The sequence below is a fragment of the Delphinus delphis genome, chromosome 8, assembly GCF_949987515.2.
Source record: "Delphinus delphis chromosome 8, mDelDel1.2, whole genome shotgun sequence".
NCBI lineage: Eukaryota > Metazoa > Chordata > Mammalia > Artiodactyla > Delphinidae > Delphinus > Delphinus delphis.
The window spans coordinates 11,764,945-11,908,763 of NC_082690.1; the positions used below are offsets into that span (position 1 = coordinate 11,764,945).

General features: G+C 45.2%; 2 protein-coding genes, 1 long non-coding RNA gene and 2 other non-coding genes across 5 annotated transcripts; 4 read left to right on the forward strand and 1 right to left on the reverse strand.

The window, feature by feature from the left end:
• The first annotated feature begins 16,721 nt into the window (after nt 1-16,721).
• On the forward strand, nt 16,722-104,083 carry CLMP (CXADR like membrane protein). Its single transcript, XM_060017762.1, has 7 exons — nt 16,722-17,064; nt 86,417-86,574; nt 100,807-101,008; nt 101,701-101,868; nt 102,341-102,463; nt 103,028-103,169; nt 103,763-104,083. Exons 1-7 carry the CDS (start codon nt 17,037-17,039, stop codon nt 104,061-104,063), a joined length of 1,122 nt encoding a protein of 373 aa, XP_059873745.1. The 5' UTR covers nt 16,722-17,036; the 3' UTR covers nt 104,064-104,083.
• Nucleotides 104,084-105,630: 1,547 nt separating this feature from the next.
• LOC132429448 (uncharacterized) lies at nt 105,631-109,625 on the reverse strand. Its single transcript, XR_009520349.1, has 3 exons — nt 109,213-109,625; nt 106,673-106,784; nt 105,631-105,746 (listed from the first exon to the last, which is right to left on the reverse strand). It is a non-coding gene; the product is annotated as an uncharacterized lncRNA (long non-coding RNA).
• A 380-nt stretch (nt 109,626-110,005) lies between these two features.
• On the forward strand, nt 110,006-114,656 carry HSPA8 (heat shock protein family A (Hsp70) member 8). The gene is made up of 9 exons (XM_060017763.1): nt 110,006-110,089; nt 110,802-111,011; nt 111,283-111,488; nt 111,681-111,833; nt 111,921-112,476; nt 112,688-112,890; nt 113,149-113,347; nt 113,696-113,928; nt 114,234-114,656. The coding sequence occupies exons 2-9, from the start codon at nt 110,807-110,809 to the stop codon at nt 114,429-114,431; spliced, it is 1,953 nt and encodes a 650-aa protein (XP_059873746.1). The 5' UTR covers nt 110,006-110,089; nt 110,802-110,806; the 3' UTR covers nt 114,432-114,656.
• On the forward strand, nt 112,949-113,034 carry LOC132430400 (small nucleolar RNA SNORD14). Its single transcript, XR_009520491.1, has one exon. It is a non-coding gene; the product is annotated as a small nucleolar RNA SNORD14 (small nucleolar RNA).
• LOC132430398 (small nucleolar RNA SNORD14) lies at nt 114,030-114,116 on the forward strand. The gene has a single exon (XR_009520490.1). It is a non-coding gene; the product is annotated as a small nucleolar RNA SNORD14 (small nucleolar RNA).
• Nucleotides 114,657-143,819: the final 29,163 nt, after the last annotated feature.

The window sequence follows — 143,819 nt, forward strand, 5'->3', positions numbered from 1 at the left end:
ATTATAAATACATATGTCCTGTGACCAACCAATTTCACTTCTGGGAATTTATCCTTCATAGTCGTACAAAATTATATATGCACATAGTTATTCAACGCGTCATTGCCTGTTATAACAAATGATTGGAAACGATCTAAATATCTATTAATAGAATGGTTAAATCATTATGGTAGATTTATCCAGTGGAATAGTATATAGCCATAAACAACAGTGGGGAGCCCTTAAAGCAAGTTGCAAGACGGTGTAGAATATTCTACCATTTATTGAAAAAAAAAAGGATATGTAAACGTACTTGATAGTATATGGAGAGAATAACACTGGAAGTTACACAAGTTGACTTTGGGGAGGAAAACCTGGTGTCTGGGATAGTGGTGAGAAGTAAAATCTTCAGGATATATATACCCTTTTAACTTTTTGAATTTGAACCAAGTAGATGTATTGTCTATTTTTAAAAATCAGGAAATACAATTTTAAAAGAATTTACTGGATACAAAGAAAAACAAGACAAACAAAAACTAACAGATGTGCCTCTAAGGCATAAATGTCAGTGCACAAACAGACCTAGTGGGCGTTCTCAGCTGCAGACTGGGGAGCAGAGCGACCTTGGTGGCCTATGATGGAAAGAGCTTGGAGTATGGAGCTGTCAAAGTATAACTTCTAAAAACACAGTTCTCGTACAAAATAGGGTTGTGATGATGACTAAGTAAGATGTGTGTGTGTCAGTTTTATACACTAAGTCCTATACAAAACTATACAAATATTTAGTATCAGGATGGGGTTGTGGCATCCCAACCTTGGACTTCTTTCAGGTTCTGTTTTGGGAGTCAGTTCTCTTAACTTAGGGAAAGCTTTCTGGAAAAAATGACCTTGACCAGCATTATAAGGAGAGGAAGAGATGTGATGTGGCTGTCAGGAGGTGGGAGGTTGTCCCAGACATAAGTGACAGTTTGGACAAAGACTTAGAGGAAGGAAAGGGTGAGCCTATCCCGAGAGACCACAAAACTGCCAGCCTCACAGGCTGATGGGAGATGCGAGCTGACGTGTCTGATGGGCAGACACCGCAACATCATAATAACTCACCTATCCCGAGAAACATCAGGGTGGCGCCTGTCAAAATTTCCTAAACACCTCTAAAAAGAGAAGAAAGAAAATAACTCTCCAAATAGGCCACTGCAGTTGGGACACTTCTTTAAAATTCCTGTGTTTTCTTCATAAATTCATGAAAATTTTACGTTCTAGTCCATCACATTCCCAAGATTATTTTACTTTATTTTTTAAAATAAATACATTTATTTATTTATTATTGGCTGTGTTGGGTCTTCGTTGCTGCTTGCAGGCTTTCTCTAGTTGCAGCGAGCGGGGGCTACTCTTCGTTGGGGGTGTGTGGGCCTCTCATTGCAGTGGCTTCTCCTTGCAGAGCACGGGCTCTAGGCACATGGGCTTCAGTAATTGTGGCTCACGGGCTCCAGAGCACAGGGTCAGTAGTTGTGGCACACAGGCTTAGTTGCTCCACGGCACGTGGGATCTTCCCAGACCAGGGCTCGAACCTGTGTCCCCTGCATTGGCAGGTGGATTCTTAACCACTGTGCCACCAGGGAAGTCCCCCAAGATTATTTTAATATTAAGAATAAGAGTCCCCCCGCCGAGAAATAAAAATCTTTGGTAAAACCGAATTCCACCAAGATGTTCCATATTTATTCTGAGGTTCCCATAACCCAAGAGGCTTAAGTATCCTACTCTGAAAAGCATTGTACTGTTAGCACCTTACTATGATATTGTTCATGACGTCTCAGTGATAAAGGCTACCACACAGAAGAGTCCACACTTGACTGAGGACCTCTTAGCCCTCAAGGAGCCAGAACTTGGAAAGGGGCCAAAAAGAGGGCCTGCCCTAGGCAGTAATTCCACTCCACAACCATGCTTCCTTCCAGCCTTCTCTGTAGGCCCTCCTCTTTGCAAAGACTTCCGTGACCCATGAGCCCCGCCTAAGCCCTTCTTGATTCTTGGAGGATTGACTCTTTAGGGAGATTTATGACTACTTGAATTGGTCCAAATTCCTCATTCTTTTGCCTCCTTTAGTTTCTCTGCTCCATTATTGGGTGTGGAAGTGGAGCCCTAGAAGGGGGCAAGGCAGGGAAGGGCGGTGCTGTAGACTCAGAACAGAGATTTATTTCCCTGAGAGGGAAGAGCAGTCTGAAACCTGCGACGTGGAGACCACCCAGACTCCACAGCTCCTACCTACTGCATAGGGCCCCTTGAACCACGCACACATTTCTGCTCTCTGGAGCCTCACCCCCTGGGGCAGATTTATTATTTGTTGATGATTAGGACCAGACTGCTGAACACAGAAAGGACTCTAGTAAATTCAGACCACAGCCCTTCTTCTTCTTTTTTAATAAATTTATTTATTTAGGCTGCGTTGGGTCTTCGTTGCTGTGCACGGGCTTTCTCTAGTTGCGGCGAGCGGGGCCAACTCTTCCTTGCGGTGTGTGGGCTTCTCATTGTGGTGGCTTCTCTTGCTTAAGAGTTCGGGCTCTCGGTGCGCGGGCTTCAGTAGTTGTGGCTCGCGGGTTCTAGAATGCAGGCTCAGTAGTGTGGCGCACGGGCTTAGTTGCCCCGCGGCATGTGGGATCTTCCCGGACCAGGGCTCGAACCCCTGTCCCCTGCATTAGCAGGCGGATTCTTAAACACTGCGCCACCAGAAAAGTCCCCAGACTGTAGCTTTTCTAACTGGCTACTGTGTTGTGTGTTTCCCTTTGCTAGAGGCTGCATATTTTGTTCAGCGACTTGGTGACAAAATTAATGAGTGCCTCTTTGTGTCTCAAAGAGGAATTAGGGGTTAGCTGATGATTCTTCCTTGATCCCTTCTTCCCTCAGAGCTTGTTTTTATTACCAGCAAAGGGGCTGGTGGACTGCAAAATAGGAGATCAGAAGAGCACGTAAAATATCTTTCCTTATTCGTTTCAAGATGGTGGAGGCTGGGGAGGGAATGCTGGGTGTAGACGAAATAGGTGAAACGGATTAGCTGCTGTGGCTAATTGTTGGAGTGGGGTGTCAGGAACATGGGGGTTCTTTACACTATCCTGTCTCCTTCTTTTTAGGTTGGAGATTTTCCTTAAGAAATCCCTGACCTCGTGGAGCTTATATTGGCTTGTTCTACTCTCTGCTCCATCCTTTGGTGGCTGATGCCCTTCTCTGCAGGGGCTCCCTGGCAGGGGTCTGCCTGCACCTCTCTGCAGAACTCTTGCCAGTCTGAGGAGCAGCCTCTCCCAGTAGCTCTCTTCTCCCTGACATGGGGAGCGGAGGAGGAGGAGAGGGGCAGGGAAAAAGGAAGGGGGAGGGGGTGGGGGAGGGAAGACTAGGACCCCTAGGTTCTCACCTACAGGATCAGCCCTCCCCCACCCCCCGCCAGTGAGCAACTAAGACCAATTCTGAGATGAGAGCTACTACTCCTCACTAGACTAATGCCTGAGAACCAGAATCCAAAGTGAAACTTAAAAATACAGACTTCCAGGCACCACCTCCGGGCACCTTGGGGTTGGGGAGGCAGGAATATGTCATTTTAAAAGCTCCCCTGTGACTCTGCATCGCCAGATGTGGGAACCCGTGCACCAGGCCAGCACTTAGCATCAGGTTGGTGGGGCTGCCAGTGTGACCCAGAAGATGATAGCTCTAAAAGTTTGATTCAACCTGCTGTTGCACTGTGGACCGCTCTGTTGCCCTACTGTTTGCCCTGATGGTACCTGGAGATCTCAGTACCCCCTTAACCACGCTGTTTGCTCATTCGTTTTCACTGTCTTTTAGCAGTCTTTTCCCAGTGGGCAGCTCTGGTTCTGCCTGGCGGCCCTTTCCTGATGTAAATAACAATCCAAATTCAAGCTAGAGCACCAGTGACCATCTCACGAGGTGTCCTGTAGGTTCCTCAAACTCAACATAGATGGGGACTTCCCTGGTGGCGCAGTGGTTAAGACTCTGCACTCCAAATGCAGGGGGCCCGGATTTGATCCCTGGTCAGGGAACTAGATCCCCCATGCATGCCACAACCAAGAGTTTGCATGCCACAACTAAGGAGCTGGCGAGCTGCAACTAAGGAGCCACTTGCCGCAACTAAGACCTGGCGCAACCAAATAAATAAATGAATGTGTTTTTTGAAAACAACGTAAATGAATTCACTGGGTTCTCTTTTCTCAACCAGCTCCCTCTCCTGGCTTCTGTGTTTCTCTCTAGGCTTAGAACCATAATTCTTCTTGTCTCCCAGACTCAAAATCCACACTATGACTAACTTCTTTCCATCCCTCCCCGTCCTCCATACTCTCTCTAATCAGTCACCAAGTCTCATTACTCTATTCAAAAATTTACATTCATCATCTCTTCCTTGAGGGCACATGGCCTCTGTCCCAGCTCAGCCCTCTTTACCTCTCACTTGGAACACTGAATGCCTTACAGGTTAACTTTCCACCTCTAGTTGGTCCCAATGCCCTCCCTCACCTCCACCACTTCCAGTCTCATGTCCTTCCTTTAAGGTGTTCACAAGAAAATCCGACCACTCTTCATAAAGACTGTGTTGCTCTCCAGATCAAAAACCTTCAACAGTTTCTTTTGCTTACTGAATAGCCTAGACATTTTTTCCGTGATTTGGCCCAACTCCACCCTTATCCGACCGCATGTTTCTTATGCTCCCACAAAATGTTACCACTCATGGATCCTTCAAAATCACTCCCATTCCTAACCTCTGAGCCTCTGCCCTTGCCATTTCCTCTATCTGGGCTTCCACCCACTTCTTACTCATGTATTGAAATGTTACCCATCCTTCAAGGCCTGACCTCAGAAGTCACCTTCTCCACGAAGACTTCCATGATCACCAGCCAGATGCGACATCATGCTCCTGACTCCCAAGACGAGTACACTTTCCTTAGGACAGTTTTCGTGCACTGTTCTTACTGAGCTTACTTGATTATTGCCATAGCTTTCTCAGGAGACCATGTGTTTCTTTGGGGTACGTTTCTTCACTCTTTTTAATCTCCTCCCCTGTGTCTAACCTAATACTTTGCACAAAAAAGCTGCTCAAAAACTCTAAGTATTGACAGACTGAATAAATGAAGAAATTAATAACATTACATCAGAGCAAAGAAGGCATATTCAGGTGGTACGCTCATTATTACACGTGCAGTATTAAATGTTGCAATGTTTCCATTCTGGCTGGTGAGTTTAAGTGAGTTTAAGCTCTGGGCCCCTAGTTGCCCCCCAACTGCCCTGAATCCTCCTCCAAGAGTCTCTAAACCCGCTGTATGACTCAGCAACTAAAGAAGGGACACGACACAGCAGAAGGTCTCCAGGGTTAGTTGATGCCTCCACAGTAATTTTGAATATCACCCAGGGAGGTGGAGCAACAGTGTAATCTAACGGGGTTAACGAAATTGACTTTCAGACAGGATACTGTTCTCATCTGGGCACAGAAAGAACTAGAAACACAGACACGGTTTCCGCACACCTTAGAGTAGTAATGTTCTGTCGTGGATAGAGGGCATGTTAATGTGTGTGTGATGACTAGTGAAGCGCAGGTGGCTATTACTATCAGTAATAACAACCACCAGATTCAGCAAAACACTTTTGCTAACCTAATTTAATTTTCACCAGAACTCCTGGAAGCAACTGGTATTACCTCATTCTACCAGTGGACAGATAGTCCCAGAGGACCAGAGAGATAGCAGCGTGCCTGTGTTCCTGTAGTGAGAATACATGCCGTCTGAGTGCACGGAGCTTCTGCACTGTTTTATGCTGCTTCCGCATCGGGCACCAATGATCCTACGCCCTTGAGAGAGAGAAATAGAAAAAGAGAGAGAGAGGAAGGAAAGAAAGGAAGAAAGAAAGAAAGGGAGAAAGAGGGAAGGAGAGCGGAGGGAAAAAAGGAAGGAAGACAGGAGGAAGGGGGGAGAGAGATGAAGGAGAGAGGGAGAGAAGAAGAAAGAAGGAAAGAGGAAAGAAAAAGAGTGAGAGAGACAAACTGAGAAGCAGAAACATTTGGGGGCCTTCCCAGGCCTTTTGGCCCCACACCGCACCATATTAAGCATATTAAAATATACTCAAACTCTAACTTTTTAAACTATGAAAATATCGCAATATTTTTTTATAATTTTACTTTTGAAATTGGGCCTAGCAATGATTTCTTGGCGATCACTGCACATAATCAGGAATTCTGCCAATGACGAAAAACTAGCCAGCAAGTTATTTTCAAATAGGTAAAAATCTTATGATAATAAATGTAACGAAGAAAATGGCATCATAGCATCTTTATAGATTTAGTGAGGTGCCTAATAATTTCATTTTCGCTGTTTTCTTTTTGTGTTGTGAAGCCGACTACATTTGTTAGATCTTCAACATTTGTTAGATCTTCAACATTTTTAGGTCTCCAGCACTAGCATTGGGATAAACAGCCCTGACTGAAGGGGTCAGCAGAGGTCAACTGTGAACTTAACAGGGACACTTGAAGTACTACGGAAGTGCCAACAGTCGTCCTCTCCCCAAGGCATCTACATACATCTTCACAGGCTGCAGACTTTTGCTTCCATGGTGGCGTTCATTCCATCTCCCAGGGGCCTCCCCTCTTCTGGAAACTCCCTCCCCACTTTGGACCTGGCAGCGCTTATGCGGGACACCAGCAGGACACCAGCAGGAAGCTCTGCAGCCAAAGGGCTTGAGGTTGGCGAGCTCCCTGCCTCGCCCATCCCTGGGCCCAGAGAGAGAGGCACAGAGTGGTTAGCAGCGAACACTGTTTACTCGGGCCAACCTGAGTGCATTCCCAGCCCGGCCTGCAGTCAAAGATGACGCTGAACAGTCCTCCTTTACTTTGGGGGTTACTATGACAGCCAGGAATTTGCAAACCAGACCAGACCTAAAGAAGAATTCTGTCCTTGGCCCAAAGAGCTAGTGGTTCCACGTGGTTCTGCTTGTGGTTCCTGCTGTCCCCTTTGACACCTACCAGAGGGAAGGATCTCTAAACCGGGAATTTGGAAATGTCCTAACGGAAAGGCTATTTCCAACCTGGCCGAAGCTGTTGTTGGAAGGAATTTAGGTCTGATTGAAGAAACTTCTTGGCAAGAAAAGTTGGAAAATATTACAATAGGTCCCAGAGAAAACCTCATTACTCTCTCAAAAAATCTTTTGTTATTTGTTTAGTGTTCTGTGGTTTGCTAAGCACGTTCACATAAATTACCTCATTGCATCTTCACGTCTACCCAGCGAAGGAGTCAAAGCTGATGTTATTATATTTGACCAAAGATAAGGAAATTAAGGCTCAGTAAGTATAAGGTCAAACAGCTAACAAGCAGCAGAATTGAGATTTGAATCTAAGTTTTCTGATTCGAGATGTAGCTCTTTGAATTAGACCACGATGATCTCCAAAAGGTAAACTAGGTCATGTTTGATCTGGACAGCTTAGGACCAGATTTATTTTAAGTAAGTGATGTTGTAGATGAGTGATTTTTTTAATTGTGGTAAAATACACACAACATGAAATTCATCAACTTAACCATTTTGAAGCGTACAGTCCAGTGGCATTAAGCACATTCACATTGCTGTACAGCCATCACCACCATCCATCTCCAGAACTCTTTTCATCTCGCAAAACAAACTCTGTATCCATCAGACACCAACTCCTCATTCCCCCTGCCCCCAGAAATCACCATTCTGTTACTTTTAGTCTCTATGACTTTGACGTCTATATATACTTCATGCAACTGTAATCAAACAGTATTTATCCCTTTGTGATTGGTTTATGTCACTCAGCATAATGTCTTCAAGGTTTATCCATGTTGTAACACGTGTCAGAATTTCCTTCCATTTTAAGGCCAAATAGTATTCCATGTATGTATATGTCATATTTTGTTTATCTGTTCATCTGTGGATGGACATTTGTGTTGTTTCCACCTTTTGGCTACTGTAAATGATGCTGCTATAAATACGGGTGTACAGATATCCCTTTGAGTCCCTGCCTTCAGTTCCTTTGAGTATATACCTAGAAGTGGAATTGCTGGGTCATATGGCAATCCTATGTTTAATTTTTTGAGGAGTCGTCGTATTGTTTTCCATAGTGGCTGTACCATTTTACATTCTCAGCAATAGTGCACAAGGGTTTTTCTCTCTCCACGTCTTTACCAACACTTGGTATTTTCTGGGTTTTTTGATATTAGTCATCTTAATGAGTGTGTAGATGGATAATTTTTAAACATGTGGCTGTCAGGGCAGTTTATTCAGAGGAGTTAAAGAATGGTCCTAGTGAAACCAGGCTAGCTTCCACTTGACATGCCAGCCCCGAGCCCAGCCAGGGGCATTCACAGAAGCATTGGTTCCACTGGACACCAGGGAAAGCGCTTGAATAACGAGCAAATCCATGCTCTTAAGGGTAATGAACTGAAATACTGACCCTCCTCATAGAGATTTCCTATATCTTCACTATGAGTGAGAATTTTTTCTATGATGCACATTAGACAAAGGCACCTCCCTGCATGACTAGAGGATGTGTGTGTGCACACGTAGGCAAGGGTGTGCCTCTACATGGGTGAAAGGGAAGGTGCAGAGTTCCAAGAAGGATGGGATGGCCAAAGGGATTGGCAGGCTCTCTTCCCAAACAACTCTAGAATCTTAGGACGTCGCTCCGTGTCTGTGAGCGTCCTTCTTTATTCTTTATCCACCCCTGCCCATGTCAGAGGGATGAGTTAGATTGTATCTTTAAAGGACTTTAGAGGAAATGCTCTGTGTGTACAAGATGCAATTATATCTGATCATGTCCAGAGTTATATTTACCTCACCTAGAAAGAACTGTTGGCTTCCCTGTAACATGGCTCAGGATAGTGGGGAAGCTCGGGACTGGTGTGTTGGGACTGGGGTCTATTTCTCAATGTCCCGTCCTTGTGTTGTTCAAGCCCTGCCCACCTCAAGTGCCACCTTCTCCATGAAGCAGTCCCCGATCACTGTATTAGGAAGGGATATTTTAAATTCAATAGCACTTCACCTGTGCCTTTCTTAGGCCAATGGCTATGGTTTATCTTAGGTTTATGGTTACTTACCATAAATGTAAGATATGTAAGATATGTAAGAGCAAATTACATATCCCTCTTTAAACTAGATGCCCCTTAGGGGGAAAATCCAATTCTGGGTTGCACATCGTATAAAGCAAATGTTTACCAAAAGCTCCCCAGCAAACTTCTCTTATGCCTGACTCATTGGCTAGACCTGTGTCACCTGGCCTTCCTTGGGGCAAGGGGCGCTGGGCAGGTGCTTTAATATTTTAGCCTCCTCGGTGGAGGTGTGTAGGGAATGGGCTGGGCAGCCAGTGAACGGGGGCTGCCAGCCCTGTCTTTGAGTTTAACACATCTTCTGGGAAGTCAGAGGGGAGGGCCCCACCCTGAGTCCTATGCCCGGTCTGTTTCTTCTGCATGCTGTGCTGTGTCTACCATGGGTACACACTATAAACACTCCTAGATTCATAGATTCTCTATTCCAACTGAGAAACAGGGGAACAGAAAAGAATGACCAGCTCTAATCAGGTTGTGTCAATTCCTGCAATTTATACTCCTAATAATACTGCCCTCACATTCATAAAGAGCTTAAAAATTTACAATGTTGTAGCATCCCTATTTTCTTCAGATGAAAAACTGAGACTCAGAGACATTAAATCATTTGTTCAAGATAACTCAGGAAATGACAGTGCCAGGAAGTGCTCAGTCCTGGTCTCCTGATGTCACATTTCGTGCTCTGTCCACCACTCTCCAGTGCCTCTCAGACAGTGGTTTCAGGCCATAGCTGTCTTGTACCTCACCCCGCCTCCTGGGGACAGTGTAGTCAGGGGAGATGCAAGACAACACAAGACAGTGGTCCGAGTTTGTGTCACGCCGTTGTGCGTGTATTGTGGTCGGGAAGGTGGGGGATGGTTCTTGTCCCCTGCCAGCTCCTCAGCCTGCCCACTGCAGACACCAGTCTTGTCACTGAGCAGCTGCAAGCAGCTGTTGACAGCTCCCCGTATCTCAGCCTACAAAAATATGAGCTCCTCACAGGACACCAGTGGCATGTTCAGGCTTTGGATATATTGTCCTCAGTTTTATTCAATGGCTTGACGGCCTCAACCATTATTAGGAAAAAAAAAAAAATCCCAGCTCTTCCTGGGGCCCTGTCACACCTGTTTCTGCCAGCAGACACCATGTAGTTTTCTGTTCTCATTCTTAACCTTTTCGGAAGAGGGAGAGCCACTCTCTGTGATAATCGTCCACCCTGCTGGAAAGAGAATGGGCTGGCCTCTAGGCAACTGGTCTCAAGCTTGGCTCTGCCTCTAACTTGAGTGTGGCCCTGAGATAGCTCTTCCCTGGCTGGGTCTCAGTCAACAAAGTGAGGAAGTTCGACCAAAAGGAACTCTTAAGACCCATCCAGCGTGATAGTGGAGACAGCAGCTGCACAGAGGTGGAACTAATGGGGGGCTCATGGCTGGAACACTTCTGTTAAGGCTGAATGAATGGAAAGCACAGGAGAACTCGTGCAGCTGGGGACAGCAAGTGGCTGATCCCAAGCTGGGAAGATAGGAATGATTTCTGTCTTCTGGTTTGGCCGTTTGTGTTCTCTGCCATGTGCTTATGTGTTACAGAGGAAGACATGCTTCTGGATTCTCAGGAAAATCACTTAGGTCTGTCCGGCTGCAGAATGAAGCCAGACGTGGGTCTGCTCACCTGCCTAGCTGGTGATCAGAGCAGGCCCGTAGGAGGTGGTGGCAAGAGCACTGAACTAGGCATCAGACTAAGGCTCTGATCAGTTCTGTGCCACCAGCTGGCTGTGTGGCTTTAGGCAAGTCGTTGCTCCTCTCTGAGCTTGAGTTGTTTTCAGTGAAATAAGGATGTTAGATGCCTCTGATAGTCTTTTCAATCAAATGATCTGAAATTTAGTGCTTCATCTTCTTCCTCTCTCACAGGCTTCCTTAGGACAGCTTGTCTTGTGGGCATTCTGAGTATTATTAGCCAAGGAAAAACCTTCTGATTTTCATCTTAACTTAGAGATGGGGAATGAGAAAGGGAGATGGCACAGGGATACTTTCGCTACTCCTTTTGCTGTGTGTTTCTAAGGAAGTCACCAGACTTCAATTCACCCTTAGAGGAAGGAGATGCTCTCTCTCCCCTTCTCTGAGAGGTGAAAGCACCCTCTGCAGACCTGGTTACATGGTATCCTGGAGGCATGCACTGTTGCATTAGTTAAGGGGGAACAGAGGGAGCTGCTGTGTGCTGAGTAGCAGGGGGCCTGTGCTAGGTGCTTTCTCTATATAGTTTCAGGTAATCGTCTCAAAAACCCGTGAGAACTCTTAGAGATGACCGGAAGTAACGGAGGCTGAGGGAGCCCAAGTTAGACACGGCAGGGAGAGCCACGCGAATTCAAAATCAGCCTGTCTTTCTCCAAAGCTTGAACTACGTCTCTGAGGGCATCACTTTAGCAGGAATTGAAAGTAGGACGTGGGGAGGAGCTGGGAAACCCCAGACCTAGCTGACCTCGGGGAAGAAGGCGGTGTGTAGGGCAGAAGCTCAGACTGTACCTTAGGCTCAGCAGCTATATAAACCTTCTCTGTTTTTCATCTCGCCTCTTGACTCTCCCACTGGCACCTGAAAAGCGGACTGGGGTCGAAGGACAGACCTATGCATCCTGCGTCCTGGCAGGCAGAGGGAAGCATAGGTCCCTTCTTCACTGACAAATGTCCTACAGGAAACCTGAGCCCCACCAAATCCCTGCCTCCTCAGCTGACCACACAGATCAAAGCTGGGGACTGTCATCTCGCAGTTTGGGGTAGAGCAGGGCCAGCCGGTCTCACCTCTGCCCCACCCACCCCCCAGGCCGTCGGTGGGGAGAACAGCTGCTTCCTCTTCCTCGGTGAGAACCCCTCATTCCTTAGCCTCCATCAACACACAGGGCTCCTCAGACACAGCCTCAGGAAGGGTTGTCCAGTCAAGACCCCGATAGCCGGCTGGAGCCTCTTACTGTCCAGCCATACACAGAACCAGCGCGCTGAACAGCCAAGGCGAGAAGTGACGTCCTTGTGGGACACGAGAGAATATGTAAAGATAACCTTGTTTTAATAGAAAAAGGAAATGAGACGGAAGTTGGCTCTTTTTTTACTGCAGGGAAGTAGTCCTGTAGACTTAAGTTTTAGTTGGAACAAGTATTTACTGAGTCTCCTATATGTTACACGCTGTGCTAGGCACCTTCACCAGAATCTCATTTCTGCCTCATAACAGCGTCAGGAAAAGAGGAAAAGGCTCCGTGACGTCAAGTGACCTATTCAAAGCCACTCAGAACCCAAACTGTCTGCCTCGCAGCCCACAGCTCCTTCCATTATCCCACAGCTTCTTGTCCTAAATGCCCTCAGGAATGTGTCTTCCTCTGAGAATGGAGCACAGGTGGATACCGGAATGCAAAGAGATGAAAAGAAGTGGGCCGTGGTTCCCAGGTGTCCTGTAAGATGAGACATCTCCTTCCCCTCCTGCTCAGGGCAGCTTCCTTGACGTCCCCTGCGCTGAGTACAGGGTCCTGCTGTCAGCTCCGTAGCACTCTGCACTTTCTCTTACGGACTATTTCTCACTCTGCTTTGTGATTGCTTCTTTGCTGTCCATCTTCCTTAACCCACCATACGCTTCTAGAGAGCAAGGACAACTTTTGCTTTGTTCATCATTGACTTCCAGTGCTGGGCACCTCATAGGTACTTAACCAAGATTTACTGAATTATTGATTCAAACTAAAAATAAAAAAGTGAATGGATAGATGGATGGAGAATGGATAGATGTGGTTTATCATCGTCTCCGAGTTACCGTGTCTCAAATGAAATTGATCTTTCCCTTCCTGACAAGTTAACTTACTTGACTTCCTAGGAAGCATTACTGTCAAAAGACAGTGAGGGCTTTCAATCTTCTAACTTTAAATCTTGGCTCAATCACTTACTAACCATGGAATGATACGCAATTTATTTACTCTCTGAACCTTAGTGTCCTCATTGTAATGTCGTATAGCGAGGCTTATTGATGACACTTATAATCCCTGGAATATACTAGAAGGTCTATAAATTGTAGCTTTAATCTTAGCATATATAACAATAGATTAGATCACTTATCCTTATCTTCGGTGCCGCTTGTCTTCCACTCCCTCTTCCGCTCACAATGACCACTGGATGTTTAACCTGGTTTAACTTTCTCCCAGATATCTTCTGTGTTTGATTTACCGCCCTCACCTCATCTCCCCATTTAACACAGTAGGTTCTAGCCAGTTTCTCTGCTTCAGCTTTTTCTTCCCATGCTTCACGCATACCCCGTGGTGGCTCTGGAATTCCTATAGAGAAGAGGTTTAGGGTGGCTCTCTGACTCCACACAGAGTGGGGAGGATCAGGGACTTGTCTCGAAGCTGCATATTCATATCACTTTACAAAATGTTGAGGAAATGTAATTGTTTCTATTAAAGCATGGGGCCGGGGAGCTTGATGGGTAAGAAAGTGTACTAAAGCTCTCCACCCTTGGCCAGCCCTTGCAGTCACCTCTGGGCACTGCCAATTTATATCTCTTAAAGTATGGTTCTCATCAAGGTCCATTTTGCGAAAATTTTTTCAGTGGGTCTGCAGAAGGTGTGGAACAAGTTCCAGAATCCTTTGCCTCACATTCAGGACTCTCCACAATTTTGCTGCAGGCTAACTGTTACAAGGCATTTTGCACCAACACCAATTTTTCATTTCATGGATTTCATTCCATTCAACACCCCCTGTATACACCACAGCTACTGCTAACTCCATGTCTTTGTCCAGGAGTGCCCCCCCTCCAGTGGTCCTCCCCAGGTCCTCCCATCTAGTGAAGTTCTCTCCATGCCCCAAAGCCTGGCTCAAGAAGTGTTCTCCCAAAGAACCTTCACAGCCGCACCAGCCTACAGTTCTCCCTTCCTTCCTGGAATTCCCAGTGTTTCTTACTGTCAGGATAATTTATTCTGTCACTTAATTACGTAACTTTTCGTGTTTGTTGTGGAAAGATTTCGAATGTTGATGTTTTCTCTCTCACTGGACTGAGAGGTCCATTTAGGGTAAAGACTGCCGGTACCTTTTTGGATCCCAGCCCAATCAGTGTGGGACACAGCGTAGGTAGGCGATGTGTTTCTGAGTTGTGAGCCATCCCCAGGGGCTCTGGGGCACTCTTCTGGCTCACAGATGCCTAGTAACAGAAAGGGGGCTTCAGATTCAGGGACAGTCATCTCCAGAGACCCAAGGACTCTCCCCAAGGAGTCTATGCCCAATATATACTGGCTATAAGACTTCAGACCTGGGGAAACCGAGTGTTTATGACCCAATCTCAGCAAAAATCATATGAAATTGGCATTTCCTATGCTGGTGACTGACTAACAACTTGGAGCTGAAGCTATCTTGTTATCTTCAGCCTGAGCAACGTGGGTTTAAACACATGTCTGTTTACACCTGCATACATCTGTCTTCATGTGCACACCAGCCCTCACTCAATACATGGTGTCACCAGGTTCATGAGAAAGGCCACCAGCGATGGAGGAGTAGAGATGGGGCTTTAAAACGTTTACAGAAATATCTCTTTTAGAAAGAAATAAAAAGTAGAAATCTGGGGTGAAGTGTATACAAGGATTTTTTGTACTATTTTTGCAACTTTTCTCTAAGTCTGAAAATATATCAATATTAAATAAAATTTTAAGACAGAAATGACAAAAAGTCACTTTCTCTGTAGTTTCCCTCCTACCTTCCTCAGCCTAAGAGAATTGACATTTTTTCAGCACATTCATATGTGAATTATAGTTATGAATATTTCTATTTCTCCTATTACACAAGAAGTATAAAATGGAAAAAAGTAGTCAGACTTTTAAAATGTTTTAATATTAATACGAATACATTAGAATATTAATATTGGAATAGAAGAGTTTTAATATTTTGTGATCTGGGGCATGATATTTAACCTCTCTAGGTTATAGTTTCCTCATCTTTAAAATGGAATCAAAACTGCCTATCCCTTAGCATTATCATAAGAATTAATAAAACGATAAATATTAAATAATTAATACACTTCCTGGTCCGTAGGTGATGCCAAGATATCCTAGTTCCAAATGTTTAAGAAATGTCAGTAACCAAGTTCTACTCACTTTGTGTCCTCAACACCTACAAAAGCATCTGGCACAGAGTAGATGCATAATAAACAGCTATTGAAAAAGGGGTGGGGGGCGAGGAGAGAGGGGAAAAATGCCCGAATTCTACTCAAGCGACTCTCACAGCTGATCCCAAAGCCCCAAGAGCAGCCCTTGCTTTTGTTACCCTCTGAAGGACCTGGTGAGAGCGCCGTCACCTCTCCAGGCCTGTGCTTTCCTCACTTATGAGATGGGGTTGGTTTCATTCCACCGGAAAAGACTAGCTAATTAGAAAGGACCGTACAGCTCCGGCATCTAAGGCCCCTGGAGCGAGGACTGGGCAAACGGGCTTGAAAGTGTGATAGAGCAGCCTGCCCCGCCGCTGAAGGCCGGCCCCAGCTCCCCTCGCGGGCACGGGTCAGGTCGTGCCTCCGTCTGGCTGAAGCAGCAGCCCCCGCTCCAGGGACGTCCAGAGCCCGGGCACCAGAGAGTGCAGGTCCAGGCTTTCTCGGAGCCTCAGGACAGTTGAGACCTGAGCGTGGCCGTCGCTGCCCTTTCCTTCTCTAGTCCCCTCCCGCCACCGCCGAGCAGCAGGGTCCTGGTAGACACAACCCCAGGCGCCGGCCCGGGAGCTCGCGGGCAGCCCTCCGCGGGCCTCCTGGGCGGGGTCCCTCGCACGGAGGAGGGAATCCGTGCCCTCTGCCTTCTTTTCTGAAAGGAGGTGATGACTGTTTTGTCCAGGGCCACGTGCAGGGAGGTCAGCTCCAGGGCTTCCTAACGGACTCCTTTCCACAGAGTTGTGAACCTCACTCCCCCCGGGGGGATGGCTCGCTTAGCTCGGCCGGATCCGAGCGGGGGCTGCTGTGATTACCGCCGAGGGAGAAACAGCGAGGGCGAAAGGCCGACGGAAAGGCTGTGGAGCCCAAACAGGCCGTGGAGTCAGGAGCGCCCGACCAGACCCGTTGCTTGACAGTCCACTGTCACTTTCAGGCTGGGCTGTCTGCACGGTGGGTCTGGAGTTTCACCCCGACTAAACGTGGCAGAGAGGGAGGAGGAGAGGAGAAAAGAGGAATGAGGAAGGAAAGGAGAGGAGGGAGGAGGTGAGAGAGGAGAGGCAAGGAGAATGCAAACGCGAGAGAAATGGAGAGAGGAGATGGAAGAGGAGAAAGCGCAGATTTGTGCGGAAGCAGAGTGTGTGTGAGCGAGAAAAGGATGCGAGAGAGAAGTGGAGAGAAGGACGCAGTGAGGACGGAGACCGAGGAGGCTGACAAGGCCTCATCCTCGCTCGTGGCCAAGTGTCCCCGGCTCTCTCCTACAGGGTCGACCCCACACCGAGCGCCGGGCGCGACCACCGGCCTCCGAGCGGCCGCATCCCCTCTCCTCCCTCCCGCCGCCGGCGGAGCCCCGCGGGCCCGACCCCCGCGGCTGCCCGGCCGGCGCCCTGCGCGCCCCGAGCGCTGGGAGGGAGGGAGCAGCGAGCGAGCGAGCGAGCAAGGGAGGGAGGGAGGGGCTGCCGGTGGGAGGCAACCATGTGGTTCCAGCTCACTCTATTCCCCCCCCCTCTCTTTCTTCACTCCTTTTTCTTTCCAAACAGGGAAAAGTGTTCCACGAAGCGGTAGGGTCTTTCTGCCTCGCCTTTTCCTCGCTGACCCGGGTCCCCGCTCCCGTCCGAGTGCCAGCTGGCAGGGCGAGCGCTGGAAGCCCTTCTGCGCCCATTGCGGGGATCCCGGAGAGGGGCGCGAGGCGTGGGGCCGCTCCCGCGCCGGCACATGGCTGCAGCCGCCCCGCGCGCACCCCGAGGCGCCGCGCCCAGCTCGCCCGAGGTCCGTCGGCTGAGCCCGCCCGCCCCGGAGCCAAGCAGCGACTGAGCGGGGAGGAGCCCGCGCCGGGGCATCGGGATGATCCTCCTCGTCCTGCTCGGGCTAGGTGAGTGCCTGGGGAGGGCGGGTGGCCCCGGGCACACACTGTCCCGCACCCGGGCCGCGATACGGGCTCCGAACGGTTGTCCCCGCGGCCCCCGGAGTGAGCCGGACGCCAGTGTCCCTGCCTCCCGGCCAGGGAGGAACACATCTGGCAGCGGAGGGCCGCCCAGTCGGCCATCGAAAACGTCTCGCACATCTGGGCCCTGGAGCAGCCTTGGGCGTTGGGGTGTTTCCTGGTTAAGTTTGGCCGAGAACCGCATGGTGTGGCGGGTGCTTTTGGGGGTGGTGTTTAGTTTCAGGAGTATCTGGGGAAACTGGAGAATTGGGAGAGGGAAGGTATTATTCAGGAATTTTTGTGCCAGGTTCCTGAGGGTGGGGGGAGCTTTTTCGTTTCAAACAGGCGCCTGGAGGGCGCAGATTAGAAACAGATGTGTTGGAGGGTAAGCGAAAGGGAGTGGGAGAACAGAGGGGGAGAGGAAAGCAGGAGAGGGGAAAGGGCAGAGCCCCAGGAGGACCAGGAAGGTGCGGACAGACTGGGAGGGACGAAGAGGGGAAGGGAAAGGGCTGGGAGGGAGAGAGGAAAGAGGAGGAGGGATGTGAGGCAGAACAGCAAGCCTGAGAGAGACTGATCAAGACAGAGAAAAATGGAGCGGAGGAGAGAATAGAGGGAAACAGGCTCTGGGGCCAAGAGAAGTGCTGCCCCGCGTGTCCCTTCTGGGGACTTCTGAGGCCTCAGAGGCCCTAAGGCATAGACTCACCCGGGCTGGAAGCAGGCAAGTTTACAGGACAGGGCAGGACAGTGCCCATCAAGGATGTGTGGGCAAGAGCTGACAGGAGGGAGATGCACCAGGTCAGGGAAGGCTGACTGGGGAGCTGAAGGAAAGTCATGATAGGAACCAGGGAAACGAGGGCTACACCTAGAGCCAGGACCAAATGTGAGCCTGAGTTCAGAAAACCAAAGAGCCAGCAGGCGTGGTAAAGTGAGCGCTGCCCTGGAGACCAGGCCAGGTGAGAACTGGTCCCAGTTTCGAACTGACTCGCTGGGTGACCTTGGACCACTTACCCACTACCAGGCCTTCAGCTCCCTTCGCTCCCAAACAAGCAAAGGAGATGGTTCCTAAGTCCCTTCTGGCTCTGACAGCCTTAAACACCAGGAGTTTGTCAGGGACCTAATGGATGGAAAAGTCCCCAAACAAAAGTGAAGAGGCACTAAAAACTCCCTCTGAATTAGATGTCTAGAGCTCTCTGTCTCTCTTTTTGAAACCTTACAAACCAACTAGGCCGTATGCATGCCTGCCTAGGCCAGCCTCAGGCCAACAATAACTCTTCACCCAGGTTAGAGGAATAAAAGAGGTGGATTAACCTAAACTATTGCTCAGGTAGGGCAGGTGAGGAGCCACGATTTTCTAGGCTCTTGTAAATACCAGCCAAGTATGGCAGCGCCGCTCCTGAGCACATGGCGTATCTGGATGGTACTTCTGCTGGCCTTACCCCTAAGCCACCAACCACCCGATGTCAGTAGGCTCGAACGGCAGAGCAGCCTTATTAAAAGCAGCTGGAACTCACTGAGTACTTACTATGCTGAGCATGTTATGTGGGTTATCTTGTTGACTCATTTATTCTTCACGCCAACCCTATTGGCCACCCGCTATTATTACCCCGATTTTACAGGTGAAGAAAACAAGATGTAAAGAGGTCAGGTAACTCGCTCAAAGCCGTAGGCTCCTCGTTGGCAGAGATAGGATTTGAATGCACGTTGTTTGCTTGCTAAACCACCATGTTATAGGCTTCCGGCACCACAGAAGGACTCTTAAAGATGTTCTCTGCATTGAGATCCAGTTCAGTCCTATTCATGGAGCAGGAGACATCAGCGAGATCCTGCCCCATGGGAGGAGCCTGGGAAAGGGAAAAAAGCTAAGAGTGTTTGAGCACCTGCTCTACACCAGCCCCATTTGGGCACAGTTTCTGGTGGAAAGTGACTTTGGCCCGCATGGTCAGTTGAAATCAGCTGGCTTTGATGATGGTCAACGTCTTAGTTCATGAGAAAGAGGAACAGACCAAGGCATGGATCAAAAGATGTCATTGGTTCCTTAGCCATTTTTTATTGAGTGCCTACTATGTGTATCATTCCTCTGGTGAGAATATCATCTGTTGGGTTGATGTCTTTCTCATAGAAGTTGTCTCTCATGATATCTTTTTTGGGAGGGTTCTGTCTTTATAAAATTGTTACAAACCAAATGCCATGTAGAAGAGAAAAAGTGGACCACTGACTTAGAAATTCTTCATAACTGGATGTTCATCTACTATTCGCCTAATAACAGGATGTTCACCTACCATTAAGCTTTTGCCACATCAGTGCCCTTGTCATGACATATGACACCCCAGCTCTGAATTGAATAAACTGTTCAAGTAAGAAGTCACAGAGGAGATGGGTTGAAGGGTCAGGACAAGGGACAGGGCAGAAAACCTGAGATGAGGTTGGAGAGCCAGAGACCAGCATTTGAGGGGAGCAACACTGAAGGAACTGAAATCCCTGCATGGGTCAGCAGCCCCTGGGGAACCACTCTTGTGGGCTGGATTAGCCTTATTTGCAAAGTGGTTTTGAGCCCTGGGATGCCTGGACGGGCACTCTTTAGGAAAGCCAGAAAGAAAGCCCTCAGTGTTGCCTGAATCCTAAAATCATCTCCTGCTCCCTGAAAGGAACAGATCCCGCGTGGCTTCTGGCCACTGCTAGCGTGACTTCTGGCCTCTTTTTTCTAGAGAAAGCACAGTATTGAAGGGGAATCAGGAGGGCTAAGAGTTCTGGACCCACCAGTGAGTGAAATCAAATGTCCTGCCTTTCTGATGTGAATGAAAAGGAATGCTCTGAGCCCCACGGAGGAGAAACAAGGGGGACTTCATGGGTTCCCCCAGCAGCTCCTCTGACCACCACCTCTCCCCTTCCCCTGTTGCTCAGGTCTCATTATCCTACCTGAACTTCTTTCTGGACTTCTGTAATAGCTGCCACATGGTCTCCTGCCCAAGCTCTCTCTTCCCTTCCTACATACTGCTACCCTAGTAACCTCGTGAAACAGCTGGTATAAGGCAAAGAATTTGGATTAGGAATCTGGCAAGCTCTCTGGGTTCCTTGACTGCAGAATGGGGGTGGAGGGATTTTGAATTCGCATTCTCTCTGATTCCATGATCTTACTCTGCTCTTCCATAAACTTTTAGTAGTCTCCATTGCCTATAATGTCAAGTATATACACTTCATTCTCATATTAAGGATTTTACACAATATCATTCACAACTCACCGCCCAACAACTCTCCAAGAAACCTGGATTACTTCCTGTACTCAAACCATGCCCCATGCTTCTTTCTGGCTCTATGCTTTTGTTTATGATAATCCCTCCACCAAAAATGCCCTCTTACAGATCGTTGGCCCTTACAGATCGTTGACCCTCCAGATCAAAATCATGTTCACTCTCCAAGTCTCACCTCAAATACCACTTCCTCCATACACCTGTCCATGATCTCACCAGCAGAATATACGTTTTTCCTTCCTTTGAATCCCAGTAGCCGTTCTATTATGCTACTTTGTATTACAGCGATCTGAATACTTACCTAACACTCCAGTTAGAGTGTAAGGTCCATGCCTCATTCATCTGGGTACCACTTTTAGTACCTAGCAGAAACTGAAAGCTTGTGAAGTATCTGTTAAAATAATTGGATATTTGAAACATTTAAGGTCAAGAGAGGTGAAAGATCTGGAGTGTTATTACTCTTTGACTGTGGAACAACGCAATTGCGAGGAGCCCAGTTTTAACTGTTTGCTTTTGTGCTGCCTTGTCCATTAATGCAAACACAATGAGTACTGTTTTCAAAATAATTATACATAGAACATTACATGGACAAGGACCAGATAATACATTTGTTATACAAACTTAATATATCAAGTACGTTAGTACCAGACATTAACAATAGAATTCATGGAAACTTTTGCCAGGATGGGGAAGGAGCTTTGTTTCCAAAAAAATGAGTTTGAGGAGTGCTTGAATGCTTGGTCCACTGGCCTGTGGTTTAATGACGGGTCTCAGCAGGATTCCATGTCCTTCCCTCGTCTTCCCACATTAACGGTGATGGTTATAATATAGATACATTCCCGGTAGGCTCATATCTTGTCTCATTCAATTTTTATCTTTTGCTCAGCTGGGCAAAGTACACATGAGTATATTTCATAAATGTACCTAATGATGATGAACTAGACAGACATTTTTAAAAGGTAGAATCAAAGATTAGCAGACATGGGGAAAGGCTAAGACACTATCTAAATCAGTGGTTCTTAAAATTTTGAATCCCAGACCCCTCTGAGAATCCAGTGAAAACCCTGAATCCACTTCTTAGAAAAAGACACATATACATCAGATTTTCCTATAACTTCTAGGGGTTCATTGACCTCCTGATACCGTTCCTTGGAACCCAAGTAAATCCTTGATCTAAACCTACCCCTTCTTTTATGATGAAGAAAGAACCAAAGTTCAGAGAGATTTGGCTAAAGTTAAACAGGTAGCTTAGTAGAAGGGCCAAGACAAGACCCCCTAACTCCATAGTCTGTCCTGTCACACCTCGAAGTGGAAAATCTCTCTCCCTCCTTTTCAGCTCATGTAGTTAAGCTCTTCAGATGCTTCAGTTAAATGTAGTCAGTGCTGAATAATTGCCATCGGTTTTATGTTGAGAAATTGTCTGAAAAATAGGGCCGATGTCGTAACATTTCAGTTTAGCCATCATAACTAGAAATCCTGGAAACTTCTGCAGTGCCTTGTATAATGTCTGGTATATTCAGGAAAAAGGGATTATACGCAAAGTCCTAAAGATGCAGGTGTGCCTACAGGAATAGAAAGGGAAATCAACAGCTCTAGCTTCTTCACAATTTTGCTGGGTTATTCTCGGCAAGTCATTACTATTCTGAACCTCAGTTTCTTTCTCTGTGAAACGAGATTGCTAGACTCAGGTGATCTCTATGTTTCCTTATACCATTAACATTCTCTGTTTTTTTTATAATTTTGAGAATTTTCCGGCTGGTCCTGATGTGGCTGTGATCGGAACACATGGGTGTTACCACGCTTATCTGATTTTTTTCAGGCACGGAGCCCTCATGGCAATAGGTAGCATATGATTATGAATCCAGAACGGCTGGCTGCCTAATGTGAAGAGAGCAGTAGTGACTCCATCCTGGGTCTGCACTGGGGCACTGTTAGCCAGGCAGCATCATTCAAGGTCAGGGTAGATGGCCAGAGACCTCTGCCCTAGAAGTTTAGTACCTGAAATACTCACCAAAAGGACCTCATCCTGAGCAGAGTTACCTACAGAACAACCCCAAGCATGGGCACCCAGGGTAGACTTCTGAGTAGAGGGTCTGTTGCATGAAACTGTTTGCAGGCATTAGCATTTCCTTCAGTTTTTAAAATTAAGGCATAATTTACATACAGTAAAGTGCACCCACTAAGTATGTAGCTTAATGATTTCCCTGCGTGGATTTGAACTTGTGGTTGGGTTTTGAAATATGAATTGTGTATTATGAGCTCACTCGTAGTACCTGAGAGAGAACGATGTGGGTAGGATTATGACGGCAGTAGAATTTATTGCTAACGTTTGTACAAAGTTTCACAGTTTACAAAATATATTAACACACCTTATCTCGTTCTCAAATCACTCTTTGAGAGTAAATGTCATCATTATGCCACTTTACAGGTAAATAAACTGAGGCCTAGAGAAATAAAGTGAGTTTCTCAAGATGACCCTCTCAGTACATAGCTGAGCCAGGACACCGACCCAACATTTTGGATTCCAAAAACTATTTGCTTTCCAATTATCAGGAGGCACATAGTTATTCTGAAATCAAGGCTTCTGTGTTACCAAGAAGAGAGGATCAGGCTGAAGCAAGGCTTCATTTACAGGATTCCAAACGATAAATCCCACAGTGGAAAGTTCGGTTAGAACATTTATCACCCCCTCCCCCCCACTCCATTCAAATTGTTAAGAAATGGTTCGTTTGGGTTAATGTCTATTGTTTATAACCCAGAATTACTATGGATGTCGTACATGGGTTACTAGTTCCTTCTAACGAATCGGAAGACTCTCGTAGTCGTGGAGACCTCGCCTTGCTTTGGGGTTGGTTGCGTGAACTCCTTATTTGTCCTGAGGCTATGGGTGGCGAGTGTATTGGCTACAACTCACCCTATATGTTGCCTTTTGTAGTTAAATTCCTCTTTCAGCAGTTTTGACTTCTTCCCAAAGAAGAATGCATTCGGTACCAAAAAAAAAAAAAAAAATCTGGTTATCTGAGCTTCCTAACTGTCTAGAGTCTGGGAAAATAAGTTTATTTCCTTTGGCAACACATAGACCAGAATGGGGAAGAATGCTGAAGTCCGACAACCTTTATTTTGTTAAGTGACAGTGGTTGGATCACTGTGTGTGGAGCCTCGGCCAGAGTCTGCTGGTGATAAGACTGAAGGCTACTTTGTTTCCACGGGACACAGGGGAGAAAGCCGCTGCCTTTGTGCCCACACTGAGAAGGGAACATGGGCAGCTGTCTTCCGAGGTCGGTGTGGAATATGGGAGGTTTTTCTGAAGCGAGGCAGCAAGGGGATCTGGAGAGTTGAGGTCACGAAAGGCGACGGGGGAGAAGAAAGAGGAGAGGGAGGAAGAGAGGAAGACACAGAAACAGAGAGCGAGGACGCAAAAGCTGAAAGCTCGGCCCTGCTGGCATTTACAGAGCAGCTTCTCTGAGCTCTTTCTGTTTCACGGAGAGTGGCAGCAGCTTTCAGGAGCTTCCAGGGACTCTCATGTGTGTCCCATAACATTTTCGACATCATTCATGCACCCTCACTCACAAAACAACTAGAGGAGGGGGGCTCCTTCTGTAGTTCAGGCCCTGGGCTAGGCTCTCAGGTGCCACTGATATGGAACACAGTTTCCACCATCTAAGAACTCAGCCCAGTGGGGCGACATAGTCATAAACAGGGAATTGCAGATATATGAGAGCGCTGTCATCAAGGCAAGTACCAGGGCTTTTAGGAGTCCTGGGGGGGTAGCAACTCAATTCTGTGCCGTCTTACAGAGATGGGCTGTGTCTTCCCACGTGCGTCTTCAGGACGGTGGCTGATGTTCCCCTGTCATCCACAGCACTTGCACATTAGTGGGGCCGGTGCTAAATAAACAGCTGGTGGCTTGATGGATCCCCCCCGTCATCATCAGAAGGGACGGATGCAGTGCTGTGTGTCCTGGCGTTCAGCCAGGTGCTTTCTGGAAGGATCGGACCTCCCGACATCCTTGCCTGTTGAAAGTTATGGTTCGTTCTCCCTCACAACTTGCCAGTTACATAGCTGCCTCTGGTTCCTCGTCCCTCATGGGATGTTTAAAAAAAGAAAAGAAAAGAAAAAGAGGAAGAAATACATTAGTGAATTTGGATCTCTTAATTAAGAATGGTGGTCTGGTCACCTGAGGTTTTCGTAATATTTGTCCATGTGGAAAGTGAATAGGATCAAGCCGAAAAGGAATTTTTTGCTCCAGAAGAAATCTGGTGTATTGAACAGACTCAGCCCCTGACATAACCTTACTTCTTCTCTTGTTGGGAGGGTTGGGGGTGAGAGGGTGTCAACTCCTGGAGAGGGAAAGTGCTTTGCGACTTCACTGTTTAAATTTAGGCTTGGGTTTGTGGAGATCATTTTGACTTGGAGCAATGAGCCTTCCAACCCAGCCTCTGTCACTTCTCATTACTTCCAGTGACAGTTCCACTTATTTCCAATCACTCTTCAAGGGAAGAGTGGGGGAAGGCACATAGGAGGCCATGTGGATGTGCCGCGTAGCCACTTCTGTAAGAGCTCAGCCCCGGGCTCCTGGCTGGGCCACTTTATAACCGTGTGACCTTGGGCACTTCACCTTCCTGACCTTAGTTTTCTCACCAGTACTCACATCTATTAACAATTCACAGGTTTGTTGTGAGAATTAAATGAGGCAATGCATACAAAGAATTTTAGCATCCTGCTTGGTACATAATAAGCTAATAAATGGCTGTCCTGATTCCCGTGACTGTCCTTGCTGGGAGAGGCTCAGCCCAGAGGTATTTGGAGGGTCTGCTTGAAGCCAGCAGATACCAGGCCAGCAGGGCCAGCCTTCGGGGCTCCGGTCACCACTGCCCCTCCATCCTGCAGATGAGTTCCCATATGTCCTTCGGGGAATGTCACCCTGCTCCAGGATCCCAAGAGGTGCATAAACCCTGTCTGTGCCCCAGTTGTCTGTAACTGCTCTAGGAGAGTAACTTTTTGTGTTATTCAGCTCCAGGCAAGAGGCGCCCTTCCTTATGCTGCCCTGCATACTGTCTGCAGGTTGCTGAAGCTGAATCACAGGGGGCCAGACTTATGTTCCCCACTCTGCCCTCTCCATCACACGCTCCCCAAGGCCTGTGCCCGCTTGGGCTGTCCAGCCTGGGCAAACACAGGCTGGTTAATTTCTGCCTTCGCTGTCAGGTAATGTTTTATTGAGCACCTGTTATGTAGCAGGCATCATCCTAGGGACTTTCATACCAGAAATTTCTGGTATCCTCACAACAATCTGTGAGGCCGGTATTATTTTTTTTTAATATTTATTTTATTTATTTGGTTGCACTGGTCTTAGTTGCGGCTCTTTAGTTGTGGCTCGCTGGCTCCCCAGTTGTGGCATGCAAACTCTTAGTTGTGGCATGCATATGGGATCTAGTTACCTGACCAGGGATCGAACCCGGGCCCCCTGCATTGGGAACGTGGAGTCTTAACCACTGCGCCACCAGGGAAGTCCACTGCAAGGCCAGTATTATTGTCATCCCTATTTTGGGTCAGAAAAGTCAGGCTGAAGAGGTCAGGTGTTCTGTCGTAGGCTGTACAGCTGTACAGACTGGAGCTGAGTTTGCTTTCTGCTTCAGTAATGATCTGGGGAAGACAGGAGTGGAGAGACAGATGGATGACGTACCTATGGGGACACATGGATGGGAGGCCACCATGTGGTCCTTGAGGATTTGGCCCAAGATGGAGCTGCAAGGCTCTGCATCCTCTACTTTTGTCCTGACCAAGATTAGATCCAGTGAGCCCAATACCCACATTCGAGACATGTTGAATTGTATTTCCTGTTTCAATTTGGGAGGAAAGGCAAACCTCAAGGTGGGAAGAAAAATGTCTGATTTTTTCCACTGACCTGAACAACAAAGAGTGTGGGCTAAACTGGGTGTCCCAGATTTCCGCAGACCTAGAATTCCCACTTAGAATGGATTCCTGGCCCAGGCGGGTAGAGTCTGGGTTTCTAGCTGAGGCCTGGTCTCCATCTGCTTTCCTTGGCTGGAGGTCCATCCCCCATCCCTCCAGCCAATAGCAAAGTTCAGGCTCCCGCCTTGCGGCCTCTCCATCCTCAAAGGAGGTGAGCCGGAAATGGGGCCACCTCTCCGTAGCCACCATCTCTGCTCCACTGCCTCTCCCTCCCTGTTCCCGGAGTCCTGTAGCTTCCCAAGCCCTGAGGAATCCAGGTGACCATCCTCACATGCCTGGCACCTGAGCCTGACCTTCCCCTTGTTCTTCCCCTCTCTCTCTCTGGACCCAGTGTGGCTGCTCTCGGATCTGGTACTTAATGAGAGAGAGACAGAGAAGCAGAGAGAGAGAGAGAGATAAGAGAGCAAGACAGAGAGAGACAGAAAAAACAGAGAAAGAGACAGAAAGAGACAAAGACAGAGAAACAGACATGCACACACAGAGACAAAGACACACAAAGAGATAGAGACAGAGAGAGAGAGAAACAGAGAGAGGGGGACAGAGTGAGACACACACACACACACATACATGCAGCACAGGCAAGTGTGAACTCTGTACACCTCGTCTTTCCTGTGTTGCCCGGCACGTGGAGTCAAAGGTCCTCTTCCTCCCTCTTTCTCCTTTGTCTTGGTGGATTCACCCTGCACATCACCTACTCCACTAGGGTATCCGAGGTAGGGCAAACAGAGGAAACACAAGTCAATGATTACAGGAAGTGTTGGTGGGATTCAAAAAATATTATTTCCCAGCTCAGTGCTTATGTGTATGTTAGTGCATTTAATCTTCACGACAGCTTTGTGAGACACGTATTGTCAGCCTCCATTTTATCGAAAAGGATCAGAGAGGTTAAGACATTTTCCTGGTGTTATACAGCTAATTAGTAGCAGAATCAAAAGGAGAAGTCAGGTCTTCTGGCTCCCAAACCATTGCTCATCCCCTTCCTCCACTGGACCATGAGCCTCCCTATGCATGGCAGCAACACCCCACAGCAGGACGCCTCACTGGCTCTCATCCTGCAGTGTCTCATTACCAGCTCATGGAGGGGGCAATGCATAAGCTTTGTCGCCAGATATGGCTGCCTTCAACTCTGGGAAGGCTTGAGATTTGTCTCGAGTGATCAACCGTTCTGATCTGCCCAGGACTGGGAGGTTTCTCAGGACGTGGAACACAGGACTTGCAATGATAAAACAAGGACAGTCCTGAGAAAACCATCTGGTTGGTCGCCCAAGCAGTAGACCACTCAAAGTGTGATCCTCAGATGAGTGGCAGGGGTAGCTCAGGGAGCTTGCTAGAAATGTAGCATCTCGGGTCCCACCCAGACCCACTGAACCAGGATCTGCAAGCTCCCTGCAGAACATAAGAAACATCTGAGAAGCTCCAGAGCAGGACCTCAGGCACCTTTGGCAGGAGTTGGGGAAATGGAAGATGTGCACCTGAGTTCCCTGACCTGGGACCATCACCTGCTGTAACCTCAGGTGATGTCCATTGACACTCAAGACTTAGGCTTATAGGCTGAGAGGAAAAGAGTTAAAGGTCCCAGGGTTGAGCACATGGGGGTGAGAAGGCTGGAGGGTGTCTTGGTGCTGTGTGGGCATGAGTGATGCGTGGTTAAGCTTTTCTGTCTGTCCTTGGAATGATGACGTTATAAAGGTTCTGAAGTTTCCTGGATTCTCCTTTCCTTTTACTGGGGCGAGGCTGGAGCGGGCAGTGGCCGACAGCAAATTACCCAGGGTCTGCCTGGGGCCAGCAGCAGCCTATGCCCCTGGGGCCTGGAGACACGGGAAATGAGAGCACAGAGGGCAAAGCACCTAATTGAGCCGTGCTCGCCGAAGAGCAGACTCTCCAAGTTAGTTATGGAAGGAATAGTAGGCTATTCAAGCAGCGCTCCACACCTACAGGATTTCCTGTGCGACGCCTGGCTCCTCGTCACAGGATCCTAACCTAGCTTTGCAAGCAAGCCGGCAGCGGTTACCTGGCCCTTCCTTCCCCACGGCGAGCACTTCACTGGGACGTAAATAGAAGTTATCACTGAACCTGTGCTCCAGCGAGGAGGTGGTTGGCCAGCTCCTCACACGCTTCACAGGCTCCTCCAGGCCTTGGCTCATCTTAGAGTAAACCTGGGTCAAAGCAGGTGTTCGTCCTTCGAGTGATGGTGGTGGTGTGTCATCTTCTGTTAGTTTCTTTGCTCTCAAACCTGACTGTCACATGTGAAAACCACAGGTACCAGGCAAGGTAGGAAAAGACATTTGTAAGGCTGGGGTGGCGGAGCAGCCTCATACTGAATGAAGCATAACCCACATTGGTCCGCTTTCTCTCTGTTCCAAGTCACATGCTCAGTAGGGACTCTGAAAGAAGGGCAGCTCAAGGGAGGGGACGACAGGCAGGCCTGGAGATGGATGTGTTCATCTGCTCAGTTAGAGCCGTTTCAGACAAAGCCTATTTCTGCTGTGATTTTTTTTTTTTTTTTTTTTTTTTTTTTTTTTTTTTTTTTGCGGTACGCGGGCCTCTCACTGTTGTGGCCTCTCCCGTTGCGGAGCACAGGCTCCAGACGCGCAGGCTCAGCGGCCATGGCTTACGGGACCAGCCGCTCCGCGGCATGTGGGATCTTGCCGGACCGGGGCACGAACCCGCGTCCCCTGCATCGGCAGGCGGACTCTCAACCACTGCGTCACCAGGGAAGCCCTCTGCTGTGATTTTAATCCCACCCTGACACCGAGAAATCAAACCATCGCTTTTCTCATAATAGGGAGAGATGCCTCTGACCTAGGTTGGTTTTTGTAACAGTTTCGTCTGTGCATGTTGTTTTCCCTGGGAGCTCCAAGGGCTTGGCTGTGGGTGGATTTTATCAGAAGATACAGATTTCCATTGTGAAGCAACTCCTGTGTGGTGTGCTGGATACTTGCTCATCCAAGTCCTATCAGGGGACCAGGCTGACAGAGGAAAAAGGAAATGGTGAACGATGTCAGACGGAATGTAGTTAAAGGCCAGAATGTTTGGTACAGACAGGAAGTGAAATGCGGGATTTGGAAAAGGAGAGTCATTAAGGTGTAAGATCTTCAGCAAACAGTGGAGCAAGAGTACGTGTCATGTGAGATGAAGATATTGCGTCAGGGGGTGGGTGAGGGGTCAGGAGCCTGGAGACGCGCAGCTGGGGGCATAGAGGGGGCAGGGAGGACACGGCGGGGGGTGGGGAGTAGTTGTGAAACAGTTATTCAGCCTCACTCTGGAAATAACACGCAGTCATAGTTTACAGGCCAATTTGGGGACCTACCTCAGGCAGTGTGGAGAAGGACCTTGGGCAACTCCCTCTCTGGGTCTCAGTTGTCACCGTGCACCAGGAGAGATCGGAGGGGAGAATTTCTAGGTCCTTCCCACTCTGCAGCAGGAGGACTCAGCTGTACTCCTTAGCGGAAGGCTTCAGACCCCAACGATCCCTCGCCATCCTCCCCGTGCAGGCATTGTGAGCTGATGCTTCACCTGTGCCCCCACCAGGTCTCCCTGCTCCCCCAGCTCCCTGGCTGTGCCCCCAGTGCTTTCCCTGGCACTAGAATAGACCCACATACAGTCTGACCTGCCCAGGCCTCTGCCTCTGAAAATGCTCGCATCCCAGGGCTTCTGCACATCTGTCCCTCGCCTGGAGCGCTCTCTTCCTGGTCTTTGCAAGGCTGGCTCTTACCTTACCGGTTTCAGTGCAAATATTTCCTCCGTGAGACCCTCCCTGAGCTCCACTCAGCCTCCCCTCTAACCAGAGCCTTGGCCTGATCACCTCACATTACCCTGCTCTATTTTCCCCCTAACATTTATCACAGTCTGAAGTCTTCTTTTTACCTCTGCTCATGCACTTGTCTCTTGTCTCTTTCTACAAGAGTCTGGACTTTGTATCACTGACTTCTGTATCCCCACAGTGCTTGACACAGAGATAAGTAGTCAGTAAAGAGACGACAAATAAACATCTGCTTTTTTTCTCTATGGTGTGCCTAGCAACCGAGACATTTTATAAATGAAAAAAGTTATTTAATGAGGCCTTCTTTGTGCAGAGCTCTTTGTATATGTTATCTCATTTAATCCTCATAACAGCTCTACCATGTAGGTACTATTAGGATCCCCTTTTACAGAGGAGGTGAAGTCCTTGCCAGAGTTACACAGCTAGTGAGCTGTGAAGTCTGGGTTTGAACCCAGGCAGTCTGACTGCAGAGCTGGTGCCGTAAGTTCATGTGCTATTCAGGTCACCTAAGCCAGCGCTTTTCAGACTTTAAGGTGCTTATGAATCAGCTGGGGACCTTCTTAAAATGCGAGATCTGATTTAGAAGGTCTGGGGTGGAGCCTGAGATCCCATGTTTCCAACAAGTTTCCAGCTATGGCTGCTGGTCCATGGAAAATACCTCTCAGGAGGGAAGGGAGAGACGGAGGGAGAGAAACTGGCCTCAGACAGGCCAGGTGGCTTTCCTTAGATCATGTAGCTAGTTCATGGCCAGCCTGGTGTCCTGGCTCCTAGCCTAAAGCTCTTTCAATGGCTCAGCAGCCCCAAGGATTTTAAAGCATGTACACATCTTCAGAGATCGTTTGCAGGAATACAGCCACCTGAATTGGAGATTGCAAAGGGGCCCAAGATGCTGGCCCGTGCCCCCTGCTCATCATGACCAGGATACCTGGTTGCTGCTGGGCTTCTTTCCGTCCCCGAGGCAGAGGGCATGGGAGGGGGTACGCGGAGATCACACACGTTGGCGGCTGAGTGTGTGTGCTTGGAGGAGGTCTGGAAATTCTGGGGAACCATTCATGTCTCTCAAAACAAAAGCTGTCACGCCCAGGACAGAACGTGCCATTACCTCCAGTTTACCGAGCTCCCACTGGCTGCTCTAAGGTTTGCGCGTATGTCAATAGTATTTATTACAGGGAGCATCAGCTCATTTGAGCCGCCTCCACCCTTCCCCAGCCTTCCCAGTTCCTGCCTTCCTGACACAGACGATTCAATTTCTGAACACTTTTACACATCGGTCTGTTCCCCCTCCCACCCAGCAGAAGTCCCTCTGGAAGATGACCGTCCATCCTCCAGTGGAACACACTGCAGGGTACTCAGAAACTGCAGAGCCCCATCCGCTCCAGGACAGCTCTTAACCCTGGGAGGGACTTTCCGCTCTCAGTTGGAGATGCTTGAAACTGCCACCTCCCAAGGCTACAAAGATTAGGACTGCCATAATCTTACAAGTAAAGGGCCCTCCAATTTGTAAAGTGATGTTTTAAGAGCATTTATCTGTGATGGGTACTGTGCTAGACATTTTCATATACACGTCACCTCATGTAATACTACAAGCACACCCTGAAGTATGTAGTGATCAATCCCCCTTTGACATATGGACACTGAGGGAGGGATTCAGTGACTCGTCTCAAGACAGACGGCCGATGTCATTTCTACTGCATCATAGCTGCCCATCCTCCTTATAAATAGTTGAAGAACGTTCTTTCATGTTTGTCTCCTATCCTGCTCTCTCCTTTTACAAACTAAACCCTCCTATTTCCTTTAACCTTTCTCCCCAGTTACTACAACCATCATTAACTGAAGCCATGCTATGAGCCAGGGACCCAGTATGTAGACTGAATCTATCTCCACAAGAACCTTAAGACATCTCCATTTTGTAGATGAGCAAAGTGCTGAAACTCAGAAAAGTAATTTGTCCAATGTCACTTAATTAATAAGTGACAGAAAGCGAGGATTTGAGCCTGGGCCTCGTAGGCTGTGAAAATGAGAAGAATGCTGGGTGAAGGGGTGGAATGAGGACAGTGGGATTCGGGTGAGAAATGATTCAAACTTGGACATTCTCCCATCGTAACTATCTTTATTGTGTTGGCAGGCATGGCCTCCCTTACACAACAACCACGTACTAAATTGGGCCTTCAGGGGAGCCGCATCTGTGCAGGTTGAGAGTTATTGAGGGCTTTGTTATTGAGAAGGTTACTTCACACCCATTCTAAGTACTTCAAAAAAACCCCAACAGCTTTATTGAGATGTACAATAAACTGCATATATTTAAGGTATATAATTTGTTAGGTTTTGGCATATATATATATACACCCATGAAGCCATCACCACCATCAAGATATTTTAAATATATGTCATAAATCCAGAAGGATGACATGCCTACTTATGAATTTGGGGGGTTCTGATCTTCATGGAGGGTCTAGTATAAGGACCCAGGAAGGACGCAAACCATCTCCAATCCTTGGAAAGCCTTGTGGAAGGTTTAGACCTGAGGTCAGCGGTAGTCCAGATCTGCAGGAGCCTCCAGCTCCCTTTGCTTCTAGATGTTCGTACTACTTTGCAGTCTTCCAACTTATTTTGACCTTGAGGCCAGAGCCCACATCTCCAGCCCTGTTTGGCTTCTCTGGATTCCCGTGAACCTTTCAGGAATAAGTTAACTATCAAGTTCTTGGGGTTGAAAAATTGAGTAAAATGGAACCCAATGGGGCTGGTCCTCCAGTTCAGGGGCCCGTCTTTTCAGGGTTCTGGATTCAGTAATGATGAGATGGCCCATCCGAGTCTCCAGGAGATAGGAGGCACCGGGTCAATGTCCAATTCCTATCTCCCTGCTGCCCCTCTTACCTCACCCTTGCCTCCTGAAACCCCGTCCCCAAATACACACTGCATTAAAGGGAGCAAAGACACCATAAGTCCTTCCAGGGAAGGACTCTGAATGCAAAGACAGAGGCTTGCTCTGGGATAGCTCAATGGCCTAAATACCCTCTTCACTCTAAGGCCGTCCTCATTTCCCTCAGTTGAAGTAATCTTTGTCTGCTCTAAACTCCCAAAACTATCATTGTGTCACCAATCACCTTCTACCCTTAGAATATAATTATTCACTTTCTGGACTGTACGCTTTCTCAGGCATGATCCTGGTTTGATCCGTCTTTGCATCCCCTGCAGTGTCTAACACATAGTACACATGCTACTCGTTGAACAAAGGAATGAATGACCCACCTTGTCCTAAACCTCAGGGAAGAGCCGTGTCGCTTTGCTTAGGCAGGACTCAGAGCTGAGCCTAGCATTATCCCAGTGTCTCGCACATCAGATGTCATACATGGAGTAGGGGTATATTACACCCAAAATGTGATTCTCACTCGGGTGACATAAACAGAGCCAGAAAGATGCATACACCATCTTCGCACACACTGTTAATTCTCAGCAGAGGTGAGGCTTAGCTTGCTAGGCTTGGCTCACGGAAGGAAATGGGCTGCTGATAACTGGTCAGCCTGCCGTTGCTGGTGAGGCTGTCTCCGAGGGAGACGTGGCTCCCGCCTCCAGTGCTTCCAGCTGGTACTGATGAGCCAGGGGAAGGCAGGTGGTTGAAGCGGGAGAGAGTAGTTCTGAGCAAGGTGGGGTGGGGGGCTCAGCAACTAGGGTCCCGTTTGGAAAGAAGTCTACAGCTTCCTGGTACCTGTGGGCTGCCAGTCCAATTCCCCGTCCAGAGACAGCCATTCCTTGTGGACAGACGGGGCAAGGCCCAAGTGATTAGATGCCTTAGGTCGCTGGGAAAGGAATCCATTCGTGTTTTAGACAAAATTTGATTCGAAGTATAGGTGCGCCTAGATTACCGTTTCTCAGACTTTTAGATTTCAGAGACCAGTGAAAGTTCAAAAATAAATTTGGATACGAAATCAGGTGCCCACTTTTTAAATATTGCTGACTATTGACGTTAGACAAAAATGTAAACTACCATCCTGTTACAATTATTCCTAAAAAGAAACGGCATTTCAACAACAAAAACAATAATAGAAACAAAAAGGCAGTTGACAGCCGTACACAGACAGCTGTCTGTCTCCGCTAACATTTACTGAGTGCTAACAGTATGCGAGGCGCCATTCTAAATATTTTACTTTTATCATCTTACTCCATACATATTATATCATCTACATTTTTCCTTCCCTGTGAAACCATGAAAATTTCATCATGGACCAATGGTACCAGTTTATACCCGAGAGTTCGGGAATCACTAGCTGAGAGAATTTTTAGAGGTAACTCACAGCCCTAGGAATCAAACTCCCATGAACCTTAAAGTTTCCGCCTGATGCAGAGGCCAGGACATGACCCTTCAGGGCGAGCGCTTGATGCGGGATCCAGATGACAAAGATCTTCCTCTGAAGTTTTCTTTGAGATGTGGGACCAGCGAGTTCCGTTCCCAGTTGCAACGGAGACTTTCAAGCTTGCAGCTTTTATCTACAAATGCAATGACCCAAGTAAATCACAATCCAGCCAAAGATAAAATGCTTCCAACTACATTTTTGGGTCATGAGAGATGGAGGAAAAGCTACCACTTTTGCAAGACAGAGCCTTTTTCCCCTTTCCTTGCCTGTACTTTGAAAAACTTAATATCCCGCTATCATGTTTCACAGTGAATACAAACCAGATGGCTAAAGCCAAGGGAAAAAAGGCTAGGTTGAGTAACAGGGTATGAGTTAAATAACCCTTAAACAACCATGTAAAAAAAATTCCGAAGTGTTTCCTAATTTCTGGACTAAGGAAATTCATGGAGGCCTGAAATAGAAAGAGAATACAAAGGCCCTTAAGGTGCTGCCTCTAGACTTAAGGGCCTTCTTCCGAAGATGGGCAGGCCAGCAAGGTCATCCATTGCTAAGTCTCCCCGGAGACCAGACACACCTTCAAAAGGAGGAAGCAAGTGGGAGGCACTGTTATTTTTTTTTCCAGTGCTTCACAAATCAGCTCAAGGAGACCCAGTGTCAGACCTAGATGTGAAATATTACATTTCCGGAGACAGTGCTTTAATATCCAGATGGAAAGGGAGCCAGGTTCAGGATAGAAAGTGGTTTAAGTCCAGATGATCTTTGCTTGTTTCATCCCTTCCCCTTAACCATCTTGCTTCCCAATAAGAAAGAAAGACACAGTTGGAACTTCCTATTATAGATAGAACGCAACAAAAAATTTTCAAACTGCTTCTTATTCCCGAAGAACTAGATTTGGAGGGAAACGTGAGGAAGCATAATGTAGTAGAAAGGACATTTAAGTAAGTGTAAGAAGAACTTAATCTGAAGGGCGAGTCCTAGCCTCCGTGTCACGGAAGTTTAGACTCATAGGGCTGGAATTTTTAAAATCTGGTGGGAGCTGGAAATAGCCCTGGATAGTGATAGCTCCATTTTCTATCAGCTCTGTGACCTTAGGTAAGTCACCTACCCCTGAGCCTCAGTTTCCTTATCTACAGAATGAGGACATGCATTCCCATCTCACAAAGGAGGAAGGTAAGGACCTTAGAGATTCATAAACTTGGCCAAAGTCACAGCCCAGTAGGTATCTTATTGCGAAACCTGTGCTCTTTTCCCTAACCACACCAAGATGAGATCATAGGCACTGAAATGTTTGCAATGAGCCAGGTACTGTGCAATCATCCCTGGTGGCTATTAGACACAGACTTCCACCTGGCATGTGCAAACAGACATGTCAGCCCACTTCTACATGTGTCCACGAAGACATTCATGTCAGACTGTGCTTTACAAACAGAAGCAATTTTGTGCTCTGACCAGCATGAGTATATACTTTAAGAATAAATGGACAAACCCAGGGACTGTCCCAGAAATCCAGGCTTGGCGGTGGCTCCAGCCACAGGAAAAGCAATCCTGGGTCACAGACGATTGCTCGCGCTCTAATGCCAGTTCTGATCTTCCCAGCATGAGTGACACTCCCCTTGCTCTGGGATGAGCCTCGTCCCACCTCAGAAATGAGCTCTTTCTAAGAGATTAAAGCAAACACCATATCTGCTCTGACTGATCACTCTTCTGGGGAAGTCTGGGAAAAAGAGTGTGGACTTTGAGGAAATGATAAAGAGGGAGTGAACTCCTGGTCTGCACCCAAGGGTGCAGTGCTCATGCATAATTAGTGGGGTGCTAATAACACAAACCATTTTAAAGAGCAGTTTAAAAGTCTGCTTCAGGAATTTTAAAGCCATTCATAGCCTTGGACCAATACTTCCATTGTTAGGAACCTATGCTAAAGAGATAATTGAATAGAATGTGCACTGCAGTAAAAACACTGGCACAAACTAAGTGTCCCAGAATAGGAAAGTGACTAAGTAAATTACAATTCGTGAATCCATACAATTGAATATAATGCTGTTAGTGAAACAGGTAACAAAGAACTTTCATGACTTGTATAAATGTTCATGATATAAAAAGCAATAAAAAGACGTCAGAACTATGTATATAGTAAAATCTGTAGTGTGTGTGTGTGTGTGTGTGTGTGTGTGTGTGTGTGTATGCATAGAAAAAAGACTGGAAGGAAATTTTATAGGTGTTTGTTATTTTCTGTGTTATTTTTGTCCCTGTTTTCCAGTTTTTGTATAATAAGTACACATAACTTCTGTTTTTTTAAATGTTATTTTTAGAATTGCTGAAATCTCTAAGTGCTGTCCTTAAGTGGCTTTCTCTTTTGCTTGAATAAGTACGGCAGCCTCCCAACCGCCACCCCTTCCTCCCATCCTACCCGCTTCCCAGCCCAGCCTGTACTGTCTCCAGAGTCGTCTTCTGTGACTCCAAGCTGATCAGGTTTAATACCGTTGGTCTAATACAGACTCTGACTACCTGTTGCCTTTAGACTAGAAGGTAGGGTTCAAACTCCTTTGTGTGATTTGCTGTTGAACCACACAGACCAGACTCTCAGATCTTCTGGCCTCATGCATGGTCTTCCCTCTGCTTAGAACACCCTTTTCCTTCCTTCTCCACCTGGGAAAGCCTTACTTGCCACGAAGGCCAAGCTCAGAGGTGAGCCCCTCTATGAAATCTTACCCATCAGTCCCAAGCAGAGCTGGTTGCTATTGGCTCTGTCCCCAAAGACTTTGCCTATAGCTCTGTGTTAGCAAATATAATTTAGCATAATAAATGTATTTTAATATATTCTGCTCCCCCTCAACTTCCTCCCTATGTAAGACCATATGATTGTGAGGGTCAATTTTGAGACTCATTCATCTTGGTGTGCCCGGTGACTGGCACAGAGTCCAGGGATGGATAGGTAAGAAAACTGGTGACTGAGCTGGACCAGAGGAGGCAGCAGGGGGTTCTAAAGCCAAGGAGGTCATCTGTGTAATATGGCGGTGAACTGACCTTCATTCCACTGCAGCCAAACAGATTTAAGTTAGCCAAAAAAGTTGCACAGTTTGCCATCACTGGAATAGATGAATGTTTGGGGTAAGGAGATGCCTTCAGAAGAGGGTAGAAACCTCCCTGTGTAAGAGGGGTTGTGATTGCAAGGTGGACAAGGGGACTTCAGCCAGACCCAGGCTTCAGCGAATTGTCCGAAAAAGCTGGGTGGGAGGCTCCCCGCTTCTCCCCAGCCTGCTGTGATTCTGCTCTAAGCCCCGGGCAGGTTTCCATGTCAGCTGTACTTCCAAACCCAGATCTGCAATTTGAACCTAAAGGCCCGCAGACAAAGAAGACTGCTAAGAGTGAAGCCAGTTGCTCACAGAGCCCAGCAGGGCCCTTGGCTCCACACCATTCATTAGCATCTTAAGTTCACATAAATATATATGAGGCCTGTGGATTCACCCAGGAGTCCCAGAGGCCCTCACAGCCAAAGTAACATCTCTCCCGCTTTGCACCTCCTCCTGGGCTTTCTGAGCCCAGTTGCCTCCGGGGAGCCCAGTGTTGTGCAGCTATTCCCTGGCCCAGGGGCCCAACAGCTCATTTTCGGGGTGCAAAAATAGACACTTGGCCCTTTGGGAGACCAGCTCTGTTCTGCACGCCCCCCCTCGTGGTGGTCCAAGGTCTCTGAAGACCAGGGGTTTCCCTGCTGTCCGTCTCACAGCCCCGATCCTGGACACTAGAAGGCAGAGTGAACCCACAGCATGGGTGCAGCACAGCCCCGGGCAGAGCCCTGACTTGGTGCTGTAAGATGCAGAGCTGAGGGAGTAAGGACACTCTGGGCTTTTTGTGCTTAAACAGCCCCCAGTCTAATGGAATATACAAAACAGAGAAGGAAAATCAGAAAGTGGAAACCTGAGACATAGTACCAGCGGCAGGGAGATGTAAATGAGAAGGTAATCAGCAGTGTGTGAAGCCTGTAAATTCCCAGGAGGGGGCAGGGCAGGAAGGAAGTCTGGCTCCATCCAACCTCAGAGCTTCTTGGAGGAGGTGAATTTTGACAGGAAAAGGATGGAGTTGGGAAGGGTACCGACTACTGGGCAGGGACAGCTGATCGGCTGCCCTTCACCCACCCAGGGGTGCGGAAGGGCAATCGGCAGAGAGACAGCAGCTCCGGAGGTTTGCAGACTCCCCAAAACAGCCCCGTCTCATTCCAAAGTAATTAGCCCAACTACCTCAATTGTTTCCAAGTCTGGAAGGAAAGAAGGGCTTGCAGAGAAAAGCCATGAAATGAAGCCAGTGGAATCCCGATATGTATGGGAGAGCCCGGTGTGGGTGCCTCGGTGTTTTCCGGCCCCAGCTGTGGGATGTGGTGTCACAGCTCTGCCCTGGCCAGATACATGACTCTCCCTCTACAGCTTGCTCTGCAAAGAAAACACATGTATCCCTTAGAGGACTAGAAGAGGGCAGTGGATGAAGTGGAAGGAGGAAATTATGGTGGCAGATTTCCAACCTCTGACAGCATTTTTAGCTCAGATTCTTTGGACAAGGTTTCTCCAGTCCCACTTCCTTTGCTGACCTGATGTCCCTCAGTGAGGCTAAGAACAAGCATCCTGCTTTCTGAAGCATCCTTCACCCTAGTTTCCTCTCCATCTTTCTTCCTTGGGCCTAAAAGAGCCCAGGCTCTGCATCTGCTTCTCATGGACCGCAGTCATCCTTCCCATCACTGCAGCCTCTCTTGGATGGGGAAGGAGACAGACTTCTCAGCTAGGGAGGAGTTCCCCTGCCCCTGAGATCTTCAACTTGAAGTCACAGCAGGTAACACGGGAAGGATCCTTAGGGGTCATTAATTTCAACTCATACGTCCAGCCCAGAGTGAGGAGGTGACTTTTCCAGAGCTGGAGTATAATACGTGGTCATCTTGTCCCCACGGTGAGAAGTGACACAGAACAGAGGCTACAGTACCATGTCTGGCTTTACACCCTGACCTGAATGCGATGAAACCAGGAATAAGTTATTGAACGTCTCTGAGGGTCTGTTTCCTCAGCTGCCAAAAAACAAAAGAGAAAACAAAGAAAAAAGGGTAATAATGAATAACAATACGTCTTCGTAGGATGATCTATAAGATTATTGATTATTGATAGTAAGAGCTCTCACTTACTGACTACTTACTGTATACCATATGTGCCATGCTGAGCACTGGACAGGCATCACCACAGCCCTGCCCCACCCCACCCTGAGCCCGGCGCCGTAACTGTTACCACACGCAGACCCCAGCCATCAGCACTGGTCACGGACATGCCTCACCTTTGATTCTGAGATGATGGAGTTCCTATGGTCTCCAGTTTATACGAGTCAGAGGACCTAAAGGCAGGAGAGCAGTTCGCCTTAAAGTCTGAGCCCTGACTCGCTGACCTGCCCTCTGGTGCTGGGGGAAGGTCCCTGGTGTTCTGGTCCAGACACAGCCTGCTCTCATCTTGTTTAAATAAAGCCAGGGAGGCAGGCAGGAGGCCTGTGGCTGGGGAGGAAGAAACAAGGGCTGTTTGGGATTCCATGTAGACTCTGGGCTTTTGAAGCTGTCAGGCTGATACACAAGTTCTGTCAGGCTTGTAGCTCTTGGCATACTGGCCGCTTCCCCCTGATGACCATTTATAGTCAATCCCTCTGAAGCGAATGTAGCCCTGGGCTTGGGCGAAAATGATGAAGCTGGAGGAGAGGCACCTGGCCGTGGGGAGGCTGGGGGTCACTACAAACACCTCCCTACCTCCACATGCTACACGTTTCCCAGAACCCGTGCTCTGCTGTTCCTTCTTCAGGCCTAAGATGTAAAAGCAGGCCAGTGCCGAAGGGAGGTCGGACGGTGGAAGGGACCGAAGGAGCGTGGCCACACGAGTTTTAATGCAGGACAAGCCCGTATGGTTTTGTGGCAGGGAATCCAGTCCCTGTGCCCCTTGAAGTTTTCTTTGATTTTTCCCTTAAATGTAATTCAAGACCCTTTTACTGGAAGTAGCACACCTTTAACGAAGCTTGGGAAAGGGAAAGACGGCTTGACGGCATCCACAGTTCAGTCTGGACAGTGAGCTGTGGTTGCTATTACTGTGATTTCTGTGGCATCAGCTTCGGGAGACGGCACTAGATTACATGGGTCCTAGGTAGACCCTGCGCTCTCTTGGTGCCTATGATGATGAAAGATGAAGAGGTGCGTTTAGAAACAGTCCTGCGGAGTCAGGGTTGGGTAAAAAGGACCCTGTCCTCAAAGCCAGCTGGGTGAATTGCTAGCAAGACGGGAAACTCCAAGTAATGGTGATAAAAGGGGAAGGCTAACTGGGGCCTGAGGCCACAGGAAAACAGTACTTTGAGGTGGTCACCACGGGCCTGCGTGCATGTGTAGGAATGCAAAATAGTAATAATGTCCTTGTTCACCATGATAGGGATATGGGGGGAGCAGGGGTGAGGGATGGGCAGAGGCAGGGGAGGGACAGGAGCATTGATATTATTGTCCTAGGTACCAGATACTGGGTTGGGCGCTTTACATACACTAATTTATTTTTTAATGTTCATTGTCTTGAGAGGTCAGTTTCAATCTATTTTACAGATGAAGAAACTAAGTCTCATAGAGGCCAAGTAAATTGCTCAAGGTTTCAGACTTAGCCTGTGATGGAGCTGGGATTCCAACTTCTTTCTACTCTGTCAGGCCTTTTCAGCAGCTGAAGGTTAGTTACTTGTTCAGGACACTCCCATAGGGGGAGTGGGAGTTACATGTGCTCGGGAGGCCAGAGGACAGACCAGAAGTCGCTGTAGTGGATACGAGGATCCTTCCATCAGGCTGAAGGAGCTGAGACACTGTCTCCAGTCTGAAGAGGTGTCTGTTTTTATCAGAACAGTCTGTCCCCTGCACAGTGTGGAATGACACTGTCACAATCTCATTTTTCTGGTTCATTTTTCTAGAACTTTGTAAAGATCATGACCTTTCTCTGATGACATCCTTTCTTCCTTGGCTAAATGAAAACCTACTTGGTTATGTTACAACATTCTTTGGTTAGTTTCACATCCGAGGATTCTGAGGTCCTGTTTTTATTAACTTTAGGGGTTTGTTGTCACATGTTAAAAACCTTTTAGTGCAAACTACAAATTCATTCATTCATCCAAATTTATCGAGTACTTGCTATGTGCCTGACAGTGGTTCAATACTGGGAACAGGAGAATGACTAAGTTTGTCTCTTCCTGTATGAGGCAGATGCATTATCAAGTGCAATGTAATGTGTGACTAAACATCAAGATGTTTAAAGCATCGTACACATAGCTAGTCTCACTCGACTGGTTTTTCATTCATTAAAAAACCCCAATGAGTTCACTGTAAGGCGCTATATTAAGTACTAGAAAAACTAAGAAGAGTTGAATGGGGGAGACAGATGAATAAATAGATAAATAGATAAATTATATGGAGCAAAGGAGGTAAAAATCTATAACAATCAAGGGCAACATTTGGTAGGCATATTACTATTGATTTGCACAGTAGTAAATGATTTAGTATTTTCCCTGGAACAGAGCAAGCACTTAATAAATGGTAGTATACGTTGCTGTTATTATCATCACTATTACTGTTGTTAGCAAACATTTGGCGAATTAATGTGGATTTTCCTACATAATTTACATAATTTATAGAAGCTGGACGATATTGTTATTTCTCCATTTTACAGAGAAAATTTTACAAAATATGATTCAAGTGACTCCACCATACAATGATTTGGAGTAAACAAATTAAGCAAATACTGTGGCTCCCGACACATGCCTCCAGCTACAGGCCCTTGAACCCACAGCCAGTCAGTAGTCTGGTCCTCTCAGCCTCAAGTCAAACTTACTCTGACTCGACCCCCAACCCCTTATGGTCCAGTCCTCAAAACATCTGATGGGGCTTCCCTGGTGGCGCAGTGGTTGAGAGTCCGCCTGCTGATGCAGGGGACACGGGTTCGTGCCCCGGTTCTGGAAGATCCCACATGCCACGGAGTGGCTGGGCCCGTGAGCCATGGCCGCTGAGCCTGTGCGTCCGGAGCCTGTGCTCCGCAACGGGAGAGGCCACAACAGTGAGAGGCCCGCGTACCGCAAAAAAAAAAAAAAAAGGAAAAAAAATCTGATGATATCTTCGAATCTTCTCCTTCCCCTACTCCCTGCATTGAGGAACTTGCCTGGTCCTGGTAACCCTTGCTTCTCTAGTATTGCTGTGCATACGGATCACCTGGGGCTCTTGTTAAAATGCAGATTCTGACTCAGTAGAGGTCGGTCGAGGGGCCTAAGGTCGTATTTTTAACAAGCTCCCTGGTGAAGCTGGTACTGCAAGTCCCAGGAGTAGCGAGCTGTCCATTATAACTCCAAAGCCTCTCTTTCAACGACCTGCCTTTCTCTTGCTGCTGCCACCCCCAGCTCAGGCCATCCTCCCTCCTCTAGGTTAGACCCAGCCTCCTCAGTGGTCTCCCCACCTATACATTCTACTTCCACTCCATCCTACATAAGTGCCCCCAGGTTGCTCCCCTCTAAAACGCCTTCCGCGACTCCCCACTAACTAGGACACGGGACACAGATTTCTCCGGCTGCAGTTCAGACCTTCTCGAATTTAGCCTCAGCCTCTGTAGTGTGAGAAGTCTCACGATTCCCATTGATTTACCCTGTTCTTTCTCTCCAGCACTTCTTTGCCTCAGGGACTTCGTGGATTCTCTTCCTCCCACTGATGCCCCTTCCCGCTTCCAACTGTGGCCCTAATCTCAGCACCCAAATCCTCTCCCTCCTTCAAGGCACGGACACCCACTTCCCCAGCTCAGAATGATCTCGAAAGTGCCACAGCTCTTGGCTAAAATATGGTCATTTATGTGCACTTTCATCTTCCCTGGTGGGGTCCTTCATCTCTCTCAGCAAACCCCATAGCACCTCTCACAGAGCTTTTCTCCCAGCCAGCCCTCGATTCATACATCCTAGTGCCTGAAAGATCTGTTTCCCAGTTCCTTTTAATGGGACTCTGTTCCGTTTGCATTTATTTATGATGCTGTGTTAGATGTGTTTTAACATTGTAAATCACCTCAAATCCTGTTTGGAAACTGGCGAGCTAGAGATCGTAAATAATCAGCTGTAAGAGTAGACATTCAGGAAATGTTTGTAAAATGAATAAATGGATGCTTGCTTCAGGGCCGAGTAAAGAGCAGGTTGCTGTCTGCCCTTCCCACTCCTTCCTGCCTCGGGACCTTTTGCTCATCTGTCCCTCTAAAAGGTCCCCCTGCAGCTCTTTGGAATCCTGTTCAACTTTAAGGTGCAGCGTGAGCTCCAGCTCCTCCAGGAATCCCCCCCGACCCAAGGTGGAGCTGTTCCGTGGCCTCCAGTAGCATCTAGTTTAATACCGTCCACTGAACTGTGAGCTCCTTCACATCAGGGGCTGTGCTCTCAGCATCCCTGTGTCTCTCATATCTCCAGCCCAGTGGTTCCCAATCCTGGCCTCACATCAGTATCTCTGTGCAGCTTTGGAAATATTCAGGAGCCCAGAGCCCCCCACCCCACACCAAGCCTGTTGAATCAGATGGTTCTCAGATGTACGTGTGTGTGTGTGTGTGTGTGTGTGTGTGTGTGTGTGTGTCATAAGCACCTGGAGGGCTTGTTAAACCGGCGATGGCTGGGCCCTACCCTGGAGACTGTGGGATGGGACCAAGAATTTGCATTTGTAACAAGTCCCCAGATGACTGATGCTGCTCTGAAAATGACTCTTGGACCACTGCTCTGGGGGTGAGGCCCAACCATTCTGTATCTAAAGAAAAGAAACCACAGGGACTTCCCTGGCGGTCCAGAGGTTAAGATGCACTTCCACTGCAGGGGGTGCAGATTCGATCCCTGGTCAGGGAGCTAAGATCCTGCAAAAGAAAAAAAAAAAAAGAAAGAAAGAAAAGAAGCCACAGAGCTTCCCATGGGCTGACTGTGCCGGGCTTACCACGTGGTAGGGACTTCATAACTATTTAGTGGATCAAATTCTTTGCTCCATCTACCTTAGTCCTACCTCCCCAAATAGATTATATAAGTAACTTGCAGTTAGAGACCAAGTCTTCAACTACTTCTCTTGCAAATTCCATCAGGCAGAGCCCAGGGCTAGGCCCCAAGTTTGCACTCAATACATACCTTTGAATGAAGAGCGGCCTTTCCTGTTCCTTTTCAGTATTGCTGTCCCAGGAAAGCCAAGGAAACCTCAAATTCCCCATTTCAATCAATGAATAGGAGGAGGGCAAGTTCCTTGTCAACTTCTTTGAAGCGCCCATGCCTAAGATGTTTACAGAGGAGGAGGTTTCTAAGCAAGAGAACTACAGCAGGCCCACGCATTCTCTGCGTCTGAGGAAATCAGCACATCAGAGACATGTCTCTAACCCAGACCATCCCGACTAATTCAGCACGATTCAGCCCCTCTTCCAATGGTTGTGGTGCTGCATATCTGCTTTCTGATTTTCCTTAAAATAAACAGTGTTCATGTGAGCCAGCATTTAGGAAATCATTAAAACACGTAGAGAAGCCACTCAGGAAAACATGCTTCTAAGGACTGTCCTTCCTAAAATGTCAGTATTTATTTACTTCCTCGGGAAAAAAATTAAGTTCACGAGGGTATACCTGGATTGTTGAGATAAATTCTTATCACCAGGGTCTGTCTTGTGGTTCTCAGAACATTTAATAACTTGTTATAAAATCACCATCATCACCATTAGGCAGGAGGTGTTAATAACAAACAAACGTGGCAAATTTAAGCAAAAAATGGATGAAGTCCTCATTTTTTCCCTCTAGGGCTAGAAATTTAAAATAATTTTTTAGAACAGCAATTCGTAATCCAGAGGATTTGTGGAGAATTATGGGTACACCTCCTCGGAGACTCGGGGCAGGCCTCCCAGCTGTCCTCTGGGGTCTGCACGCTGTGACCCCCTACCTTGTGCCCCCAGCACAGCCCAGCCTCTTGCCACCATGATAGCACTTACCTCACTGCCTCGTCAAGTCAGCTGACCAGCCCCTATTCTGTTATGCTTGAGACAGTTATCTCAAGATTGAAGCAGTAGAGAAGCTAATGTAAATTAAAATTGATGCAGCCCACAGATTTTCAGCATCCAGCATGCTCCACGTTCTCATGTTCTCATCCAGATGCAACACACACTCAGGTGATCCCCATATCATCTGTTGCCTGCGGAGTGGGGACCCAAAGGAGACACCCGGGACACCATTCACCCGTCTCACCACTGGGTCTTGGTGTCTCCCTGCACCTCCCTCCCGTGCCCAGGCTCGCCCCATGGGGGGCCACGCAGCTCTGTTTGCACAGTGGCCCATGGGGAATCTGATAGGTGCACTTTCTGGAAGGTTCATAGCCTGATACTTATCTTCTCATTCAAAATAGGGGTTAAATGGTTCCCTGGAGAGACTGGGTTTTTGCTGGGCTTTCCAGACACTGTTGTAACCATTTGTTTAAATGACACACACCCATCCATATTTAAGCACATTCATTTTTTTAATGCTTTGACAGATCTTTGGGCTTTCCACATTTTCCAAATGTCTTAGAACCAGGCACGCAAGGCAGCTACTTCATGAACTTCCTGAGGGAACGACTGTCTTTTTTATTTGAATCCCCAGTGATCAGTATAATTCCTGGCACATAAAGGAGCTCAGAGAATTAGGCACAGAAGAGCAAGCGTCATAGCTAAAGCTCACTGAGCATTTTCTTCGTGCCACACTGTGAAGACCTTTATGTGATGACCTTAGCGTGACCCTCACAACCACCTGGTGGGCTGTGGATTACTAGCCCCACACGTGGTAGAAGGAAACAGCATGGGGCTCAGAGAGGGGAAGTAACTTGCCCAAGTCCAACAGCCAGGAAGTGGTAAAGCCAGTTTTGAATCCACGTCTGTCTATTTCCAAAGCCTGTGTGTTTGATACCGTACCACATGAGGACTAGAGTTGAACTGACTCTGATTTTAGGGACTGAAATATTCAACTACGCTACTGGTTTTGTGATTTATTGCAAAACTAGAATCATATACGCGACGGCATAACATGTATGAGAAAATAATGAGCAGTGCCTTTTCAAGGGGGAGACGATGAGGCCCAGCTAGGTGCCCGGGTCCGTCCAAAGCAGGCAGGCTGAGGCAGCACTGTCCCTGGGTTCCCCGAGGCTGATTTCTAGCAGCTTGCACAATGTCTGAATCCTCCACCTTTGTTCTCTCTCTTAGTCTTCTCCAGGAGAGAGGCATTTCATCAGGACTGCAGCATGCCATTATGTAGCCACACTGAGAGCTAGCTAGCTCATTAAAAAGGATGGCTCTCTCTGACTGATGGGGCGGCGGGCTATAATTGGAAGGGCACTTCAAGGCTGAGAAGCAGTACGTGACTTGCCTAAGATTCCAGGGCCGATCTCTGGTGGCCGATCGATATTGGAGCCCCAGTCCCTCACCCTGCCGTCCGGGGCACGTTCCCTTCCCCCTACCTTCCTACCTGACAAAGGCTTGCTGACTATCAGAGTTCTAGCAAAGCAGCAGAGGGTACTTTCAGGTAGGCTGAGTGATCTATGTGTGGAAACCTGCGAGAGCAGACCTGGGGGGGGGTTGTGTAGAAGGGATCACGCAGGAAGGAGCAGAAAAAAAATCAGCTAATGAGGAAGTGGCTGCAGGGAGGGAAGTGGTCAAGATCCCCCTTAGAAGAAGCAGTGGTTTGGCGCTCTCCTCCCAGCCCTGGGACAGCACAGCCTGCACTAAAATCCAGAGGCCAGAGCTCCAGGCTCTGCTCCATTATTTACACGCATATCACGTACGCTTGGGCAAGTGACTCAGCTGCTGGGCCTTCATTTCTCCTTTATCGTGAAATAGAGAGCTTATCTTGGGTGATTTTTAAGATATTTTAGCTCTGAAATTCTCAGATTCTCCTGAACTGGGATGATTTAAGGTTAGGCCTGATATCCTAAACATTCTCAGAATATTCCGCCACTGTGACCTCCTCTCCCAGTTCCTCTGAATTTTATTTTGGAATACAGAGCCAGCTGCTAATTTGTTCCCAGGTATTTACCATCCATGATTCCAGTGTTCTCCTGGAAGTACTGTAACTGTATCCCCTCAGTGTATCTGCTCCTAAAACTCTTAAACATTAATTTGGTCATAAGCTTCAGCATTCAATAGAAATATTAACCAAAATAATTTATTAGCAAAATAAAAGACAGTGTCCAGGAAAGCAAGTGTCCAAGTACTGACATTTGGGGAGATTTTTCCCTGGAGCTGTATGCACTGCTGCTGGGGATGCTCAGCAAATGTTTCTGAGAGGAAGGAAGCATCATTTGGGAGATGTTATTTGTGGGGTGGTGCATAGCTGGCCACCTCTCTCCCACATCTCTCCACCGCTTTGCATAGCCACAGGAGGAAGCATCGTCTGAGACTTTGCCTGTGGGACAAAGCATAGCTGGGCTCTGTCCCACAGGTAAAGTCTCACAAATGATGCTTCCTTCCTTGGCTATGCAAAATGCCCTACGGGTACTGCCTTGCCATCAACAGCCCTCTCCCTCACCTCTGCGTCAGTTGTCTATTGCTGCATACAAAATTATCCCGCCCTCCAGTTAAGTGGCTTAAGACAAGAAGCATTTATTATTTCACAGTTTCTGTGGGTTAGGAATTCCGAAGAGGCTTGGCCAGGTGGTTCTGGCCTGGGATCCTGAGTTTGCAGTCACGTTGGGGCTACAGTCATCTGAAGGCTTGGCTGAGACCGAAGGATCTGTTTCTTTGGTATTAGCGTGCTCAGGCTAATGTGATAGCAAAATGTCACAGACTGGGTGGCTTAAGAAACAGACTTATATTTTTTCGCAGTTCTGGAGGCTGGAAATTCATGATCAAGGTGCCGGCAAATTGGTTGCTTCTGAGGGCTCTCTTCCTGGCTTGCAGGTGGACCTCCTTACTGTGACCTCATGGGTACAGGGAGAGGGAGGGAGGGAGAGGGAGAGAGAGGGAGAGAGAGATGGTGTGAGTGCTCTGGTGCCTCTTCTATAAGGACACTGCTTGTGTCAGATCAGGGCCCTGCCTGTATGACCTCACTTAACCTTAGGTTTCATCTCCAAGTACAGCCAGCAGACCTGGAGCCGAAGTCAAATCCCAGCTCCACCACTTGAGGGCTATGCTAACACTAAAGCTGTCTGAGCCTGTTTCTCCACCATAGGCTAATGATACCTTTCCCCATAGGATGGTTGTCTTAAGGGAGAGAATAGATGTGCTGAGTCACAAACTGTGGTTATCAAGTAAATACTCTTTCCCTCCCCAGCCTTCTCTCGTCTCTCACCACCTTGTCTTCCCACTTCCAGCGCTTGCCCAGGCTTCACATACTTTTCCTGTACAATGGCAACACAGACAAGAATTCTAGATTGTCAGAGTTAGAAGGACTTCTGTATAATCTAGTCTAATAATCTCAATTTTTTTAACTGCCAAGGTTGTATTTTTTTTCTCCCAGTGAGACCCATAGTTTGAAATACTTTTGATCCCCAAATTACATTAACTACACATTTCATTTCCCATTAAATTCATCAAAGGCATATGTAACTGCCCATCAGAACTTCTGATCATTGAGAGACCGTCAGTGTTTCCACACTGAGTTGTGATAAAATTTCAGTGAAAAGCAAAGCAATTATCATCTTAGAGGCCCAGAGAGATGAAAGGTCATTTGTATTAGTTAATGATATAACTAGGACTCAAACCTGGACCTCCTAATTCCAAACCAATGATCGTCCCCTAATTCTAAATTGTCACCTTATTTATTTGATGTGCTGTGCTATAGTTCATTATATCTGACATGATAAGAGATCTATGGTGTTTTTCAGTCTAACATAAAAATCCAGGATAAAAAATCCTTCTCGGGGCTCAGGTTGAATGAATAGCACAAATGAACAAGACCTCCAAACCTACCATTGTGGGCCCGTAAATACCCCAGAACAGGCTACTGCCTGTGTGGCCTCCATGGAAGGCTGCCTCACTAGCCAATATGCCTGTAAGTTCTCAGGCTATTTAATCAGAGCTTTTGGATAGGGAGCTAGTTTTGTGTCTTCAAGTTTTCTGATACGCTCCAATCACAAAGAGAAACTAGCTTCTCCCTGACAAATAGAAGTCAAGTCAGGGGGACTCTCCTGGTGGTCCAATGGTAAAGAATCCTCCTTCCAATGCAGGGGACGCGGGTTCGATTCCCTGGTAGGGGAACTAAGATCCCACATGCTGCGGGGCACCTAAGCCCGTGCGCCTCAACTAGAAAGCCTGCGTGCTGCAAGCTATAGAGCCCACGTGCTCTGGAGCCCACGCACCACAACTAGAGAGAGAAAACCTGCCCACCACAACTAGAGAGAAGCCCAAACGCCGCAGCGAAGAGCCCACGCGCCGCAACTAAGACCCCGCGCAGCCAAATATAATAAAAAATAAATAAAATATTTTAAAAAAAGACGTCAGGATGGGGCAATGACGTCATCTCTTACAATACCTGCACGGAGGAGGCGGTGGGAGGGCGCAGTTCTGCATGCCCTCTGTCTTGCTGTGGAGAATGAGAGCTGAGAAGTGGAGGGTTCCGCATTCATCTGGGGTGGGCCTGCGACCCACTACAACACGATGCAGCTTTCAGGATCTTAATTCCCCGGCCAGGGATGGAACCCGGACCCTCGGCAGTGGAAGCGTGGAGTTGTAACCACTGGACTGCCAGGGAATTCCTGCGACCCACTTTTTGACCAGCAGGTCAGTATATGACAACTGTTTAATTCCAGTACCTTCTCTGAAAGGGAAAAGAAAAGAACCAAAGGAAGAAAAGCCAAAGAATTACAGAGGAGTTTCCTCAGCCTAGAGGTGGAAAGAATAATGCCTATGAGCATGTTAAGTGGGCCAATTGTTTAAAAACAAATACTTCATAAATGTTGATGCTCATATGCACACGTATGTTGTTGCATGTATGTATTACATATAAACACATATGTTCACTCCCCTGTTAGTTCACAGTAAAGTTCCTTTTGAATGTTCCTGCCTGCCTCCGCTTTATTAGTGGACATGAAGAGAGAAGATGTTCTATTTTCCATACTTGGGCCAAAATTTTAAGCGGGAGAGGTAAATCTCTGGGGACAGATGTGGTCATGGCAATAGGACTCAAAGGAGAAAAGCTGGCAGGAGAAAAAAGGAACTTCAGAGAAAAAGATCAGATAAAAGTTTTCAGTTGTGCCTTCCTCCATAAAGAGAAAATAGCTGAAGCTCTTATTTGCTCAAACCCTGGCGGCTGCTCTGTGCCTGGGGAGAGGAGAGGAGTTCAGTGTTCCAGACGATGGGCAAGCTTGAATGTCAGTGCTTCCTGCAACACGAGCCCTGAAACCTTGGGAGCCCCATCAACAGCAGTCCAGGGAGATGCTTTAATGTCAATTACGGTTAATGTCATTGCTCTGGACTCTCTCAGCCAGATGCGTTTCAAGGCAAGAGATTTCGTTTCCTAGAGAAAACCTTTAGAAAAAAGAACAAATGTCCTCAATCAACTTCCTTTGAGGGCAGTCTGTATCAGCCCAGTGGTGAAATACTTTTAACATGCTTCCCCTTCAGGCATTTCTTACAAAACCTCTGTGCTCCAAGTCCCTTACTGGGCCCTACTGAGTATGTACAATAAAAGACGTGGCCCCGCGCTTTCGGAATGTACAGTCTGGTTGGGACATACATGATACACAACATGCAAGGATACAGAGGCAAAGATGGAGTCAAAGGAAGATGACAAGGTACTTGGCAAATGTTGCCCTAATTTGAGCTTTGGAGAAAAGCAAAAGTGGCTGCCCTTCAGGGGCTCCTTCATGGGAGTACTAGTGTGCTAGGGCTGTCGTAACAAAGTACCACAGACTGGGTGATGGAAACAACAGGAATTGATTTTCTCACAGTTCTGGATAACTAGAAGCCCAGGATTCAGGTGTCAGCAGGGTTGGTTTCTTGTGAAGCATCTCTCCTTAACTTACAGATGGCTGTCTTCTCCCTATGTCCTCACATGGTCCTCCCTCTGTGCCTGTCTAGGTCCTAACCTCCTCTTCTTGTAAAGACATCAGTCATATTGGATTAAGGCCCATCCTAATGACCTCATTTTAACTCAGTTACCTCTGTAAAGACCCTCTCTCCAAATACCTTCACATGCTGAGGTACTGAGGGTTAGGGCCTCAACATATGAATTGGGTGGGACAGAATTCAGTCCATAACAAGGGATGTTTAGGTTAGAGGAGGAAACAACTCATAACCATGTGAAAAGTTATGTTAATCTATCAGTTAGGCAGCTGTGCTACCTGCCAGGTGTGTGCTACTACGAAGGAGCTCAGGAGATGGAGGAATTGCCATGAGCCTGAGTGGTTTGAGGAGGCCTTCATTTTTATTTTTTTTAACTTTTTATTTTATACTGGAGCATAGGTGATTAACAATGTTGCATTAGTTTCAGGTGTACAGTAAAGTGATTCAGTTATACATATACATGTATCTATTCTTTTTCAAATTCTTTTCCCATTTAGGTTGTTACATAACATTGAGCAGAGTTCCCTGTGCTATACAGTAGGTCCTTGTTGGTTATCCATTTTAAACATTTAAACATAGCAGTGTGTGCATGTCAATCCCAACCTCCCTAACTATCCCTCCCCCCAACCCGTCCCCCACCCCTGCCCCGGTAACCATAAGTTTGTTCTCTATGTGAGTCTGCTTCTGTTTTGTGAATGAGTTCATTTGTATCTTTTTTTTTAGATTCCTCATATAAGCAATATCATATGGTATTTAACTTCACTCAGCATGGCAATCTCTAGGTCCATCCATGTTGCTGCAAATGGCATTATTTCATCCTTTTTAATGGCTGAGTAATATTCCATTGTGTGTGTGTGTGTGTGTGTGTGTGTGTGTGTGTGTGTGTGTGCGCGCCACATCTTTTTTATCCATTCATGTGTCGATGGGACTGAACTAGCTAGAGAGGAAAGTAAGGCTTGGATGAGAGTGGAGGAAGGGAGTTGGATGGAGGAGAGCGCATTCCAGGTGGAATAGCATGGGAAATGGTCTAGGTGGGGCTCTAAGAAGACGTGCTCAGAGGATGTTGACTACACTGGTCCTGTAAGATTGGAGCATCCATTTTATAGGAAAGGAGAGGAGAAGAGCTTGAGGACATAAGCTGAAACTCAAGCGTGGAGGGCTAGGCTGCAGAGAGACTGTTTCCCACTGAGGGCTTTTAAACTGGTAGTAAAACGAGAAGAATAATAACACATGTGAACAGCCTCTTACAATTATTAAGATTTTTCATATACATTATCCCATTTCCTCACCACAGATATTTAACGAAATCAGCAGGGCATCTTTATAACCATCCTATAAATGAGGAGATTGAGGTGGCGAGAGTTTAAATTGCTTGACCAGCAGATGTAAGGGCTACGATCAGAACTGTGCTGTCGGCAAATTAATCTGACAGGCTGTGAAGAAGGCTTTGGGGTGTGAAGAGGCAGGGGCAGGGAGCTGTTAGAAATCAGAACAGGAGTGAAGTGATGAAAGCCTGAATTAGGGGAATTCTGGTACCAGAAGTGGGATAATTTAAACAGACATACTATGTTGGTTCTGATTAATAAACAAGCTAAGAACGAAGCTGCTACGAGATTAGCAAAAATGCCGCTGGGAAGGGTAACGCATTTGGTTTTCATCAGGCTTCTGTTTCCCAGCATGAATTAGTTGATCAGATTCCTCCCTGACTGGTGAGCAGGGGCAGGGAGGACGCCAGTGCAGCTGTGCTCCTGTGTGTCTCTTACAGGCACTTAGTATATTGCACTGTAATTATATTCATATGTCTGCTCCCTCCCCGGCCCATGAGTTCCGCTAGGAAGGTGACAGTATTTTATTCATCTTTGCATACCCGGTACCTAGTAAAACATTTCCGTAGTTAGAAGCTCAATAAACACTTTTTGAATGAATGAATGAGAGTGAGCAGGTGGACACCGACACAGAGGAGGGAAAGAGCATAAAAAGCAGAGGCAGAGGACCTTGAGGGCAAGTGTCAGTAACTTCACAGGGGTCCCCAGGACAGCCTCCTCTGCAGTCAGGTAATGGACCTAACAGACATCTCTCTTAAGACCGAGAAACTTCAAGGAAGTGGTTTTGCCCACCAGCTCACTGCAGGCAGCAGACTTTTTCACATATGGACTTTATTGTACAGAATTGCTAGGGAGATGGCACCAATGACGTGAAATAACTTATTTCAAAGAACAGATTTATGGGCAGAAGCCAGTGGTTTCCTCTCCATGGCCTCAGCCCGTCAGTGCTCCAGGGTCCTTCCCCACAAGCTCCTGGCTGACCTCCTGTCCTCCCTGCTGCTGCCACCCCTGCTGCGTATCAGCGGGGCCCCCAAAACACCTGCTGAATGAACAAGTCCACCTGTAAAAGAAAGGTGGTGAGAGGTACAAACCTTCATTTACATAATAAATAAGCCACAGGGATGTAATATGCAGTGTAAGGAATAGGTTCAATAATATTGTAATAACGTTGTGTGGGGACAGATGGTTACTAGACTTGTGATCATTTCATAAGGCATGCAAATGTCAAATCACTATGTAGCAACCTGACACTAATAATATTGTATGTCAACTACGTTTCAGTAAAAAAAAAAAAAGAAGGATAAAAAGAAAAAGGTGGGGCGATAAGAGGGAAGGAACCAAATACATCAGCGTGACTTTTTCTCCTTTCAGCGTCTATCGAGAGGTCCCAGGTGGGTTGGAATCACATGACCTTCCTTCTTATATTCCCCTGGGGTATAACTGTAATCTAAATCAAGAGTGGAATTGCTGGATCATGTGGCAGCTCTATTTTTAGTTTTTTGAGGAGCCTCCGTACTGTTTTCCACAGTGGCTGCACCAGTTGACATTCCCACCAGGTACATTGTCTTCATTTATTTCTTCAGCAGCCACTTCCTGAGCGCCATCTCTGTCCAGCTCTGCACAAGGTGTTGAAGATGCAGTGAGGAAGGATACAGCCTTGACCCTCCAGGCACTGACAGTCTAGAGGGGGAGATGTCATAACTCAGCGGGCTGGGTCAGAGGTGTGCAGACAGCACTAGGGGAACACAGAGGAGGAGCAATCAAGAGAGGAAGATGTGACCCCCTAAGTCTCAAGGGACCAGTGGAGGGTAGACCACGAGGCCACAGGCAGGCTAGAAGGGTAGGGAAGGCCCTCTAGATGGAGGAAGCAGTGACAAAGGTGTAACAAAGACCAAGGTATAACAGTTCACGTGCAGAATAGGAAGCAGTTCGCTGTGGCTGGAACGTCGCATGGGGGTGGACCGGTTACAAGGGAGGATGTTGGAGAGCAAAGTCAGATCTCCAAGGGTCTTTTACTGTACTGAATTTGAGGTTGAACCTGAGAGAAAAAATAGCATTTCAGAAAACAATAATGAATGAATTGGAAAGTATAAAACTGCAAGCAAGGGGTTCATTTTGGAGGTAACTCAGTGAAGATCCTGGGCAGCTGCACTACAGCAGGGCAGCGAGGATGGAGAGGGGTCAGAGTCAGAGGTGTCAGGAGGCAGAATCCACAGGATGGGCGTGGGGTGAACGTCAAGTAAAGGAGGAGCGAGGGGTCAGCGTGACTCCCAGTTCTGGCTCTGGAAGTAAGGGGCCATTCAATCAAATAAGGAAAATGGGAGGCACAGCGCTGAGTTTGGGACCCTCCCTCTGAGTTTGGGACCCTCCCTCTGAGTTCAAGGAGCCTGTGAGACATGCAAGGAGAGCTCTTTTCCCTGCATCTGCAGGCCCTGGGGAAGAGGTCTGGGTGGTAGGGCTGGATAGGAAGTTAAATCATCAGCACTTAGGTGCGTGGAAGCCCCCGAAGACCAGGGGAGCGCACAGGGAGAGACGGAAGAGAGCTGAAGGAGGGGCCTTGGGGCAGCGCCTGCATTCATGGGACATTCCCAAGAGGAAGACCCAATGATGGGACAAGGAAGGAGGAAACCCAGAGACGGCGTGTCACACAAGCTAAAGGCAGAGTTCTAGAAATGAGCACACGTCACCCACGAGGGGTGGGCCGACTTCTTATTTACACATCACCTACCCACCAAGGCTGTGACCTGAGAACAGGGTTGGGCCTGATTCATCTCTGTTTCCCCAAAATAGCAAGCACTTAATACACGAGGAGTAAGGAAGTGAGAAGAGCCAGCGCTTGCTGTGTACACATGTGCCAAGCACTAAACACTTTGCCTGGATAATCTGATTTAATCCTCACATCTGTGCTGTTAGGTACATGCTCTTCTCTCTCTCTCTCTCTCTCTCTCTCTCACTATGGGCTATTATTCAGCCTTAAAAAAGGAAGGAAATTCTGCAATGTGAGACAACATGGACAAACCTTGAGGACATTATACTAAGTGAAATAAGCCAGTCACTGAAGGACAAACACTGCATGATTCCACTTCCATGAGGATCTCAAATGGTCGGATTCCTAGAATCCAAGAGTGCGACGGTGCTTGCCAGGGACTGGGGGTGGGAGAGATGGGAGTTGCTAATCAACAGTCATCATTTCAGTCATGCAAGGTGAATGAATCCTGGTGACCTGCTGTACAACGTTGCGCCAATTGTTGAGGACTTTATTGTACGTTTTATTTTATTTTAATTGAAGCATAGTTGATTTACAACATTGTGTTAGTTTCTGGTGTACAGCAAAGTGATTCATGTATATATATATGTATACATATATATAACTGAATATATATATGTAACTGAATATATGTATATTCTTTTTCATTATGATCTGTTACAGGATAACGAATATAGTTCCCTGTGCTATACAGTAGGACCTTGTTTTTTAACATTTTAAAATTTAAAAGGGTAGATCTCATGTTAAGTGTTCTTACCACAATAAAAAAAAAGGTACATTACCTTCTTATCTGCATTTATAGGTGAGAAAAGTGAAGCACAGAGAAGTTAAGAAACATGTTCAGAGTCACACAGCTATTAAGCAGTGGGGCTTGATTTCAAGCCCAGGCAGTCTAACTCCAGTGTCCCTGCTTTTAACCACTATGTGATGCTGCCCATCGACAAAAGCTGAACCCATTACCCCTCCCAGGGGAAAAGAAATCTTTAAACCTTTAAGAATGGCTAGAATTATAAGCCTCACTATTAAAACTGAGAGGAAATAATGCTGGGGTTTTGCCCGAGAGCCTCCTCTAGGCGTGGTGAGCGTGCGTTTAACGAGTGGGAGAAACTAAGGCAGCTGGGAGCTCCCTGCGCTTGGCCCAGAACCGGGCTTGCTGGGGCCGTGAATCTTCTCCCCTGGGAGGGCTATAGGTGTGAGTTGACGGGCAGGAGCGGATATGCCGAGTAACGATGGCGATGCAGTAGCTGCTGCTTCTCAGTGCATTCATCAGGCTCACTAGGGCTCAGAGGCGGAAACGCTGTGTCGTCCCTGCATTACCCGGTCAGGAGCACAGCTCACTCAGCACATTCACACCATTAGCGGAGCTGAACCCACTCCCGGAGCAGCGCGAGGTGCACAAGGGAAAGGGTGTCCTCTAACTTGGGTTTCCCTGGCCCAGACCTAAGACAGCCCTTACCTTGGGCAGCAGCTCTCCACCAGCCAGTCTAGATCAGAGCACAAAGTTAACCTTTAGTGTTACCCTAGAGCAGCGGTGCCCAACCTTTTTGGCACCAGGGACCAGTTTCGCAGAAGACAATTTTTCCACGGATGGGGCGGCAGTGGGGGGGATGGTTTGGGGATGATTCAAGCGCATTACATTTATTGTGCACTTTATTTCTATTATTATTACATTGTAATATATAATGAAATAATTGTACAACTCACTATAATACTGACAGGAGGCGGAGCTCAGGCGGTAACCTGGGGCTGTAAATATAGATGAAGCTTCCCACGCTGGCCCGCCTCTCACCTCCCGCTGTGCAGCCCAGTTCCTAACAGGCCATGGACCGCTTCTGGGCCATGGCCCTGGGGCTGGGGACCCCTGCTCTAGAGCAACGCTGCCCAATAAAAAATTCAGAAATAAAACGCAAACCCACTTGTAATTTAACATTTTCTAGTAGTCACGTCAAAAAGAAGCAATGAGAGATAGGTGAGATTACTTTTAATAATATATTCTATTTAGCCCTAAATATATAGAATATGATTATTTCAGCTTGTGATCAATATAAAAAATTACTAGCAAGATATTTTACACTCTTTTTATTTGCACTAAGTTTTCAAAATCTGTGTGTATTTTATACAAAGGTGCCTCTCAATTCCAATTAGCCACATTTCGAGTGCCCAGTGTGGTTGGGTGGCTGGCATAGCTCTAGAGCCTTTGTAAGTGTGAGGGGCTGGGACAGCAGAGACGCTCAGGGTCCCTCCAGGCTCCAGTCAGGCAGTGGAATGGGGACAGACCCCACACAGCCAGAGAGATGGGGTCGAGGGGGACCCACCAGCTGGTAACCTCAGGGCCATGTGCAATCGGCCCATAAATCTGCAAGGTGGAGGACTCCCTGCCCTGAAAAAAACTCAGTCTGTTGCTCTGTACGCCTTCTTTTCTGTCATGATGCTCACCTTGGTTTCCATTTTAATGTCATCATGCACAAGTAGTTACTGCGAGTACAGTGTGCCTGAAACTTGCTAGATATTGGATCCAGTAAAGCCTTATGCACATACAGTGCCCAGCAGATTACAGAGCTCTTCACACACAAACCAAAGGGAGAGGTGTATTTATTATCTATTGCTATGTAACAAATTAGCATAAACGTAGCTGCTTACAGGAACACACATTTATTATCTCACAATTTCTGCAGGTCAGGAGGCCAGACACATCCTAGCTGGACCCTCTGCTTAGTTTCTCAAGGCTGCAGTCAAGGTGTCAACCAGGGCTAGGTTTTCATCTGAAGGCTCACCTGGGGAAGGACGTATGTACCTGTTCACATGGTTGTTGGCAGCATGCAGTTTATTGGTGGTTGGAGGACTGAGAGTTTCCAATTTTTACTGGCTATTGGTCAGAGACCACCCCCAGGTCCCTATCATGGGCCGTTCTCCATAGGCAGCTTACGACATGGCAGCTTGTTCTTCAAGGCCAGCAGGAGTGCTTCTAACTCCGGTCCACTAGGAGGGAGTTCTTTGTAATTGAACATAATCATGAGTGACAGCCCATCATCACCTTGGCCATGTTTATTGGTTAGAAGCAAGTCACAGGTCTCACTTACACTCAAGGGCTGGTGATTACACAAAAACATGAACACCAGGAGGTGGGGGCATGCGGGCCACCTTCAGCTCTGTCACTACAGGGGTATTATCCCCATTTCACAGAGGTGGGCAGTGAGGGTTGGGGAGAATGACTAGGTTGTAGGGAACTAAGGTCCATGTGTTTTGATTCCATGGCCAGTATCCCTTCTTCCACATAGGTACAGTGAGACATGGGTCCTGCCCTTTTGTTACTGGAAGGGGGATCCCTTCCAGGATCCAAGAGTGGGCTCTTGTCTAACACTCAGAAATGAATTGTCCGAGGAGATACATACTGACAAAGCAAAAGACTTTATTGGGAAGGGATGCCCGGGTGGAGAACAGCATGGTAAGGGAACCCAGAAGAACTCCTCAGCTGTGTGGCTCTCAGTCTCAGGTTTTATGGTAATGGGGTTAGCTTTCTGGGTTGTCTCTGGCCAGTCATCTTGCCTGTGCCCATATTTGGTCCGATTCCTGGTGGCGTGCGCATCTCTCAGTCAAGATGGTTTCCATCGTAAGGGTTTCTGGGAGGTTGGCAGGGCATATTATGGGCTGGCATCTCCTGCCTCCTTTTGGCCCCTCCGGAATTCTTCCGGCTTGTCAGGGACCTCCTGTTGTGAGATAACTCATGCAAGTGGTTACTATATTATCCTGCCTGGCCATGGCAGGCAGTTTCAGTCAATGGTTCCCTAACATTTAGGCAGCTTGCAAAAAAATTGGGGAGTAGGAGCTAGAAATAAGACCACCTAGAACTCAGCCATGCTCCCACACAGGAAGTAGGTTGCCAGGAGCCTCTACTGGCTTCTTGACATGCCCCTTCCTGGATCTATGGAGACCCCAAAGGTGAAATGTGAGACTTCAACCTGGAAAGAAGAAATCTAGAATATTCATAAAATTAGTAATATATATATATTTTTGCCCGCGCCGCATGGCATGCAGGATCTTAGTTCCCCAACCAGGCCTCGAACCTGCTGTGCCCCCTGCAGTGGAAGCATGGAGCCTTAACCACTGGACCGCCAGGGAATTCCCAAAGTAATAGCTTTTATGAATTACCTGGGGGAGAGGAGGAGGATTAAAAAGAATGGGTCGGGGGAAGCCTTGAAGTGTTTCCTTTTTTTTTTTTTTTAATAGTGAGACTACAGTTATGTATTAGTCTTAGAACTTAATAAAGTTTTAAACTTTAAAAAGGTTATTGTGGGGCTTCCCTGGTGGCGCAGTGGTTGAGAGTCCGCCTGCCGATGCAGGGGACATGGGTTCGTGCCCCGGTCCGGGAAGATCCCACATGCCGCAGAGTGGCTGGGCCCGTGAGCCATGGCCGCTGAGCCTGCGCGCCCGGAGCCTGTGCTCCGCAACGGGAGAGGCCACAACAGTGAGAGGCCCGTGTACCACAAAAAAAAAAAAAAAAAAAAAGGTTATTGTGGGAGAGGCCACAACAGTGAGAGGCCCACACACCGCAAAAAAAAAAAAAGGTTATTGTGTATCTTATGCTATTTTGATAAATATGCCTCACCACCCCCTCCCACACCATCAACAACAACAGAAACAAAACTCCACCCCTCCTTGCTGTTATGCGAGGGAATTGAGGTCTCCTGTAGGTAGGGAAATCTAGGAGAGTGCTTCGAGGCAGAGGCCCGTGGGCCCCTGGGGGTTTCTAGTCATTTGGGGGTGGGGAAGGGGGTGGAATTACATTACGTTCATTACATTGAAAAAAAAAAAGAAAAAGAGGAAGCAACTTACTGCTCTTTCTGCTGGGATACTGGGGGTCTAGAGCCCTTAGAGCATCTGACTGTGGAAATAGAGAGAAGGAGGCCGCAGGCTCCCCGGCATCTGGGCCGGGGCGCGAAAACCTGCAGCCCACGTGGCTTCAATCACAGAGCAGAAGCCCGGCAGCTCCAGCTCCGGGCGCCCATCTGACTTCTTTGTTTGCTAGGAGCTGGACCCCGCGAGGGTGGCTGCCCTCAGAGCCGTCTTGGGGCTCGGCCTTCCCCCTTCTGTAAAATTCCGGAAATCGCAGGGCAGCCTCAGGCAACAGGCTGCAGGCTCGGGCAGCTGCTCAGGGAGCTGGGCTGCTAGGTTGGGGCCACTCGGGATCTCTGGGGACCACTAACCCTGAGACCTCTTGGCCGGCTCTGTCCAAAGCAAACAGCCAGCAGATGTCCCCAGCGCAGCCTCTGGTGAAACAGTTTATTCTTAGGAGATGGCCATCTCCCCTCTGGGACCCTGCGGGCTCGGCCAGCCTTCCTCCTCTCTCACTTCCTCCCCCTCCTTCCCTCTGAGATGCTTTCCTCTGAATTTGATACCACTGGGTGAACTTTAAAACAGAGGACTGCAAGGAAAATTCCAACATGGGAAGTTAATTTGGTTCTCTAGTAAAGAAGAGTGGCTGGAAACTTCTCTGGGGCTCAGGCAACTGAGCACCGGAGGTCTACTTACCCAATTTGGAATGAGGATAAACCCTGTCAGTCTGTGTTGGCAGCCTGTAACACCTAAAACCAGAGGCTGTTAGCCAGCCCATAAGTAAGATTCCACTTATGGCAAGTTATTAAAGTTACATTTCGGGCCTACATTTCAGATGTATTGTTTAAAAGTAATAAGCTAGGTTCCAGCCATGAACTGTTACACTGGAAATGAAAACCTATGGGTAATCATCTTGCTTCAAACAATTCAATACCCATCCCACATTCCTGAAAAATATCTATGACAGACACCTCATTCAGGTTTTTTGTTTTTTTTTTTTCACTGTTCTTCCCTCTTGGGACATTAACTTTCAGTCCTTAGCCTTGACCTTAACATGCATGTAGTTTACAGATATTATAAGTCAGGATTGCCATTTTCATAGAAATACTTTACTCTGGAGACTGTCAGTACAAACATTACAAGGATGTTTGACAAGTTTCTCAGGTATTCTGTTGTCCTCAAGGCGGATAAGGAGAAAGGAGAATTTTCACAAGGTCAAAAGCTGTTAATTTATTTATTGCTGCTCATGGATTTATAGCACCCAGCCTCCATGAACCAAGCCCTCCCCGTGCAAGGTCCATTTGTCACACAGGTAAACAGAGTTCTCATGCTAGAGTATAAATTTAGCATGAAACACTCCTGCTTAAAAACTCTCATGGCTTCCCATTACCTATGCATCAAGGATAAACTCCAGTCTTCTTAGTATGTCAGGCAAAGTTTTCCTGGCCTGGCCCTATCCTGCTTTTGCAGCTCATATCCAGTCATTAGGTCCTGTCAACTCTATGCTGAAGTTCCTGGAAATTTCTCATCTTACCCTGAACATATTTCCAGGTCATCCCAACAACTCTGGAATTCCTTAGTCCGCAATTATAACCTGAGAGCCCACAGAGAAATAGGAAATATTGGAGAAGCTGTTATTTAGGAAATAGCCTTCTCCACAGCAACGCTCCAAAAAGCTTTCCCTATTCCACAAATAAGTGGGATCGTGATGTATTTGTCTTCGACAGTTCCCCAGAGTAATCATTCCTTTGCTGAGCCCCTTAATAAGAGCTGCTGCCCACTCACCAGCCATGTGCGCTGGCATCAGAACAAATCAGCCCACAGAAAGATATAAAACGTCTTTCTGCCATTTGCTCAAAAAAGGTGCTGTTTGTCCTAGCAGAGGCCCTGCCTCAGTACCTAGGGTCAATTTTGCTCCTTCCTCAGAAGTTTCTTACATATATGTCCTCCCTCTCCCTAGAATGACTACTTTCTTTCCACTTTTGTACTATTTATAATAGCAGCGAAGACATATTTCATATTTCATATTTTAAAGCATTCATGTGCTTTAAAACAAGCGTTCCTTTGTTTAATCCTTACAAAAGCCCTGTGGAAAAGGGACTACTACTATATAATTTACAGATAATAAAATCAGGTTTAAGGATCTTAAGGCCACATAGTATTGGCCAGTGAAAGGCAGGATCAGGACTCAGCCTGACCCAAGCCCGCTTGGGTGACCACTCTCCACGCTGTGTTTAAAATTACTATTTTAAGACTTTGGAGGAAGTAAGTGGGGGCTTGTTTTATTGTTACTGTCCTTTGTTTGTTTTGTTTTGCTTCTAATCTTAAATACATAAAATTAAGAGAAGTTAAGAATTCCCTCCAAGACTCAAAATATTCTTTTCCATATTTATTTTCTAACCTCTGTGGCTACCAGGAAATATTTCTTAACGCAACTGATGGGCAAGTGAAATTTCTATCCCTTTATGTTTCTTTAAAGTGATATTTTATTTATTTATTTTATTTATTTATTTTTGGCCGTGTTGGGTCTTCATTTCTTTGTGCGGGCTTTCTCTAGTTGCGGCGAGGAGGGGCTTCTCTTGTTGCGGAGCATGGGGCTCTAGGCACGTGGGCTCAGTAGTTGTGGCTCGTGGGCCCTAGAGCGCAGGCTCAGTAGTTGTGGCGCACGGACTCAGTTGCTCCACAGCATGTGGGATCTTCCCAGACCAGGGCTCGAACCCGTATCCCCTGCATTAGCAGACGGATTCTTAACCACTGTGCCACCAGGGAAGCCCCTCTTCCTTTGCATTTGAGGAAGGAGAACAAGGAACAAAAACTAAATGATCAAACCATTTTGGGGGAAGGAAGAACAATCTCGTACATCCATCCTACTTTGGAATGATGTACATTAGTTTTGAAATCCACCTGGGGAAGAATAACAAAGATTTTGCAGATCTTAGGCACACTTTTTCTGCTCTGAGTGAAGATCATATGCACATGTGTACCATGATGTGTTTAGAAACAACTTTCAACCAAGTTTTAGATTTGTGAATATTTTCTGACTCCTGAACTACTTTTTTTTTCTGCAACCATTTTCTTTTCTTTCTTTTTTTCAATATTAACAGCATTCAATACTAAAAAATCATACAATAAAGAAAATGTAATCAGAATTAATTGCGTGGGTCAGTTGTGAGTATTATTTGCACAGTCACAATAATATATATGCTGAATACACATATTGAAATGTGATATAACTCCATTGTGATCATTGCTGGAGGGGAAGTGTGTATTTGAGAGGCAAGGAGTGGGAAGGAAAAAAGAGTATAAACTTTCATCTTCCGTAGAAGAAAGTCAGCAGATAATATCTAACTTTTTTTTTTTAATAAAGGGATATGACAGAGAAATAGCTAGAATAATTCAGAGTGATTGCCCTTGGGGAACAAAAATTGGGAAGTAAAGTGTGGAGATCACTGTTACATTTATGAGCATTGTAGATGCACTATTATTTTGTTAAAAAATAAAAAGTATTTTAACAAAAGTAAAAATAAAATTCCTGATGAATTCGGTGGTTGTCTCTGGATGATATAAGAAATGGGTGGTTTTTACTTCCTTCATTCTAATTTCCTCTATATTGAAAATATGCTATAATTTGGAAAGAAATCTGCAACCATTTTCAACAGCTCAGCGCTCATCATTCAAAATGCTTGCTCCACATTCCTCTATGTAGTGCAGGACACAGGAATGATGCCGGTCACGATGGGTGGTGCCAGACAGGGAAGGTGGGCTCCTTTCTGTCCAGATGAGAGCATCATTTAGGGAACTTCAGCCCATCTAAAAGGAAGGATGCTGACATTGTTCTTCTCCCTCCTGATCTGCTTCAACACCATCCAGCCCATACCATTTCTCTTCTTAATTCACATTTCTTGAATTGCAAAGAATTTTTCCTTTCTTTTTATCTTTGCCAAACCTTTCCAGAGGGCAGAGCAAAGCTCCAGAGCCTTGATGCCCTTGGGACCACTTCCCAGCACCTCTCAGATGGTTCTAAGGAGTCCTGGGGGCTGTGAGTAGGAAGATGGGAACTGATCTTTGTCACAGGAGGGCCAGTTTGAGGTCTCCTGGGGCACTTATACAGTCCACATTCCTCTGTTCTTGGGGCAGGGGTGGGGGGCAGAGTCTCAAATCTCTGAGAGATGAAAACCATGAGCATTCTCTACCCTCACCCCTAACTTTCTTTACCTCCTTTTCCCTTTAATACATTTCCTTTCTCACCATCTGCATTCCTATGAAGGGAGGATTCCACTCGATCCTGCTTTAAGTTGCTCTTTTCTGACCGTGGGCAGGGTCTTCTATGTGGCTTAGTGGTTTTGAATGCTAAACAAAGCAGGAGATGAAATGCAATTCTTGGCTCTCTAAATTATATTTATTTCTCTAGTATTTTGGGCCTGGAGTTTCCAAGGAGGAATAACGTGTGTTTTGTTGAAAAGGAAGGAGTGGGAGGATTAGATGTGAAAGTAACACATAGTGCCCCTGGAGTCAGAAGGCCTGGGTTCTAGTCCTAAATTTGCCAGTAACCTGCATCAGTGTGACCCAACACTCAGTTGCTTAGTTTATAAGGTAAAGTGGCTAAATGAGTGCTGACCACGAATGCCAAATGACAGACCCATGGTTCAAATACTGGCTGTGCCATTTACTAGTTGCATTTCCTTAGGCACTTTATTTGATTTCTCCAAGCCTCAGTTTCATCATCTGTAAAATGGGAATAAAAATTGAAACTATTTTATAGACTGGTTTTAAGGATTAAATAAGATAATGTTCGTAGGGTTCTTAGGAAGTGATCAATAAAATGAGTTATTAGTGGGAACTCCCTGGGGGTCCAGTGGCTAGGACTCTGCGCTTTCACTCCTGAGGGTTCAATCCCTGGTCAGGGGGAAAAAAAAAAGAGCTATTAGCATAGAAGTCCCACAAGGCTCCTCTCACCTCTACATTTTATGACTCAATTTGCAAAAAAGGTCATTGATGATTACATTTTTAAGTAATGTTCACTTTTTTACTTGTAGTTCTATTTTTTAAAAAAACAACCGAAATTTATTTCTAACAATTCTGAAGGCTGAAAGTCTGATATCAGGGTGCCAGCATGGTCAGGTGAGGACCCTCTTTCGGGCTGCAGACTTCCCACTGTAGTTCTATTTTTGTTTTGTTTTTTTGTTTTTTAAGAAGTTCCTCTTTTCCTGGTTTGCCAATAATTTTTTTCTTTTATCATAAGTGAGTGTCAAACTTGTTAAATTCTTTTTCTTCATCTACTGAAATGACATTTCTTTTCTCCTTTTCTATAAATATGGGAGATTACTATGATTGATTTTTTTTTTTTCTTTTTTGAGGTACGTGGGCCTGTCACTGTTGTAGCCTCTCCCATTGCAGAGCACAGGCTCCGGACGCGCAGGCTCAGCGGCCATGGCTCACGGGCCCAGTAAAAAAGTAAAACATTTTTTACTTTTACAGATTTTATTTAATTCTATTTAATTGATCACATTTAATATAACTTAATACTTACGATTAAGTATTTTTCTTTTATTCCTGTGAGTCTTTATCACACAAATATAAGCTTCATGAGGGAAGAGACTAATTCTGTTTTCCTTACTATTATCTTCATAAACCTGGCTCAGTTGTAGAAAGCTGGCAAGTATTTAATGAATGAATGGAGAGATGATGAATAAATTAATGCTTTCAGATGAGCTTCCCAGAGAATTTGCATGTCCCTCTGAAAAATTAGCTCCGTTTCACTGAAGGCCTATTTTGTGACAAGCATTGTATAACTACAAAGATGGGTACAAAACTGTCCCTGCCTGGGAAGCTTAATGTCTAGTGGGAGAAAAGACGAACAAATATTCAGGCACAACAAATTATAAAGACTCTAATAGGTGTCTGTTGAGTACTATGGGAAAGAGGATAAGAGAAAGCCATGTTGTTTAGGGAAAGCCACCTACCTGGGCTGTTTCCATGAGAGAGGGAGAGAGATTTTCCAGGCAGGGAAGGTGAGGCAATAGAGAGTGAGCAACTTCTTGCGGGTCATGGCAAGGGGTGGGTTTTGTCATGTTCAGACCCCCAGCTATCCTAAAAACGATATGGGCAGATGCCTGCTAGACTATTTCAGAGGCACGATCCAGAAAAGTGGGGATGGGACACTTCAGGCCTCTGCTGCCAGATAGGCCTGTGGTGCTGAATGAAATATGTCTAAATTCCTTTTTATCTCAATTTACTCACCTGTGACACTACAGCCCAGCAAAAGCCTGGAGATTTAAGAGGGGTTCACAGGGTGGAGAGCGGGCGAAATTAAGTCTCCATCTGCTTCTGGATTAATCTCAGAGAACAGTAAACCAGGTCAGGCGGGAAGACTGTTGATAAAACCTGAGACCACTGTTAAACTAACAACAATCAAAAGAAAAATTAGAGCTGTGCTCTGCGGGCCAGTTGAAGTAGTATTTCTCTAGAAGCTTCCGTATCCTGAATCTCGCCGCAAATGACTTGCGCCCTCCTCTTCTCTTTCCCTTGCAACCCAACTTTGAGTGATCATGTCACTCCCACCCAAACATCCAGCACTACTCTACTCCCAACTCTCTGCCTGGCAAAGTTCCCCTCTACCTGTCACCCGTCCTACCTACTGAAATGCTGCGATCCTTCAGACCACAGGGGTTACTTCCTCTACTGATTGTCACCATCCCTGGGTTACTATTTCCTCTGAGCTCCTGAGACATTACAGGATTTGCCCATTTGGGAGGTTTTGTTTGTTTGTTTGTTTCGTTTTTTGGTTTTTCTTTTTGGCCTCGCCGCACGGCTTGTGGGATCCTAGTTCCCCAACCAGGGATTGAACCTGGGCCCTCAGCAATGAGAATGTGGAGTCCTAACCACTGGACTGCCAGGGAATTCCCAGGATTTGCCCATTCTGTACTGTCTCATGGCATTCTGATTCTTGCACACCACTTACAACTATATTGGATGCTCCTTGAGAGCAGGAATCAGGAATCCTGTGTTAATCCTACTCTCGTTATCTCTCACAAAATCCCTGTGCACAGTGGGGACATAATACGTGCTCACGCTGTTGGTTCCCTGGTTGACACAGGAGCTAGTGGTCAAGGAAATCTGCTTGCATGTCCCAAGCAGCTCCTTACAGGGCTTGCCACCAATTTCTCCTGAACAAAAATCTTCAGATCTCTGCTAGAGTTCTGTAGAGTTCATGCCCCTAGAAAGGTCACAGATGGAGACCAGTGTGATATGCCCAGAAAAGCTGATTCCGGGACTAAGAACCACAGTGGCTTTTAACCACAGAGAAAATGAGAACTTTAAACAAATATTTTTCCTAGGAGGGCCTCAGCCTCTCATAGGGTTTCTAAGCTGCAAACGCAGCAAAAGAGGTGAGGGCGGAGGAAGGAGGGTGCTGGGCAGAACAGGGCTGCTTTTATGTTGGGCAGGATGGCTTTATCCCCAGGGTTTCTGAACTGCTTCCATGCGTTCTGAAAACCTTGATTCATTTTTCCCCACTCTGAACCAAAATAGTTGAAATACAACATGCCCAGTGAACAGGAAGGAGGGAAGGAAGGTAGGAAGGGAGGAAAAGAGGGAGGGAGGGAGGAAAGAAAAAACAAGATAAGACTTGCTTTCACATTATTCTGGTACCCTGCTCTTCAGGCGAGGTCCAGTGGAGAAGACAGAAGCGTCCTTTCTCCTTTCCTATCAGGCTGAACAAAGGAGGTTGCAGCAGAAATACTTTCCAGCAGGGGTGTGACCATCCTGTCGCCAACACCAACGTGAGCGGCCTGAGGAAAAGGACACGCAGCTCTGTTCCCAAAGGACTGTCCCATCGGGCACAGGGTCAGATATCAGTGTCACAGTCGAGGGACACACCCTGCAAAGATGACTATCTGTTGAACAGGAGAAGTGGGAGAATAAAAAGCCACAGGTGTTATCAAGTTGTTAGTTGGTCTCAGACATGGAGCAGAGAAAATGTCTTAGGGCAAGACAACGCTTGCTCCCCGCCCCCAATCCCCTATTGGGTTAAACACAGGTGTTTTTCTCTGTTTCCTCCCCAAATCCCATTAAGATGAAAGTAAAGGAATAAAACGGCTGTAAATCCACGAAGGTCAAGAGAATAGGGGAGGAAATTGAGGGGAAAGAGAAATGTCGGCAAACATTTGGATGAAGGGAAGAACTGACTCACCAGGTCCCCGTGGCTGAAACCTGCTGCTTGTAGAGGGCAGCCGGCTCGTGGAGCAAAAAGATGAGCTGAGGCATGTTCTTAACGCTGGGGGATCAGGTGACAGTCTGTTTAAAAAGATCTAAGTTTCTCCTTCCGCACCCTCCACAGAGAAGCCCCAACTCCTCCCCCACCCTACAGGAGAAGGGAGTTTGGAGAAACAGAGACATCAGACACAGCAAAGAGCAAAGGGCCAAACTGCAAACATGGGGCTTCCCAAAGTCAAGGTCTGGAGGCCTTTTCTTTGAGGCTGTTGGATTTCTGAACAGGACTCTCCCTCCGACCCCCTGGCCACCCAGCTCAGAGATCACTGGCAGCCATTACTCACCTCCCACTGACAGATGGGTGACTTGAGAATTCTCTGGAGAAAGAGAACAGCTTCAAAGAAAAAGCCTCCGGATGCTGACATTTGGGAATCCCGCAGTGAAAAAGCCTACAGAGAAATCCGTGGCACAAAAAGCCCTGTTGGCTCACAGCACTTCCAAAGAGATTTTTGGTGTCTCTTTCCCTAACATGAGACATTTGAGAAAAGTAAGAGGAAAACAAATAGAAACAGAGACTGTGCAAGGAGCGCTATGATCAATATCCTAAGGGACATAAGAGAAGAAATTGTAGAATGTTATGCAAAAGGAACAGATTAATAATAACAATATTTATTGAACATTTACTATGTACCAGGCATGTATTTAAACTAACTTAATCCTCATTACATGCTTTAATCCTCATTTTTTTAATTTAAAATTTAAAAAATTTTTTATACAATTTTAAAGGTTACTTTCCATTTACAGTTATTACAAAATAATGGCTATATTCCCCCTGTGGTACAGTACATCCTTGAGCCTATCTTCTACCCAACAGTTTGTACCTCCCACTCCCCCACCTCTATAATGCCCTTCCCCCGCCACTGGTAACCACTGATTTGTTCTCCATATCTGTCAGTCTGCTTCTTTTATGTTATATTCACTAGTTTGTTGTATTTTTTAGATTCCATTTATGAGCAGTATCATATAGTATTTATCTTTCTCTGTCTGATTTATTTCACATAGCATAATGCTCTCCAAGTCCATCCATGTTGCTGCAGATGGCAAAATTTCATTCTTTTTTATGTTTTTTTTTAATAGTTAGGGAGTAGTATTCCATTGTGTATATATATATACCACATCTTTTTAAAAAAAAATTTATTGGAGTATAGTTGATTTACAATGTTGTGTTACTTTCGGGTGTACAGCAAAGTGAATCAGTTATACATATACATATATCTATTCTTCTTAGATTCTTTTCCCATATAGGCCATTACAGAATACTGAGTGGAGTTCCCTGTGCTATACAGTAGGTTCTTATTAGGTATCTATCTTATATATAGTAGTGTGTATAAATCAACAATCCTCATTAAATGCCCATGAGTTGGGTACAATTATTTTCCCCATTTTATAGATGAGAAAACTGAGGCACAGAGAAGGTAAGGAACTTGTCAGAGGTTATATAACCAGAAAGGAGTATGTACTAAATGTGTTTGAGTTGCTGATTTTAATGACCTCTAAGAGATCCTTTGAAAAGAACTCTCGGAACAACTCAAACAACATGAGAAAAAGGTAAGAAAATGAGAGGATCAACCCAGGACGTCCAACATCTAATACATATGTATACAAAGAGGAAGAAGTGAAAATGGAAGGAATTATTTTTAAATAGTATAATAACATTGCCTTACATTTAAATGAGCTTTCAGATTACTAACAATAAATGAATGGGGAAAAAAAAAAGACGTACAATCCAAAACCCATCTTAGCAAAATTTGACAACTCCAAGGATGAAGATAAAACCCTAAAAACTTTCAGAGAGAAAAAAGAGGTCACTTATGAAAGATTGGAATTAAAACTGGCATCAGACTTCTTAACAGTGACTCTGGAAGCCAGAAGTGAATGGAGCAATGCCTTCCGGAATTGAGAAAACTGTATCCAACCTAATATTCCATAGCAACCAAGCCAGGAGTCAAGTGTGAGACACTGAATGCACAGGAACTGGTAACAAGTGTCACCTGTAGGAGGGAAACTGAGGACTAGGTGTGGGTAACAGACTTACCTTTCACTGTGGACCATTTTGTTCTGTTTGAATGTTTACCATATGCTTATCACATTATTCCAAAAAGTTTAGAATCAAGAAATCGCTTTTAAGTGATGCCAATAGTTAATTAAATTTGGAAGCCATCAAAAGCCCTTGGATGATTACCAGTTCTCCACTCCTCTCTTGTAAGCATGGAGTAGGCAGGGAGAAAGGGAGGTCAGCCAGAACCTGTTTGCTGCACTGGTGAAAATGCAAAGATCTTCTGGAAGTCAGTCCTCTGGCGAGCCAAAGCCAAGACTCATCATTAGGTCATTTGAATAAATACAGGAGTGAATGAAAGGATAAATGAGCATGAAGCAGCCATTTGAGTCATTTGGGTGTGGGTGAGTGAGAGGAAGGAAGTAAAGCTAGGGGAAATTGTTTGGCACTGTAAATCCTCCCCTGCTGAGACCTGACATTTTCTGCAGGGATGTATATTGGGTGTAGGGAGCCAGGCTGCAACGCTAGGTCTCTTCTTGCCACCTCAACATGAGAAGCTGAAGTCTGGGTTAGCTGATTTAGCTGTATACCATCATTACATAGCACACAGATCAAGGTCCAGATTTTTAATTGCCATTCTCTGTCTCTGGGAGAAGAGAAGCTCTGAGATGTTTCTTGTGAAGCAAGAGCTAAGCCTGATTATAGTTCTGCTCACATACTTGTTGTAGGAAGCATATGAAAGCTTATTGCAGTCCTTAAGAACTTATCTAATTCAGTAGTGATTTATAAGCCCTTTTAGAAGAGTCTGTGTTACACATGTAGGGAATGGCCTTGAGGACACGGGGAGGGGGAAGGGTAAGCTGGGACAAAGTGAGAGAGTGGCATGGACGTATATACACTACCAAATGTAAAATACATAGCTAGTGGGAAGCAGCCGCATAGCACAGGGAGATCAGCTCGGTGCTTTGTGACCACCTAGAGGGGTGGGATAGGGAGGGTGGGAGGCAAACACAAGAGGGAGGAGATATGGGGATATATGTATATGTATAGCTGATTCACTTTGTTATAAAGCAGAAACTAACACACCATTGTAAAGCAATTATATGACAATAAAGATGTTAAAAAAAATAACACTAAGCCACGTAAGAAAAAAAATAAATAAGAATCTGTGTTAAATGGTAATGAATGGTCACCTTTTCATGAGCATATTAGTAAGAATATATTCCAGCACTTTAGCCAAATGATAATAGGTCAGTAGCATCAGCCTCTTGGAGAAAGACCATATCCTTTTTTTTAAAATTAATTAATTTTATTTTTGGCTGCGTTGGGTCTTTGTTGCTGCGCTCGGGTTTTTCTCTAGTTGTGGCAAGCAGAGGCTACTCTTTGTTGCGGTGCATGGGCTTCTCATTGTGGTGGCTTCTCTTGTTGTGAAGCACGGGCCTTAGGCACGTGGGCTCAGTAGTTGTGGTGCATGGGCTCAGTAGATGTGACACACGGGTTTAGTTGCTCTGCAGCACGCAGGCTTTTCTCGGATCAGGGATCAAGCCCATGTCCCCTGCATTGGCAGGAGGATTATATTCTTGAATCTTGGATACAAAGGCCTTTTGGGGGAATTACTGTCTTCCACATTCTACCTGCTGTAACCTTTGAAGATGATTTCTTTTTGCCCCCATGATATTAGGATGGCACAGCTTCTGTAAACATCTCCCCATGACATATTCCAGGAAAATGTGTTACCGGAATGATGTGAAGAGTATAGTTTATATCATGTGTAGAGCATGGGAGGTCTGAAGTCAGACTGAGTTGAAATTATTAACTTTGAGATCTTAGCAAATTACTTAACCTCTCTGAGTCTTAGGTTTTGCTCTGTAAGATGAGGCAAACCGTGCTTCATAGGGTTAAGTGATTAAGTGAGTTTATATATATAAAATGTACATATATGTATGTATTCCTCAGCATACGGTAACTGGCATATAGTAAGCACTCAATGAATGTTAGATATTGTTAATATTATAAAGCATTTTTATGATTGCAGAGTACTTTCAGATAAACTAACACTAAACTACAATTCCCACCTACTCTGCATAACAAAACTCAAAATATATATGGGAAAGAACTGTGAAATCTAAAAAGTGCTATGCAGACATAAAAGTGGTAAAATATCAAGCTTATCATTACATTTTTATAAAACAGAATGAAGAATTCATGTCATAACCTCCTCCTAGGGCTGTTGGGTTACCAAAAAACTTGTGAATAGTTAAAGCATTTTTAATTCTATGAGACGGTGATTATCATTGTCAATGGGGAGGTAGAGGAAGCTAATGCATAATTTTTTAAACATTTATTAAAGGATGTGGTAGGCAGCCTCTAAGATTGTCTCCAGACTTCCTCCCTCCTAGTATTCCTTCTGCCTGATTGTGGGCAGGAATAATGTAATCACTTATAACAAATATCAAAAGAATATGGCAACAGGTGTCTCCTCTGCGTTTCCATCTTCGACACTTTCTTGTGCTTTCTTTTGGGTCACTTACCCTGGGAGAAGCCAGCTGCCATGGGACGAGGCAGCCCTTTGGAGAGGCCCATGTAGTGAGGGATTGAGACCTTCCAACAGCCACGTATGTAAGCTTAGAAATGGAGTCTCCCTACCTCAGTCAAACCTTCAGATGAGACCACAGCCCCAGCCAACAGTTTTACTGCACCTCATGGGAGACCCTAAGCCAAAGCTACCCAGCCGAGCTGTGCCCAGATTCCTGACCCACAGAAACTATGAAATATGTTTGTTGTTTTAAGCTGCTAAATTTTGGAATGAGTTTGAAACTCTAACTGCTAAGTTTTGGAATAAGTTCGATTTGGTATGCAGAAAGAGGTAAAATTAGTAAAGAAGTATAAGATACATACCTAAGATGCACAATCATAAGTGTACAGTTTGATGAATTTCACAAATGAACACTCCCAAGTTAACAAGCACCCAAATCTAGAAATAGAACTTAGTCAGCCCCTTGGATGCCTCCCCATGTTCCCATCAACCCATTCCTCCTCCTTCAAAGGGTAACCACCATCTGGACTTCTAACAGAATAGATGAATTTTCTGTTCCTGTACCTTGTATAAACAGAAGCACGTAGCATGTACTCTTTTGTGTCTACCTTCTTTGGGTCAGCAGTACATTCCTCTTGTCTAGTTTTTAAAGGCCTGCTCTAAAATGCCATTGTTTAATTACAGTATTTAATCTATTCCAAATAGTAGTAAAGAAGAGTGTGAGTTGATATATATGTAAAAATGGGAACATAATAGAGAAAGATTGAGAAGCATCTCTGTATATGACCAAGAGTAGAAAAGAAGATGATGAGAAGGTCTGCAGGAATTCACAAGAATCCCAGCAGAACTCTAGAGCAATAAAATGTTTGTTAAATATATATATACTGACAGGCAGTATAATACACTGTTAAGAGTATGGGTGTTGCAGATAACATGCCTGGATTAGAATCATGGCTCTACTCCTTACTAACTGTGTGATCTGGGCAAATTAATCTCTCTGTGCCTCAGCATCTTTGTCTATAGAATGAGAATAGTACTAGTGATTACCTCACAGGATTGTTGAGAAGTTTAAAAATGGAAATAAATATAACTTGAGGGCTTCCCTGGTGGTGCAGTGGTTAAGAATCCGCCTGCCAATGTAGGGAACACAGGTTCAAGCCCTGGTCCAGGAAGATCCCACATGCCACGGAGCAACTAAGCCCGTGCACCACAGCTACTGAGCCTGCACTCTAGAGCCCGTGAGCCACAACTACTGAGCCACAACTACTGAGCAACTAAGCCCGTGCACCACAACTACTGAAGCCCGTGCACCTAGAGCCTGTGCTCCACAACAAGGGAAGCCACCGCAATGAGAAGCCCGTGCCGTGCACTGCAACGAAGAGAAGCCCCCGCTCGCTGCAAATAGAGAAGGCCCGCGCACAGCAATGAAGACTCAACGGAGCCAAAAATTTTTTTTAATTAAAAATAAATAAATATAAATAGAGTAGTGCAATGCTTTGCACAAAATGAGCATTCAAAAATTGTTAGCTATTATTGATAAATGTTTCCATAGGGAGTTTTTTGGGTTTTTTGTTTGTTTGTTTGTTTTGCGGTACGCTGGCCTCTCACTGCTGTGGCCTCTCCCGTTGCGGAGCACAGGCTCCGGACGCGCAGGCTCAGCGGCCGTGGCTCACGGGCCCAGCCGCTCCGCGGCACGTGGGATCCTCCTGGACCGGGGCACGAACCCGTGTCCCCTGCATCGGCAGGCGGACTTTCAACCACTGTGCCACCAGAGAAGCCCTCCATCGGGAGTTTTTAAAAAATATATTGGGTGACCAATTTGTACTGTCATTTTGTTTCTTGGCTCTTCTGTCTGTCCCTAGAGTGGGTGATGGAGAGGGAAACAGATGAAGTTCAGACTGGGCATCTTCTCTTTGTAATTAGCTTTGATGGGAAGGTGGAGGAGGAAGGATAAAGTTAAAGGCTGAAATGAGGCTTTAACTTATCAATAGATTTTAATTATAAGCATAATCTCAAGTCTCCATTGCTGTGAATCCCTAAAAATTGACTACTGCTTTCTCAGTAGCCAGTCTGTGTCTATTTTTAATTTCCTCCCTCTGGTCAAATCTCTGCTGAGGTAATAAAAGATTTAGATTTAGAAAGAGACTTAGCATTTGGAATGAGATAGAGGCTATAAATAGGCATATCAATGAAACAGGTTAGCTCTTGGAATCTCAGCATCAAAGGCATACATTCTTGTCTGATCTGCATACTGACACGGGCATGCTTGTGGGGTCTCTAGACAGGTGTGTGTGTGTGTGTGTGTGTGTGTGTGTGTGTGGTGCTGCATATGTGGACATGAATACAGGCACAGAACATGTACAATCATACTACTGCGAACAGAATTCTGAGGGGTAACTGGTATATTTTTTAGTAGCAGAGTGATCCCTGTAGACTAGATTGGTAGCCTTACCCTGACAATTAGTACTGGAGAAATCAGGGTACACCATTACTCCCAGATGGCCAACCCCCAGGTGTAGGACAGTGGTAGGTAGAGCTTACACGCTGATTTTGTAATACTACAGACCAGTCTGTGAGACCTCACCAGGATCGAGGGTCCACAGTGATGTTCTAATCTGCCAAACCCTGAGGTCAGCTTGACAACTCATTTCCTAAGCAGTCAGGCCGCCATTCCCAGTCTTTGGAATGTCATCACCTATGAATTAGAGCTGCTAAAAGTCCAACCTATTCTTCAGGCCCAGGTTAAATACTTCCTTTTGTATGAAGCCATCCCTGATCGCCTTGGTGATCTTCCTCTTCTAAATCCTAGAGCATGTTCTGACCCTCACATTCATATTTATCACACACACTGCCTTGAACTGGATCTGTTGGGTGCCTCTTTTGTTTCTCTATTATTGGGACGTCTTCATAGACAAAAGACAATGTCGTTCATCTCTGTAGCCCGGCACCATCTAGGGTGGTAACAGGAGTGCTACTCATATTGCTTGAACAACTATGCACTCCTGGTTACCCAGCTCTAGCTGCCAACTATTTTGTCAATGTTCCCGTTAGTTTGTGGCACCCAGAATCTGAAGCATGGTGGATGAGATGTTTAAGGAAATGCTATAGAAATCAGTATGCCTGAATATCTTATGATATACAATAATAAACAATTTGATACTAACAGACCTGTCAAGAACTTATAAAAGTTTTCCTGTGATTTCAGATTCTCAGTGATAATGAGAGACTATGAACAACTTCATATGTTTTAGCAGATTAGTTTTAAATGTGAAATTGACCTGAAGGCAGGATAATGACCAAGATGACCTTCGGGGCCTTCCCAAGCTTGAGATTCTAGATTACAGAGAACCAGGGCATTCTAGGGTTTTGTAATTCAGTAAATTACCAACCTAAAACAAAGGCTAAACATCAAGATGTAAAGGACCCTGAGGGTTCTTCTGCTGATTTCTCCCCTCTAAGCCACCTGGGATGGATTTTTGTTCCTTCCCTCCCCGACTCTCTGAAGATGATACTTCACAGTACCTGAGTAATTGATTTGTTTCATAAAAGTTCTGCAATGAAAATAAGTTTTTTTGGTCTTAGACAAAGTAAACACCTATTTCAGTTGGAAAAAGTTAAACCAGTGACCTTAAGTTATTTTTTAAAAGTGTGTGTTTCTATTTCTTTAATGACGTTATTCTCAGATGCCTGATCATATTTTCTAAGATTTCCATTTTTTCCATCGCCCTTGGAAACTAAATGCATACAGTTTGAAATTTAGCATATAACCACAAATGGCAACAAAGTGCTTTTCAAGCTTAAATCCAAGGTCGTCTATAACTCTTCGTCAATTTTAATCCTTTTTACTATTATAAAAACATAAGGTGAGGCTCGGCTAATCTCGCTAAGCAAATTCTGCCCCCTTGTGGATTAAAATATCCACAGCTGGGAAAGGAATGCTACAGTTGCATGGGGCCAGTTCCTTTTAGTTCTATCAAAGAGCCCGTCAGTAATCTTGAAAAGTAATGTTACAATGGAACAAAACTAGACTATTTGTATAAATTGTGTAAGAGCTGATAGGTGATGACAAAATACATTGACAGCTAATAGTATACATCTGTATCTTACACTTTGTATGCGAGGACCATGCCTTGACTATATCAAGCGTTGGAAAAATATTTCATAGAATGTTAGGAAGGACATGAAATATTGAGTTTAACATCCACACATAAGGATCCCTTTCACAGCCCCTGACATACCCACACTTGAGTGACTCCAGGAATGGAAAATTCACTAAATGATTCAGTGCATTCTCCGATCAGGCAGGGACTAACTGTTAGGAAGTCTATCGACATATTAAGCCCAGATGTGGATAAACAACAAGGTCCTACTGTATAGCACAGGGCACTATATTCAGTATCCTGTGATAAACCATAATGGAAAGGAATTTGAAAAAGAATATATATATGTATAACTGAGTCGCTTTGCTGTACAGCAATAATTAACACAACATTGTAATTCAACTATAATTCAGTTAAAAAAGATATTAAGCCCAAAAGGAATAGATCCTTTGTAAGAGAATCATATCATTTCAGAACTGGAAAGAGGTGTTGGAGATCTCCCAGTTTATCCTTTTATGATTGAATCTATTACACCATCTGGACCTAATTCTACTCTCTGGAACAACACTCAATAAGCCTATTACTTGTTTTGTAGGCTTTTAAATGTTGGAAAGGAACTACCATGTTGCCCCTTAGTCTTCCGTCTTGCTACCTTTTCACCAATAATTGTGTCAACTATTCCTCATATGACATGTTTTTAGATCCCATCATCTCCCAGTTACAACCCTGGATACCAACTTTTTTGTCAATGTCCCTCTCATGTGCAGCTTCTAGAACTGAACACAGTTGTTCTGGGTGTGCTCATTTGTCTAGGATAGAGGACAATGAAGCAGTTATTCCTCAAAGCGGTTTTGCAACCCAAACTCCATGTGCTTTTTCAGCAGTTATATCATACTACTGGTCAGTGTACATCTTGTAGCCCCCCAGGTCCTCCAGGTCTTTCCCACCCTGTACTTGTGCCTAGCTATAACTTCTAACAATTGTCTCTGTTAAATTTCATCTAGCCTTTGGCTCAGAATCCCAGCTAGCAAGATAATTATATACCTTAAATGTGTTCACTCAGATTAGCTCAGCTACCTAGCTCTGTGCCGCCCATATTTAATAAACACGACCTCCGTGTTTCCAACGAATTTCAAGGCAAAGGCAATGACCTCTGGTGTGGGAAAGAGATTAGAATAAACACTGGAGGTGGGCCCATGTCCCCACAGTCCCAACCATCAGCCGTGTGGCCTCAGCTGTGTGGTCCTCTGTTTTCTCTTCTCTGAAACAGAGGTGATAACATGAGCTCATCGTGTGCTCATAGGGCCACGTGAGATGATGCATTTGAATAGGCTGAGTTAATTGTTAATTGCTAAATAAATGTATAGTATTATTAATCATTAGCTTTCAAATGGTTTGAGGAGGGAGGAGAAACTGTTATCTTATGTGATCCCTTTATACCTGATAGGTGAAGAGCTGCGTACAATTTTTTAATGTGGATAAATACACACAAAGTACATATTGAGACAGGTTTTCACAGAGGGGAAGGAAGGTGAGTTGATAATTTTTTTTAATTAATTTATTTATTTGTGGCTGCATTAGGTCTTTGTTGCTGTGTGTGGGCTTTCTCTAGCTGCAGTGAGCGGAGGCTACTCTTTGTTGCAGTGCGCTGGCTTCTCATTGCGGTGGCTTCTCTTGTTGCGGAGCACGGGCTCTAGGCGCACGGGCTTCAGTAGTTGTGGCACGCGGGCACAGTAGTTGTGGCTCGCAGGCTCTAGAGCGCAGAGCTCAGTAGTTGTGGTGCACGGGCTTAGTTGCTCCGCGGCATGTGGGATCCTCCTGGATCAGGGCTCGAACCCGTGTCCCCTGCATTGGCAGGCGGATTCTTAGCCACTGTGCCACCAGGGAAGCCCATGAGTTGATAATTTTTAATCAGCCTGTGTTTAGTCTGGAAACTTCTTCAACTATCTTCTATCAGCATAAGGCTCTCCCTTTTCCCCTCTCCTCTCCCCCCTACATCTAGCCCTGCTCCTTCCCTCCCTCCCTCCTCCTTTACTCCATCTTCCTCCCCACTTCCTTCTGCCTTCCTTCTCCTCTGAAACCAACCCCCAGGCTGGGAAGCCAGAGGAAGCTCTATACACTCCCACCCCGCCACTGAAGCCCAAGGCTGCCATCTTGGTCCTTGCACCCACATTAATTTTAGGATTACAGGAACAAATGCTCACCTCCTGGGGGAAAAAAACAAGGCACCACACTGATTCCCAGATGCCTGAAATTCCACTGATAACCACAGCTGCGTTCCTTCAGCTCCAGGCTTTCTCTAAATATCAATCATACGTTTGTCTCTGAGAAGACATTGAGATGAATCTAGCAGCTCAGAGTGAATTGGTTTTCCTTTTCCGAACACCTCATAAAGGCAGCTGGCTGGAGAGATGCTGGGTTTGGACTGGGAAAGCAAAATAGAGAGAAGAGAAACTTGCCTGGTTCACAGCAAGGGCGCCTGAGAGGCTGACGAGAGGAGAGAGGCTGCCTCTGCTCAAGCTGCTTCTCCACCAGGAATGTTCTCTGCCTTCCCTGGGGTCTGTGCAGGAAAAGCCTGTCTTCTCCAGAACCAGCTTAATCCCACTTACTTTTGGCGTCTTCCTTAACCACTCTTGTCGGAAATGATTGATCTTCCATACAATGTGATCACTTTTCCTAGGTGTAATCAAGATGTTGAAACATAGCAGCAAAAGTATGCAGCAAAATATACATGTATACATACATATATGTATGTATATATACATATACATATGCATACATATATACACAGATACATATATATATATGGAGAGAGAGAGCAAATATGGCCAAATATTAAGAGTTATCTAGCAAAATGACTTTCAGACTCCTCACAATTCTTCTTCACCTCCTCAGCATGTTTTTCTGGTTTTCCTTGTCTTTCAAAGCATGGCGTGTACAACTATTAATAATAACAGTGAACACATGTTGAGTATGTACTGTATACCATGTGCCAGTGCCAGACACTTTACATACATCACATGTAACCCTTAAAATCACCTTTCATGGTTGATGTTTTTATGCTCATTTTACAGAGAAGGAAAAAAGAGCAGTCAGGGAATTAACTGGTCTTAGAGCCAATTAAGTCCACATCTGTCTGACTCCAAACTCATGCTCTTTCTATTGCATCCTGCTGTAACTTGAATTGCATACAGTGTTCCATACAGTCTGGAAGGTACATGCCTTCACGCATACACACACACACACACACACACACACACACACAAACACACACACACACACCCCTACAGAGTTTATATATATATATAATATATATATATTAGTCTTAGAAATCAGGAGGAATTTGGGTGAGTCACTTCTCTCTAAGCCTTGATTTCTTGATCTATAAATTAAGAGAAGTCTATTTTTAAATTTCCAAAATCCTTTTAATTTTGCTAAATGACGTTCGATGATTTTGATTTTCTTGAGGCTTTCTCAAATATTCCATGTAAAGCAAAACACAAGAAAATTCTCCTCCTCTTCAGGTAAGAGAACAGGTCCATTGAAAAGAGTGTAACCACTGAGTGGAAGCAGGTGCTTGCACCCCTCCATAGCCTGTTAGCAGGTGCCCTGCTGTACACTAAATAGTGTGCATGACCTGTGTTGATGAGGGCAGCAGAGAGGATCCATTCTTTGGAGAGAGTAGCAAGCAGACCCTGGGCAACTTGTACCCCGTAGGCATTCAGTAAGTATTTGAGAAGTAGAAAATTTCTCTGTTAGGGAAAGAAAAGAGAAATAGATATTTTATATGCAGCATCCTGGTTTCTATTAAAATTTACCCCTGGCCATTTGTCTTTTTGCATCCGTGAAAGCAAGCTGGGTCACTGGCAGCCCTAGGAGAGCCATCTGAGAAAATTCAGCCAGGGTTCTCACTCCTGCCACATCTCTCGAACCCATACAGTCTGATCCAGAAATAGGGCCTCAGTATACGAGGGAAACAGTGTTTTTGTCAGGGCTTGAAGACTATAGGCTTCACTTACTTGGCCTAAGTGAGCTTCCTTGAAAGTGTTGTCCAAGGCGTCTACCTGACCACTGAAACAAGGCCAGCTCTTCATATATAACATTTTTAGAAAGGCGATTTGAGAGTGAATGTTTTATGTGAGTAGAATAGTCAACTATGAGTGTTTTAATGTGAATAGTCAATTGGTTATAGAAATCGCCTTTTAAAAACTGACTCATCGGGCTTCCCTGGTGGCGCAGTGGTTGAGAGTCTGCCTGCTAATGCAGGGGACACGGGTTCGAGCCCTGGTCTGGGAGGATCCCACATGCCGCGGAACAACTGGGCCCGTGAGCCACAAGTACTGAGCCTGCGCATCTGGAGCCTGTGCTCCGCAACAAGAGAGGCCGCGATAGTAAGAGGCCCGCGCACCGCGATGAAGAGTAGCCCCCACTTGCCACAACTAGAGAAAGCCCTTGCACAGAAACGAAGACCCAACACAGCAAAAATAAATAAATTAATTAATAAAAACTGACTCATCTCCTCAGTGGATTCATCTTCAAAATATGTGGCTTATTTTCCCTCAGTTATATACAAGTATTCATGTTGAAAAAATAAAGTTACCCCTGCCCCTTCTCTTTGAAGGAGGTCTTGAAGGTTCAAGAGAATCTTTAATAAATGTACATGCCCTTTAGAGAATAAACCCTTAAACTAATCTTAACGAATGTAGGCAGCCGTCCTCTGAGGAGAAGCTCCTTTCTGTACTAGAGAAGAACATTTTAGGGGGAGGCCCCTATGTGCCATCACCAGGTGCTTTACCTCAGCCTCCAGCTTAATTCCCATTTTGCAGATGAGAACACTAAGGCTCAGAGAGGGTAATTCTCCCAAGCTCACAGGGGTCCTTTGTTAAGTGCTGGAGCTGTAGGCAAAGGCTTCAGCTTAGGGAGCGGCCGCAGCATCCATGACTGCATTTGCACATGGAGGGGGTCCTTACCACTGCCGCCTTCCAGCACCTGTCCCCACTGTCAAACGCCACAAGTCCCAGTCACACGATAGAGAGAATTCCCTTACTTGGCAGTTCTGCCACCAACCAGCTTTGTGACTTGACGCTTCAGTTCTCCAAGCTGCAGTTAAATTTTGATGATCCCTAAGGTCTTTCTCAATGAAGACAAACCGTTCAGTGTCCAGGGAACCCAAGGATGGCCCCGGGGTGTTGGGATTGCTCCTTCCTGCTCACCGGCCAGGCGGCAGACGTGCTCGGCATCCCCCATGAGCACTGCCGAGCCTGGGGGTGGTAATCAGAGCCCAGGCCCCTGTCCGTGTAAACTGTAGAACAGGAGTATGGGTTTAAAAGCACAGAAGGACCTGAGAAATCTCCAGGGGTCCTGGGGAACTGAGGTTCAGGGAAGACTGAAGGTGCGTGCACCCTGATCTTGAGGCCCCCTGCCTTGGTAAAGCCGTTTGTATTCACTGAGTGGCCAGTCCCTGCACTGCTGTGTTTAATTCTGGGTGCGGTATGAATAGAACTTGGGGCTCTGGCAAAGCACGCCGCCCACCACTACGTTCCTTTCCTTGTGGGACAGCAACCAAATCTGAGCCTTTGATTCCCTCTAGTGGCTAAAATCGGCAACTTACGTAGCTGATTCTTTGCAATTTATTCAAGGTATAGAGTGCCTGCTGTATGCACCAAGTTGGTACTGGGTTCTCTGGCTTTGCCAGGAGTGCTTCATTTGAACATTGTCGTGTCCAGTGGAATGATCAGGGATAGAAGCCAGAGCTCCTTCTTACAGGCTTAGCTTAGTACAGTGCAAACCGCCTCTGCTTTGTGGGGACTGAGGGAGGATGGGTTTTATATGGGTTATTTCTGCCACTAAATGAGTTGTAGTGTTGCAGGAAGGGGGACCCCTTCCAGGGCCCGAGAGTGGGCTGTTGTCTAACACTAGGAAATGAATTGTCTGAGGAGACACACGTGCTGACAAAGCCAGAGACTTTATGGGGAAGGGGTCCCCGGGGGGAGAGCAGCAGGGTAAGGGAACCCTGGAGAAAGGCTCTGCCACGTGGCTCACAGTCTCAGGTTTTAGTTTCCGGGTTGTCTCTGGCCAATCATTCTGACTCAGGGTCCTTCCTGGTGACACGTGCATCGCTCAGCCAAGATGGATTCCAGCGAGAAGGATTCTGGGAGGTTGGTAGGACATACGGACTGGCATCTCCTCTCTCCTTTTGACCTTTCCTGACTTATTCCGACTGGTGGTAGCTTGTCAGTTCCGAGTTCCTTATCAGGACCTCCTGTTGTAAGATAACTCATGCAAGTAGTTACTGTCGTGCCTGACCAGGAAGGGCACTTTTGGTCAGTGGTTCCCCTAACAGTAGGACCTTGGGCCGACTCCTTTATTCCCAGACCTCAGGTTGCTCATTGGTAAAATCATTGTGTGGGTTAGATTCAAATCCATCCAACACATATTTATTGAGCACCTGCAGCGTGTGAGACCCAGGCTGAGTGCTCTGGGCACGCAGTGGTGAACAGAACTTGATCTCAAGGAGCTTAGAGGCTAACGGGAGAACCAGACATCCAGGAAGCCACATAAAACAAAGGGCACGAGATCACACTGTTGCTACACCATGGCAGAGGTCACTGAGAAACCACAGGAGCCTAACTCGGATTCAGAGATCAACTCCAGGACTATGAAAGTGAGAAGGTACGGAAGATAGTCGTGAAGGTAAGATCAACCCTTTGGCAGAGTGTGGAAAAATGTAAGAAAGGGAAGAAGTCAATGATACTAGTCTTCTACCACCAGCAGAATAAAAAAAAAGAATGAAAATCTGACAGAGGAGGATGAAGAAGCCCTGGAGAGTTCTTCCCCCAGTTCATCAAGTACTGCCCTGTGTCTGCCAGGTAACTGAGACCTTGCTGTCTCTGTCGTCTCTCCAGAAAAAGCACTGGAGAAATGGTCATTTGTGTAGAGATCAAACACAAATGGTCACCTGTGTAGAGACCCAATAAAGCACTCAGATGTTGAAGATTAAAATACCAACAAACTGTAAAAAAAAAAAAAAAAAAAAAAGCAAGGGCATGTGCAGCATAGCATGGTTGTCAGTGTGAGCTTCGCAGTGAGACAGATCTGGGTGGAGCCCAGCACTGCCACACTGCGCTAGCTGTATGATATTGGGCAAGTTGCTAACCCCCTCTTTACATTTCCACAGTGATTTTGGATAATAACCCTTTCTTTATAGAGCGGCTGCTCAGTGCAGAGCCGCACCATTGGAAGTGCTCACTACATGGCGGCCACGCCCACTGCAGTGTCAAGTTCTAAACAGATAACAGAAAGCTTCTTGAGAATGTCCGTTAGACCCCACGAGGGGCTTGTCTTTTGGTTCTGAGGCCCCTCCTTATGCTCAGCAGATTTCTCTAGTCTCCTTTCTTGGCCATGGAGCTTGGGAATCCACCTGCTGCTTCTCTTGACGTCTACCTCCGAGGGCCCCTGCATTTCAGCCCGTCAGTCCCCCGAGCGAGAACCACAGTCTCCTCTGCTCCCTTCTTCCTTGTTTCACTTCCCTGCAGGCAAGAAGACAGGCCCTTCTCCTTCCTACAGATTTGCTGCTAATCAATTTGGGGAAATGAACAGGGAATAAGAGAGGTAGTTTATATGCTTCTGTTGGTCACGACTCTTGGTCTTTAGTGCTTAACACCCTTCTAAAGTGACAAAGTGAGTTCTCTGCCAGCGAGAGGGCTTCACACAAGCCCTGGCACTGGGGGCTGTTCCATCTTAGAGGCTGTGTGATTCTGTTCCATTGGGAATGGCTTGAAAGAGGTCATTTTTGACACTGAGCTTCTTTATCACTGTGTAAGGAGATAAAGGAGGATCAGAGCTAAAGCACACCTTGAATGCCAGACACAAACCTAGAATCAGGTGAGGTTTCATCATATCAATGTATCGGTCATCAATACTGTAGATTTAATAGTCATGTACTAAGAGAGACTTCCCTGGAGGTCCAGCAGTTAAGACTCCGAGCTTCCACTGCAGGGGGGCGCAGGTTCGATCCCTGGTTGGGGAGCTAAGATCCCGCATGCCATGTGGTGCAGCCAAAAAGTTACAAAAAAGAAAAAGAAAAACTCAGGTACTAAGAGATGAATAGGAAGGAGAGAAGGTGGACTTGGGCTGTAAAGTTGCTGATACCATACCATTCCTGGAAAAAGATGACAGTTAAAGAAAGCAAAAGTGGAACTGAATTCCTATTGGCCAAAGTAATATTGGATGGATGAAGGGACAGGATCCAAATGTGGTAACTTGGAATTCTGCTTTGGATAGAAGGTGCTGCTTGATATTTTGAAGCCCTATGATACGAAACTACAGAGAAAATAAAAGGGTAGGGGACTGAGAGGTATAAAGCATCATGTATAGAATAAACTACAAGGATATACTGTACAACGTGGGGAATATAGCCAATATTTTATAATAACTATAAATGAAGTATAACATTTAAAAATTGTGAATCACTATATTGAACACCTGTAACTTATGTAGAATATTATATCAATTATAACTCAATTTAAAAAAAGGAAAGAAACTACAGAGAATGAAAGAGAGAAGTTGGCGGGGGTGGCAAGGTAGGAGAATGTGTGTCCATAAAGGAAGCAGGGACTGCCTGTAAGAGCCCACTTGTTCCCAGAGGCAATGCTGCACTTACTCAGAGTTCTGTGAGGGCAGCCTGACCTTAAGAAGATTCTCAGGAGTGAACCGGTATCTGGAGCCTGTTCTGGGAGGAGGCCAACCCTGCCTTCCCTTTTAAGTTCCGTTCTTTTGGAGGCCTTTGCTAGTAGAGGAGAGAAAGGTCAAAAGACAAAGCTGTTGTTGACCTGAGTTATTTCATTGTTCCTAAAAACCCAGTAAGGTAGGAAAGGTGGGCATTAGTTGGACTGTAATTTGGGGGGTTAAGGAAGATATGATGAATTCAATTAATATGGAGGAGCCAGTGTGAGACCCGGGACTTCCATTACTTCTGGTCCAGGATTCTTCCAACACTTTGACTCGCCCCTTGCCCACAGAAACATCCAATAACTATTAGTTGTAATATTTGCTTCCTGCACGTTGCCATCCAGTTTCTGCGTGATTCATCAGAGGTTTTCCTCTTCCAGTTTCCTACTATGTTGGAACCTTGGGGACTCACACTGAGATCAAGAGAGTGGCAGAGGAAAAGGTCACTTTGCCCTGTCACCATCAACTGGGGCTCCCAGAAAAAGACACCCTGGATATCGAATGGCTGCTCACCGATCATGAAGGGAACCAAAAAGTGGTGAGTGTGCGCCGGCTAGAGCCCCGCCTCCTCTCCCCCATCCTCCCTGGCCTTTCTCCTTGTGTCAGAAAGGGCTAGAACTGCTTTTCTAGCTAGAAAAAGGCTAGAGTCTTCCAGATGCAAAACTATAAACAAGAAAGGGTACTGGGTTGTGAGGATAAGAGATTCTATGTTTCCTGGGCAAGCAAGAACTACGAGAAAGCCATCTATCATTTGCCGAAGGAGGGAATCTGTCCTAGTAGGGTCTTTCCTATGAAGGGGGCAAGGATGAAGTAGCTTGATTGCCTGGTTGATGGGCCAGAGCCACACCTGCACTGGGAATCTTGCTCCTCTTTCTCCTCTGAAACCGTCCCCACCTGCCGATGCCTAAGCTTTGTGCACTCACGCCTTCTGAACTCTAAGATTGTGTAATATGATAAACAATATAGGATACAGAGGAACAAGTACAGGACATAAATGGAAATGTTTAACACATGTATAACTGGCTAGCAAAAGAACTGATACTGGTTCTAGAGTTGGAAAACAAAGGAGCTGGCCCTGGGTCTGCAGTGCTCAGGTTCTGTAGGACCACCAGGGTGGTCCATTGGTTTCTACAAACTTCTGGTGGTGAGAACAGAACTTGTCACTCTCTGCTCCTGGTGACCCCCTGGTCTGGTCTTCATTAGAGAATGAGAAGTAGGTACCCTGTTGTTACCATCCTTTCTGCCTTGGCTGCACTCAGCCACTGTACCTTGCCTCAACCTAGGTTTTCTAGCATAACTATTCTTACTCCCTTTACCCATTGGCTTATTTTTAAAAATCTTTTTGTTGAAAGTCTTGTGATTTTAAAAAAACAAACAGGCAAACAAAAAACTATAACCTAGGAAGCTGACTTTAGACTTTGCTTCGTTTTCAGAACTTTACTTCTTTCCCTATAAAAAGTGCAAAGTTGTCCTTTCCTCTCCTCTGTCTATGCTACTAATTTCATAAGGTGGTTTATGCAGGGAGAAGCAAAGGTTCTCGCTGAAAAGAAAATCCAGGATCACGGTTGGAGTTTAACTTGCTTACAGAGCTGCCTACATCACCTTGTTATTTTGATACTGCTTGTCATTTTGTTCTCACAGTACATCATCCCAAGACTCACTCTGTTCTCTCGAGAGCAAGGTCACCTTAACCTGTGCATGTTTATTCCAACAATTTCATAATCAACCCTAGACATGATACTCTCAGTTCTGAAGGAAGTAAATAAGAGGCCATGTTCCTCTAATAAAAATCCAAGAATGACACCACTCATCTAACTTTCACCCAAGGGGTTTCATTTAAACTAAAGAAGAAAAGAGTTGCTTGGTTATGTAGCCAAGTGAACATAAGGGTTGATTAAAGAAGGCCACTGATACGGCTTCTGTTATCACTCTGATAAGCAGGCACAGTTCCCTACTTATCTTCAGTGAAGGCTCTGAAGTAAGGATTGCCATTTATTCAGTCATTCACATGGCATGAATTTATTTTGCACTTACTGTGTGCTACGGTAGGCACTGGGGTACAATAGTGAAGACGATAGCAGCATCCCTGCCTTCTTGGAGCTTAAAGCGAAATGTCATTCAATAATTTTAAAAAAAATTTTTTTATTTTTTTTTTATACAGCAGGTTCTTATTAGTTATCTATTTTATACATATTAGTGTATATATGTCAATCCCAATCTCCCCCAAGAAATTTTTTTTAAAGACCGAGCAATAAATATTAGCTACATGCCAGGCACAGATCTGTTTAGCACATACTATCTCACTTAACTTAATCCTCATAACCAGGATTATTGGTGCCATTTCACAAATAAGGAGCTAAGGCACGTGCATATACACATACAAAGTGAGAAAATTGCTTAAAGTCACCATTTTTGAAATTGGGCACGCTGACATTGGTGGTACCTGGGCTATTAACCACTAGCTATGTCACCTTCATAAATAATTTGAAATTAGAAAATGTGCTGCTATATAGGAAATAAGGAGAATATGGGGAGAAAATTATTCCAGACAGAATTAATTATGCAGAGACTCTGTTGCTGGAAAAAGCTGAGCACTATTGGAAGTTCTGAAATATCAAAAATCAGTTTAGTTAAATATAATAAATATTGGATTCCCACTAAACACACATACCCTCTCTCATAAAGGAGCTACTTCAAGAGATACATATCATGATAGAGATAAGCAGAGTGTTCTAGAGGAAAACAAAGGAGGAGCCGCTGGCTGAGAGCCTTTGAAGGAGGGGAGAGGTCAAGGTGTGCTTCTCAAGGAGTGCAAGTGTGAGCCTGTGCGGTTGCAGGACCAGAAACTGAAAGGTCTTGTCTCTCATACCAGGGAGCTGAGAATTTTCCCTACAAGGTCATGGCGTTCTTGAAGGCTTTTAAGAGTGAAAAGGGCATCTTTGCATTTTAGAGTATGCATTCTGGCTCTGTGAGGCTGATCTAAGCGGGACTCCAGTAGAAACAATGTCAGCTGAACAGTTTCCAGCTATACGATAAGGGCTTAAACTACAGTCATGGGGAGTTGGGATACCAAGCAGTGGGTGCCGTTGCCAGAGCTGGTTAATTGCCAGGGGGTTGGGAGTGAGAGTAAGGGGGACCAAGGAAGAAAATAAAATACAGGAAGGGTTGGAACAGACGCAGTGCTTCTTTTTCTTTTTCTTTTTTTTTTCTTTGACCGCGCTGCACGGCTTGCAGGATCTTAGTTCCCCAACCAGGGATTGAACCGGTGCTCCCTGCAGTGGAAGTTCAGAGACCTAACCACTGGACCACCAGGGAATTCCCGGATGTGAGGCTAACCAATGACCTGTATCCCAAGCTTAGCTTTGCCTTTCAATCTGAGCAGAAACACTTTCATCCCTCTTGCCTAGGATGCTCAGATGTGCAGGGAACATTTAGGAATATTTGAATTTCAACCTAGAGAGCGTGGCCACTAGAAACCTGGAGCTTTCCTCCTGGTTCTAGGATGGAAACACGGTAGAATTTCCAAAGTAAGAGTGCTCACCTCCCCCAAGGTCAGTCAGGAACTCACAACATTTCCCCTCTATTTTTCAGTTGGAGAAATCAGGACAGAAGTGTTCCAATTCCCATGCCAACCCTCTTGGCCACTCCTTCACCCTTTCCCCTTTCCCTTTGGCTTTAAGCAAGAAAAATCCTGATCTAAAACATAGAGAGAGGGGTCTACGTCCATCTCCTGCAAGGCAGTTTCACAGCTGCTACATAGGGCCTGGCACAGCAGAGCAACTGCCAGAAAGTTGCGCTGTTCCACTGGAGTCCTAACAAATTGTCCTGCCTTCTTTCCCTAAAAATGCATCCGGAGCAGGCCCACCAGGAATGTCATAAGACAAACAGCCCTACAGCAGCTGCGATTCATATATTTAATTTGTTTGTTTGCAGAAGGATTAAATTTATTCACTGTTCCCCCATCACACCCCTATTGATCCATGGCTTAGTCTCAGCACTACATCCCCTAGAATTAAAAAACAAAATGAAACGGAGAGGCACACAAGCATCTGAGATTCAGTGTGTGTCTGAACAAAAAAAAAAAGAGTCAAATTGCAAGGCTGTAACTGAGCCCCAACCCATGTCAGAAGTGTTGTGAAATTCTCATATTAAATAAGGGTTATTTAATTATATTAAGATTATTTTTTTAATAAATTTATTTATTTTTGGCTGCGTTGGGTCTTCCTTGCTGCACGTGGGCTTTCTCTGGCTGCGGCGAGTGGGCGCTACGCTTCGTTGAGGCGCGTGGGCTTCTCACTGCTGTGGCTTCTCTTATTGCAGAGCACGGGCTCTAGGCACGCGGGCTTCCGTAGTTGTGGCACACGGGCTTGGCACACGGGCTTAGTAGTTGTGACTCGCGGGCTCTAGAACACAGGCTCAGTAGTTGTGGCTCATGGGTTTAGTTGCTCTGCGGCATGTGGGATCTTCCCGGACCAGGCAGGCATTGGCAGGCAGACTCTTAACCACTGAGCCACCGGGGAAGTCCCTATTAATATTATTTTGGGGGAATTCCCTGGCTGTCCAGTGGTTAGGACTCCACGCTTTCACTGCTGAGGAAACGGTTCGATCCCTGATCTGGGAACTAAGATCTTGCAAGCTGGGTGGCGTGGCCAAAAAAAAAAATTATTTTGAAGTTGCATAATCTCTGCTTCCCAAAGATGTTAAATACTTACCTGTAGTTATCTCTTTTTTCTTCATTTAATATTAGGACGGGATTTGGGGGAAAGGGAGGGAAAAGCAATATACCGGGAAAGCCTGTATACAAGAAGGTGACCCTCAGCTTGATCCTGAGACCTGTGTAGGTGTTGTTTAGGTAAAAATAAAAGGAGAGGCATTTCAGAAGGAGAAGACTATGCTTCAAGACAAAGACACAACAGAGGACGTTGTTCGGAATCAAGGGACTCAAGTTTGGGGACTAGGCTATTCAGAGATGTGAGGGCAGGGGTCAAAGCTGAGGTGTGGTCCAGGCTGCACTAGCCTCAGGGGCCACATTCAGAGGGTCAAACCCTAGACCACAGCATTCACAGGTGATGGGAAACAACGGAGGCTTTTAGCCAGGAGAGCTTCACTATAGAAATGAATGGAATGAATGGGCTGAACAGTTTGGAAACCTTAGGGGCTTCCTTGAACCCAGAATCTGCCTAATAAAAGTGATCATGAACGCTTACTGTCTCATCCCACAAAAGTCCTATGAAGTGGCTTGTCCCTGTGTGACCGTTGAGGACCTTAAGGTTTAGAGAAGTTCATTAGTTGAGCCCAGGCACACAGCTGTAGGTGGAGGAAGTCTCATTGGAATAGAGGACTACCGACTTCCCAGCCAGTAGCGTTTCTCAAAATTAGGACTCAGTAGTGGATCCTAAGCAACAAGACATTTTGTTTTAACACAGACTAGAAAGTATCAGGGCATGTGGCACGTACACTGTTTCATGAAACTTATGTTTCAGTTATATGTGTGTACGCTCTGTGTGTGCTGGGTCAGGAAGAAAAATGTATTTCTTAGTGTGCGCCTGTTCAAAACGTTATAAAGCTCCTACGGTAGTGAACTTCTGACAGTCCAAAGCAGTCAGATTCAACTCTGGACCACACCTCCTAAGGCTCTCCGAAGTCAAAAGTACCTTTTGAGACAAATGTATCTCCTGATATTAGTCCAGACACTAAAATGAACAAGGAAGAAATTCCCTAGACCACGAAGGGGTCACCAACCTCCCACAGCCCACAAAACCCAAAAGTCCCTAAAAATCACCCAGCTCTGTACTAATTTCTAGGTTTAGAGTCTCTTTGTTCTTCTTAGGAAGCACATAGGTGATGTGCACCTACATAAATGTACACAGATATGAAAAAGTCAAAAAGAGAGAAAATAACATCGCATGCCTAGTAAGTGTTCCACGCTTACTTGTTCTATCTCCAAACATCAGCCCCCCCTACTCCCTCTTAGAGAGGAGGTGAGCGCTAAGGCTTCCACTTTTTTCCTGTTGCTAATGTGTTTCATCCTCTCCCCACTGTCCCACTGGTTTGGCATTTCTATGGCAGCTCCTCTACCCTGTAAGAAACCTATTCTTCCCATGGAGCGCAACAGGAGGTGGGGCAAGAAAACCCTGCAAACATTTAAAACGAACAAGTACAGTATCGGGAGGATGTGGTCCTAGCTCCTCCTGGTCTGGGTCTAAGGCACAGGGCTTTAAGTTGAACACCAGGAACCCTAAGGAATTATCTGCAAAATAAGATGTCATGTACATTTTTCTGGGTCAGAGTTCATAGGTTTTATCTGATTGGGAGAAAAACAAAAAGTAGTGAGGTGGGATGAAGAAATTATTCAGAAATGTTGCTGGCCACCTCCTGGCACATGAGGCTGGTTGCCTTTTAAGGGATAAGAATAGGAGAGAAACCTCTCCCGGGTCCTAAGAACTCCTCCCTGGGATGCCCAGCCTCAGTGGGAAATGCAGTTATTAATTAGCAACTACAGGAGGGCCCGAAAGAACGACCCCATTCTAGCAGGATTCAACTGCAGGGCCCCAGTTTCGGGTTAAAGATATATGTACCCACCCCATGGAAGGCACTCTACAGATATTTATTAAACAAAAGAAAGGCCTTAAATCTAAGCAGTGTACGGGAGAGCCTACTTCCTTAATCTCCTTCATCTTGTCTTAAACTTTTCACTGTATGATGCTGCCTTTTTTTTTTTTCTTGAATGCAAGGAGTTAATATTTGTTAAGTGTTTAGAACAGTGCCCAGCACAAAATAAATACCACATACGTGTTTGTTAAATAAAAACAAAGAACCCTGAGTGGTTGTATTGTATTGTGTTGGTGGATGTTCATGTCTACATCTAATTCACAGGCTTGATCCCAGAGCCAAGCACTGTGCTGGCAGAGGAGTTGCTAAATGGTTATCGAGGGAAGGAATTGTGCCCATTCTCAAACGTCGTCTCTTAAACTTTTTTTTTTTTTTTTTTTTTTGTCCACACCACATGGCTTGCGGGATCTCAGTTCCCCGACTAGGGATTGAACCTGGGCCATGGCAGTGAAAGCCCAGAATCCTAACCACTCGGCCACCAGGGAACTCCCATCTTAAATTTAATTCTTCCTATAAGCCTGTGAAGTCGGTAGGGTAAGGATTGTTACAGTAGTTTTCTTTTAATATGTGAGGAACATGAGACCTTACTTCATCTCCAGAAAACTTGGACTCTAAACCTTTCGGACTTGCAAACATGAAGGACTTGCCTGATAGATTTCAGGGCTCGGATCTGAACCCAAGATTCCTAGAGTTAAAGCCCTCTGCCCCTCCCCATGCATTTCCTGTACTTTCTGGAATGTTCCTCAGCTTGAAGACGGTGTTCAGGAGGCACCTCCCTAGAGGGTAAGTTGTGCAGGTGGCAGTTTTCAGGCTGGAGTAGGGAGAGAGCCTCTACTGGTATGACAATGAGGAGAATTAGCTCTCCAGTTGGCTGTTTCCCCGCCCCCATGCCTCCAAGGCCTCCTCCTGGTCTGTGGTCTCACTGAGACTTCACCAGTGACTCAGAGAGCCTCTAGGAAGAGAGGGTGGGAGGAAGACAAGCTGTCATCCAGAGATGAGGCGGGACTTGTATATTAAGCAATCCAAGATGACAGTCATTCGTTTTACTCTGAGGTTGTTGGTATTTTACTGGAGTTCTCGTTCTTGTGTTTCCATATCCACTATATGAATAGCCTCATTCTCCCTTCTGTGTTCCTGGTCTCTTATTCATGCTTTCAGCGATCCTACCCAGCCTCCTGGCTTTAAACACCAACCACATGCTTGTAATTCCTACATGCCTATTTCCAGTCCAGGCCTCACCCCGGCACAGAAGACTCACAAGTATGCAGCTGCTTACTCCACACCTCCTTTGGGTGTCCAGCAGGTACCTCAAATGGAGTAAGTCCAAAACTAAACTCCTGACCCCTCCCCACTCCTCATGCTCTGACCCCAAACCTGCTGTGTGCAGTCTTCCCTCTCTTGGTCGAGGGCAGTTCTCTCCCTGCATGGACTCATGCCAAAAACCTGGGAGTAGTCCTGGACTCCTCTTTCTCTTGTCGATGAAAAATTAATCAGTCAATCTAAGAAAGAATTGGAAAATTTTATTTGAGCCCAGTTTGAGGATTGTAACCCAGGAAGAGCATCTCAGAAAGCTCTGAGAACTGTTCTGCCCCTTAGAAGTCAAGACACATTTTATAATGTTTTTTATGTATTTATTTATTTTATTTTTATTTATTTTTTGTCTGCGTTGGGTCTTCGTTGCTGCACACGGGCTTCCTCTAGTTGCGGCGAGCGGAGGCCACTCTTCCTTGTGGTGCACGGGCTTCTCATTGCGCTGGCTTCTCTTGTTGCGGAGCACGGCCTCTAGACACGCGGGCTTCAGTAGTTGTGGCACACGGGCTCAGTAGTTGTGGCCCGCGGGCTCTAGAGCACAGGCTCAGTAGTTGTGGCGCACAGGCTTAGTTGCTCCGCAGCATGTGGGATCCTCCCGGACCAGGGCTCGAACCCGCGTCCCCTGCATTGGCAGGCGGATTCTTAACCGCTATGCCACCAGGGAAGCCCTATATACGTTTTTTGAGCCAGAGGGCTGTACATTAAATGACATATGATCGACAGGTTACATAATTCAGATTTAAGCACCATCGTGGTGGGTCATGTGACCCTTTATAAGATCAAGAAGGAATATTATCTCTAAGGAGCGGTCTTGCTGAGGCTAGGAGAATTGCTTTTTACAGCTGAGCAGGCATTCCTGCTGATGGGGGGTGTGGTCAATGCAAAATGCAGACACACGATGCGGAGCGGGGTGGGGGGTGGGGGCAAAGGGCAAAGAAGAATCTTTATGTTTAAATCGTTCTTGTCTTGCCATAAATACGTATTTTAGTTCACACTCTCATGCCACAAACATTTCAATAAGTTGCTCAGTCAGTCTATTGGGAAATCTAGTAGGTTCTATCTCAAAGTCCATTCAGAATCTGATGACTTATCACTTCCATTGCTTCCCTTCCAGGCAGCATATCTCTTGCCTGGATCTTCACTACAATAGCCTCCTGACTGGTTTTCCTGTATCCACCCTTGGCCTCCTACAGCCTATTCTCAAAACATTAATCGGTCTTGATACTCCTCTGCTCAGAGCCCTCTAGTGGCCCCCCATTTCCCTCAGAGTAAAAGCCATCTTTACAGTGGCCCATGAGGCCCTACATGATGAGGCCCCAGTGCCTGACTCCATCTACTGTCCTCCAGCTACCTGGCCTCCCTGCTGTTCCTCAAACATGCCAGGCGCCCTCCCACCTGAGGGCCTTTGCACTGGCTCTTTCCTCTGCCTAGGCCTCTCTGCCCCGAGATAACTCCAAGGCTAAGTCTGTGTCTCCTTCAACTGTGTGCTCTAATTTCACCTTCCAGTGAGGTCTACCTTGATGACCTTATTTAAATTGCAGTCTGTCTTCCTGGCCCACAACCCCCCTCCCCCGCTCTGTATTTTCATAGTATTTCACGCTGTCGGGTCTCCCATGTAATGTTCTTCTATGTCTGTTTTCCATCACTAGAATATATGCTTCTCATATTTTTACATGTTGAGTTCCCTGATATTTCCCCAGTGCCTAAAAAGGTGCTGGCACAGTGGAGGCTCAAAATGTGTTGAATGAATGACTGTCATCTTGGATCTCTTCAGCTTAAGATTCAAGTCCAGCCTTTGGTCACATGTCCAGCCTTACCTATGGATGACTCTCCCTCCTACCCTCTCTTCGCTCTCCTAAATATTCTCTAACTGGCCATGCTTGCCAATTTGTTTTATTTTTTTGGCCGTGCCACATGGCATGTGGGATCTTAGTTCCCTGTCCAGGGATCAAACCCGTGCCCCCTGCAGTGAAGCACAGAGTCCTAACCACTGGACCACGTGGTTAGGGGACTCCCCCAACTTGCTTTAAGATGTCTTTGAAGAGTTCACCTTAGTCTTAGGGAGCAGCCTGATGGTGCTGTCCTAGCGAAGCTGCCCCAATTCCCCCTCCACCCTCATCCCAGTAAGAAGGAGACACCCCCATAGTGCTGTTCCCAGTAACCTTTCAGGTTCTCTAATGTAAAGACTCAGCGAGTTGAACCTGGAGACCACACCCTAAGGGAGGCAGCTGTAGGGGAGCGGGAACGCAGGGGAAACAGCCTTCAAGGGATCTAATTCCCCTCATTGTCATACCAAAGTGGCTTTCTCCATACCCGAGCCTGAAGACTTGGCCCTTCCCTGCAATACACCGTAGGGAGGTGCCGCCTGAACATCAGCTTTATGCTTAGTGTCCAAGTTTTCTGGAGATGGATTAGGGTCTAATTTTCCTCACGTATTAACTTCTGCAGAAATGGAAGTTAACTTGGGGAATGCTGATGGTGATGCCAAGCTTCCTATCCCTAGGATGGAAATGGTTCCTGTTCATAGAGATGCAAATGAATTTTTGTCCAAAGGAGAATATAAACTCTTTAGTCCAATTCTCCTGTGAACCTGTTGTAACAGCTTTCTGGTTCCATCATTAATTAACGAGTTAAGTAAAATCTTTGATACGTGTTTATTTTCTACGTATATGAGAGTCGCGATTTCACCTTTTTTTTAAAAAAAAAGTTGTTCTTTAAAACTGTAAGGGAGGAAAAAAATATATTTTTTCCTCTACCCTCCTAGGTGTTCAGGCTGGGGCACTGTCAGTTAGATTGACAAAAGACAGGTTAATAAGAAAAAAAGCAAACGTTTTATTAACCCATGCATTGTGTAAGTAACACCTGGGAGTACCCAGCAATGAGTAACTCAAAGAGGTGGTTAGAGGATACCTAATTTAGTGTGGGAAGGGAGGGGTGGAAAGGGCACCTATGGTAAAGCAAATGACCTTTTGGAAAGATAAATGGGCCCTTAGAAGGATAGATGGGAGATGTGGTAGTTTGTGACAATGTCTGGGTGTGAGGCCCACTTCTGATCTCCCAGAAGGGAAGGTTAGAGTTGCCCTGGGAAAGGGAATTTATGGACACAAATTCTTTGGCGAGGCTCTGCTTTTGGGCAGAGAAGGGATTTCAGGAGCTCAAGTGACTTCCGCTGAAACTTATCCTTATGCATATGCAAAGTGGCATGTTTGGGGGTGGCATGTCCTGGTCCCTGACAACACTTATAAAATTCATTTCCCTGTATTGTTATCATCTCTAGAACAGTGCCAAGTGTAGAGTATGTTTTCAATTAGTGTTTATTAAATAAACGATTGCCGGGTTGCAAAATTGCCTAGCCAAAGACAGTCGATGGCAACAGACATACATAAAATCACAGTGGCCTGAAGGATCTCCCAGACAATGCCCAGAATTATAGAAAGAGGATCCAGCAACCTGTCTGCCCAATGTCTTGTCTTTCACACTTTCTCCTCACATAAAAGTGCTGCCAAGGGGGCTTCCCTGGTGGCGCAGTGGTTGAGAGTCCGCCTGCCGATGCAGGGGACGCGGGTTCGTGCCCCGGTCCGGGAGGATCCTACATACCGCGGAGCGGCTGGGCCCCTGAGCCATGGCCGCTGGGCCTGCGCGTCCAGAGCCTGTGCTCCGCAACGGGAGAGGCCACAACAGTGAGAGGCCCGCGTACCGCAAAAAAAAAAAAAAAAAAAAATGGTGCCAAGACATGCTATGGATGACAGCATTCTTAGTCTGAGTGTCCTATCAGGGAAGGTTTCATAAGGAATTAACATTGATTTGGGGTTTAAAAGAATGAACAGGGATTCTTTATGTGGAGAGATGGAGAAAGGGGAGTTTCTAAGTGGAAAAGTGCAGTGGGCAAAGGCATGTGAGCATAAAGAAAGCGCACCTCACATGAAAGCAAAGGAAATGTACTGTGACTACACTCAAGAATGTGAGGGGGACTAAATAGGAAACGAGGTTGGGAAGGTAATGCAGAAATCATTTTGATGGCCCTGGTCTGAATCTGGTCATCATTCAGAGGTGGCGCGGAGCCATGAAAGGCTTTTGATCTGGGAAAGAGCTAGCATGAGTTTTACATTAATATTAACTTGGCATTAACTTACATTATTATGTAAGGTAGACTGGAGAAGACAGACATCTGTAGGGGCAAGGTAGCTGGAAATATAAAACTGGAGCTCAAAAATATGTTGGCGATAGTGACAAAGATGTCAGAATTATCACAACTGTGGTGTTGGTTGAAGTGAGGGGACAAAATTGAATACTGAAAACGTTTTAAGTGTATTATCGATTACAGTGTTTACCTTAATTTTCTTACTTGCTGCTCCCCCATTTTTTTCCCCCACAAAACTGTGAGGCCCCAGGGTAGGAACTGTGTCTTCTTCCTGCTTGTTTTCCAGTGCCCAGCAAAGCACCCGGCAGATGCGTTCAATAAACATTTGCTGAAGAAAAAGAACATGCAGAAAAAGGAGAAAGCACTTTTTTTCAGAGAGGTGGTAAGGGCAAAATGGATGATACTGAAAAGTTTTGATACAATGGTGACAGCATTTATGGCCATTTTATTGGATGGCTTCGTATCTTTTCAGGAAAGCATTTCCTGTGCTGCAGAGCATCACGTGATTGACAGTAGGGTTAAGGGCTTAAAGTAGAGTGAAACAATTTGGAACAGCTGCAGCCAGAAATGTGCTTGGGGGATTCCCATATGCTTGCGGCCTTTTTTTAGTGCTGTTCTGTGTATCTGGCATGCCCCCTCCAGCAGGCTTCTCCCTGCCTCTCTAATCTCTTATTTAGTCTACTCATCTTTCAAAGCCTAACTCAAATGCCACCAACTCTTCTGGGACATTGTCTCTTGATACTCTTTCAAGTTAGTCATTCCTTTTTCTATGTTTACATTTCTCTCCTTGTTAATCCTGCTAGATTATAAATTACTTGATGATAAGAAGGGGGTTTTACTTCATCTGTATAGCCTCCTCCTGACCTGATGGGGAGCACTCATTCCATAAATGTTTGCTGATGTTTAAATCAAGTAATTTTAGGAATATGATTGCTAAGTGGCGGGGAGGACAGAACTGAAGTTATATGGCTTGAGGTCTTGGTAGACAAGATCAGCATGGTTTTCATGATTACCAGGAGGTGATGGACTAAGAGAACCAGGAAAAGGTTCAAGAACTAGAGGTGGTGTTGCAGGCAGATGAAAATCCAGTAAAAATCATGATTGTTTTTTCCTGTTGGGGAAATCTGAAGTTTGGTCCCCCTACCAGGGAAAACAAAGACATGAAGCTCACGTGTATTTTATGGAAGGAAAGGACACAATGTTTTCCCACCTAAGTTACTACTTCACAGCGAAGCCAGACAAAGAAGGAAAGCCAACGATGAATCCCTCAGTATCAAACCTAGATTTTAACCATAAACTTCTACTCCTTAACTTCAGCTGGGCTCGAAACTTTTGTAAAAACAAAACACATTTTTTCATTTCACATTTTCTCCTTCATTTCCAAACTTTCTGGAACAGCAGTTTCTGAGCAGCGAAATGAGTGCAGGTGGGACAAGGAGAGGTAACTGTGGTAAGCAAAACGATGAACTGGATGGCTTTAGACTGCCGTGTTCAAATCCTGGTTCTGCTATGTGCCTGTGAAATGGGGATAGATAACGCCTACTTGGAAAAACTGTGAGAAGTAAACTAGATGTAAAAGCACTTAACACAAGGAGTGTATGTACTCTGACCAGATCATGTGCAAGTGGCAGGAAATGCAAAAGTGAGGAAGGTGTGCAGGGGAAAGGTAAGTCTTCTCCCCTCCTAGCCTCCATTCTCTCAATTCCCCTCAGAGTCAACTCTGGGGACCGTTCTGTGCATTTACTTCTTTCCTGGACTCAGCTGTGAGAACTTGAGTCTGTAACTCAAATTTAAAATTCCTTATAACACAGGGAACTATAATCTATTTTGTAATAACCTATAAGGGAAGAGAATCTGAAAAAGATTTTATATATATATGTATATATATATGTATGTATATGTGTGTATATATGTGTATGTATGTATATATGTATGTATGTGTATATTCATATATGTATGTGTGCATGCATGTATTGTGTACATGTGTATATGTGTGTATATATGTATATATCTATGTGTGTGTATATGCGTATATGTATATATGTGTATATGCATGCATGTATGTATTATATGTGTGTATATATGCGTATGTGTGTGTATGTGTATATATACACACATATATGTATATATGTGTATATGTGTGTATATATATACACACACACACACACACACACATATATATATATATCACTGAATTGCTGTGCTGTGCACCTGAAACTAACATGATATTCTAAATCAACTATACTTCAATAAAAAAATACACATATAAAAAATTTTTAAATAAAAATAAAATTCCTTACCTGTAAAATAGAAAAGTTCTGAGCATTTAATGCAACAATTACTACTTTATAGTTAAAATGCTACACAAATATGAGGTGTTCGTATTCTTAGAAAAAGGAAGGCCTAGACAAACATAGTGTATTTAGGTTTGTTTAGAACAGAGATCTCTTGGACTCTTAGAATCACCCCCAGGCTTGACTGCTTTGTTCCATTTCCTTTCCTTTCCTCGTCTTTTTTTTTTTTGGCCGCACCACGTGGCTGCATGCAGGATCTTAGTTCCCCAATGAACCCGCGCCGCCTGCAGTGGAAGCACAGAGCCCCAACCACTGGACAACCAGGAATTCCCATCCTTTCTTCACCTTGACCTCAGCTAGAGGGCAAGGCTGAGAGCCACACAACTTGAGTCTGCCTCCGTCTGTCCCACAGGTGATCACTTACTCCAGTCGTCATGTTTACAATAACTTGACTGAGGAACAGAAGGGCCGAGTGGCCTTTGCTTCCAATTTCCTGGCAGGAGATGCTTCCCTGCAGATTGAGCCTCTGAAGCCCAGCGATGAGGGCCGGTACACCTGCAAGGTGAAGAATTCAGGGCGCTATGTGTGGAGCCACGTCATCTTAAAAGTCTTAGGTAAGACAGAGTGCCCTCGTAAATGCCTACATCTTATTAATAAGGTCTTGGTGACGGATAGGCAAATGTGTCACACTGGTACAAAATTTCTTGTTCAATCCTTCGTATTATACAGACGTCACCTAGTCCAGTTCCCTGGGAAGAAGTGTGTATGTTTTGTATTTTAGTCGTAATGAAAGAAGAAAAAATAATCACAGTTTTCCACGGTAGCCCATTACAAAATTTAAATATCCTCTAATGTTTAAATAGTATCCTCATACTTAACAAATCTCTCAGATCTGCTTCAAGTCCATTTCTCTGTTTTGTGATAGCAAGAACTACTAAGTTCTTAATTGCTTACAAGTTAATGAACTTCTGTCCCTGTTTCAGTATTAGTAAAATCACACTCAACTTTCCTAAAATTTCCAATTATAAAAGTTTCTCTTCTTTGAGAAGTGATGAGAGAGTTTCTGAGGCAGCCTCTAAAAGTTACAACAGCACCACTGGAAACAGCTGGAGTTGGGTGTATACGTGTGCAGGGGATGGAAGTGGGTGTATTTTGGAGAGTGGTGTAAAGCATGGCGAGGTAACAAAGTACTATTGAATCCACACTCAAAAGTTGACCATGTGGGTGGAAAAACAAGTCAACAGGATGTAGTTCTTCCACTGAATCGGGTGTTTGGGGATCTTTTTTTTTTTTTTTTTTTTGCCAGTGAGACCATCAAAACCCAAGTGTGAATTGGAAGGAGAGCTGACAGAAGGAAGTGACCTGACTTTACAGTGTGAGTCATCCTCTGGCACAAAGCCCATTGTGTATTACTGGCAGCGAATCCGGGAGAAGGAGGGAGAGGATGAACGTTTGCCTCCCAAATCTAGGATTGGTAAGTCATCTTTCTACCGGTCTGTTGAGATAGCAGGACAGTACTCTCTCCATGAATTCTAAATCTGGTTTTGTCAGCAACTCACAAGGTGACTTTGAACACACTGCTGGACCTCTTTGAACTTCCGTTTTTCATCCCTAAACGGGGACAGAAAAATCTGTCTTTTCTTTCCTCAAATGGCAAAAATAAAAGTGGTAAGGAGATTAGGAATAAATGTACTCTATAAATTCATTATATCTAATTATTGTGTTTAGTATCCCTTAAATGTTCAGAATCTTTTGTAACTTTTGAGGATGCACTGCAGTTTAAAGGAATGTTCACCTTTCTTCCCACATTCCAAAAAGGGATCGATTCTCTCACCTCATCCTTACCAAACCGTATTATATTGATAGAATCTTAGGTCAGTGACATAATAAACGATAAATATAGACCTTGTCACTAGGGGATTACAGTCATCTTTCTGCTTGTGTAGACTACAACCACCCTGGACGCATCCTGCTGCAGAATCTCACCATGTCCTCCTCTGGGCTCTACCAGTGCACAGCGGGCAATGAGGCCGGGAAGGAGAGCTGTGTGGTGCGAGTGACTGTTCAGTGTAAGTACGCAAAGGGTTGGTTTGGTTTTGTCTCTGCAGTGGTTCAGCCTAAATGTTTTTAATCACAAGTAAGAGTAAGGTCAACATCTTTATCTACAGAAGAACATGGCTATCACTGAAATAAATTCAGTAGTTACCAAGGACTGTTCAACAGTTGTAGCTAACTCTGTATTTATAGTATGTGTGAATTTTCCAGCCCCCTGAAGAAATTTATTATATCCAGGAGGGGACCAAAACCAAATGGAGGTTTCCTTTATAGATATACCCTTACAAAGGGTAACTTCTACTCTGTTTTCAGAGCTTCTCTTGTGTCTGCTGTTTCTCAAAAATAATCAGCTAAAAATAATCCTAATGTCAACGAGGCATATTTTGGGGTGTCGTATTCTGCTCCCCTTCAATATCAAGAGGGACAGTCATACACCAAGAAAGGGTATATGGGGAACTCAGGAAGATAGATACAAAGATCTGGAAATACTCATCTTGTCCAGAGCTTATGTTTTTTAAGTCTATGTGTTGCTTAGCTTATGCTTGGTTTTACTTTTGCTTTTGTTTCTGAGAAAACAGATGTACAAAGCATCGGCATGATTGCAGGAGCGGTGACAGGTATGGTGGCTGGAGCCCTGCTGATTTTCCTCCTGGTGTGGCTGCTAATCCGACGGAAAGACAAAGAGAGATACGAGGAGGAAGAGAGACCGAATGAAATCCGGTAAACCTCCCGCAAAATCCCCTTCCTCACCTAGGCTGCCTTTCTACCGCCAGCTCCCCAGCTCCCTAGTGACAACAAAAATGTCCCATTTCCTCTTAACCTTAAATCTGTTAAAAGGATTATTCTGGTGGGTAAGGAGCTCCAGCCTAGGGGCAGGAGGACTGGTTTACCTTGGCTTTCTTGTGAAACTATCCGCAACAGGGATGCAACAGGGACGTAATAGCTAAACTCTGCGTTCCTTCTCATTGCCTTCCACTTGTAAAGGCCATGCAATAGAGAATGGGCCTAGCCTACGGGCCATGAAAGGGCTTCTGCAGACAAACTCCCAGTCAAGGGGACTGCTGTCTAGACATCCAGTAGGGAGTGCCCATTCCCCCAGAGTAACAGGGTGGACCTCCCGGCCAAGGGGCCGCACACCCGCCCAAGCCCGCCGGAAGGGCGCAGGACGCAGGGGGAGTCCCTGTTTCCCTACGTGGTAGCTCGAGGTTTCCGCCTTGAGGAGCTGATCGGGCAACCTCAGAAAGCAGCAGCACAGCGGAAGCTTTCGCAGTCCTGTGGCCCTAAAATCTATCTTTGCTCTTTTTCCTCTTCAGAGAAGATGCCGAAGCCCCGAAAGCCCGCCTTGTGAAACCCAGCTCCTCCTCCTCGGGCTCTCGGAGCTCACGCTCGGGCTCCTCCTCCACGCGCTCCACGGCTAACAGCGGCTCCCGCAGCCAGCGGACACCGTCCTCGGAAGCGGCGCCCCGGCCAGGGCTGGCTACCCACACCTACGGTCCTGTGGGGCCGGAGGCAAGAGGGTCTGAACCAAAGAAAGTCCACCACGCTACCCTGACCAAAGCAGAGAGCACTCCTGGCACGATCCCCAGCCAGAGCAGAGCCTTCCAAACTGTCTGAGTTCGAGCGGACTTGACTCCCATCCTTTCCCAGGAGTCAGGACTCTTCTCGTCATTGACGCCCAGTCACCAGCCACACAACCGCCTCGGACCAAACGAGAGGTCATTTAAGTAGCAGTGACCATTGCATGGGAGAGATTCAAATGAGCACTTTCCTCATATGACAGCAAACAAGGAAAAGGATGTAAGCTGATGGTCTCCAAAAAGGCATCTCACTGTGCCTTTAGACCAGAGCGGGGGCCAAATCTGTGCATTTGGGGACCAGGACCTGTGGTGAGAAAGGCTGGGGAGAGGGGAAGTGAACACACTTAGAATTCCTCACTTGGGCTGTTTTGTGTCAACACTTTGACTCACCACTGTTAAGAAATGAGGTGTTCATAAATTTTCTATGCATTTCTGCAAACCTACTGGATTGCTATGATTATTCAGAGTCAAGCAGAACCCACAGCCTTATATCACACCTATCTGCACCATGAAAAACTCCAAAAAAGGAAACAAGTCTCTTCCATCCTGACCTGACTTTATTTACCAGAAAGTTTGGATATTAATTTCAAGAGGAGTTGAGAAATAGTGGGAGATGGAGAATGACTGAGATTTTCCCACTCTGTTCACTAGTAATCTTCCTACTTATATTGAACTAAAAAAAAAGGGAGTCCAAAATGTGTAACAAGGGACTGTGAAAAGCTTTCCATCTTGATGTTCAGAGGGCCACTGACAAATATCAGAAATATAATGCTGGAATAATTGTGGATTTTCCCTCAAATTGGATGTCTCTAAGGACTTCCCTGCTGGATATCTCTGGAGCAAGAAAACAATCATTAGGTGTCGTTTAACAATCTCCTTAGAAAGAAGTCTTCTAGAGAAAGAGATCTTTTCAGAATGCTGGAAGATCATCCAACCACAGTCTCTTCTTTCAGTGAACATATGAAATCAGGATTTCAAGACTGACTAGACTAAAAAGGGAGATTAGGTCAGCTTTCTCTTAATATGTCAAGGAGTGTCATCAGAAGTTCAGCATTGCACCAAACTTGGAGCTTCCTCCATTGCTTTCATTTTCGGAGAAAGATGTGAACCTGGGACTTTTGTTGATTCTAGGCCTTAAATTATCAAAAAGTTCAGGGACTGACCGCCTTTCCTGATGGCACTGCATGGACATCATACCATTCCCTCCTGAGAGGTGGAGACAGAGAGAAATTCAGTATTTTCCCAGTTTAGCCTCTCAGGAAGCCTAGCTCTGGGCTGGAAGGATAGGATATTAACATTTAGGGAAGAGATGGTGAGGATAACTAGTGGGTGGCAGGAGGGATCTAGGTTAGTGCCTGTTAAATACTGTTGGCATTTTGGAAAGAATTAGCAGAAATGATTTACCAGGATAGCTCCCAGAAGAGCTGACACATGGGAGAAGACAGGTGTCTGAGAAATTAAAAGAAAGCAGCCTCCAATACAACTTGCCTTTTTAATAGTTTTCATGACTCTGCTAGTCAAATTCATCCTATGGCAAGAATGCTAAACCTGAAATAGCCCTTCAAAGACTCTGAAGCAAGTGTCAACAGATCACCAGTGGTAGAGCAAAATATTTTTTATTATTAAAAGGACATGGAATTCCCTGGCAGGCCAGTGGTTAGGACTCTGCGCTTTCACTGCCGAGGGTGAGGGTTCAAGCCCTGGTCAGGGAACTAAGGCCCTGCAAAAGTAAAAATAAACAAATAAATAGACAAATAAAAATAAAATAAAGTCTTTAAAAAAAAAAGGCAGCAGGCTATAGGAAAGAAAAAGTAGTGCTGAATGTGGTGATAAAAGCCCTGTTCCTAAAATGGGAATCAGGCGCTTAAAGGGAAAAAGTTGATCTGGGATTTTGTCCTATTTCTGATTTTCATTTTTACATCTAATTCTCACATAGTACAAATGCATTTCCTTCCAAAATCCTTTAAGAAATAGGGTTTTATCCTTGAGTGAAAGTTTCATCTTGAGTTTTGTCTTCCTCTAAAAAAAATTGGGGGTAATTCCCTGTTAGTCCAGTGGTTAGGACATCATGCTTTCCCTGCTGAGGGCATGGGTTCAATCTCTGGTCATGAAACTAAGATCCCGCAAGCCACGCGGCATGGCCCCCGGCCCCCCACCCCCCCCCCAAAAAAAAGTTGGGACATAAGAGACATTGAGGAAGTAATGTAAAAAATGCCTGCCATTAGTTTAAGAGGGCTAGCACATTTGGAATGCTTCTTATACTAACACTGCCTCATTGTAAGACATAAACTGCTTACTCCACTTCCTTATTCTTCTGGTAGTGTGGTGTCCAGGCAACATAACACATCTGCTCTGTAATTCTGAGAATTCTCATTCCTAGAGTACTTAAGCCAAGTGAGTATGCTGTGGCAGCTGCAGCTCTACCATCACTAGGAATTTGCTCTTATCATTATTTATTACCTTTGAACCTAACGTTTCCTGTCTATGCCTCTGCAAGCAGGAATCAGTCCCCTTTGCGTGAAAAGGTTTTGATTATTTAAACAGGTTAGTTATTAGAAGACTAAAATACCAGTTGAATATCCATATTATTTTGGAAGTCCATTCATACTGGATATCTACAAAAAATGTCACAAAACAAATTATTACCTGAAATCTGAGAAAGTCCAAGAATTGAAGATTCTGAGAGATAAGGTGCTGAAGTCTTAGTGATAGTGTGCTTCTCTTTCAGTCAGGCTTTTGGGTTCAGATATGACAGGCTCTGGGTTTAAGATAAAGTTTGAGCCACTACTGGTTTCAAACCATATTCCATTAACCTTGCAAGTCAAACAAATTTGATTCTTTAATATGAAACAAAAAAGGATAAAATAGATGGTGGAAGAAAAAGTGTAGGAAGAAGATACAGATGGAATGATGCGGATGTTTAGAAAATAATCATTTCAATAAAATGCACACACTAAACTTAGAACTGTAAAAGAATGAAGTGATGCCTTTGTTGTTACCCTGTATAAGAACAATTTCAAAACTGCCGTTGCGAAAAAGACATATATAATTCTGCTTCATTTCTCGTGTTAAGCTGTTTATATTTCAATTTTAACTTCTAAGTTGCCTTGTAAATGGGACTGTGTTTGATCACAAAAAACAAGTATTTATTACAGGTGCATCTGTGTCGGCAATTTAAAAATAAATAAGTAAAGGTGATACTGTAGGAGAGGCTGAAGCTCATATAACCTGCATTGGAAATTTATTTATTAGCTTGCAGCCAACTGAAGAACAGAAGAACTCAGACTGAATATGATCTATTATTTATTGATTCCAGTCACAAATATACCAAGCACTTTTTTCTCACAAGGCGAGATACTAAGTAGTCCTGGACAAACCAAGTGACGACAAAGTTCATGACCGTTTCCGACCTTAAGGACTTTATCAAAATAACAAATATTTACTAAGCCAGTATTTTATATCAAGGTGAAGTGCCAGTAAAAAAGTACACACTAAGGGGTTCAAAGAAATCTGAAAAGTAAACACTATGAGATTTAAATAAATCTGAAAAAAATTTCACAGAATTAAATGAGGTAATAATATGCAAAGCACTTAGAACAGTGCTTGGCCTGTGACAAGCACTCAAAAAATGTTAATCATGACCCTCTTCCCTAGTCAGAAACTCTAGGTCTCAGACTGGAGCCCCAGGCACCCAAACTTTAACTTTAGATCCTGAGTGGGTTTGAAACCCTGTGCATTTAAAGAGGTGGAGACAGGACATTTATCATTATCTGAACTTTATACATAACACATAAACTCTCATTCTAGTCGATAAGAAGATAGTTCAAATCCTAGAACACGTTTTGAAAATGACCAGAAGGGAAGGTTATCTGTTCAGCTTTCTGTAATCACTGCTACTAGGTGGGATACCCCAAACCCGTGGAATTAGGCACCCGTTCTATTTTCCACCGGTTCAAATCTTGTAGGTAGTTCAGAGGTTAGTTTAAAAAGCTGCAAAATGTAGGGTGTGGTTCAGAGATTGTACTCGATAAATTGGGTGGGGAGAGAAGTCTGCAGATGCTAAAGAAAACTGCAAGAAGTATACATTTTTCTCGGCAGTGTTTTCAGGAAGGAAATTACTAATAAAAAAAGACCAAAGATTCTGGAATCCAGAGCTAGGTTCTACTGTAGCTCAGCCAGATGTTTAACTTCCCACAAATAACATCTCTGAACTTCATTTCTCTCCTAACACAGGAATGAATGATCTCTCTCTCAGAGAATCGTTTTGATGATTAAATGAAATAACAAATGAAAGCACTTTGTACCCTGTGAAAGCATCATATAAAACGAACTCCTTGGGAAGTGGGGAGAAGTTAGGTACATACCTCCAAGGACTCAAGCTCACATTTTCCCCCAGAAGGCAAATACAGAAAGGACATCCTTTGATCCAATATTCGAATCTGTCTCTAGGTTTTACTGGCTTGGTCTGGAGACCTTTCTAATTCCAGCCACGCCACTAAAAGTTCTGCTAGGTGGTCTTAAAAAAAATCTTTTCACCTATTTGTGCCCACTCATCTACTCAATAGGAATACTACCTGCCCAGCCTGTTTGAAAGCGCTCACTAGAAAGCATTCAACGTGCTGAGAAAGGCTTAGAATGACAAGGCCCCAAACACCGCATCATGCGCCGCAATTTGAAAGTCTAGGTACTGTTTCGTGCACTCCACTCGTTCAGTAATATTCTCAAGGCGCTTCTGCCTGGTTTCTCGCTTAGTTTTTGCCGAAAGTCAAGGCAGTAAAGATATTACCTCAAATTACTGAAAGTAAGAGGTTCAGGAAGTCTCAATCAAGGACACAGGGCTACCGGAACCCAGGTTCCTTACGCCCGGTTCACTTACAAGGAAAGAGCTCCCTAGCTTTTCTTTTTTTTTAAACAAATAACTGAGAAGTGAGGGGGCCCGGGCGGGTGGAGAAGGGGCCGAGCCAAGAAGCCGAGTCTGTTCTCGGTGGGCGCTGGGGGGGGGGGGGGGGTGACGGAGGCATCCGGGCTCCAAGAAGCGAGTTTAGCCATCTATTTCGCTAAGGATACAGACACAGCATCGGGACCCTGGAGGTTGAGAAGTTGGGCCTCTCCGCACTCTGCGTCGGGGTCAGCCGGCCTCCAGCTACCACAATGAACGGAGGGTCCCGGGGGCCTGCCCGGCTAACCTGTCGTATTCCGCGCAGAGGCGAGACGCCGCGGCGGCCGGCCGGCTCCTTCCATCCCCAGATCTGGGTGCCACTGGGCAAGTTACCCTCGCAGCGCCCTGGGGTCGGAAACTTCGGCCCCGTCGCTCGGGGTCAGTCCTAGGACAGAGCCACGCTGGCTATGTGGGTGTGTGGAATCCCGGAGGGCCTAGAAGACCATCTACAAGGCCGGGGTGGGAGTAGGGGAAGGAGGATGGTGGGGGAGGGGCGCAGCCACCTTCGCGGCCATCTTGTCCTCGCTCCACTTCCGCCTTCTCTCCAGGGCTGCAGGCGCCGGACCCCTCCCTGCAGGCCCTGCGCCTTCGCTCCGGGGGTTCCGCAGGAGCCAGATCGCCGATCGCGCTGCTGTCATTGGTTGGTTCCAAGTTGGCCCGCCCCTCTTCCTCCCCCTCCTTCGTCCCTCCCGCCTGCGATTTCTGGGGCGCATGCGCAGAGGCAGACGAGCCCTTCCCCCGCGCCCGGGGTGACTGAGGACTCCCGCGCGCGGGCTCCGTCGGCCCCACCCTCCCTTTCCCCTGGGCCTTTCGGACAGCGGGGGCGAGAATGAAAGTTCCAGAACGCTGCGGTGAGTGCGTCATCGCTAGGCGGGGCGGGCTGGGGCGGGAGAGGGGAGGCCCGAAAGGTAGAGCCGGGTTCGTCATTGGGGCTTGCGGAGGTGGCCGCGCGCCCATTGGCCGAGAGAGCCGTGATGGGCTCTGACAGGGGCGGGCCCCTTCTGGAAGGTTCTGAGGCAGGGTATAAGAGACGGGGCGGAGGACGGAAACCGGTCTCGTTGAACGCGGCGGCAGCTCTGTAGGTTGCTGTATACTCCTCCAGTGGACCCGGGCCTGCGCTCCAGGTAAGTTAAGATTTCTGTTTTCCAAGGCTTTTGGCGGCCCTTCGGGAGCCTACCGCCCTCCTCAGGCTGCATGGGTTTGCAGCGGCCGGGGGCCTTCTGAGTGTGTCAGGCAGGGTGCGTGCGGCGATTCCTTTGCCCGGCTGGGGACCTTTGTTTCCGAGGGGAGGCAGCCTCCTTGGGGGTGCAGTCGGGACGGAGGAGTGGGCTGTGGAGGTCGGGCCGCCCGGAGGGAGAAGAGGCCGCGCCTGTTCGCGGGGCGTGGAACCGGCGTCTTAGAGCTTGTCGTGCCCTATTTCCTTGTTTCAGGACCCATTCTTCTTAAAGGAGGAAGTCATAATTGGCACGCGCCCAAAGTGGGGGAGGGGGCTTCGGACCCTTGCAGGCCTTGCTGTGTTGAGCAAGGCGCGGGGGGGGAGGGGAGGGCTAAGGTTCAGCCCGGGGCATGGGACCACGTGCTCAGGTGTGGCGCAGACCCTCTTGGTAGGTGCGTGCTTCCGTCTGCGGCGGGCTCTGCGGTTCGGACGGCGACCTTACTGCAGCACGCCATGCCTGCTCTGACCTTCCCGCGTGGTTATTTCCAACGAGAGCAGTTTCTGGGGCGAGGTTCTAAGCATAATTTGCGGAGTGGTCGTATCTGGTAGCGTTGACTTGGTAAACGTTTTGTAAGTGCTTGAGCCGCCTTTCAAACCATGGACTTTTTTTCTCTTCCCAGCAACCATGTCTAAGGGACCTGCAGTTGGCATTGATCTTGGCACCACCTATTCTTGTGTGGGTGTCTTCCAGCACGGAAAGGTGGAAATAATTGCCAATGATCAGGGGAACCGAACTACCCCAAGCTATGTCGCCTTTACTGATACCGAACGATTGATCGGTGATGCTGCAAAGAACCAAGTTGCGATGAATCCCACCAACACGGTTTTTGGTAAGCCAGCAAATCTTCATGGTATGAATTTAAGTGATTTCGGCAGTGTGTAATCTGAGAAGTTGTCTCAGAAGGTTGTTAAATGTGAGGCGGCCACGAAAGCCCTAAGGATAGGAAAAGTTTTCTGTAGGGAACTTCAGTGACTATCCTTTTAAGGCTTAAGGTTTGCGGCATCTTGGTCATTCGGAATTTGAATCCATAGGCATCTGGTCTTGGAACAGGTGTAGTGTAATGAAATTCAAGGTAACGTTTGTATTGATACTTTTTGCAGATGCCAAACGCCTCATTGGACGAAGATTTGATGATGCTGTTGTCCAGTCTGATATGAAGCATTGGCCTTTCATGGTGGTGAATGATGCAGGCAGGCCTAAGGTTCAAGTAGAATACAAGGGAGAGACAAAAAGTTTTTATCCAGAGGAGGTGTCATCCATGGTTTTGACAAAGATGAAGGAAATAGCAGAAGCCTATCTTGGGAAGGTGAGTAGTGCACAGTACTGCAGGGGAGGATATAGATGGGGATTACCAAGTGTCCTGATAATGGCGGTGTAAGAGTGAGTAGTAGATAAATGTATCAAAATGGGTGGTAAAACCAGAACGTTGTTTGAGGATGTATCTTTGTGTGTCCAAGTAGATGATATAGTGGTTAAGTTTTAATCTTTTTTTTCCTAGACTGTTACCAATGCTGTTGTCACAGTACCCGCTTACTTTAATGATTCTCAGCGTCAGGCTACCAAAGATGCTGGAACTATTGCTGGGCTCAATGTACTTAGAATTATCAATGAGCCAACTGCTGCTGCTATTGCCTATGGCTTAGACAAAAAGGTAAGTACCATGTTTTACGTATGCGTCACTCGAGATTAGTTTGAGCCACCACAATAGATATGAGAATAATTTGTGTTGTAATTGCAGGTTGGAGCAGAAAGAAATGTGCTGATCTTTGATTTAGGTGGTGGCACTTTTGATGTGTCAATCCTCACTATTGAGGATGGAATCTTTGAGGTCAAATCTACAGCTGGAGATACCCACTTAGGTGGAGAAGACTTTGACAACCGGATGGTCAACCATTTTATTGCAGAATTCAAGCGCAAGCACAAGAAGGACATCAGTGAGAACAAGAGGGCTGTCCGTCGCCTTCGTACTGCTTGTGAGCGTGCTAAGCGCACTCTCTCTTCCAGCACCCAGGCCAGTATTGAGATTGATTCCCTCTATGAAGGAATCGACTTCTATACCTCAATTACCCGTGCCCGATTTGAAGAACTGAATGCTGACCTGTTCCGTGGCACACTAGACCCTGTGGAGAAAGCCCTTCGGGATGCCAAGCTAGACAAGTCTCAGATCCATGATATTGTCCTGGTGGGTGGTTCAACCCGCATCCCCAAGATTCAGAAACTTCTACAAGACTTTTTCAACGGGAAAGAACTGAATAAGAGCATCAACCCTGATGAGGCTGTTGCTTATGGTGCAGGTAATCTTTCTATTCTAGTTAAACAGTTTAACAGGCAGCCTGTTAGGCCTTAGCTAACTGATGAATGATTTTTAAAACATTTGTGGTTTCCACCAAAAGCTGTAGCTAATGATGGCAAAACTGTTGGATGTCTGAGTGATTGAGAATGGTTAGTTACATAATGAGTTATTGTAGTACTGTGCTTTATTTAAATTTTTTTTTAATCATATAGCTGTCCAGGCAGCCATTTTATCTGGAGACAAATCTGAAAATGTTCAAGACTTGCTGCTGTTGGATGTCACTCCTCTTTCCCTTGGAATTGAAACTGCTGGTGGAGTCATGACTGTCCTCATCAAGCGCAACACCACCATTCCCACCAAGCAGACGCAGACCTTCACAACCTACTCGGACAACCAGCCTGGTGTACTCATTCAGGTATGTTTCTCTGTGGCCTAGATTACTTGAGGTCCTGTAAAACTGGGGAAGACTTGTTCCGCTGTGATGATGGATTCCAAAACCATTCGTAGTTTCCACCAGAAATCCTGTGTTGGCCAATTCCTTCCTTGGATGTCTGAGCGATCAGTCTTTCCTAATCAAGCTAATACAAATCTGAAGTAGCACAGATATTTGTGATTTTTCTTTCTTGTCTTTGTGTTTTTATTGTAATTTTGAATTTATTTGTTTCATAACAAGGTTTATGAAGGTGAGCGTGCCATGACCAAGGATAACAACCTGCTTGGCAAGTTTGAACTCACAGGCATACCTCCTGCTCCCCGTGGTGTTCCTCAGATTGAAGTCACTTTTGATATTGATGCCAATGGCATCCTCAATGTCTCTGCTGTGGATAAGAGCACAGGAAAAGAGAACAAGATTACCATCACTAATGACAAGGGTAAGTTTGGGCAGTATTTTGTGAGTGTGCTAAGTGCGCACTCTTGAGCACCCAGGCCAGTATTGAGATTGACTCCTTCGTAGAGGGAATCAATTTGTGTATCTGTCATCCATACCTGATTTGAAGAATCAAATGCTGACTTGTTCTGTGGCACCCTGTACCCTGTGGCACTCTTACCTGCTTTTTAGAGGCAGAATTTGGTTTATAATGGTTTTATTTTCCAAGTGTTTCTACTCCTACTCCAAGGGCATTTAGCGGAGATCATACTTAGCTGCTAAATGGAGTTGCAGGATGATGGTGCAGAACTGCAGGTGATTGTCTTGCCTAAAAGGTTGGTTAATTTTACAGGCCGTTTGAGCAAGGAAGACATTGAGCGCATGGTTCAGGAAGCAGAGAAGTATAAAGCTGAAGATGAGAAGCAGCGGGATAAGGTGTCTTCGAAGAATTCTCTTGAATCCTATGCTTTCAACATGAAAGCTACTGTTGAGGATGAGAAACTTCAAGGCAAGATTAATGATGAGGACAAACAGAAGATTCTTGATAAGTGTAATGAAATAATCAACTGGCTTGATAAGAACCAGGTTTGTAATTTCTGTTGCCAAAGATTTAAGAGTGCAGGGTTGGGTCTAAAGGGCTTTAGCAAAAGCTTAGGTGGGTGGGTGGGTTTTACAAATTTGTAGGGTCACGATGATGAGAATGGTTCAAAACATTCGCGGTTTCCACCAGAACTACAGATGTTGGCAACTTCCTTCCTTGGATGTCTGAGTGACCCAAGATCTTAAACGTAACTTCATGTGCTGTTGTGTGTCTAGTGTGTCAGATTGATTACATCAGGCTTAGTCTTCTATTTGAAGAACTTGTAATAAAATATTTTTATTTTCCTCAGACTGCAGAGAAGGAAGAATTTGAACATCAGCAGAAGGAGCTGGAAAAAGTCTGCAACCCCATCATTACCAAGCTGTACCAGAGCGCAGGAGGCATGCCAGGAGGAATGCCAGGAGGAATGCCCGGGGGCTTCCCTGGTGGTGGAGCTCCTCCGTCTGGTGGTGCCTCCTCTGGGCCCACCATTGAAGAGGTTGATTAAGCCAGCTTAGCATAGGTTTAGCATTGTTCCACACAACATTGAAGGACCTAAATTTGTAGCAAATTCCATGGCAGTTTTAAAGTTGAGCTGCTGTAGTAAACTGGGCATTCTTGATACTTGAACATGGAACGTGTGCACAGGGAAAGCAAATAACATTGCACTTTACAAGCACTGTATTGTAAGTGGAAAATGCAATGTCTTAAATAAAACTGTATTTAAAATTGGCACCATAAAATTGTTTTGATTCTGTTTACAAGGGCAGTAAGGTAGTGTTCGGGTTTGGGGGTTGAACAACTTTCTGGCCTAATAAGTATTACAACAGCATCTGGGTTGTCAATGACAAATTGTTACGTCTAGGCAACTGCCTGAACCTTTTAAATTAAGGTATAAAAAATGGGAAAATGTGTAGACCTTTTGCTAGCTAGGCTCATTTAGTACTAAGTCTACATAAGTGTTAGTGTAGTTTGAACTGCAGGTCATCGTGCTTTCCAGTGTTTGTTAGACTGGAAAGGGGCATCCCAGATATTTTTGAGTATTCCATGTGGTATACCTGAAACCATCTGAGGGTTCAAAAGAGGATAAATTTGAGGCCAAAATTAGGACAAGGAAATATCCTGTCAGAAGTAATAACATGTGGTATACACTGGTGACTTCAGGTAGTGTCCATTTGAAATCCTTTAATCCGTGGGCAGAGGCTTTTCTGTTTTCTCACCTGAGTATTAAGGGCTGGGAATTAATGGAGCTAGCTGTAAGGTTGGCATAGTTATGTCCCTTGACCCCTTTGAAACAGACTTTAAGGAAATTGTCTAATTCTGATCTCATCTTAAATCATAGCCAACCGTAACTCAGCAACTTCAGGCAGAACAATTGTGTTTACCAAGCCTAATTACACTGGACTGTCTTTAGGTAAGCTTGCTTAGGAGCAAAGGCCTTCTCATTGGTTCTTTGTTCGTTGGGCCATTGGTATGTTAGCTTGAGTTGACAGGCCAGAAGGTATTGCACCTGAGTGAATCCTGTAAAGTCATGTTTGTGTGAGATGGGCCTGCTTAGTGCCAACCAGCCACCTAGTGGTCACTTGGGAAGATTCTCAGTTTTGGTATGGTGGGATGTCTTGGGTCACAGTTCATTCTCAGCAGAATGACCCAATCTTAGTTTCTGCTTTAGCTTTCCTTCACCTTTCTGTAGCAGTTCTTGGATGACCCAACTAGCATAATGCAGATGACAGTTGAGCTTCATAAGAGTTTCCCCAATAACTACCTAGCGTTGACCCTCCCTTGTTCAGGTTAGTGGGTATAGCTAAAGGCTATAATTCGTAAAACAGCTGATGTTTCTTCTAAAACTACATCAAATTGACTAAGTTTAGTGCCTTAGGTGTGTGTTAATGTTTGGCAGCTCTCCAGGAGTTTATAGCGCTGCACCCAATTTGTTTTCTCCAAGGGTTACAAATGAAAGCATAGTTGATATACCTTTTTTTGCACCTGTTTTCAAGTGAGTGGGAATCTGACCTGTGTTTTAGTATTTACTGCATTGTTTGTGAACCTGGAGCAAACCATGTGTGGTGGTTTTTTGAGACCACTCAAGGAAGTAACATGTCTCGTGCATGAACCATGGGTTCTTGGTAAGAAAATTGAAGATCAAGTGTGATAGTGAAAATTAGCACAAGGCCTAGTGGAAGGTTATCAGTAGTAGCCATTACTGGAAGTTGTTGAATTTCAACAGTTACATAAGTTGTAAGTTTCATCAGTGAAATAAAACTATTTCCTTTACACAGGTGGGAGAAACAATGCATTGCTGGGCCTGTGTAGTAGAAAATAAGTGGGGTCAGGGAGGAGCTACGGATTAGGTTAACAATTTGCTAGGTTTAATTATACAGTGGAGGGGGGGAGCCAGCCAGGCATTCGAATTTGGGGTAGACTTATTCCAAGACCTGTATGTTTCCTCCTGCATCCCAGTGTAGTGAATTATGAAGTACAGGCTCATCTCAATGCAGAGCCTGGGGTTCATGTGTACTGGAAGGGATTTCTTTAAACCAAGGGAATTTGTAATCTTGCTTCTGAAAACACTTGGAATTACTTAAGAACTTGGTCCCAGTGTCCTTCAGATAATTCCGTTTGTCTTTCTTTCCCCCCATCAGTCCTTTGGGTGTTCAAACTTGGAGACTTACCTTTTGCAAGAAGTCTAAGCAATCTGGGGATTTGAACCCAATGACTCAAGTCAATTTTTGTCTCACTTTGCCTTATTTTTTAGTTTCCTGCTGTGGGCTAAGCCCTGACTGCAGGAGTAGATACAGAAGCTGGGGAAGATGTGTTCCAGCCTTATAGGAGAGACTGACATTCACAAGATGAAGACAGTTACAAAATGGCACTCTTTGCGGGGGAAACAATGGCAGTAAGTGTAAGTTAGATTGTTTATTACAGCCTAGAAGAAGATGTGGAGAAGGTGGCCATAAGAACAGCATTTACAGTTCTCCATTCAGTCTAGATAGTTTAATGGTTTCCGCTTGTCTTACTCTATTTGATTATCCTAACAACCTTAAGAGTGATGGTTGGATCGTCTGGCTGTGCATGCGTAAGTCTGTATAGGATGATGACAAAAGTAATTTCACTTTTGTGTGGATTATTATAATGAATTGTTATAAGTCTAAGGTCATGGCCCTGGGATGCCTGGCATTTAAATTTTGCACAGGGCACCATTGGATCGGAAAGTGAGAGCAAAAAAGTTCAGTGGCCCTCAATCTCCATGTCCAATTTTAAGAGTTACATGCTGGTTTCAGCTGGACTTAGCAATAACATGGTTATGTTTAAAAATGTATTTTTATGGAGAAACAGTAATTGTAATTTTTAAACTACTAAGGGAATAATTTTCGTCTTAGAAGCCACAGCAGTACATTTACTCCCAGTAACATTACTGCAGTTATTTATGTACTTAAACTGTACTGTAAAGAAAACGATGCCTGCAAACAATTCTTTGCTGAAACAATATTGAATACCTACAATATACATTCTTAGGAATAATAGCCTTTTGGGTTCTGTTAAGGTGAAATGGGTGATTGGTGGGACATAAATAGGAAAGGCTGAGGATTTTCTTTTCTTTGGTGTATATGGCTGTAAGGACATCTTTATCCACTAGATGGCAGTAAGCTATTTAGAAAACTACTTGGGTCGCTGAGAGAGGCTGCTGGAACATTTTCACTAAGGTTTGTGCTTTTTGTTTCACAAGTTGCCTAACTAGAAGCACAGTAAATGCTGAGGAAAGAAAGCTCCGAATGTTCACGTTCCAGGCAAATCATTCCCGGCTGAATATGTTGAGCAAGTGTCTTGACTGTGGGGTATGGGTTTGAGGAGAGATTTTTAGGGTACTTGGGACAGACAGGTTAAATACAGACAGAGCTTTGAAATACGCAGGGAAAAAAGATGAGTCTACCCGGGAAGAGAAAACAGTCTTTCCTGATCCACTCTTTCTAGTTTAAAACGCTGTGTTATTTCCCTCATCACCCTTGACTCCGACTCCTGAGACTCATGACTTGTATGAAATGTTTGAATTCCTCACCAAACTGAAACTCATGAGTGCAAGAATATCCACGCACTCCTACAGTTCCAGCCAGTGTCTGGCCCATTGTACACATAATGTCAAGTGAATGAATGAGAAGGGATGGAGCAGGCACCCCAGAAGTTAGTGGTAGAATGTGTTCCCTTTGGGCTTTATGATGCTATGGTCATGGCTCTTGGAGTGGTGAGAGGCTGGCTGGCTGGCTGAGTTCAGGCTCCCTGCAGATCTCCACTACAGTTCCTCCTCGCAGGGTGGGGGAGCCAACATTAGAGCGGCATGAGATGAGGAAACGATCAAGCCCAGAGCAGCTCTAGCCAAATGAAAGTTGGCAGTAACAGAACTGTCCAAGTCTTTGACCTAAAGGACCACCTGCAGTCTTCAGATTGCCCCTGAGATCTGGGCAGTGTGTGGCATGAGTGGGATGAGCAGAAGTAGTGTACATAGTCTCTGCAATATGAGAGGACAGTCAGGGCCTGCCAGGAGAACTGAAGCCTAAAGCTGGGCCACAGAACACTCAGGATGCAGCCAGCCCCAGGACCCTAAGAAAAAGGCTGCCAATCTTGACCTTGCATTAGACACCAAAAACACAAGCAGCAAAAGAAAACATTGGGCTTCATAAAAAGTAAAAATGTGCTTCAAAGGATACCATCAAGAAAGTGAAGAAAGACAACCTACAGAATTGGGGAAGATATTTGCATGTCATAGATCTAACAAAGTAGTACTATCCAGCATGTATTACAAAAACTCTTAAAACTCAAAAAAGAGAAACCAATGTTTATAATGGACAAAAGAAGATACAGAAATAGCTAATAATCATATGGAAAGAAGCTCAACATCAGTAGCCATCAGAGAAATGCAAATCAAATCCACAGTGAGGCAGAACTTGATATCCACTAGAATGCCTAGACAAGAACAAGTTGGCAAGGATGTGCAGGAATTGGAACCCTCATACACCGCTGGTGCGCATGTAAAATGGTGCAGCGGGTCTGGAAAACAATCTGCAGTTCCTCAAAAGTTAGAATTAACATATGACCCAGGCATTCTACTCATAGTTATGTACCCAAGAGAAATTAAAACATAAATCCACACAAACATTTATACACAAATGTTCACAGCAGGATTATAATAACCGGAAAGTGGCAATAACCCAAATGTCCATCAGCAAATGGATGAGTGAAACATGGCATGTCCATACAATGGAATAGTATTCAGCAGTAAAGGGGAATGAAGTACTGATACATGCTACAACATGGATGATCCTTGAAAACAGGGCAGTGACAAAAGCCCACATACTGTATGATTATGTGGAATGTTCAGAGTAGGCACATCCTTTGAGATAGAGGTGGTTTCCTAGGGCTGGGGGAAAGGACACTTGGGGGAAAATGCAGAGTTATTGCAAACAGGTATGGGGTTTTGGGATGGTGAAATCATTCTAAATTGGTTGTGGCAATGGTTGCATAGTTCTGTGAATATACTAAAAATATTGAATTGCATACTTTAAATAGATGAATTAATGAATAGTGTGGTATATGAATAGTATTTCAACAAAGCACTTAAAAATTTTTTTTGAGTTAGAAAAGAAGGAGGCTGCAGAGCTGGCTTCCCCAAAGTGGGGGGGAGAGAGAATGTATGTGAATATGAAACCATATTCTTACTCTCAAGGAAGTAAGTAATAACATTGGCTGTGCGGTGGTTTTCCGTTTTATCCCCCAGCTTTATTGACATAATTGTCATATAACATGGTATAAGTTTAAGGTGTACAAAGTGTTGATTTGATACATGTTGTGAAGTGATTACAACAATAAGGTTAGTTTTTCTGACTTAACAAATACCGTATATTAACGCATATATATGGAATCTAGAAAAAATGGTGCAGATGAACCTATTTCCAGGGCAGGAATAAAGATGCAGACATAGAGAACGGACATGTGGACACAGTGAGGGAAGGGGAGGGTGGGATGAATTGGGAGATTAGGATTGACATATATACACTACCATATAAAAAATAGGTAGCTAGTGGGAACCTGCTGTATAGCACAGGGAGCTCAGCTCGGTGCTCTGTGATGATCTAGATGGGTGGGATGGGGGAGGGGGAGTGGGAGGGAGATCCAAAAGGGAGGGGATATGTGTATACATAGAGCTGATTCACTTCCCGGTGCACAGCAGAAAGTAACAGCATTGTAAAGCAATTATACTCCAATTAAAAAAACAATGAGGTTAATTAGTATCTCCATCATCTCACATAATTACTGTTTCATTTTTGTGGTGAGAACATTTAAAATCTACTCTCAGCAACTTCCAAGTATATAATGCAGTGTTGTTAAATATAGTCACCAGGCTGTACATTATTAGATCCCCCAAACTTACTCATCTTGTGACTGGAAGTGTGTACCCTTTCACCAAATCCTCCCATTTCTCCACTGCCCTATGCTGTTGCCCTCTAATGTCTACACATCCCTTTGAGACTGTGGACTCTCAAACCAAGCTGATACAGCTTCCAAACCCAAGAGTTGAAAAAATTAGATTGGGCTGAAAAGAAAGCAGGCTGCAGGCAAGTAACCACTTGAAAATACATTTGAACGGACTTCCCTGGTGGCACAGTGATTAAGAATCCACCAGCCAACACAAGGGACACGGGTTCAAGCCCTGGTCCGGGAAGATCCCACATGCCGCAGAGCAACTAAGCCCGTGCGCCACAACTACTGAGCCTGCGTACCACAACTACTGAAGCCTGTGCACCTAGAGCCTGTGTTCTGCAACAAGAGAAGCCACCGCAATGAGAATAAGGCGCACCGAAACGAAGAGTAGGCCCCGCTCACCACAACTAGAGAAAGCCCGCGCACAGCAATGAAGACCCAACGCAAACAAAATTAACTAAATTTAAAAAAAAATTAGATCAAGCCACATTAAAAAAACCAAAACAGACATTGCAGATATTCATCAGAAACCTTATTTATTTGTTGATTTAGTGTTTCTCGTGTGTCTGGGACCTGCTGTGTTGTTTACTACCTGTGTGACCTTCAGTGAATTATTCTTCCTGAAGCTGATTATCTTCACCTATGAAATGGGGATTATAATAATCAGCCATTAGGTGTGTTATGAGGATTAAGTGAGCCAGGGTATGTGGAGAGTTTAGCTCTGTGCCTGACGCATAGAGTACATGCTAGTAAGGGTTATTAACTATTAATTAAATGAATTAAGTGATAATATTAACATTTCCTAAGGCTGCCATAACAAGGTACCAAAAACTTAGACAACAGAAGTGTATCGTGCTGTGGTTCTGGAGGCCAGCAGCCGGAAATCACGGTGTTGGCAGAGCCATGCTCCCTGCATGCTCAGGGAGGGAGCTGTCCTGTGCCTCCCTTCTGCCTTCGGGTGGCCTCCTGTGTCCTTGGGCTTAAGGATGCAGCACTCCAGTCACATGACTGTCTTCTCCCTGTGTGTCTTCACATTGTCTTCCCTCTGTGCACGTCTGTGTCCAAATTTCCTTTTTTTATGAGAACACCAGTTGTACTAGGTTAGGGCCCACGCTAGTGACCTCATTTTAACTAGATTACCCTGTAAAGACTGTTTGCAAATAAGGTTACATTCTGAGGTTGTGGGGATGAAGACTTTAACTTTTTTTTTTAATGGGCGGGGTGGGGGGGGGTACATAGTTCAACCCATAACAATCACATTCCCTGTTATCAAGAAGAGGAATCTCCTCCCCAGCTTTTGCACAAGAATAGAAAGTAAACGAGACGAAATCGAAATACCTGTTCTTTTGTGGGACCAATAAAAAGGCTTTTTCATTGCAGTCTCTTTCCCTGAACCGCAGGTCACCAGCTGTGGGCAGTGTTCCTCTCTATCCCTTTACCAGCCCTTGGTCCCTCTGGATTTTCCAACAATGCCTAATTCTGTTATTTCCAGTGATTTCCCTCTGGGCAGCAGTTTATTTCTGTCATCAAGTCTCTGATGAAATCTTTAGCCATGAAATATTTAGTCCAATCCCAACAAATCGTGTATGGTGTTAATATGTCACAAGCTGCCCGCGGCCTGCATTATGTGGTAATTTGGAAGCAAGAGAAGTGATAATATGGGGCCGGGCTTCTTTTGTGAGCTCGCATTAATGCTGGAGATGGTGTTGTCAATTGACAGCCCATCGATTTGGGCTAATAGTGTGTGGAGGGGGCAGAATTGGGGCGAGGTAGGGAATAAAGGATATTGACGGCCAGTCGCCAGGATCTTGGCAGCTTTTAATCTATTATTGCCCTCTTTTAATGCAACTTCCGTGTCAACTGCATTTGCTTCCACCAGCTCTGCCTGCTGTGCTGAACTGTGAAGCCAGTGGGATGCCACCCCCAGAGTGGCCCAAAGTTCCCCGGTATTGATTCTTTGATGCTCTGGGGTGTGAATTATAATTATTTAATTAAACCCTTTAATGGGTATCAACTATGAACCTTCGCCAGCCCAGGCTGGGGTGGGTGGCCAGGGCGAGGTCCTCGTCATTAATCTGTGTTCATCTCGTTGCCACCAATTGTCCTAACCTCGACCCTCTTTTTTTCCTCCTATTATCGCATCTATGGTTTTAGTGGGAAGCAGGTCGATCTACTCTCAGAGAGGAGCTGGGAAGGGGAGTTGCTGATTTGGGGAGGCTGGAGGGGAGGCCATGGTTGAGCAGATTGCAGTGTCAGCTGTTCACACTGAGGGAGCTAGTCACTCTTGTCAGATCTGCTCTGCCCAGTTCTAGTTTGCCTATGCAGGGAGGTGATGCAAGAGATCTCGCAGCCACTTCCTTGTGTAGCTTTGAGTCCTATTTTAGATCAGGAATATTCCACACCCTCACGTAAGTCATTCATCAGCCTTCCCAGAGTACAAAGTACTGCCTTGTGCCCTCAGGGAACTTCAACTCTAGTAAGCGGTAGAGGGATCAATAAGTAAATAAGTAGCCACAAGACACTAATGAGCCTTGAGAAGGGGCAAAGTATAGGAAATTATGGCACCCCATGGGAGGGGCCTTGACCCAGGCTTGGGGGTCAAGGAGGGCTTCCTGGAGGGACAAATTCCTAAACTGAACCTGAAGAATGAGTAGGAGGTAGTCATAGGAAAGAGGAAGGGCATGCTAGTCAGTGGAACAGCATGTTGGAAAGGCCTGGCAATGAAAGAGAAGGCCCAAGAAATTTGGAGACCTCATCTAGTTGAGGCCAATACTTTGTATGAGGTGGGGACAGGTCCCTCTCCCAACCTGGGTTCTTGTCTTCTACCTGCCTGTCATGCTGATAAAGCTCATCAGGAGCTTCAGGAAGCTCAAAAAGTCCCGGATGGTATTTCCCATCATTTTGTCAGATGCTTTTGTGTTTCTACCATACTTTCTTCTAGGCCAAGAGTGATTTTTACTTCACTTGTTTAGTTCATGTGGTGGTTTTAAAACATGTCTGCAATTTTTTTGAGCACTCCTGTCATCAAGGAATGGAGTCTAATTCCTCTCCCCATGAATATGGGCTGGCCTCGGGGACTGACTTCTAATGGGTAGAAGGTGGAGCAGGCAACTCTGGGTAACTTCCAAGTCTAGATTATTAAATTCCTACTGCTTCCACCTGGTTCTCTGGACATTCACTGTAGAGTCTTCAGCTGCCCTGTAGGAAGTCTGGTCCCCTGAGTCCCCCATGTGGAAAGACCACATAGAAAGAGATGCTTGAGGAACCTCATTGTTGAGTGGTCCTAGTCTGGGTACCAGACACATGAGTGAAGCAACCTTGGAGTTGACTCCAGCCCCAGCCGTCAACTGACTACATCTTCATTCAGAGAGCCCCTGAGTGAGAATTGGTCAGCTGAGCCCAGTCAACCTCCAGATTTATGGGCAAAATAAATGATTGTTATTGTTTTAAGCTACTGTTTTAGGGTGATTTGTTACACAGTGACAGGTAATTGGAACAGTTAAGTTTGGTAAAGTTTGTGTTTGATTAAGTTTGATTACCATAGCTTGATAGTAAGTCTTCAATTCAGGCAGTCATAGTCCCCCAATTTTGTTTTTCTTTTTCAAATTTGTTTTGACTCTTAGATCTTTTTCTTTTCCATGTAAATTTAAAAAATCAACTCATTTCTTTGAGTTTTTTTTTTAATTTTTAAATTAATTTATTTATTTACGGCTGTGTTGGGTCTTCGTTTCTGTGCGAGGGCTTTCTCTAGTTGTGGCAAGCGGGAGCCACTCTTCATCGCGGTGCGCGGGCCTCTCACTATCACGGCCTCTCTTGTTGCGGAGCACAGGCTCCAGACGCGCAGGCTCAGTAATTGTGGCTCACGGGCCCAGTTGCTCCGCGGCATGTGGGATCTTCCCAGACCAGGGCTCGAACCCATGTCCCCTGCATTGGCAGGCAGATTCTCAACCACTGCGCCACCAGGGAAGCCCAAAAAATCAACTCATTTCTTTTAAAAAAATGTCCTTCTTGAATTATAATTGGAATTTTAATGACTATAGATTAAATTGGGTAAAGCTGATACCTTAACAATATTGAATACCAACCCATGAACGTGGCATAGCTTGCCGTTTTTTTAGGTCTTCTTTAATTTCTGTCAGCAATGTTTTGTAGTTTAGAATGAAGAAAGCTTCTGCCTTTTTTTAATCGGTTTTCATTTACATTTTTTAATGCTATTGTAAATAGAACTGTTTTCAAATTTTCATTTTCCAATTACTTGCTCTTACTTTGTAAGAATACAGCGGAACTTAAATGTTGACCATGTATTGTGTGATCTTGCTAAATTCACTTATTAATTCCAGTACTGGTTTTGAAGAGTTTCTTAAGATTTTTTCCATAAGCAATCATGTTATCTGCAAGGAAAGATGATTTATTTCTTCCTTTCCAATATGTACATATTTTACTTATTTTTCTTTCCTTATTGCTTTGGCTGAGACCATCAGTAAAATGTGGAATAGAATGGTGAGAGTGGACATCCTTTGCCTTGTTTCTGATCTTAGGAGGAGAGCATTTAATATTTCACCATTAAGTATGATATTAACTTTGGGTTTTTCATAGATATTCTTTAACAAATTGGGTTTTGGTATCATGCTTGTATTAAAGGTAAATATGAGCATGGCAGCCTGTCCATGATAAAACTACCAGCAAAGACCAGGATGGAGGAAGGAGAGTAACGCAAGAAATGTAGGTGCTCACAATTTAAAGAAAATGACTGAAACTGAAAACAGGAAGTGTTGCAAAATGTGGTTTTCAGAGACAGCCTGGGAAGAATGGACATAGGTAGGGCCAAGAGAGAATAAAATCCTCAAGATGGGACTTGTGGGCTTAGAATGGCTTCCTTCTTCCTCTCCACCTGCTGATCTATTCTTTTTTTTTTTTAATAAATTTATTTTATTTTATTTATTTTTGGCTGCATTGGGTCTTTGTTGCTGCATGCGGGCTTTCTCTAGTTGTGGCAAGTGGGGGCTACTCTTTGTTGCCATGGATGGGCTTCTCATTGCGGTGGCTTCTCCTGTTGTGGAGCACGGGCTCTAGGTGCATGGGCTTCAGCAGTTGTGGCACACGGACTCTAGCACACAGGCTCAATAGTTGTGGCACATGGGCTTAATTGCTCCGCGGCATGTGGGATCTTCCTGGACAAGGGCTCGAACCTGTGTCCCCTGCATTGGCAGGTGGATTCTTACCACTGCGCCACCAGGGAAGTCCCAATCTATTCATTTTTCAAAAGCTGAAATAGTCCCTCTCGGGATTTTCCTGGGCAACGTGGGTGATGCCCCCATTCATTTCTCCCTATACATTTGATATCTTTAGTAGAGCACTTTTCACACATTTTGGAGCTGTCTGTGTGGCTGGCTCTCTCCCCCTGGACAGGGAGATCCTTTGAGGTAGGGACTGAGGCTTCTCCATTTTCACATTCCCCCTACCCCTTTGAGGCCTTGCCTCCCTGGGAATCACGGAGCAGAATCAGAGCTCTGGGGTCTGCGTAGCATGTTCCTCCAGCTGTGCAAACCTCAACAAGTTTTCCCTCTGAAAATGCTTTTCTTTAAAATATGATTTCCTTCTAAGAAGTTGTACCTAAGTTGTTTCTTACTTGTGGGAGATTCCGTTTTCTCATTTATAAAGAAAGGAATAATAATACCTATCTTAGAGGTAGTTGCTACCTGCTCTTTTTTGGGTATAGGCACTTAGTGCATATGTGTTGAATCAAGGGACACAGTTTCTTTTACTGGAACAGAGGTGTGGCTTAGAGATGAACAAATGGACAATCTTGCATGGTCCCAGACACAGGGTGAGTGGAAAATTAATTAGTTAAATCCTACCAGGCTTTAGAAAGTGTATACTGTAATGCAGTGGAGTTCCCAATCCAATTAGAACTTGAATTTCTTTTTTATAACAAATATTTTATAATATCTGTTTACTATTCTGGAATGAAATTCATAGGTAATCAAAATATTGCATTTAATGTTCTAATTATAAATCTGAAAAAGAGTGAAAGAAAAAGTTTGCAATAAAATGACGTGTGTTTCAATAGAAGCTCAAGTTCAGTTAAACTGGAAGACATAACTAGTGGGATGCTCACCCCTTCTGCAGAATCCTTGTGAAAGCAGAATTCAGGCCATTGTTTTGGTGGCTTAGACATCAGTGGCACTGCTGTCAATCAAGATACACTCTTCTGAAATGCTGACCAAATCTTTGTATTGTCCCAAATGAAGCAAGGACATTCATTTCTTATTTTACATGGTATTCACCTTCTGGAAAAATTCAGTGTATTTTTCAGTTGTGCAAAAAAGACTTCATGTTATTTTTATACAACATTATTTATAGAAAGCTTTTTGTTTTTTTTTTTTGTGGTACGCGGGCCTCTCACTACTGTGGCCTCTCCCGTTGCGGAGCACAGGCTCCGGACGCGCAGGCTCAGCGGCCATGGCTCACGGGCCCAGCCGCTCCGCAGCATGTGGGATCTTCCCGGACCGGGGCACGAACCTGTATCCCCTGCATTGGCAGGCGGACTCTCAACCACTGCGCCACCACGGAAGCCCTAGAAAGCTTTTTCATCTACATGAATATCTGGAAGACATTCAGAAATCACTCTGGGTTCAAAAACCCTGGCACTGCCTCTTTCTGTCTATGTGGCCACTTCACATTCAGTGTCTTCATCTGTAAAAGGTGGGTGATATACCCAGTCACAAGGCACGCAAAGGTTTAAATGACAGGGTAGCAAAGGACGCTCTGTACAGTATCAAGTATCCAGTGCTCGGAAGTAGCTAATATATATTGAGCATTTATTATATGTCATGAATAGTAACAACGCTCTGAGTTCAGTGCCATTATTGACTCTAATTTTCAGTTGAGTAAGTGAGGCCCAAGTTACTTGCCCAAGTTCACATAAGAAGGAACACAGCAGAAATGTGAACACAGGTGACTCCCAAGCCTGTTTGGTTCCCCTCCACGCTGTACTGAGCCTACCATGAGCAGTGCCAGGCAAGACTATCCCTGAAATTGGCCAAAATTGATCCCTCCTTGAAAGCCCACCACTCTTACAAAGAATCTCCACTGGCTAATGCTCTAGAGTGCTTGCATGATCTGAGGAGGAGAAGGCAGCTAGGCCAAGTGACAGAGGAAGGTGCAAAGGGCACGCAGAGAGTTCTCATCTGGGGAGTCCTGAACTGTAATCATGCCAGGGTCTTAAGTGGGTGAGGTGGTGTCCTGAATTGAATAGGCCACTTGCTTTAAGGACAGGCTGATTTGGGCTGAGTATAAAGACTAATTTCCCAACATTTAGAGCCATCTGACAATTCACATCAACGCTGAGAAAGCACCTGGTGTGTTCGTAGTGTTATGCTGACTCCAGAGGGGCACAGAAATGAGTCCCAGAGACTCTGTCTTAGGAGCCCACAGTGGAGAAATCAGCATAAGTCTCTGTTAGGCTGGAAAAGGAAAGCCTGGGGCAGCTGAGCTACCTACTCTTTTTTTTTTAATTAAATTTATTTTTAATTTTTATTTAATTAATTTATTTTTTTTTTAGTTTTTGGTCATGCCATGCGGCATGCGGGATCTTAGTTCCCCAACCAGGGATCAAACCTGTGCCTCCTGCAGTGGAAGCGTGGAGTCCTAACCACTGGGCTGCCAGGGAAGTCCCAAAATTTTTATTTTTAAAAAATTTTTATTTTATATTGGACTATAGTTGATTTACAGTGCTGTGTTAGTTTCAGGTGTACAGCAGAGTGAATCAGTTATACATATATCTATTCTTTTTCAGATTCTTTTCCCATTTAGGGAAAAGAATAACAGAATATTATTACAGAATATTGAGCAGAGTTCCCTGTGCTATACAATAGGTCCTTTTTGTTTATCTGTTTTAAATATAGTAGTGTGTATATGTCAATCCCAAACTCCCAATTTATCCCTCTCCACCCTTTCCCCTTTAGGTAACCATAAGTTTGTTTTCTAAGTCTCTGAGTCTATTTCTATTTTGTAAATAAGTTCATTTGTATCACTTTTTTTAGATTCCACATATAAGTGATGTCATATGATATTTGTCTTTCTCTTTCTGACTTCACTTAGTATGATAATCTCCAGGTCCATCCATGTTGCTGCAAATGGCATTATTTCATTCCTTTTAATGGCTGAGTAATAGTCCATTGTATATATGTACCACATCTTCTTTATCCATTCATCTGTCAATGGACATTTAGATTGCTTCCATATCTTGGCTTCAGGAAACAACGCTGCAATGGACATTGGAGTCCTTTGCAGGACTCCAATGTCCATTGTCCTTTCGAACCATGTTATTCACCAGATATATGCCCAACAGTGGGATTGCTGGATCATATGGTAGCTCTATTTTTAGTTTTTTAAGGAACCTCCATACTGTCCTCCATAATGGCTATACCAGTTTACATTCTCACCAACAGTGTAAGAGGGTTCCCTTTTCTCCACACCCTCTCCAGCATTTATTATTTGTAGACTTTTTGATGATGGCCATTCTGACTGGTGTGAGGTGATACCTCATTGCAGTTTTGATTTGCATTTCTCTAATAGTTAGCCATGTCGAGCATCTTTTCATGTGCCTCTTGGCTATCTGTATGTCTTCTTTGGAGAAATATCTAGGTCTTCTGCACATTTTTTTAAACTTTTTTTTTTTTTTTTTTTTTTTTTGCGGTATGCAGGCCTCTCACTGTTGTGGTCTCTCCCATTGCGGAGCACAGGCTCCGGATGCGCAGGCTCAGCGGCCATGGCTCACGGGCCCAGCCACTCCGCGGCATGTGGGATCTTCCCGGACCGGGGCACGAACCCGCGTCCCCTGCATCGGCAGGCGGACTCTCAACCACTGCGCCACCAGGGAAGCCCTAAACTTTTTATTTTATATTGGAGTATAGCTGATTAACAATGTTGTGATAGTTTCAGGTGCACAACAGAGTGACTCAACCATACATGTACATGTATCCATTCTCCCCCAGACGCCCCTCCCATCCATTCTGCCCATTTTTTGATTTTTTTTTTTTTTTTTTTTGATATTGAGCTGTATGAGCTGTTTGTAAATTTTGGAGATTAATCCCTTGTTGGTCACATCATTTGCAAATATTTTCTCCCATTCTGTGGGTTGCTTTTTTGTTTTGTTTATGGTTTCTTTTGCTGTGCAAAAGCTTTTGAGTTTAATTAGGTCCCATTTGATTATTTTGGGTTTTATTTCCATTACTCTAAGAGACAGATTGAAAAAGATATTGCTGCTGCGATTTATGTCTAAGAGTGTTCTGCCTATGTTTTCCTCTAAGAGTTTTATAATATCTGGTCTTACATTAAGGTCTTTAATCCATTTTGAATTTATTTTTGTGTGTGGTGTTAGGGAGCCTTCTAGTTTCATTCTTTTTTTTTTTTTTACATCTTTATTGCAGTATAATTGCTTTACAATGGTGTGGTAGTTTCTGCTTTATAACAAAGTGAATCAGTTATACATATACATATATTCCCATATCTCTTCTCTCTTGCGTCTCCCTCCCTCCCACCCTCCCTATCTCACCCCTCCAGGCGGTCACAAAGCACCGATCTGATATCCCTGTGCTATGCGGCTGCTTCCCACTAGCTATGTACCTTATGTTTGGTAGTGTATATATGTCCATGCCTCTCTCTCGCTTTGTCACAGCTTACCCTTCCCCCTCCCCACATCCTCAAGTCCATTCTCTAGTAGGTTTGTGTCTTTATTCCTGTCTTACCCCTAGGTTCTTCATGACATTTTTTTTTCTTAAATTCCATATATATGTGTTAGCATACGGTATTTGTCTTTCTCTTTCTGACTTACTTCACTCTGTATGACAGACTCTAGGTCCATCCACCTCATTACAAATAGCTCAATTTCGTTTCTTTTTATGGCTGAGTAATATTCCATTGTATATATGTGCCACATTTTCTTTATCCATTCATCCAATGATGGACACTTAGGTTGTTTCCATCTCCGAGCTATTATAAATAGAGCTGCAATGAACATTTTGGTACATGACTCTTTTTGAATTATGGTTTTCTCAGGGTGTATGCCCAGTAATGGGATTGCTGGGTCGTATGGTAGTTCTAGTTGTAGTTTTTAAAGGAACCTCCGTACTGTTCTCCATGGTGGCTGTACCAATTCACATTCCCACCAGCAGTGCAAGAGTGTTCCCTTTTCTCCACACCCTCTCCAGCATTTATTGTTTCTAGATTTTTTGATGATGGCCATTCTGACTGGTGTGAGATGATATCTCATTGTAGTTTTGATTTGCATTTCTCTAATGATTAATGATGTTGATTATTCTTTCATGTGTTTGTTGGCAGTCTGTATATCTTCTTTGGAGAAATGTCTATTTAGGTCTTCTGCCCATTTTTGGATTGGGTTGTTTGGTTTTTTTGTTATTGAGCTGCTTATAAATTTTGGAGATTAATCCTTTGTCAGTTGCTTCATTTGCAAATATTTTCTCCCATTCTGAGGGTTGTCTTTTGGTCTTGTTTATGGTTTCCTTTGCTATGCAAAAGCTTTGAAGTTTCATTAGGTCCCATTTGTTTATTTTTATTTTTATTTCCATTTCTCTAGGAGGTGAGTCAAAAAGGATCTGGCTGTGATTTATGTGAAAGAGTGTTCTGTCTATGTTTTCCTCTAAGAATTTGATAGTTTCTGGCCTTACATTTAGGTCTTTAATCCATTTTGAGCTTATTTTTGTGTATGGTGTTAGGGAGTGATCTAATCTCATACTTTTATATGTACCTGTCCAGTTTTCCCAGCACCACTTATTGAAGAGGCTGTCCTTTCTCCACTGTCCATTCCTGCCTCCTTTATCAAAGATAAGGTGACCATATGTGCGTGGGTTTATCTCTGGGCTTTCTTTTTTTTTAATATAAATTTATTTATTTATTTATTTATTTATTTATTTATTTATTTATTTATTTATTTATGCTGGCTGTGTTGGGTCTTAATTTCTGTGCGAGGGCTTTCTCTAGTTGCGGCGAGCGGGACGTTGCACCAGCCTGAGGCGCGCCGTGCGTTCTCCCAGGGAAGTTGTCCTTGGATCCCGAGACCCTGGCAGTGGCGGGCTGCACAGACTCCCCGGAAGGGGGTTGTGGATAGTGACCTGTGCTCGCACACAGGCTTCTTAGTGGTGGCAGCAGCAGCCTTAGCGTCTCATACCCGTCTTTGGGGTCCGTGCTTTTAGCCGCGGCTCGCGCCCGTCTCTGGAGCTCCTTTAAGCAGCGCTCTCAATCCCCTCTCCTCGCGCACCAGGAAACAAAGAGGGAAGAAGTCTCTTGCCTCTTTGGCAGCTCCAGACCTTTTCCTGGACTCCCTCCCGGCCAGCCGTGGTGCACTAACTCCCTGCAGGCTGTGTTCTGCCGCCAACCCCAGTCCTCTCCCTGTGCTCCGACCGAAGCCCCGAGCCTTAGCTCCCAGCCCCGCCCGCCCCGGCGGGTGAGCAGACAAGCCTCTCGGGCTGGTGAGTGCCGGTCGGCACCGATCCTCTGTTAGGGAATCTCTCCGCTTTGCCCTCCGCACCTCTGTTGCTGTGCTCTCCTCCACCCGCAGTCTCCGCCCACGAAGGGGCTTCCTAGTGTGTGGAAACCTTTCCTCCTTAACAGCTCCCTCCCACTGGTGCAGGTCCCATCCCTATCCTTTTGTCTCTGTTTATTCTTATTTCTTTTGTCCTACCCAGGTACCTGGGGAGTTTCTTGCCTTTTGGGAGGTCTGAGGTCTTCTGCCAGCGTTCAGTAGGTGTTCTGTAGGAGTTGTTCCATGTGTAGATGTATTTCTGGTGTATCTGTGGGGAGGAAGGTGATCTCCGTGTCTTACTCTTCCACCATCTTCCCCTCGTCCCCCTAGTTTCATTCTTTTACGTGTAGCTGTCCAGTTTTCCCAGCACCACTTATTGAAGAGACTGTCCTTTCTCTATTGTATATTCTTGCCTCCTTTTTCATAGATTAATTGACCAAAGGTGCGTGGGTTTATTTCTGGGCATTCTATCCTGTTCCACTGATCTATATTTCTGTTTTTGTGCCAATACCATACTGTTTTGATGACTGTAGGTTTGTAGTATAGTCTGAAATCAGGGAGCCTCAGTCCTCCAGCTCCATTTTTCTTTCTCAAGATTGCTTTGTCTATTTAGAGTCTTTTGTGTTTCCATACAAATTAAAAAAAAATTTTGTTCTAGTTCTGTGGAAAATGCATTGGTAATTTGATAGGGATTGCATTGAATCTGTGGGCTACCTACTCTTCATAGTTGAAGAGTGTGAATATATCAGGGTTACTCTGGAGGTCAGAACCAGCATCTGTGGCTGAGTTGAAGTAACAGGAAGCAATTTGGGGGCTGTCAGTTATGAAGTTATTTTCTCTAGTGCCAAACCAATTCTTTTAGACTCTGCTTTTTTTTTTTTTTTTTTGCGGTACACAGACCTCTCACTGTTGTGGCCTCTCCCGTTGCGGAGCACAGGCTCCAGATGCGCAGGCCCAGCGGCCATGGCTCACGGGCCCAGCCGCTCCGCAGCATGTGGGATCTTCCCGGACCGGGGCACGAACCTGTGTCCCCTACATCGGCAGGTGGACTCCCAACCACTGTGCCACCAGGGAAGCCCCCAAGACTCTGCTTTTTGATGTAGGGCCTGGGACTCTGAAAATCATATTTCTCCTTTCCAGCTGGATCATCGTTAAGTTCGCCAGTTAGGGGGCATCAAAGGGAGCCTGGAGATCAGGAGGAAGGATAAGGGACGTCCATGTTCTGGTTTGCTGCTACTGATAGCGTTACTCAGCAGTGGCCCTCCGCCATGACAGTGGCAATTTGTTCTAGTGTTCAGCTGTTTTTCAGCACACCCGGAGCAAATATCATTGTGGCCCTTCAGAGGTTATCAGCACTGGGTAAAACTGCCCCCTCAGAGGTCTCAGTCACAGCTCCACTGGGCTCCCCTCCAACCTCCTGAGGTCCCAGCAGTAACGAGGCAGTGCCCTTCCTCAGAGGTCTGGGTCCAGCTTTATTGGGGACTCATCTAAGCTTCTAGGCTCCAGTAGCCTCTCCCCGTCCCTTTGTGCCCCAGCCTTGGATGAGGTGACTGAAGTTATTATCTCTGTATTACCTCAGTGTCCCCTTTTAGCTTTGTCAGTTATCCAGTACCTAGTTTCTTACAGGAAATTCTCTCCATTGAAATCACTAGTATGGTTTCTGGTTTCTTCACTGGACCCTGACTTAACTACTGTCAAGAAAGTTTCATTTAATACTTATATATAGCACTTACTATATAGAAGACACTGTTCTAAACACTTTGATAAATAGCTCATTTAAACCATAATCACATTCTCCTGTAGGTACTGTTATAAATCCCCCTTTCCTAGGGTGGGAAACCAAAATACAGCCTGGGTAAGTAACTTGCCCAAGATCACACAGATAATAAATTGCAAAGCCGAGGTTTGGACCAAAGATTTCTGGCTTGAGTTCCTACTTTTACCCATTTTCTCTCTGTTGCTGTTAACTAGCAGTAGTGCCCAGATTAGAGTCTAGGACAACTGACTTCATTCTAGCATTCTCCTGCTGCCATGCTGATGGTAGGGCAGGTTGCCACTCTAGGCTGGAATTCCGTTTGGTGAGCCTTCCAACACTCAGATACTAATTTATATTACCTTTTTATAAACTTCCTGTCACGTATCTCAAGAAGTTCTATGTTATATTGGTTCACCACCTATAGTTAAAAGTTCCCTAGGGCCTTGCATGGTGTCCGGCACTGTGCAGAGTAGATACACAAAGATGTATTTAAAGAGAGGCTGAGTATATAATTACTGTTAGTATTCATATTATCAGCAACACCTAATATTTATATTAAATGTTAAAAAAGTTTTTTTTTTAAGATTTAAAATATTTTTAATTGGGGTAAAATACATATAACAAATGTTACCATCTTAACCATTTTTAAGTGTACAGTGCAGTAGTGTTGAGTATATTCACAGTGTTGTACACCCAATCTCCAGAACTTTTCCATCTTATAAAACTGAATCTCTGCACCCGTGAAGCAACAACTCCCCGTTTCCCACTCCCCCCAGCCCCTGGGAAAGTAGAAGTACCATTATATTTTCTAACGGTGACTATTCTAGAAATCTCATATAATATGTAAGACCTTTTTATAGCCAACTAATTTTTACCGTCTTAATCTTATTTGATTACAACAATCTCTTTTTAAAATAAATTTATTTATTTATTTTTGGCAGCATTGCGTCTTCGTTGCTGCACGCAGGCTTTCTCTAGTTTCGGCGAGCAGGGGCTACTCTTCCTTGCGGTGTGCGGGCTTCTTATTGTGGTGGCTTCTCTTGTTTCAGAGTTCAGGCTCTAGGTGCATGGGCTCAGTAGTTGTGGCTCGTGGGTTCTAGAATGCAGGCTCAGTAGTGTGGCTTACGGGCTTAGTTGCTCCATGGCATGTGGGATCTTCCCGGACCAGGGATCGAACCCCTGTCCCCTGCATTGGCAGGCAGATTCTTAACCACTGCGCCACCAGGGAAGTCCTACAACAATAATCTTATAAGCAGGTAGGACAGAGCCTTTTAGAGTCCTGGACCATTTCCATTTTTCTTTTTTAGACTCTGAAGATATTAAGAAACCTGAAAGTGAGATTTAAAAAATTGTGATATATTAACATTTTTATTACATGGAATAAATGAATACTTTAAAAAATACAATGCCATATGCTTGTCCCAGACAAAATTGTTTTTAAAAATCCTTTAGAATGTGCCACAGAAGGTGTGGTGAAGCTGTGTGACACATCAGCTTGAAAGTGGAGGATGAACATCTTTCGCTCTCATCAGTATTTCTCTGCAGTTGAATGTACACTCATTTTGAGATAATGTCAAAATGTAAATTTAGGGAGCTTCATTAATGTGAGACTCAGGTGAAATGACTCTTTCTCTCCATCAACACTTCCCATTGGGAAAGTCCATGGGGTAGATGTCATCCCCATTTTTACAAACCAGAAGGGTCTCAGCAAGCATTGTTCCTAGTTGAAGATAGGACAGCAGATTTGGTGGTGGTGTCAAGATCTGAACTCAGGTTTTTGGCTGGAAGTGTAAACACTCCAAGCACCAAGCCCTACTCACCGGGCTGTCCACCTTTGGGTTCACTGCCAACACAAGCAGAATGTTAATAAGGCTGCTGTAAAGGACACTGCTGGGTTCTGCTGAACGTGCTGATTGAAGTGGGCTGCCTCGGAGGTAGTGAGAACCCAGACTCTGGGAGCAGTCAAGAAGAGGTTTGCCGAACATGATTTGGGTTTGCTGCAGAGGAGAATCAAGAGTAGGGGGTGGGAGTGAGGAGGAGGGCGTTGCGTGAGATTATTTCTACTTTCCCTTCAGAGCCCCCAGCATGGAGCTAAGCCCAAACCATCAGCATGTCTGCTCTCTGGGGGGAGGCCGTCTGGGCTGCACGCTCATTCCCCCACCTTTTCATTTGCAGCAACCTGCCGCTGGTTGTTGGGCAGCCACAGCTTAATTTGCGCAATTGGGCCCTGGTTTCCCTAGGAAAACAGTCCGGGTGCCTGGGCCATCCATCAGTATTCTCTTCAGTCCCCCGACAGCTGCTCACTGCGGGCTGGCTCAACCTGTGCTGACCTCATCTTCTTACACAGAGCACAGGAGGGTTTGGAAAAAATTAGTTATATTAGTGACTCCCCGAAACACTCCGTTTACTTGTGATATGACAAATATTTCAGCCATTAGGATCTGTCTCTTATCATCTTAAATGCACTCACTTACATTCCAAATCACTACTTAATTTAAAAGCCTATTTGTCAAGATTGTCGCAGGCCCAGGGAAAAGGAGAGACAGACACTCAGCTCTGGCTGGAATAAAATCAGACTTGGAACCTTGATTGAATCTTTCTCCCCAAGACTTATGCTCAGTCAGGTATGATCTAAACACGCCGGAAGCAAGAAACTTAAAGGGAAACCCACACTGGAGAGATTTATAAACTCTGCTCTGAAGTGGCAGAGTGGCAAATGTCTTTATTGCTGGGTGTCCTTGTGCTCCCCAACCCCTAGACATAGTGACTCATTCAGTGAACATTTATTGTACCCCTAGGATATGCTGAGGGTATCTGAGGGTACAAAGATGAAGGGGCAAGTCCCTGTGCTCAAAGCTGTTTTCAGTTTATTATTAACAGTAAGCATTTACTGAGCACTGTTGGCCAGCTATGCTGTAAGAGTCAACCCTCCCTTGCCGGGGGTTCTGCATCCGCAGGTGTGGAGGGCCAGCTGTACTAGGCCATTTTATATAAGGGACTTGAGCATCTGTGAATTTTGGTACCTGTGGGGGTCTTGGAACAAATCCCCCGCAGATGCCGAGGGATGCCTGTACATGCTTTTTTCTTTTAGTCTGCCCCATAATCTTGGGTAATACATTTTATTCCCATTTTACAAATGAGAAGACTAGTCTAATTCTTTAAAATCCATAATATTAAACACTGTGCAATACTGTCTCCCCCCAAAAAACTTCCCCTAGTGGAATTTGTAAATGAAAAGTTTCTGGAATAGACCCACGTTCTACAGACGTGTATTGCATGGTCAAGATATTGATATGCTGTCCGATCTGCAACAGGGACAGAACTGTTCTCAGCATGTGAGATGTAAGGACCGATAGAATTCATCGTGACAGCCATGTGTAGTCTGTACACATCAGACACCTTGTTATTTACATTATTAGATACTTCTCATTTTCCTTTATTTTGGTCTCTTTAGTTCCTCTTGAAGTTTGGGCAATTTTTTTTTTCTTTTTTTAAGTTTCAGCATTTTTCAGTTGTGCTAAAGGGAAGCGAGGAAGGACACTCATCCTACCTGGGCTTGGGTTTGAAGGTTAAAAGCAGAGATAGCAGCCTCCTTGGGATACAGCATGGAGGTGATGGGAGATTTTCAACTTGGGTGACTCCTGGGCACCCGTCTGTGCCAGGAGACTTGGCCCCTCACCTCCCAGCTGGTTGATTCAGAGGTAGACTCTTGACTCAAACTTGGAGCCAAGAGACCTGGACACCAGGTTTGGGAGCAGTCACATAATGACAACTCAGACTTTGCACAACTCCTGCCGTGGAGAGCCCCTGGAGCAGTTACCTATTGCTGCATAACAAATACTCCAAAGTGTAGTGGCTTCAAATAGACATTTATGGTTTCCCATAACTCTGTGAATTGGCTGGGAAGCTCTTCTTCTGGGCCCACTCATGCAGCTGCATCCAGGTGGCAGATTGACTGGGAACTGAGCCTGGGGTGGCTTTCTTTTCATGTGGTCTTGTATCCTCATGAAGTCTAGACCAGGCTTCTTCACATGCTGAGACAGTGTTCCAAGAGGGAAAAGGCAAGACACTGCAGCCCAAGTCTTCCCCGATGTTTTACCATTCAAAACCTGCTGCAAGCTAGTCTGGAGTGAAGGGGTGGAGACATAGACTCCATTTCTTTTTTTCTTTTTTTAAAATATTTATTTATTTTGGCTGTGCCGGGTCTTACTCACGGCACACGGGATCTTAGTTGTGGCATGCATGTGGGATCTAGTTCCCTGACCAGGGATCAAACCCAGGCCCCTGCATTGGGAGTGTGGAGTCTTACCCACTGGGCCATGAGGGAAGTCCCTGAGCTCCATTTCTTTTTTTTTTTTTTTTTGCGGATGCGCAGGCTCAGCGGCCATGGCTCATGGGCCCAGCTGCTCTGCGGTATGTGGGATCTTCCCGTACCGGGGCATGAACCCGTGTCCCCTGCATCAGCAGGCGGACTCTCAACCACAGTGCCACCAGGGAAGCCCTGAACTCCATTTCTTGATGGGAGGAGCTGCAAACAATTGTGGCCCAAGGATGGACTGTGGCAGATTAAAAATGGACACAAATTATTTTGTGGTCTTTCCCATTAAGGGGTGGAGTCTGTTTCCTCAACCCTGGAATCTGGGCTATTCTGGTGAGGTTCTCTGACCAACAGAACATAAGAGAAGTTACAGGCCTTACAGCTCCACTCTCACCCCCTTGAAGCATTTCCCATCACCATGTGAAGAGGCTGGTTTAGCCTCCTTGAAGATAAAAGATCAGTGGAAAGAGAGGGCCAGTCTTCACAGCCTTCCCAGCTGAGCCCAGCCCCAGTCTGTCCACCAGCTAAATGTTGTCACATGAGGGAGTCCAGGAGAAACCAACTGAAGTTATTTCCAGCCAACACATAAGGGGAATGAGAAGTAATATGCTATTATTTTAAGTCACTAAGTTTTGTGCTGGTTTGCTCTGCTGCAGTAGAAAAATAAAACAGCTCCCAGCCTGTCCTACTCGAAGGGCTCTCCCCAAAGTGTGACTGGTCAGCACTTCGTTTGATCCTGTGACTATCCTGCTAATAGGTCTTTTTTCCCCTCAAGGGAGTCAGAGGCTATTTCTGTTGCTTGTAATGAATACTCAGTATAAGAGAACCCCAGGCAAAGGGAAGAAACTCCCTGTATTCTGGACCCTTTGGTCCATACCCAATCCAGGTGGAAGGTCTCTTTCCAAAATTAAAAAAAAAAAAAAAAAGAAGAAGAAGAAATTAGGATTTATTGCATAATCTCTATTTGCCAAGATCTTTACTAGCTTTTAAAAATTTACCCTTTACATCTTTTTTCTTACATTAAAAATCTTGGTTTCTGACAACATTAGTATAATTACTTATTAGCATTGTTCTACAATACATAAAACAGTTTTTAAATAATTGCATTAATATTATTACTAACAATTGAACTACCAAATGAAGTTTAAAGTTTCTCTCCAGCTTTATTTGCCTTTAGAATACATTTCTCTATTACTGTGGTCTAACGTCACTTGGACTAATTCTTCTCTCTGAGTGTTTATTCATCAAATTGATTTATAGTTAATTTTGCTCATTTTAACTTTTAGAAATTACTTTTTAACATACATACTGTCATTTTTTAATATATAAACCATTTATATGTTTCCAAAGTCAAATTGATATGTTATATTTAAAGAAATCTTGCTTCCAACTATCATCCTGCCAATCCTCCCTCACTTTTATTAGCTTTTGATCTATTTTTCAGTGTTTCTTTTTGCAAATATAAGCAAATACACATGCATATTTGCACTTGGTTCCTCCTCCCCCTTTTTACACAAAAGGTGACATTCTATATACATATATGTTCCACATCTTGCTTTTTTCACTTAGTATATCCTAGAGATCACTCTACATCAGCATATATGGGTCTATCTCATTACTTTTTACAGCTTCACTGTATCTATTGCATGCATGTACCATACATTCAACTAGACAACCATGGACGTTTGAATTGTGAATTGTTTCCGATTATTTGCAATTACACATAATGCTGCAAAGATTAACTTTATATAAGTTGTTTTGAATGTTTGCTAATGTATCTTTGGGGTAGATTCCTAGTAGTGAGATTTCTGGATCAAAGGGTTAATGCACATGTTTTTCTAGATATTTACAAATCCCCTTCTAATAGAATGATGCCTTTTTGAGTCCCCAACATCGAATGAGTGCCTATTTCCCCACCACTTCATCAATAGAATAGACTCTTGAACTTTGGGATTTTTGCCAATCTGATAGATGTAAAGCAGTATCTCAATATAGTTTTATTTTGCATTGCCCTTATTATGAGTGAGGTAGTGAGTCTTCCCATGTATTGGATGACTATGTTCATTTTTCTGCCTGTTCAGATCTTCGCATGGACTTTTAAGTATTATATTGACATACAGTAATAATGTCAGAACAACCAAGGAGGTAGGGGGCTGGTATCATTACTTCCCCTTATAAAGATGAGAAAATGGCCGGTTAGAGAGGTTAAGTCATTTACCCAAGGTTACACAGCTGATATGCGGCTGAAGTCACACTCCTGACACTTAGGCCCTGTGGATTCTCTATGGATCTATTTCCAGGAGTGAAACTTGGAGCTTCAGTGTTTTGCTTTCAATAAAGGATCAGCATGTGGATGTCACATCCCTGACACAGGACTGCTTTAGGAGATTCTGCCATGACTGGGCCTAGTGGAGGGCAGGGGAACCTGTGCTTATAAACAGGAGGATGGTACCCGACGTGTCACCTAGCAGCACCCAGCACCCTGGGGCCTTTTGAGTCTCATTGGTGGAGGACAGTGGTGAGAGACCTGAAACCTATTTAATTCTGTTAGAGAATCAGTGAGGTGCTTGATGAAGCCATTAACTGGGGTTCGTGTCTCCATTTTACTTATAAGACTCCAGGAGGGCAAATGCTGATGGAAATTTATTGATTTCTTTTTCTGCCTTTACCGAATGGGTCAAATCCATGGTATAACACTGCTGGTTCCAATTAAAATCACCTGTTAGCTTACAAAGGTTGGCCCTTTCCACCCTCCCCCTCCTCCCCCATTTAAAAAGGGTTTAAAAGATTTTCATTTAATTGATTTGCTGTAAAATGCCCTTTACAATTACCCAGATAAACTAGGCATCACCTGTGGAGTAAGAGCCAATTTGAGCTGTTTATCAAGACTTCACCTCTGGCCACTTCTCACCCTGGGGTCTTGATTCTCTGTATTGATAGTTTGCATCTGTCAACATTGGATATTTTTAGTGGGCTGCAGAAAGCTTTTAGGGAGATGGGGATGGTGGGGCTGCATCTTTGAGCAGGTGAAGAAAGCATGATGGTTTTGTGTTTTTTTTTGTATGAAGTGAGAATGCCCTATTGTGCTGAAAACAAGTTCAGAAAATCAGTCCTGGCCCCATATGCCTAAAAATAATCAGAGTGGGCCCCATTTAAAAACCAGGCAGCAGGGCTCAAGGAAATGGGAAGGCAGGCAGTGGATAAAACTGAGTAACAAAATTTGCCCAGTTTCTCCTGGTCTGGGTTTAATGTCAAGCTGTATTTTAATGTTAGGAGAAAGCTGGGGAGCTTTTATAAGAGCTGTCTGTGAAGTGACATTTGTGTTCTTTGAGCTGATGGGAGGCAGGTTAGAAGTTATGGAGGATGGGAAGCAAAGAAAGCAGGACATAAGGCTATTTATTCTAGGTCTTGTGTATTTCTGAAGCTATGTTCTTGAATCCACTTAATCACAGAAACAATATCAGTCCTGGCTACAGAATTATGAAAAAAATTGATATCAGAAAGCAAAAAAATAGATAAATGTGGCAGAGGAAAGATATATTCTGCCAACTATAGACCAATAATGAAATTGATCATGGCAAAGTTATAGAATAAATCATGAAAAAGAAATGTTTTCTGCCATTTTTGAAGGAGACGTACCTTTGAAAGAAGAATGAGGTATAATTTCCATTCTGACAAGGCCATGCTCTAGACATAGGGAGTCTTGATGTAATAGGTGGTTGAAGAGAATAAATGACAGAAACTTATGGAAGTTCTTGGCACATAGTAGATGCATGATAAATACTAGTCGTTCTACTTCAGGCTTTCAATCCATCCTTGTCAAACGACTTCAGAGACTTGTCTCCTTCTGCCATCTCTCCTTCCTCCTCGCCTTCATTCTCGACTCTGCTGTGAACCCCACCTTCCACCAACACTGCTCTCTCCTTATTTCCAGTGACCAACTGGTCACTAAAGTCAATGGATATTCTCAGTTCTTATTTTGCTTGAACTCTTTGAGAATTTTGACATTGTTAATGTCTCTCTACGAACTTTTTTCTGCCCTTGGGTTCTCTGACATCACGCTCTCCTGGGTTTTCTCTATTCTATCTATAGAATAACAGAAATGCCAGCATTTCTCTGCTGTTCCTTAACCAATAGTGTTACTCGAGGAACGCTCCTAGATTCCATTCCCCACTCTTCTTTTTTTTTTTTTTTGGCCGCACTGCGCAGCTTGTGGGATCTTTGTTCCCCGACCAGGGATCGAACCTGAGCCCTCAGCAGTGAAAGCGCAGAGTCCTGACCACAGGACCGCTAGGGAATTCCCTCCCCACTCTTCTTGGAAGTGATTTCAAAACAATGCCTATCAAAATCTCATCAAGGTGGACAACTGAATAGCCATACAAAATAAAGAATTTAGACCCCTACTTCACACCATATACAAAAATTAACTCAAAATTGATCAAAGTTCTAAATGCAACTGCTAAAACTATAAAACTCTTAGAAGAAAACATAGGTGTAAATCTTTGTGAACTTGGATTTGGTCAGTGGTTTCTTAGATATAACACCAAAAACAAAAGCAGCAAGAGAAATATAGACAAACAGGACATCGTCAAAATTAAAAGCTTTTGCATGTTAAAATATATCATCAAGAAAGGGAAGGGGCTTCCCTGGTGGCGCAGTGGTTGAGAGTCCGCCTGCCGATGCAGGGGACACGGGTTCGTGCCCCGGTCTGGGAAGATCCCACATGCCGCGGAGCGGCTGGGCCCGTGAGCCATAGCCGCTGAGCCTGCGCGTCTGGAGCCTGTGCTCCACAACGGGAGAGGCCACAACAGTGAGAGGCCCATGTACCGCAAAAAAAAAAAAAAAAAAAAAAGAAAGTGAAAGACAACCAAAACAATGGGAGAGAGATTTTATAAATCATACATATGATAAGAGATTTGTATCAAGAACTCATAAAAAGCTTTTACAGCTCAGTGATTAAAAGAAAAATAGCCCAATTTAAATATGGGGACTAGATCTGAATAGACATTTCTTCAGAGAAGATATACAGATGGGCAAGAAGCACATGGAAAGATGTTCAACACCATTAGCCATCAGAAAAATGCACCTCCAGTCCACAAGATACCATTTCATATTGACTAGGATGTTGAAAAGTTGGAACTCTTATGCACTACTGGTGTGAATGTAAAATGGTGCAGCCATTTTTGTGTGTGTGTTTGTTTGTTTGGGGCCACACCATGAAGCTTGCGAGATCTCAGTTCCCTGGCCAGGGATCAAACCCGGGCCACAGCAGTGAAAGAGCCAAATCCTAGCCACTAGACTGCCAGGGAACTCCCATAAAATGGTGTGACCACTTTCGAAAACAGTCTAGCAGTTCCTCAAAAAGGTAAACACAGAGTTACTATATGACTCAGGAATTCCACTCCTACTTATATGCTCAAGAGAAATGAAAACGTATGTCTACACAAAAATCTGTACACAAATGTTCAGAGCAGGATTATCGATAATAGCCAGGAAGTGTCAACAACTCAGACATCTATCAACTGATGAATGGATAAATAAAATGTGATATATCCATAAATGGAATATTATTCAGCCATAAAAAGGAACGAAGTACTGATACATGCTAAAACATCGATGGACCTTGAACACATTGTGCTAGGTGAAAGAAGCCAGTCACAAAAGACCACATATTATATAATTCTTTTAATATGAAATATCCAAAATAGGCAAATCTATAGAGACAGAAAGAAGACTGGTGGTTGTCTAGGGTTGGGGGAGGGGTTTGGGGAAGAGGTTTGGGGAGGAACGTGGAATGACTGCT

Coding starts and splice junctions, on each gene's coding strand:
- CLMP (XM_060017762.1), top strand. CDS start 17,037: ATGATCCTCCTCGTCCTGCTCGGGCTAG. Junction 17,065..86,416: donor CCTCGTCCTGCTCGGGCTAG/GTGAGTGCCTGG, acceptor TTCCTCTTCCAG/TTTCCTACTATGTTGGAACC. Junction 101,009..101,700: donor CGTCATCTTAAAAGTCTTAG/GTAAGACAGAGT, acceptor TTTTTTTGCCAG/TGAGACCATCAAAACCCAAG.
- HSPA8 (XM_060017763.1), top strand. CDS start 110,807: ATGTCTAAGGGACCTGCAGTTGGCATTGATCTTGGCACCACCTATTCT. Junction 111,834..111,920: donor CCTATGGCTTAGACAAAAAG/GTAAGTACCATG, acceptor TTGTAATTGCAG/GTTGGAGCAGAAAGAAATGT. Junction 113,929..114,233: donor ACTGGCTTGATAAGAACCAG/GTTTGTAATTTC, acceptor TATTTTCCTCAG/ACTGCAGAGAAGGAAGAATT.